This window comes from Pezoporus occidentalis, unplaced genomic scaffold (genome assembly GCF_034315485.1).
Source record: "Pezoporus occidentalis ecotype Australia unplaced genomic scaffold, CSIRO_AGI_Poc_V1 ctg346, whole genome shotgun sequence".
NCBI classification, from domain to species: domain Eukaryota; kingdom Metazoa; phylum Chordata; class Aves; order Psittaciformes; family Psittacidae; genus Pezoporus; species Pezoporus occidentalis.
Window position 1 is genome coordinate 43,038 of NW_026915440.1, and position 118,862 is coordinate 161,899.

Below are 118,862 nucleotides of genomic sequence, written 5' to 3' on the forward strand. Positions count from 1 at the left end.
CTTCAAAGGTTTTGGCAAGAGCAGTTTTAATGTGATCTATAAAGGCACAACCTAACAGAATTCAGTGGCAAGGTTCACTCTTACGTATTACATGGATGACCCATACAAAGGAAAATCGAGGTAAAATTGAGCTAGGGATGGTTGATACAGGGACCAAAGTCACAAAGGGTAAGGGAAACCCTCCTGTTGAATTACGAGATTCAGAGTAGACCATCTTCCTTTCTAAATTCCTTATGGAACCTAGGTTCAGCAGGATCTAGTCTTGGTCTCGGATATGCAAACCATCCTGATGTTCAGCTCTTCCAGCACCACAAAGAACATCACACAGGGAGGCAGGCTACCCACTGCAAGCTGCTGCAGCCTCCCTGCCCCAGGTGCTGAGGAGCAGAGGGGCTCCAAGCTGCAGGCTCCTTTGCCCCGTAGAAAAGTACAGGAGAAGCAGCATGTAACAGTTGAAGCCCACCTCGGTTGATGTCACAGAAGAGTCTGGGTTTTAGCCTCCTTCAACCATCCTCCTCACGCTAGGGATGAGGTGAGAGGCTTTATCAGCCATGGGACTGCTGCTCTGAGAGAAGCCCCAAAACCAGATGTGTGGTGCAGATGCGACCATGGTTGATGGTGGGAAACATTAGACACAGTAGCAGGAGCAGAGGTAGTGCTGCATTGGAAATGATAGCCTGCAGAGCACATGTGGGCCCTGCTGCACATGAGTAAGGTGTCACATGCCATCCCCTGGGCTTCCACCTGCCTCCTGTCAGAAGGAACAAAGCCCAAGGGCCGCAACCCCACCACCAGCTCCTCCTCCCCAGTGTGATCCTGAATCTCTGGCTTGCTGTTGAGATGCAGAGGAGAAGAGCAACCAGGCTGATCATGAAATAAAACTACCAACTGAGCACAGTGCCTGCCACAGACTGCCTTGGCATCCTCTCAGGAATGCTCACCAGAGATGGCTCCACTCCAACCAGGCTGTGAAGTGAGTGGAGGAGCTTCTGCAGCAGTGAACCAGGGTGGGAAAGCAGTGCATGTGACAAGCAATGCACAATCACTATCACTGGCTGGGGGTGTAGGGCTGGGTGCTGCACTTCAATCTGCTGTTCTGCTGCAAGGGTAAGTGCAGTCAGTGCAGGGACCATCCATCTTCTCTGGCCAGACAGCTGTGTCCTTGCTGTCCTTGGTTGCCCCAGCATGGCTGTCCCTCCTCTCACTGCTGCCTGCTTGGGGCAGTGGCTGTGGCTGCCTGTTCAGGCAAGGCCTGGCAGCTAAGGAATGCCCCTACCACCCTGCCAGAGTAGTGCAGGCTACCAGCAGTGCCCAGGGAATAGAAAACTGCTTGTGGGCTGCAGGGCCTGGTGTGACATGTGTGCCAGCCTCTAGAAAGAAGGGCCAGGCAGGAAGAACACACAATGTGCTCATACTGGACATCCACACTTCCACCAGCAGCTGCAAGTGTGTGAAGGAAGAGAAGCTGTGAAACCATCCTAGAGGCAATCCTCCAGGAACACACGTTTGGCTGCCTGGGGAGGCACCTACAAGAGGCAAGAAATGCAGGCACCTGCCCCAGCTGGGTCCCACACACCAAACCCTGGGCCAGGATTGCTTTGCACTGGAGGGTCCTGGCTGTGCAAGGACATCGAGCCCTTGCCAGCTCCACCACCCTCCCACTTCATGTATCACCCTGCTCCCATCTCACATCCATGCATTCCACTGCCTCCCACTGCCTGGTGCTCTGATACCCATCTCTCTCAACAACAGCCTCTGGTCTAATTCCTAGCTGAGCAAATTCTCACTGAGAGCAGCAGCTGGGCTGGCCTCATCTCCCTCCCATTTGCCACCAGTTAAAACCAGGCTGCTGAGCAAACTGAAAGCAAACGAAAGAGAACAACGGAAGAGAGGCCAAAATGCTGGATCTGCATTTGTTGCCAGCCTAAGTCCTATGAAAACAGCCCCATAGCATCTCAGAGCTGCTGAAGAGCTAAATTCAGCCTCCACTCCCTCCTGCTACTACTATGTCCATGGGTCAGCCTTCAGGATGGCACCTTTGATACAGGTATTCCTTGGAAATAAAGGAGGGGTCTTCCACTGGCAAGAAACAAGGTGTTTCTGCACAGGAACAGTGATCTTGGGTGGGGACTGCAGATGAGGAGCTAGCAGAAATCACAGCAGCACCCTTTCCCAGAGTCAGCTGGAAAAACATCCCCCCACCTTCCCTTGCACAAAACTTTTCTCTGCAGTCTTTAAAAGCAATAAACTGAAAAGTGGGCCCAGATCCTGAGCTGCCCTGACCAAGCAGTGGGGATGGTCTTGCTCTGGGCTGGAGATGATCTTCCACAGCTTCCCTCACACTGGGGGATTTTTATCACCCCAGTCCTTGTTCCTGTCTGAAGAGGAACACAGGCACAGAGGTGAACTTTGGGCAAGCACTGTGCTGAGAGAAAACCTCAATTCAGCCTCCAGCACATGTCCTGACCCAAAATCCCTCCCCTGAGGGTCTCCTGAAGCAGCCACATCTGGCCACGGCAACTGTCAAGACCAGAGGCTGACACCACAGTCCTGCAGTCCCTGCATTTGTGGTATGTGATTTGCAGCACTTTTATAGGGTGAGAGTTTAATTTACAGGTAGAGCAGGCCTGACTACATGACCCCAGCATGCCACCAAGTTAACATCTCCAATTGCAATTACATGAAGAAAGCAGGTGGCTGCAAGTGACCTGCCTTTCATTTGGGCTGGTTAACACAGGCAACGCATAGAAAAGGAGACAGTGGAGCAGGAGGGAGAGGGAAGAGGGCTCACAGCAGTCTTCACAGCACCTTTCTGTTCTGTATGCAGCACACTCGTAGGTAAGATCCCTGAAGATGGTTCCTTCCAGTTTTGCTTGCCCTTGTGAATAAATGAATAGTCCTCCCTTCCCATCCCTGAAAAGGCACTGTCAGATGATGCAGCCTTGCAGAGAGTTGGCCAAAGACTGGGCCTCCTTGTCCTGCTGCAGCTCCTGCTGCAGAGACTTGAGTTTAAGGTCCCTCTGAAGAGTGTGCAGTCTGTTGCTTTGAAACCTGCTGTCCGTAACATTAGCAATTGTGTCACTCAGACTGTGAGCTTGATAGGGCAGTTTGTAGGCAGCCTGAGCATCCTCTGCATTGTTGCTGTTTAAGTCACTGTCACTAGAGTTTGAGTTGAGGGCTGGGGATTCCTCCTCCTTTGCTGCCTGCAAGCCGTCTCTGAATTCAGTGCCTTCCTGGGCTGAGCCAAGCAGGGCTTGAGCACCAACAGCAGAGAGGAAGCTGCTTTGTCCTTACCCTACAACAATCTCAAGTGTTCTCACTGGCCCCAGCAGTGATTCCCTCACAGCCATCCTGCTTGGCCAAAGGGCAGCCAGCTGGGTTGGGCTCCCGTATGGACACTGCATGGGATTGGCCAGCATGGCCAGGTGCTGCAGGCCCAGTTACAGTTAGAGCTTGGGCAGCCCTCCACAGTTACAGAGGCAGTCCCACTGCTGGTGAACTCGCAGCTCTCCAGGATGCAGAGGGCCATGCTGTGGAGGTAGATGCTGAACTGGCTGAAAGTGCAGAACTTCACCTGGCACGTCCCTGGTGCATGGATCTGCAGCTGCCCATTTTCAAAGTTGCAACTGTCTAACTGGACATAGCCTGAGCTTGTCTGGAGAGTAAGCACAAAGTGAGTTCATTGCACAAAGCAAGAAAAAGTGGTCCTGGACATCAAGTCTTTCCACAGCAAACAAGCTCACTCTCACAATATGCAGTCAGGTGTCACAAAAACAAGTTCACACAGACATAGATGCAGTGCTGCAAGCCGAGTTAGCAAGTGCCTTGCAACAAGTGATATCTACTGACTTTCTTCCGTGCTGGCAACATTTCCTTAACTTCACAGGCAAGACACAGCTTTGCAGTTGTCGTGGTTTATCACTTCAATGTTTAAGTGGTTTAAGCCACTTTAATGTGGTTAAACAGTTGCTCAGGGAGGCCCAGCAGTCACAAGAAGGAGCGGACAAGGCCTGATGTGCCAAGATCATTAAACCTTAGAAACACTCTCTACACAGTAGTTTGCAACTTCAGAGATGCATATTGGCCACTGGGCATTGTTAATGGACTCATGGGTTTACTGGGTGAATCAGAAGTTAAGACGACATCAAACATTACATGGGTGACCTGGAGAGCTACAATTCTCCCCTGAGCCATTAGCATAATTGGTGAAGGATGCTGCACCCACAATGTATCAAGTGCAAAGCAAAGAATGTAAAATTTTGTGCCATACTGTTGCACAGGCATTGTGTTGTGACACTGCAGTGGCAGAGACACAATCAATTCCTTGTTCCCTCGCTGTGGTTAACCATCTGACTTACTGGTGCTTGCAGAACTGTGAGCCATCCCTACCGTGACTTTTCTACTTTGTTAAGCAATACATATAGCAATTTCTGGGTGCTGGCATACCACCAGGATGATTGTGCATGGCCAAATATCTCTGCTTATCTACTGAAAAGGCGAACTGTAATGCAACAAGGTACAGAGGAGCCAGGTCAGAAAAGCTGAGTAGTGTGCTTAGAATTTCACAGTGCTCCTAATTTGACAAGAATCTCTTAAATCATTATTTTCTCTTCCTTGATTGGTGCACCACATTAAAAGCAGACTGAAAATAGCTTGTGACAAGTGAGCTGGGGCAATTTTACAGATATCCAGAGTCTGCAGCCAACATAAAGTCCTAACATCTGCTTTCAGCCTTGACCAACCTCAGAAGTGGTCATACTGCAGAAAGGTTTTGAAATGCACTTATTTGTACCCCAAGACAGTAACACAGAAATCCCTTCAGACCACTAGCCTGCTCCAGACTTAATCATAGCTTCCCATTTTCTAATTAAAAAGCACTAATAAACAGAGATACAATCAAATAAGCTTCTGAGAGGCTGCTTGTGAAAACCTTTCTGAAATTGCAACTTGCAGGGTTCTTATGACTGCCAGTAAGATTGCTGTAAGTTTGCTTTTTATGATTTTTCATTGATGGCTTTGTGGGGAAATGCCTTCATTTCACCAACTGCAGCTGCACATGGAGACCAGAGCAACAGTCTGAAAGGCGAAATGCAGCCACACTGACCAGCCAAATGCAGGAGATATTACTGAGCAAGACACCACATGTCTGCATTAGCAACCCAGCATGTGGCCACGGACAAACAGGGACTGTTTCAGCAGATTTGCAACTCAGTTTTCCCACCATGTGCCAGTGCGTTATCTTTCTCCTGAGGACTTTCAAACTGATTTACATATGATAGCATGACCAGCAGGTTGAAGGAGGTGGTCCTGCCCCTCTACTGTGCTCTCATGAGACCTCACTTGGAGTATTGTGCGCAGTTCTGGTGTCCTCAACATAAGAAGGACATGGAACTGTTGGAACAAGTCAGGAGGGCCACAAGGATGATCAGGGGACTGGAGCACCTCCTGTGTGGAGACAGGCTGAGAAAGTTGGGTCTGTTCAGCCTGGAGAAGGCTGCATGGAGACCTCATAGCAGCCTTCCAGTATCTGAAAGGGGCCTACAGGGTGCTTGGAGGGACTCTTCATTAAAGGCTGTAGTGATAGGACAAGGGGTAACGGGTTAAAACTTATGCAGGGAAAGTTTAGATTGGCTATAAGGAGGAAGTTCTTTACTGTAAGGGTGGTGAGGCACTGGAATGGGTTGCCCAAGGAAATTGTGAATGCTCCATCCCTGGCGGTGTTAAACCCCAGCCTGGACAGAGCTTTGGATAACATGGTTTAGTGTGAGGCGTCCCTGCCCATGGCAGAGGGGTTGGAACTAGATGATCTTAAGGTCCTTTCCAACCCTAACTATTCTGTGATTCTATGATATTATATGTGATATCATAAAATTGTGAAAAGGAAATGAAAGTGTACATTATAGCTAATGATGGGCTGACTTATCACAAGGAAAGTCTTTTTTTTTGGAGGCACAGCCCATGGGTGCAGCATTCATGATGGGCATATCCCACTCTAGACCAGTCAGCAACTGTCTATGGGGACCAAAGCCTTATCAGGGTAGACTACGGCAAGAGGGCTAAGCCCACAATACTGTGTTCTGCCTTAGGTATGCAGAAGACCCTGGATATCCCAGCTGAGGGCTCCCAGCCCAGGCTGAGGCAGAGTGCACATCAACAGCATCAAGCTTTTGGGGCAGAGGGGCTGATGTGGTGCACACTGTAAGGACTGCCAGCTCCCGGGGTACTTCTTGTACACCCAGCTTCTTAGGTTGCTCACACCTCGCCACATGGACAGTTGGAAAGGTGGCTGGTGAGAAGGGGAATATCACAGAACAAAGGAAAATGCCCACCAGCCTGGGAGCCAGAAACATCCCTGAGAAGCACAGATACACCTCTGAAGTGCAGCTGGGTACTAAAGACATCCTGAGATACCACCAACAGGTGAAACATACAAGGGACTGCAATGGCAACCTATCATCTGGAAAAGTGGAAACAGGCCATAAAAATAAAATCACTCTGAAAGAACAAAACCCATCATTATTAGCTGCTGCAGGTGAAAAATTTAAATCAACAGCATTTACCGGTTGCTTGAAGTGGTGGTGTGCTACAGCCCCTTAAAACAGACTTTTTATCCAAAATTAAGCCTCTCTCTGAGAATGTCCCATCCTGCATATACTTTTCCTTTGGCCCCCCTTCTGGGGTTGATTCAGTTTGCTCTCCTGCCCCTGGGATGGCTGGGCTCCCTTCTAAATGGAGTAACAGACACACCCACTCTGAGTGAACAGCGCTTTGGTCCAGGTAGCACAAACAGCCATGACTAAAGTCAAACCTGCAGTGCAAACAGTGCCAGGCCAGACCTCCTCAGGGACTAAGAAGCTAGATCAGGTCTTATCAGGAGCTAACAGTGCCAGCCTGAGCTGAGAAAACGGTTAAAGCTAACAAAACAAAAACTGCTATAGCTGTGCACCTACACAAAGAGTGGGGGTTGACTAGTCCATCACTTTGAGTCCTCCTCTAGGGTTGCACTGCGGTGACCTCCCTCAAGGAGGCATGCCTCTCAAGATTACTCCCTCGGCCTGAAAGACTCCTTAATATGGCATCTGATAAGAGGTAATATGATATGAGGCATCATAACGAGGTAAGCAATGTTTTACAGTAGGCCTACCTAAAAGTATGTTCTATATTGATGACATTTATATATCCAGCTGTTGTGTATTTAAAAGTATAGTAAGCAGTAGTGTTCGACCACCATCTAAATTATTGTTTAAATCATTTAAATCAGTGTCAAATCATTGTCAAATCAGTTTCATTACCATTTGATTATTGCTTAATCATAATTTTACTACCATTTAATTATTATGCAATCACTGACTAATTATAATTTGATCATCATTCAACCACTAATAAATCCTCTAGTTTACACCACAACAATGACCTCTCCTAATTCACAGCTGGTTTGATCCCTTCTGAAATCTAATTCTCCTGATAAGTGTATTATATTATCTACATAAGTAACCTATCATAAGCATATCTGTTATTGTATTAGTGGTAAATTTGCAGTAACCTGTAATAATATTTACCTACTTGTTTGCTACTGTTATTGGTTGTTGCTATAAGATTGTTGCTATTACTGATGGCTGCCATACTATCGATTAGTACTGTATCACTGATCGCTGCTAGTAATCAGTAATAGCCTGATATTTATATTTGCTTTATTACACAAAGACATTTTTGTGGCATTTGTGGCAATCTGTAATCAAGTGGAGACGTTTGAAGGATAAAGCCTCTGAGCCCCTATGTGTTAAGGAGTCCAAGAATTCCTGGGTGTGCCCTCTGAACACCCAGGGAATTCAGGTGGCCTCTGGAATCCTCTGGAATCCTCAGGAATTCTTTGGTGACCTCGCCATCCCCACGACTCTGCCTCGCCAAGCCTCACCTTGTAGAGCACCTAGGAGAAGCGGGACAGCATGAAGACCACATTGTGGAAGTGAACAGTGGGACAGTCAATGCTTGCCAGCAGTGCCACATCCCCCAGTTTGGCCTGCCCCACAGCCTCCACAGGCACCTTCAGCAGCACCTTGCTCTGCTCATGTGCACCAGGTAGCAGCACAAGGTGGGGCTGGCAGTGCCAAGGGCTGCCTGGAGCCTGCTGAACTCAGCCCCTATGCTAACACAGAGCTGGCACCAGCCCTTCCTCCTCTGAAAGAGAGAGATGCAGCTGGAGGACTGCACATCCTGCATGTTTTTGGTCCAGGTTTTGGAGGACAGGTAGTGCTGTTTGAAGGCCTCTCTCCAGGACTGTGGCTCCACAGGCTGGTTAGGCCAGTTGGGGTATCTGTGCTCAAGGCAGCCCCAGGCAGAGCCATCTCCTGTTTTGTCCAGGCTCAGGATGAACTCATACCAGGCTGTGCAGACCAAGCTGCAGCAGCCCAGGTCAGGGAGGCACAGGTAGGCTAAGATGAGCTGCCACAGCTACACTGGCAGGCTACCAACCTCCATCAGCACTTGCAAAGGACAAGACACAGAGTCAGTGGTGTGTCCAGAGAGCTCAGGGCAGGGACCCCATGTTGACAGTGACACGCAAGTCCCCACTGAACATACCTCTCCAGGGACAGAGCTGTACAGGAGCAGGCCCAAGGTAGCAGGCTGGCACACTTCAGGTAGACATGGGATCTGACCAAGGGGCGCTCAGCACTCATCCTATGGTGTGCTCCATCCACCATCACCCCTGGCCCTCCCTCCCTCCCTTCCTCCCTTTCCTGCTATCCCCATTCATGGGTCAGCAATGCCCAAACAACCTGTTCTGAGGTCTCTGCTCTTTCAGGGTGTTTAAAACTTTGTTGTTTAACTCTAAGGTTCAAAGATGCACGTAAACAAGCACATCCATCCTCCCCTAACAATGGATTTCCCACTGCAGCTTCCCCTGTCCCAGCCCCTCCTGTCACCTCCCTGGGAGAGTAGTCTGCCAGCTCCCACGCAGTGACATGGCGTAAGACCCCAGGAGCGAGGCAGGGTGGGCATGAGGACACATGCACCTCTGGTGAACGAAAAGCACGGCTGGGAGCACACGCTGCACGACACAGAGCTGCTGAGTGTTCGGCCAGGTCTTGCTGCTAGGAGGGCACAACGCGGCATGCAGGACCTGCGTGGCTAACTAGCAGGCCTTCTCCCGACGAGCGCCTGCGGTCTCCTGAGGACCACCCCTCCAGGATGCAGTACCCGATCCTGAAACAGCTTCTCCAGGACACACAAACAGGGCCAGAGAGACCTACACAAACCCAGAGCAGCACTGGGGGCTGCGAATCTGGGGAAAGAAGACACCAGGATACAAGTTCTGCAGCGCCCCCCTCCGCGGCTTTCCCCCGTTCTCTCCCCGAAATCTTCGTGGCACCCGCAAAGGGGGAATGCACCGAGCCAGCAGCACCGAGCCCCTCCCGCCCTACCGATGTGTCGCACGGGGCTGCCCGAGAGCGCTCGGCTGTCCAGCGCTTACCTCCGCCCCACCCCACCCCACCCATCATCACATCACATCACATCACATCACATCACATATCATTACATATCACATATCTCACATCACATATCATCACATTACATATCATCACATATCACATATCTCACATCACATCACATATCACATATCACATATCTCACATCACATATCATCACATATCACATACATCACATATCACATACATCACATATCATCACATATCACATATCTCGCATCACATATCATCACATATCACATATCACATATCACATATCTCACATCACATATCATCACATATCATATATCTCACATCACATATCATCACATATCATCACATATCACATATCTCACATCACATATCATCACATATCACATATCTCACATCACATATCATCACATATCACATCACATCACATATCATCACATATCACATCACATATCAGATATCTCACATCACATATCTCACATCACATCACATATCATCACATATCACATATCTCACATCACATCACATATCATCACATATCACATATCATCACATATCTCACATCACATATCATCACATATCACACATGACATCACATATCATCACACATCACATATCATCACATATCACATATCTCACATGACATCACATCTCACATCTCACATGACATCACATATCATCACATATCTCACATGACATCACATATCACATATCTCACATGACATCACATCACATGACGTCACATCACATATCACATGACATATCGCAAGACGTCACATGACGTGACGTCACGTCACGTCACATCACATCACATCACATCACATCACATCATCACATCCGCTCCCGTGCCCCACGAGCCCGGCTCCCCGCACGATGGAACCCGCACTTGCGCGGAACGTACCGTCACCTTATTGACGGGGAGCATCGGGTCACGTGGAGCGGAGACGGCGCTTCCCCGCCCTCTTCTCGTCGCCCTCTGTCCTCGTCATCCCTTGCATCGGGCAGTGCGGCTGCGTTACAAGCGCGCGCACGAGGGGCGGCGGCTGGGGGCTCAGCCCGCCGGCAAAGACTCCGGTCCCCTCCCGCCCCTCTGCTGCCGCCATGGCAACGGCCGCAGGTACGTCCTGAGGTGTGCCCCGCCACCGGCGCTCCGAAACGGATCGTTTCGGCGCGGCACGGGGGTCGCGCAAGCGCGTTGTGTCGGGGGCGGGCGAGAGAGCGTGGTTCCGTTGGGAGCGGGCTGCAGCCGCCGCCCCCCACTCCGCCACGCCGCGGGCCTGACCTTGAGCTCCCTCTCGGGGCCCAGAGCCTTAGGGAACGGGGCCACGCCTCAGCCCCCAGCCCGGGAGAGCGCCGAGCTGCTGGCCACTCAAACGGACGGCCGGGCGTTTTCTCTCGTGGCCTCCCCACTTGCTCCGCTGCTGCGGTACTGACTTGTGCTTGGCTTCTTGCTTTTAGGTCCCCTGGCGCCGTGTCCCGGAGCGGCTGCGATCGCAACCAGACGTCCCCGGTACACCGGCGCCGAGGCCGGACGGCCCTGCCAGCGTCGTCGAGAGCATTGAGGGCTCTTCAGCGGCGTCAGCCCGGCGAGTTTTGGCCTGGCACAGTGGCTCCGCGGAAGTCCCACGCCAGTAATGCAGTGAGTTTGGAAGCGTGGCTGGGGAGGGGCTCGGTGCTGCTGGCGGGCCGCTGAGCCGGAGGTAGTAATCTGGGGTTTGACATCGCAGTAGGTGATCGGCTGGAGAAACTAGTGGACGAATCCATCAGCCTTCTATGCTGACTGCATACCTTCAGGGTTTGGTTAGTATTTTAGGGTGAACATTTCTCACGATGGCGTGTGAGTTTGCAGAGCTACCTTGGTTTACTGATCGAGCAAGTGTTCAGGGTAATCTTAAACAGTGACTTGGCCAGGAGGAGTTCCTAGGCAGCATATTCGTTCCATGGCAGTCAGGATGACAGGAAACACTGCAGTCTCCTGCAGGAATTGGAAATACAAAGACATAATGCAATACCAGATACCAAATCCCTTTTTCTTTATTTTTCCCTTGTTTTTTTCAGACCTAGTGGGTCACCTGCCATCATTTTGAAGGCCATGGCGATTTAAGCAGGTAAATGGGTTGAGACTAAGTATATGTACCATATGATGTACAGACCTTGGATTAAGGAACCTGATGTCAAAAAGAATTGCATGTGCTCCCTTGCTCTGAGTACTCTGAATTTGGGTGCTGCATTGAGGGGAACTTCTATGTATAAATGGGATGTTGCAGCAGCTTCAGGTGTTCACCTATATAGGCAATTTTGTTAATTCACAACTTTCTTTTTATTTGAGAAGTGGGTTTTTTTAATGTTAAATTGTAATAAAATGGCTGCTGTGTTGATATACTTGTAGATGGTACAGGCCATACAAAGTGTGCCTGAAAACAAGGGTTCTGTCATAAACACTTCTGGGAGGACTTGCTGTGCTTGGCTCTTGCAAGTCCCAACTCAAAAGTGTGACGAGGATCCTGCAGTCCTAAACAACTCCTTACTGCACACATCCAGTACTTACACCAAAAGGAGCATGTAGCTTCTGAAACTGTCTCTCTCTCTTAGTTTTGTTTTGTCTTTGTTGTTTTGTTGGTTTTTGCCTCAGTCAGCTGTCACCCATATAAAAGACTAGTTGTCAAAGACCTTCTGAATTGTGTTGTTATTGTCTGTGATGAGACTGTTCCACACTGTTAGTTAACATGACCCACTATCCCCTAAGGCTAGCATATTTTCAAATGTGGCTTTTTAGTATATACAAGTAGAATTACAGTAATCTGAATAATACTGTAAACCACCGCATATATAGTGATGTATAAGCCATATAATACAAATTCTTGTCTCTTATGTTCCTTCTTACATTGACAGAAACACTTCATCTTTGTAAAATATTAAAGTGGCATTTTCACTTGCTAGACCTTAAAGGATTAAATAGTGTGTAAGTGTAGGGGAGAATCCAGTCAAGGTAAATATGTGTTTTGTTTTAGGAAGAAATTGTGTACTTGGTCAGAATAATCTGTCAGGTTGCTTTGAGCAATCCAGCTTGTTTCTGGATAGCTTCTGCAACACATCCTTCACATAACAGGCCTGTAGTGGCTGCACCTTGAGAATCAGGTCCCCGTGGCAGTTACAAGTATTAGCTTCAAATACCATTTTGAAATCATGGGACTCTCATGCCGGTTGCTGGCAGGTAGTATCTGAAGTTTGCAAGCCAGCACCTGCCTCACTTGATTGTTACCAACGTAGCTCAAATTGTTCTGTAATGAAAGTTAGTATTCGAATCAGCTGCAAAAACAGATTTTTATAATTGTCGAACAAGTAATCCCATTTTAAGTGATGAACAGGTGTTGCCTGGTAATGATTATTTTAGTGCTTCTCAGCTTTATTTGATAGAACTGTCTCTGGTTTTGTGTCCTTCAGAACCTCAGATTGAGCCAAGCTCAAGGTCCTAAACTTCTTGACAGAACATGAAAACAAAGTGTGGGTTCAGGAAGCAATCTTTCTCTGTGGATAAGGCTGCAAATTAATTAACTGGAATGCTCAGAAATTTTCAAAACCTAGAATTTTTCTTGTTGTTTAAAGCTGTGATTACGGTTGTGTATTAGATTTGGAATAGAGTTAATTTTCTTCACAGTAGCTGATACAGGGTTGTATTGTGGATTTGTGATGAAAATAATGTTGGTAGCACCAGGATGTTTTAGCTGTTGCTGAGCAGTGATTGCACGGAGTCAAGAGCTCTTTTGTTCCTCATGCTGCCTTGCCAGCAAGCAGTCTCAGGGTGCACAAGACTTTGGAGTGGATACAAAGTAAAACAGCTGACCCTCATTGACCAAGGGGGTGTTCCATACCATACAATGTCATGCTCGGCAATAAATCTGGGGGAGGGAGGTTGGAGCTGGGATGCTGCTCAGAGGCTGGCTCCTCTCTCTCTCTGTTGGGTTTTTCGATTTTTTTTTTTTTTTTGGGGGGGGGGGGGTGGAGAGGTGCCCCTTAAAAGATACTTCTAAAATCTTTTTAATTATTAAACTTTTTAGCTCATTTTTACTTCCCTGATTCTCGGACGGGGGAGAATGAGCATGTGATGTTTAATTGCTGGCTGGGTTAAACCACAACTAACAAATTGTTATTTAAATTACCTGATATTTTCTGCCACAGAGAAAGGCAGAGTGGAAAACCAGAATTTGTAATACTACAGCATGTATTTTATTTATTTGTTTATTTATTCTTAGGCTCTCTTTTGTCCCCATCACCACCATCCTGGTGATGTATATTTCATTTGCGTGACAGTAGGCCTTTCACTGAATTATTTGGCACAGTGAATGGGGAAGTCCAGTGTATAAGCTTCCTCTTGTTAGCTGTGATGTAGCACTTGTGAAGTTCCTATCTCAGTTTTCTTCCCAGTTTCCTTCTATTTCAATTTGAAAATGTATAGAAAGGAAAAACTGCCACTTTTTCCGGTCTGTGAGACTTGAGTAGAAAACAGTACAACATCTGTCATATCTGGTATTTGTCACTTTTCTCCTTCATATTTTATGAGCTTTCCTCAGGTGTAAGATATGAGGTGCTGTTGGAATGATCAGCTAGTGTGGAAAAAAAAAGCTGCAGGGTCACCTACAGCTCTGCTCCTGTTCTTTCTTTTCATTTTTTGATGTAGGTAAGGAGAATTGAGATGAACTATAGCAAGAAAAACAGTATGATGGATTCAGAAGGTTCTGCCCCAAAGAAGGCAAAGGAGTATCTAAGCACTGATGTAACGGCTACCTCTGGAAAACATTATCTTTGTGGCTGCTGTGCAGCCTTCACAAATATAGCAATCACTTTTCCCATCCAGAAGGTCCTCTTTCGACAGCAGTTGTATGGTTTGAAAACAAAGGATGCAGTACATCAGCTGCAGAAGGACGGGATTCGAAATCTCTATCGTGGTATCCTTCCTCCCTTAATGCAGAAAACAACAACACTGGCTTTAATGTTTGGCTTGTATGAAGATGTCTCATCCCTGCTCCATAGCCACACGAATGCTCCTGAACTAGTCACTTGCAGCATGGCAGCAGTGCTTGCAGGGACCACAGAAGCTGTTCTTACACCTTTTGAGCGAGTTCAGACTTTGCTTCAGGACTACAAACACCACGATAAATTTACAAACACTTACCAGGCTTTCAAGGTACTGAAAGTCTATGGGGTGAGAGAGTATTATCGGGGACTGGTGCCTATTCTGCTCCGAAATGGACCCAGTAATGTACTTTTCTTTGGCCTACGGGGACCTATTAAACAGTGTTTGCCTGAAGCAACTTCTTACAGCACTCATTTGGTCAATGACTTTATCTGCGGAGGGCTGTTGGGTGCCATGCTTGGATTCTTGTTTTTCCCAGTGAATGTTGTAAAAACTCGCATGCAAGCTCAGATTGGTGGTGAATTTCAGTCCTTCTCAAAAGTTTTTGTGAAGATCTGGCTGGAACGAGATAGAAAACTCATCCACCTTTTCCGAGGAGCCCATCTGAATTACCATCGTTCTCTCCTGTCCTGGGGCATAATCAATGCAACCTATGAATTCTTGCTAAAGCTGTCATGAAAACCACTATCTTCCTTCGGCTCTTCTGTTTATGTGTTTGTTGGGACATACAATGTCACTTAATCCCAGGAAACAGTGCCTGTGTAGGATGAAAGGTCAATTAGTCTTGGCCTTCAATATTTATGGAGTGAATGGTGATGATTCTAAACCTTGGTGCAACTAAGGTGAACTTTTAAAATGATTTATTTGCTGGCAGGTGAGTTTTCCCATAATGGAGCTACTAGACAAATAAAAGATTTAAAACAAAGGAAATTTAAAAATACTTTTATTAGTCCAGCAGCTTATTCTGTATCATTCCCAAAATTTTGTAACACTTTGATAGAATGTCCACATTTGATCCATTGCCCACACTGTAGATCATAAAAATCAAGGATCGGCTGCTGAAAATGATTCTTTTGCCTGATAAACATCAAAACCTCAATTTACAAACTGTATTTCATAATGTTTTAGAGTCCTAAGTACTTCCTACTGTTTAAAGCTAAAAGGACAGATCCAGATGGGGATAACTGAAGTTTAGAACTTCAAACTTAAACTAAGCCTATGTAAACTGCTTTTTGCCAGCTGTTTTGATGCTTGGCTTTCAGATGAGTATTTCATTCAGCAGTGGTTACCAAATGTTTTAATTTCAGTGTAAACTGACTCCAGAGTGGAATCTGTGTATATGTACATGTGTGCCTTCATGTGAAAAGGGAAAAGTGGAAGGAATGAAATGGCAAATCTACTAAAGCTTTAAAGTGTCCTTCCTTGTTAAAAAAATCTTCAACTTCTAAACATGGAGTTTGTTCTGCTTTTTGTGGTTGGTTGGTTGGTTTTGGTTTTGGGGGATTTTTTTTTTATTGCTGCTTTTTCTGTTACTTGCAGCTATGGGGCTAGAAAGAAGATGGCCCTTTCTGTAATGCTTATGAAATGAGTTGGCTTCCTGCAGCAGAGAAAGTAGTTCACAAACACAGCTCTTTGTACTGAGTTATCTTGTCAATTGCAAACTTTTGTTTCGTTTGAGCTGTGGAATAATGGATCACAAGAAGGTACTTTAACCTGAAGCTTGGTGTTCTGTCTACTTGATATGTAACTCTTGATGGTTCTGTAAGGCAGAATTGTATAGCAGCATTGACAAGATGAGGTTTCTGGGTATTACTGACTTCAGTGGAGGCCTTTAAGTGTAGCAGAGATAACAGCCAAAGATTACTTTAGAAGCAACTATTTAGGAAAGATACAGTGTTTGGAGATGTGTTTAAGTCTTCTATAGGTGACTACTGAAAAAGACTTACAGAAATAGGAAGAATTATGTGTCTTACAGACTTGGGAGTTGAGAGATAAGACTTGAGGCCTTAAGAGAAAGGGACAGAAAAGCAAGCATGACCATAAAACAGATGAAGGTCTTAACAAAAAGCATTTGATTTTCCTGGGGGACTTTATGAAACTTTATATGTAAAAAAATATTTTGAATGATAGGGGGCAGGAAAGCTTTCAAAAACTGGTCTGAATTGGTCTTTTCGTAAGTTTTGAATGGCTATTACTTTTTAAAATTTGAGTTTTCCACTTGCTAAACTGTCCCAAAGCATTGATTCTAATCAGTGTGTTGTAATATAGTCCCTAGCTTGACAGTCAGAAATGCCCAGGCACAAGTGAGCATCCTGTATCTGAATGTTTTGATCATCTGTATTTAAATAAAATGTTTACTGAATGTTTGTTACTGGCAGAATCTGTGTACTGGTTTTTTGTAATCATTCCTCAGTGGAATAAAAAAATTTCATCCTGTTTCTCTGTGATAAATGATACATACCTCTCTGATATTTCTAAGAGAAATCTGAAGTGTTTAGAGTAAAATATTAACATAAGCCTGCCCCTAATTGGTGATTGGCAGCAAAAGGAAAGTGGTCCTGATTTGTTGCTGTAACTGCTTATGTTGCATGGTTAGATTGAGTGCAGTGCAAATCTGTCATGATGGAACAGAGTTCAAGTATCACTTTTATAGCCACTGACAGTATTACAGCACACTTAAAGGAACTGTATGCTTAAGATACAGATGTTTTATGCGTGAGGGGACAGATACTCAAAATCAGTGAAGAGAGGGATCCAGTGAGTTTTGGCACACAAGTTACTGCTTACAAAAGTTACAGTTTACAAGACAGGATGTGTAATTGGTCTTCAAGAGAGCAGAGAAGGAGCTGCAGTGCTTCAACTGTTCTAGTATTTATGTTCCTTTGCTATGGGACAGCACAGGAGTGGGATCCTTAATGTTTTGCTGCCATGTCTCATCACTGTGTTGCTATTAACCCAGTACATTGCCTGAACAGCTAGAGGGGCCTCGTTTGCTGCCTTCTCTGAAAACATCGCTCATGTTTTGATCAGCCTCTAAAGGAGAATTTTAGAACTGATTGCTGATGCTGTGGTTGCTTTTCTTGGTGGACTACAACAATAATTTCCAGCTAAAGAAGGGAAAGGGAATTGGGAAGGGGAATTCCACAACAATAATAACTGGATTAGAGAGAGAATAATAGAGCTAGTCTTCGGGTAATAAGTGCTTTGAGCAAAGGAGGGTAATACTGCAAAATACTGCTCTGTGGGTTTTCAGGCATATTTCTATTCCAAGACCACCTATACAATATTTTATGCAAATCAGTTAATTAAGTTTAGCCAGTTCTTAGCTGTTTACAGAAGTGGGGTATGGGGAAATCTTTTGCATGGGAAAGTAAACTAATATGAAGGCAACAGCTTTTAGCACCTCTGAAATGACTGGCTGGAAAAGGCAAGAGGCTCCAGTTAACAGCTATAAGACCTAAACATCACATACCAGTCAGGCTGTGACAGTTCAGTTAGATTTTGGTCATAGAAAAAATCCAATACCACCTCTTAACAACTAGAGAGATAGCTTTCTCCTCATTTATTATGCAGTGTGTGATGAGGGGGTGAGAGAAAGCCACAAGCACTGGCAAGCCCAAACAGCATTTTTGCAGCATCAGGATAGGTAAACTAGATACAGTGTATTCATTTTAGGCAGGGTACAGACTGTTTATCAATCACTGCCTGCTCTGGTGATCTTCATCAAACAGGATTGTTGTACGGGTAAGAGGTCTAGAGTCAGATTTTGATTCTTCTTAGCTTATTTTCAGCAAAGCTTGATGGAGAAGTGCTACAGCTGGGTCTGTAACCCACCAAGTTTGAGAACTGCACCATCAGCTTAGAATTAACCACCATTATAGTAAAGACAGGACAGCAAAGCGTGCTCATTTCCTCAGGTGCTTAGTTTGTATTCCTCTGCCCAAGCTCAGATCCACCTTCTGATTTAAACCCACGTCACATTGCTCCTATGTGTGTTGAAGGCCTCATTTACAGAAAACAGCAGACAACGATGTGTACAATGTACCTTCAGCACCCAGTGCCTCACGTGCCCCATCAGTCCTGCATGACACTGTGACATTTATCAGTTCTTCAGGTGGTGAGGTAGAATTAAGTTTTTGTGCAGATGTTTTTGTTGTGCCTAATGGCGAGTGGCTTTACTGGAGCCCAAACCTTTGCAAGTGGAAGAGGGCAGTGTGTCACTCTCCTTACAGCCAGCCAGCCCACGAACCTCTGCCTCAGATACAGCTACCCACGGCAAAGCAAACAGGTATTTTCAGTCTTAGGCTGTTCTCCATGGACAGATAGTTGCCTGTTCACCAAGCGAATGCAGAGTTTTACAAAGAACAACAATGCTGTCTTCAAGGATTGGAAAGGCGCTCTCTACTCCACAGGTACTGTCTTGGGCAACAGAATGGTTGTACTTAGTTACTTGTACTTAGTTTGTAATTATCATACTAGCCCCAGTATGTGTTCTGCTTTCTGGGCTTCATGAGTGAACTGTTTCTTCTTACAAGCATGCTCGACAGTAAGGACAGTAGCAAAGCGGTGGAGGGGAAGAGACCCGCGTACAGAAGTTGTTTTGCTGTAAGCACTGTTTTTTAAGTCTTAGTTGTAGGGAGTAGGCAAGAACCAGTGAGCACTACAAAACACAGCTCAGTGTGAGATAAATACATTAAAATAGATTTTAATTCACTGAATTATTAAATATTTATTATGCAAGCAAGAGAAACTGTCCACAAATAGTAAGTTACTGTATGACTAAGTACAATATTTTAAGAGCAGGTCTGGTACTTCCTATACTATATTAAAAGGCTACAATTTTCACTATGAAATCTCAGATGTTTCAAAATATTCTACATGCACAATTTATTCTTGTAATAAAAACCTTAACTGAAGTTACTTAGTGCTTTAGAAAAATGCACCTTTGACTAAGATCAGGAAATGAGAAGTTTCTTTTTCCTGCAGGCTGTTGACTTTTTTCTTTTACTCCAACTTTTTAGAATCTTGTAAACTAGATTTTTAAAAAGCTTTCATTTGGCAAGAGTATTTCCTTTTTCTAAGAGTTCATATTTCATAAAGCAACAAACCCGTATTTTATGCTATCAGGACCATGTCCACATCAGTTACCCAAATTAAAAACCAAAACCAAATCACCACCACCACACAAAAAAAAACCCACGAAAATCAACCACACCATCACCCAAAACCCCGGAAGAACCTGATGCATACATTCTAATTCTGGTACTAGGCAATCAAACTGTTCTTACCAAGACTTCCAAGAGTGCAAACAAATGTGTGTGTGTCTGTCTATATCACTGTGCTTTTCTTTCTATCCCCAATAGTTCAGTTTGGAGGTTACATTTTTCCCTGAACTACCCATGTTTGACAAGTGGGCCCATGCCCCATGGCTGCATACATACTGAAATGAAATTACCTCATATGGATAAAGTACATATACACAAATGTCATTGTACAGTCCCGTTAATAGTTTCTCACCCTACCCACAAATGTCCAACAGTGCTGTAGTGATTTACAGACTGAACTCTAATGGAATACTCAGAAAATGCACATTTTCTCCCACAACATACAGTCACTGGACTATTACGGAAGATTACCATCTTCAGACACTGATTTGGTTCCTGTCATTGCTGCTATACGTTGACATTCCTGTAGAGATATTAATTACACAGTTTATCTGCTTTTGCCGATGAGCCCTGCTGTGAATGGAGGAATTCTTTTACTACAGAAGTTAACGAATATGAAACCATCCATTTAAACATACTACATGCTTTACAATCAAATTGAGATCTCTTATTCAGTATAAATACTGTAAAATCTGTCAAATGATAAACACTTGATTGGTCAAAAGTAAACACTTTAAAGAGACCTCTTATATAAGTCAATAGCTTACTTTGCTGTTAGTGCAGTCTGTGCAGTCTTTCACCATTTGAAACATTTCTTTGTATTTATTTCAGGTTTATATATTTATGGAAGTTTAAGAATTCATCTTTTGAAACACAACAGCAAGATAAACCTTTTTTTCTTTTTACTATCTAGAAATAATCCAAAGCTCATCAGCAAATTACTTCATTAATTCAATAAGGTAATACTATTCAGAAATAACTGAAAATTACTCTTTCCACCAAGACAGTAGAAAGGCATCAGTTACGATAAGCCTGCAACTGCAAAGCGTATCAGTTAGGAACTACTGAACAGTGTTTCAATATGTGTTGCTTGAACTTCACAGGTAAAGAAGATTAACTTTCATTGAAAATTTCCAAGTTGTGTTGAAAGGGAATAATCAAATTATCAAAACCTAATATTACTTACTTATTCTAATTCAACTTGTTACCAATATAATCAGAAGAACTAAGTAACATTTCTACAGCATACATGGACAGAATTAATCTTAATATGCATCTGCTGGACATGTTACAAAAACATCAGTGTTACCATCAAACCCCTTAATCAGATCAATGTCAACTTTTAGCATCAATCCTACACTCCTGCTCAGCAGCTCTGGTTTCCAGAGCTGGGCAAGGCTGGTCAAGCCACAATGCTGTGATGATGTGTCACCTGGGAGTAAAATTTCTTTATACAGAAAAGTTAGTATCCAATGTTTCAGCACAATACTCTTGTAAAAAAACAGTGGATCATGAGGTAGAATTTAAAAAGTAACACTCAATGCATATTAACAGGCATAGAATTAAAGTCATAAGCAGTCTACCAGTTCAAGGAATTTCTGAGAGGAAAAACCAAAACCAGCCACGAAAACAAACAGACCCAAGAACTACTTTGATTTCCTGTGTGCTGCTTTACCTCCAAAATGAACACAGTTCAAGCCTATGAGAACAGTAAGATATCTTCAGCTCCCTGTAGTCCCTTCAATGGTGTTTAGTAAAAGAGTGAGGTGAGAAAACAGCAGCCTAGAAGCGAGTGCTTAGGGAAAAGTCATCATAGTCCACTGGAGGGATACGGGTAGAAACTGTTTATTACTAACAGGCAACAAATTCTAATGGAGGGGAGTGCAGAGAAATGCAAGTGTTCATACAGTCACAATGCATTCTGTTTCAAAATACTTCAGGCACATGTAACTTAGCACTTCCACTGGTCTAATCCCAAGAACACTGTATGCAGAAGTTTTGCCACACAGTTAGCAGTTTCGTGAGTTTTGTTTGGTATGGGTCCCCCTGCAAACAGCTTAGCTCCTCCTTTGCATAACAAACTTGTGTTCCACAAACAGTCTCAAGTTTGGTGCACACTTCACTTCCACTGCTTTTAAGTCACAGATGATAGAAGTCCCCCTGAACTCTAACAAATCAGCAGATCCAAGTTGCCCCATACGTAGTTTCGGATCACAGGCTGTTACATGCATGCAAAAGGAGCTGGGCTCCAGTGATGTATTTATAACTGGTCTCAGATACACTTGCATATTTTATTTAGTTATTTCATGGCTTGGGCAATTAACTTAGAGTGAATTGTATTCCTTGCACAGAGTACCAAAAGTATTCAAAAGGTGCAAGTGCTTGAACTTCAGAGTCACTGTTACAGAAAATGGGACATCTCTATTTATTATTTCCTTGATCTACTTTTGAGTTCAAGACAGTAGTTTCAGCAGCAAAACTGCTCAGAAGATAGGCTCTGTAACATTTCAACTTACAAGTTGCTGGGAAGACTATGGGCATTCATTTGCATTTTAAGTTAACTGAGTATATTTACTTTAAAAACTATTCTTCCTCCTTCAGCTGGGATAATGCTTTACTGAGATCCTGTCACCAAATCATCCTGCTAAAACTCATGAGAACAGAAAAGTTAGGATTTTTACCAAACAATAAACGATAAATCTGTCAGCTGTGCTGACAGTGCATCAGTCAGATGCAGAAAGACTGCTAGACATGATAAACATGCTGAAAACCTAATGCAGGAGTAATTGATTCCTCAGATTACCAAATGTGCAATATTGAAGGCTTTTTAATACAAAACAATTTCTCCAAAAGATGAAATTTAAATTCTTTTTCTCATAATGCATAAGAACCTGAAGTTTCAATGAGTGCTCCACCAACACCCCGTGTATATTGCAGTAGTATTTGCTACCTACACAAATTCAGAACTGTGAAAGGATCATCAGGCTTATGTATTTTCAGCTATCTCACCTTTACAATGTCTTCTTTTTCCCTAGACATGTGTTTCATAGAAGGCTTTGTAAAAAAGCATGCTCTGTTGAGTCAGAGATAGTGAAATCTGAACACCAAAATATGACAGTCTCTTTTAGAGAACAGTCTCTTTTAGATAACCTCACTAAGGTTTCCTGCTGAATTGAGCAGCAGCAAAACCTTAGTGAAATACACACAAAAAAATCCCCAACACAAAACCAAACCACACACATGCACAAAAGTAAGAACTAAAAATCCCACCAAAAAAAAAAAAACAACCCACATTTTGGAAAATACAAGCAGTGAGAATATTATAAACCGATTTGGATGTACAAGACTGAAATAACTACTTACAAGGTTAGCTATATTAACTCAAGGGCTAAAACTTAGCATTCATACTTTGTATGTGATTTAATGGTAAACATTAATGTTTTTCACATCGTATGAAAAGCCCAGTTAAATCCAAATAGATCTTACTGTAGACAGGCATGCTTTTAATCCATTCCAAAACAGTACATGTGAAAAAAGTCTACCTGGTGATACTATGAAATATATCCTAGATTAATTCCTCTCACAGCAATGGTGCAGGCAAGATGTGGAAGAACAGTCAGCTGGGAAACAGCCTTAACATCAGCAGAAAATTCTGCAGTGTTAAGTTTTAAAAGCAGTATGAAAGTTTATGTTACTGATGCAGAAGGCTCCTTACAACAGTAACCCTAGAGGTTGAGGAGTCACATATGCCTAAAAGAGGCCAACCAAGAACACCCCCACTATACAAAACATCCAGTTTGTCTGCAGTGAATAGAGGGCAGGGTCTTCACCCATTCAAATCCTGCTTCATTGCCCCAGTCTTTTCCTACCAAATTCCCTGGAGAAAACAAATGCAGCTACATCTCTATCTAGAACCTCTTCCTTCTGGTAATAAACACAGTATATGCAACCACAGGAAACCATATGCTTTAAGTGTAGCAAAACATTACAGAAAGTTGATTCAATTTCTAGCCAATCACAATCAAATACATAAATGAGAAAAACCTTTTCTTTTTGTGACAGTAACTAATAGTGTTACTACACAGAAAAGTAGCTCCTTATCTAATAATCACCATATAGTAGTTTCAGCAATGTGTACAAGGATGTTTACGTGATGAAGTCCAGCTCTTTGAAACAAGGAGGTGTTGTACCTGTGGATCCTGGTTGAGTTTTGGCTGAACTGCTACCCTTGCCCCCTCTACATTAGTTTCAAATAGCCCACTTGAATTTGCATTGAAAGAAATTATCAACAAGTAGTATGGTACAAACAAACCAGAACAATGACCTGATGGCACAGGATCAGAGGTCTGCTTGGAAGGCTGAAAATACTGTGCATGGAAGCAGATTTGTGGATGCACTATGAGAATGCATACAGTGCTGGGCTGAAAACACATTCTGCTACTGTGTTCAGAGATCATAGTAACCATGATCTTATCTGGCTTTGGAGATTTCAGAAAGAACACACTCCAACTAAACTGAAGTAAAACCCACAACCACCTGAAGGTCCCGTTGATGCAAGGTGTGCCTAGAATTTTGGCTGATACAGAGAAACACGTCCGCTAAGGCACCCCGAGGCAATCTGACAGTGTGTTGGAGAAAACTTGGTTGTCAGTACCACATCATTGTGAGAGTAGAGGGAACGGATTTCTTTCAGGGGACTGGCTTCTTTGGGCAAACAGTCAACAAGTTCGCTGCAATGTGCATCAAACCCCAACAAACGGATCCCAAAGCCATGCGGGGATGAAATCATGCGGCCATCAGGACTGAAACAAAGTTCTTTGATGTAACCTCGGCCCACATTGGCTTCTTCAATGCAATGAGTCAATCGCAGGGAACAGCGAGGCGAGACAGGGCGCACAGGAGCTCCTTCCTGGAATTCATAGACACAAGTCCACTAAAGGGAGAGGCAAAGAAAGGAACATTGAAAGAAAAGTAAACCACTGCAAATACTCATTCCCTCCTGTGGCATGTTGAGTAACAGGAACGCTCAGTGCTATTGCTTGTCTACTCTTCAATAAGCATCTACTATGAAACACTGAAAACAGGTCAGTTCCTGGACATCTCTACTGCTTAGAACTGCCTAAGCAAAACAGCTGTCTAGCATCAAAGCTGCTTTTATAGTTAAATGGATGCTAGATATAATCCTTTAAAATCTAGTTTTTATCTGAAATGAGCAAAGCCTAATCCTTTGGCCAGGCATCTGCTCTAATTTAGTAAACATTTAAACGAATTCTACAATAAAGCAGAACTCTGCCTACTGTAATTTATAACTGACCATAGGCATTTTGTGCCCTTAACTTCAAAAAGAAAGAAATCTTAAAACCAAGAGGGAAACAGATTTGAAGGAGTGTTATGAACAGCTCTATAGCCATCTTGTTACTTTAGAGACTATTTGGAATTTTAATGTATAACCAAAGCAACTGATCTCAAATGAAATGCAAAACCAGCTCTGGTTCAGAGATTCAACTTCAACCACCTTACAAGTGTTCTTATTCCTGTACCATGTATTCTACTGAAATAAACACAAAGGAAACAATACTAATTAAGTATTAATTAGATACTAGGCAGACACTAGGACTACAGGAAACCATAACTAGGTCAATCATCAGTATCAATCAACCCAATATAATATTTGCACTCTCAAAATTCTGTGTTATATAGGGGTTTGATCTGCTGAGTTTCCTTTCAGTCCTCTACACACTTGTATCGGGTTACCATTACAAACAGTGGTTTTCTTCAGAAACAGCCCAAAAAAAACACAGAAAACAAACCCAACAAAACAAAACCCCAGAGAACACCCATAAAACACATCCCCCCCAAACAAACCCAAAACCAAACCAACCCAAATTTACATCAACTATTAACTAAAGTATTCAAATAATTATTTGTGATTTTGGCAAATAAATGTGAAACCTCTGTGTCTTGAAAAGAGAGTGGTCTGCACAACTGTCACAGCACTACTTTTGAAATAACCCTAAAACCACATGGAAAAATCCATGTGTTCTGAAGGCTCTGCCTGGGCTTTATAAGTGAACTTGAATTAACCTGGATAACTTCAAGAGCAGGTGCTCAAACCTGGAGTTTCTTACTTTTTTTGTATACAGTCCATGAGAAGTCAGGGTTTTTTCAATATTTCTGAGTGCATTAGACACTGATTTTTTGTCTTTAAACAGGGTCCCAGTGCAATACAGTAGCAATGATGTGACACTTCACAATCAATTTGAGAAACATAATCAATCACAGGCCTTAAAGTCTGCCATTACTTCTTTAAAGCAGTGTTTTAGGAAGTGAAATCTGCAAGTTGCAGATGAGCTGCAGCTGGTCTTATGACAGGACTTCAAGTAAAGGCTTGAAATGGATTCTGCCAGGAAGATGAGCAATATCCAATTTATATTTAAATTGCAGAGTTTTAGGGTGAGAGCTGAGATCAAGGCACTTTGACATTACATAAACATCACTGGAGTTCACCATACTCAGTCCTACACTGTGGCAGTTTTAAGCAGATGCAGAAATATGCCATGAGATTTTTTTTCACAGCAGTGCAGGAGCAGCCTTTGGAAAGCATTCATCAGCACAGCAGGAGCACTTCATCCTGGGAGGCAGAAAAAATTGCAAAGGCACTTGAATTCAGAGGAGCTTCTCTGTTCAACTTAAACCATGTTCACCAGTACACAGCTGTCCAATCCTCTGTTTTTTCCAAGCTGACATCTCCTGTATTTTGGCAGGTGTGTATTTTTACATCATGCATTTCACAGCACAGCTACTATGTGAAAACTTCTCACAGAGCCATAAAGTATATTCTGTGGAAAAACTGGGCAACAGAAGTACTGAATGCAGGACAAAAAGTTGTATGAGGTCATTAAAAAAATTAAATTCATTTTGGTCTAAAATTAAATACATTTGTAAGCAGAAATAACTGTCTAGTTTATTCAAATGCAATTTTATCATAGACTTATAGAATGGTTTGTGTTGGAAGGGATCTTAAAGCTCACCGAGTTCCAACCTCCTGCCACAAGCAGGGAAACCTTTCACTAGACCAGGCTGCTCCAAGCCCCGTCCAACCTGGCCTTGAACGCTGCCAGGGATGGGGCAGCCACAGCTTCTCTGGGCAACCTCTGCGAGTGTCTCACCACCCTCACAGGGAAGAACTGCCTAAGATCTCATCTCAATCTCCCTTTGGTCAGTTTGAAACTATTCCCCCTTGTCCTATCACTACTTGTTCTTATAAAAAAATCCTCTGGCTTTCTTGTCCCCTTTATGTATTGGAAGGCTGTTAATAAGGTCTGCCCAGAGTCTTCTCTAGGCTGAAGAAACCCAAGTCTCACATCCTGTCTTCATAGGAGATGTGCCTTCTCTGGACTTGTTCCAACAGCTCCACATCCCTCTTATGTTGGTGGGCCCAGAGCTGGACGCAGGACTGTAGGTGGGGAATCTCCTCAGAGCACAGCAGAGGGGGAGAATCCCCCGCCTTGACCTGCATCTCACATTCTGGGGATGCAGCCCAGCACATGTGGGGTTTCTGCAATCCAGTGCACACTGAAGCCTGGTCATGAGGTGCTTCTTGTCAACCAACACCCCCAAGTCCTTCTCCTCAGGGCTGCTCTCAAAACAGCCTCTGCCCAGCCTGTGTTTGTGCTTGGTATTAATTAAATTTACCCGCAAAACAAGGAAATGTCAATATAGTTTTGTGATCAATACATCTCAATGTATTAAAAAAAAACCAAACCCAAACAACAAAACAAGAAACCAAAACATATTTGTTTTACCTCCTGGTCATCTGTATTACTTGAGCATCGAAGAAGTGTAGCCCAACCTTTTGGATGCAGCTGTAGTGACGTAATGCAGTTGCCTCGATCTCTTTCTCCAGGAACCTCTGGTGTTAAGACCTCCAAACTATTTCTAGGTGATCCACCTAAAAGGGGAAGTCAACTGTAAGTATCAATGAAATCCAGACATTGATCTTCACCTTCCTCATCAGTCTACTGCTGGTTTTGAGTTTGGTGGGGTTTTTTGTGTTTTTCTACATAACAATCACATAATCAGATAAAATAACTTGTTGCTGTTATCAGATTTCTTGGGGAAAAAAAAATAAAATTAGATGCCCAGATTTGGTGTGCAATGGTATTTTATTGGTTTAATAGAAGTCATAGCAACACTACTCTTTTAAAAAAGTCTTAAGAGCCAAACCCACAGTATTTCACTATTACACTCTGGCCTCTTCTGGACACAATGAGTCCAAGTCCATGATTTTTTACTTTTTAAAAGTCTCTTCCTACCTTCTCGCTGGGAGGAACGTGACATGTGTTTCTCAGACTGCGGACCTGAATCATTCTGGTGACATGGTGAACCAACAGCTCGAGGACCAGAGGAACCTGATGAAGTTACATCTGCAAACAGCATCAGCCATATGAACATAGCAGCTTAACACAGCCCACATACTATGCATGTTGCCCACTTAACCCTCCTTAGAAGTGTTAAGTAAATGGTAAGGCATCTTGTTAAGAAAATACTTTCCAAAGCTCAGTTTATAGTCTAAAAGTACTTTTTTATTTGTGCCTCATACAAACAAACTGCCACCACAGGACTCTATTGGGAGTAAGAGCCAAGCTGTATTCCTTCCTTCTTATGCACTGTCTCTGCTAGAAGCTGGGCTAAGAATTTTTCCCCAGGCCATTCCTTTCATATCCAGACACCCCAAATGGCAGTTTCTGTCACTATTTTACTCTATTACTGTCCCAAAGCAGGAGGAATCAAGCAGTGAAATTTCAGAGCATGCAGTTCTTCCAGGTCTGCTGTCAAGAGCAACCACACTACTACACAACAGTCAGTATTAGTTGCTGGAGCTCATGCAGATTCAGCTCTCTCAACATGGATTAATTTCTTCTGTTACAGGACAAGAACCGAACATAAATAAAGCTAGAGATGGCCAGCTCGAGGTGACAAAACTCCATGGGCACTCTGTCCTGTAGTGCTACAATCTTGATACCAAAGATCACCCTAGAACTCCACCTGAGTCAGAAAATTACCACTCAACAGCACAGATGTGTGATCCTTGAACAACAGAGCAGCTAACATGCCAAAGGGTTCCTTGGCAGAATTCTGCCAACTCCACCTCTGACTTCTTTTGATAGCTAAGAATATCCCATAAAACACCTCTAACACAGAAGCTGCCACACATTTTTCCAAAAGCATTCACCTGAACTTGATGAAGTAGTCCTCCTCGCTCTTAAAATTGGGTAGCTGCCAACCTCTAAAGATTTATTTAGGTCAAGGTCATGCAAAATCAGAAGATAACCAGAGGAGGTTGAGATCAACATTTTGGAACAGTCTGGCGTCAGCCTCATTCGCATAAGAAAACGGGTGTGAAAAAACTTCTTGTGGGGACATCCATCTTCTGTGCACCTTGACAGCAAAAAAAAAAAGCACAAGAAATGGCTGGAATTAGCTTTGCCTGAAGTCCCTAATAACGTCCATAGGAGTCAAAAATATACTAAGCATCTGTGTTCATCCTAAAACTTTTCTGAGTACTGTTTTTATCCTACTTAATTAGATTTGAATGAAATGGCAGAAATCACATTTTCATTCTACTACAACAATGAAGACAGAGCTTTTTCAAAAAGGAAGAACTACATTTTGGCGCATCAGCAAGAAAAGCTCTCTTTTTTAGCTACTGTACAATAACCACATAATGGAGATTCAAATTCTTGATAAGGGCTATAAACTGATCATGGTATTTATGAACACAGTATAGCGCCATTCAAGAAAGCAGGTTTTCCGTTTTGTACAGAAGAACCCTATCCTTGTAGAAGCGTAACAGCATGAACAGAATAGAACGTGAAGAACATGAACAGAAACTTAACAGCATGAACACAGCCACATACCTGTTTGTGTCCCAGATGATCACATTTCCATCAAATCCTGATGTTACTAGTAACCTTGTATTGGTATCGTACTCAATGTTTTTAACCCAGCTGGTGTGACCATGTAAAGTACACACTTTCGTGTTCAGCTTTCTTAAATCCCAAAGTGCTATTGTAGTGTCATCAGAACAAGTTGCAAACAGTCGATTATCGAGAAACCTGAAAATAGGAAAGAAATACTGTGCCTGCTTAGTGCCTTTTCTAACTTAAATATGCTTAAGCAGGAATTTAAACTAACACAAGAAATACAGTGGCCACAGAGGAAGAAAAAAAAAAAAACAACTAAAAAACCCCCCAAAACCTAAACAATCCCCCCAAAAACAAAACAGAACAAAAAAAAAAAAGGCCAACAACAAAAAAAAACCACAAACCACCAAAACAGAGAGTAGATACAGCAGAATGTTTGCCAATACAACAGTTCCATCACAAAAGAGTGCTGTCAGGATATGAACCAGTAGTACATCTGTAGTAGTAAACTAGTAAGCCTGTAGATGCGTAGCAGAATTTTATTTTTTTTTAAATGAATCACGTAAAGATCACACAACTACACAACCACCAGTGGAAAAAATACATCATTTACCTATCTGGATAATACTCAGCTTTAAACTTAACGGGTCTTCATATGACATACAGGACATGACTGGTCAGTTTTTAGACCACTGGCAAGATACTCCTATTGAGCTGTCTGGCAGTCTCTGCAATAAAGGTCTGCTAGCCTGAGCTGAATGTGGTTTATGCCTCTTACCCATTTTTGCCAGATCCTATTGCTACTACAGTCAGGCAGCACCAGAAGACACAGCAATTCTAAATTTCTGACTACACAAGGACCCATTGGATCATAATTAAACCCATGCTCTTTACTCTTTTCATTTCTACCCACATATCCACCCTCATTCTTCCCCTACTATTCTGCAGATTTTCCTCTCTTCCCCACCACAGGCATAACCTCTCTGCACTCAAATTTTTTAAAATACAGATCACTTTCCTTGCTACTAGAAGGCCTCTAGTTGTTTTAAGCCTTGCTGCCCCACGTGGCCCATAACCCATTAGCTTAGCCAAAATACATGATGTCCAAGTCTCCTTTAACTAACTCCTGAATGCTCCCTCTCTGCCAGGCCTGCTCTGTACCACACATCATTGCTCAGCATCTGACGCAGTCAGCCCCTGTTGAAGGCTCTCACCACATCTTTGCATCACTGGCACAGGCAGAACACAAAAACACTTCGCAACACTTTTGTTGCAAAGCCTGCAATAGGGCCTGCTTTTACAAACACTGTGCCTAGCCAGTGCAGCCCAGAGCGCAGTGGAACCACTTGTGCTGGAAACACTCAGTGCCAGACTTATCCATGTGCCAGTGAGGCAAACCAGTCTTCTCTTACCTGAAGCCTGTTACAGGATTTCCGGAGGCCCTTTCCAACCAGACCTCCTGAGGCACATGTCTGCACTGAGCGTGCTAAGAAGCTGGCCCCACGGTTTTACACAGGACATAAAACAGTGCTTTTCCAAGAGATTTAATCCAGCAGATTAATTGTCTAATGTATGGCTCACATTACTAACCACATGGTTTACACTACACATGGTATTACTATCTTGGAAACATGTAGTAAATTTAAATTTGAACGCTACCACTGTTTGCACATGTCCCTAGACCCTTAATTTCATTTCACCTTTGCCCATCTCTTTCTTCAGATGCCTGTCCAGCAACACAATGCCTCATGAGCACTACTCACTGCAGCTGCAGAGCCAGGAGGAGCCATACAGACCTCCTGCATTCAGGGAGGTTTTATACCACCTGGGCAGTCTAAACAGTGTCCATCAAAAAGCAATGGGATTTTGTGCCCATGTTTCTGCCTTTCCTTTCCCTAAACTACAGTTCATGTGTTTGAAGCAGGCACACTGAAGTTGGGCTTTTCAAATGCACAAAAGCAGGTACATGTATCAAAGTGCGACTGCACAGAGCACTGTTCAGGACAAGAATTTCAGATCATCTTTGGCACAGGCTGCCCAAATTTTGGAATTGTCCAATACAAGTGTGCATTTGAGAGGTTTGAATTTGGATCACAAAATAACATACAATTCTGTTAAACTACTGCAAGAAGAGCAAGCCTACTGCTCTGTATTTCAAAAAGTATTTAGAGGCCTGTAGTTCTACAGTATACTTCTATGCAGCAGTGAATTTATACCAGGTGCATCCACATGCACTGTTTATGTTTTGCATTTAGCAGGTCTTGAGTTCCTGCTTTCTGACAGACTAGTCAGTCTAGTCATACTGGAAGAAGATGATAAAGTGGAAAAGAATATAGGTCTAGTTGCATTATGACACCAATCGGGTTAAGTACTTAGCCTGTTCAGGTGGTAATTCTTTATCATGAAAATCTGTGGTCTTGTGAAAAAAAAACAAAACAAAACAAAACCCAAAAACTGAAGACTAGACTTTGTCTAAGCATACTTAGACAAGTTACTTGGTTCACTGAGAAAATCATGGGATACAATTATTTGTAGCATTACACAGATTGAAGTTTATCATACTGCTGCAATTTATGCATGCCCTTACTGCGGGATGGTGAGCACTCGCCTTATGACCAGGGCCTGGTCTGGGAGCTCTGCTCTGGCTGCCCCAGCGGTGGCTAACATAGGCACCCAGACAGAGCCAATGAGAGGGGAGGCTGCAGTGCAGAGCTCGAAGTGTAGAGAGTGCCTGCACTGATCTCTTGAGGCGAGAGTGTGCAATGGGCAGGGCTGCACTTGGTGCTCCCTGGTGGAGGTCCTCCTGCAGCAGGTGGCTGAGCTGTGGGATGCTGTCAATAGGCTGAAAGATGTCAGGGAAGCTGAGACGAAGCAGGAATGCTTACTCCAGGCCCAAACTGTTCAGAGGCCTCAAGCGTCCCCTGCAGCTCATGGAGGAAAGAAGGAGGCTGTTAACGCAGGAAGCTGAGAACTAGTAACCAAAAAAAAACCAACAAAAAATGGAGGCAGAGGACAATTAAAAGCAAGCAGCTTCCTCCTAAATCTGCTGTCCCCACCCAGAACCGCTTTGCAGTTCTGCAGGGGTCTAACAGGGAAACACATCTGCACCGTGAACAACCAGCTGATGCACTGGTAAAGAAGATCACTACTGGTGCTGCCAGGAAAAACTGGCGGGTGGTAGTGGTAGGGGACTCTACTTTGAAGGGAACAGAGGCACTCACCTGTCAGCCTGACGCAGTCTCAAGGGAGGTGTGTTGCCTACCAGAGGCTTGGATGAGGAATGTTGCAGAGAGGCTCCCTGCTCTAGTAAGTCCCACTGACTATTACTCACTTCTAGTGATCCATGTGCGTGCTAGTGATAGCAGTAGCCCAGAGAACATAAAGAGAAACTACAGAGCCGTGGGAGAGGTGGTTAGGGGCTCTGGAGCTCAGATTGTTTGGGACAAATGGGAGGACCTTAAAAAGCCCAGGCGGATTCGCAGGTTAACAAATGGTTAGAACGGCGGTGCCATAGTCAGGGGTTTGGGTATCTAGAACATGGCACTCAATGTAGGGGGCCAGGTCAGATGCCTCTATAAAAATGCCCATAGCATGGGGAACAAACAAGAGGAATTAGAGATGTGTGCACGTCTACAGGGGTATGATATAATACGTATCACAGAAACGTGGGATGGCACCTAGGACTGGACTATTGGAATGGAAGGCTACAGGCTCTTTAGAAAAGACAGGCCCAGCAGGCGGGGAGGGGGAGCTGCTATTTATGTTAGGGATAGGATGGAGAGTATGGAACTCTGTCTGGGGACAGGTGAGCACTCAAGAGAGTTTGTGGGTCAGGGTTAAAGGGAGAACAGTGATGGGAGACATTACTGTGGGGATCTGTTACAGACTGCCTGATCAAGAGGACTCGGTGGATAAGGCACTCTATAGACAGATAGGAACAGCCACACACTTGCAGGCCCTTGTTCTCATGCAGGACTTCAACTACTCTGATATCTGTTGGAGGGACAGTACAGCCCAGCACGAGCAATCCAGGAGGCTCCTTGATTGTGTGGACTTCCTTCTTCAAGTAATAGAGGAGAAAACAAGGAGAGGAACCATGCTTGACCTTGTGCTCATCAACAGGGAAGGACTGGTTGGAAATGTAATGCTCCAGGGCAGCCTTGGTTGCAGCGATCATGAGATGGCTGAATTTGAGATCCTCTGGACAGTGAGAAGAGCATGAGGCAAGCTCACTGCCCTGGACTTCAAAAGAGCAGACTCTGGCCTCTTCAGGAACCTGCTTAGTAAGGTTCCATAGGATATAGCCCTAGAGGGCAGGGTGGCCCAAGTCTGTTGGATGATATTCAAGGATCACCTGCTACAAGCTCAGGAGTGTTGCGTCCCAACCAGAAGGAAGTGCAGCAGGAGGGCCAGGAGACCTCCTTGGATGGATAAGGAGCTCCTGAGGAAAATTCAATTGAAAAAAGAGGCTTACAAAAGGTGGAAGCAAGGACAGGAGGCCTGGGAAGAATACAGGGATGTTGTCTGGGAAGCTGGGGACCAGGTCAGGAAAGGTAAGGCCCAGTTAGAATTAAACTTGGCTAGAGATGTGAAAGATAACAGGAAGGGATTCTGTAATTACACTGGAAATAAAAGAAAACTAGGGCCAACGTGGGCCATCTCCGGAAGCTATCAGCAGAACTGGCTACCCTGGGTTTGGAGAAGGCTGAGGTTCTTAATGACTTCTTTGCCTCAGTCTTCACTGGCAAGTGCTCTGACCACACCACCCAAGTCTTGGAAGGCAGATGCAGGGACTGTGAGAATGAAGACCTTGGGCCCACTGTAGGAGAGGATCTGGTTCAAGATCATCTTAAGAACCTGAACATACACAAGTCCATGGGACCTGATGAAATCCATCTGTGGGTCCTGAAGGAGCTGGCAAATGAAGTTGCTAAGCCACTGCCCATCACATTTGAAAAATCACGGCAGTCAGGTGAAGTTCCCAACAACTGGAAAAAGGGAAATATAAGCCCCATTTTCAAGAAGGGGAAAATGGATGACCCAGGGAATTACAGACCAGTCAGTCTCACCTCTGTGCCTGGCAAAATCTTGGAGCAGATTCTCCTGGAACGCATGCTAAGGCACATGAAAAACAACAAGGTGCTTGGTGACAGCCAGCATGGCTTCACTAAGGGCAAATCCTGCCTGACCAATTTGGCGGCCTTCTATGATGGGGCTACGGAACTGATGGACAGGGGTAGAGCAGTTGATGTCATCTACCTGGAATTGTGCAAAGCGTTGGACACTGTCCCACACGACATCCTTGTCTCTAAATAGGAGAGACATCAATTTGATAGGTGGACCACTCGGTGGATAAAGAACTGGCTGGATGGCCTCACTCAAAGAGTTGCGGTCAATGGCTTAATGTCCAGTGGGAGACCAGTAACGAACGAGTGGTGTCCCTCAGGGATTGGCGCTGGGACCAGTCTTGTTCAACATCTTTGTCAGTGACATGGGCGGTGGGATTGAGTGTGCCCTCAGTAAGCTTGCCAATGACACCAAGCTGTGTGGTTCAGCTGATAACACTGGAGGGAAGGAATGCCATCCAGAGGGACCTCAATACGCTTGTGAGGTGGGCTGATGCCAACCTTACGAAGTTTAATGATGACAAGTGCAAGGTCCTACACCTAGGTTGTAGCAATCCCAGGCACAGCTACAGGTTGGGCAGAGAAGAGAATCAGAGCAGCCCTGCAGAGAAGGACTTGGGGGTGTTGGTCAATGAGAAAATGAACATGAGCTGGCTTCAGTGTGCGCTCACAGCCCAGAAAGCCAACCGTATCCTGGGCTGCATCAAAAGGAGCGTGACCAGCAGGTCAAGGGAGGTGATCCTGCCCCTCTACTCTGCTCTTGTGAGACCTCACCTGGAGTATTGTGTGCAGTTCTGGTGTCCTCAACATAAAAAGGACATGGAACTCTTGGAACAGGTCCAGAGGAGGGCCACGAGGATGATCAGGGGACTGGAGCACCTGCTGTATGGAGATAGGCTGAGCAAGTTGGGGCTGTTCAGCCTGGAGAAGAGAAGGCTGCGTGGAGATCTCATAGCAGCCTTCCAGTATCTGAACATTTCAGATTTTCAGTGTGAAAGTAAATAAGAGTACATCTCTCGCCTGTATAAATCCATTTACCTTTATCTTGGAAGCTATAGGCAACCCTGCTTCACTCACCACAAACAGGTTTGACAAAAAATAGGGAGAAACAAATGGTATTGTGAAGAGCTTTCATATACAGAAGGACCAAGTAAACTAGGATTCACCTGAAAAACAGCTAATTGAAGGTGCATGAGACTCAGGAGGAAATAAATTGAGATTAATTGTTCCTCATCTCCCTACTTAAGAAATCAAAAAATCTAGAGGACCTCAAACTAGCTAGAAAGTTTCAAAAACACTGTTAACTGCTCCTTTGCCATGCAGCTCTGCCATGGTAGTTTTAATTAAGCAAAAAACCTGACCAAATTCAGGTGGGAAAAAAAACCTCCTTCAGATTACTATACACAAATCCTCAGTGACTAGGAGACTGCTAGAAGAGGACTACTATGTGCTACTCTGTTCATACATAGCTCTGAGGCACCTGCTGTAGGGCACAGAAGTAATTAAACTTATTTTTGGTGCTTATTACAAGGAATTTCTGTATTACTGCAGTGCCTGAAGTCCTGCTCATTAAGCAGAAATAATACTCTAGGTAATGATGTACTAACAATATTCTGTAATACACTATTAAGTTCCTTGTAACTAAGTTTATAACAAATGGAGACATGCAGGAAAGCACAGAAAAAGACACCAATATCCTATAAAAACAAAATAAAGCTTTAAGAAGCATTTTGAAGGAAAGCATAAAGTTTACTATACATTGCTACGAACTACCTTAGTCTGGTAGATATTAGATAGTAGACCTAACAATTACCTGCTTGGAACTAGTACTTGTACTTTTATGTAAATCAAACTACACAAAGAACAGACATTTAAGGACCAAACTTACAAAGCCTCAGAGGCAGACAAAGTGGAAAGAAAGAACATCCTTTCAATAAGAGAAGAAAGTGGCAGGAAGTTTCATTGCTGTTCCCAATCAAAGAATTAAAGTTTCAAGACAAGCACAGTGCAACAGAGACAGCCAACCAGCCAAAGAGCCTGCAACAGAATGCTCTTTGTAAAATATGATCTCACTAACTCGAGACCTAGCAAGAGCAGTTTGAATGTCAGGATCAGACACTGAATTAGGGATGTATAAAACCCAAAATAAATTCATTTTACCTTTGCCTTCTGATATCTTTATAATACGGCTTTATTTCTCACCTAGCTTTATCTAAAAATTAAGCATGTTTAAAGGACAACCACTGTCAGGCAAGACAAGCAGCCGTATTTCCTCACAGAAGAGCATGTTCTAAACATCTCCTCTTTTATTTATGTCAGCTAGCCCCAGCTTTTACATTAGCTTTTCTGAAAGACAGACATCCAAATGATGTAAAACTTCAGTCTTTAGGTTTCTGCACTTGCCATTTCCTATTTCATCCTCACAAACAGTCAGTGGATTTAAATCACACAGACTGAGTTCAAGTTGAACTGTAGAAGCCATTTCACTTTCCCAGCTCTTCCGTATCATACCTGCATTTAAAGCAGACAATCTTTCCTTGGAAATTTCTATGCAACTGTGCCAATTACTCTTACAATTCAAAATACCAGCCATATTCATACAAATACCTAATCTTGTTATGGTCTCAGACTTGCACTTCAAACATAAATCACATGCTACTTGTTATGCTCTGATTTACCACATTAATTCAAGGCATTCCGAAGGCAAGTTTAAACAGGCAATAATAAAACAGCTTAATACTCTTGCCTCCCATAAACTGCAGTACCTGACAGCATCGCATACCGCTACCATCACTTTCAGGTTCCTTTTCTTCCCCTTTTCAGCCTTTCTGCACCTCCAATTCCCAACAGAAGAAAAATGGCACAAAGCAAACTGCAGTCTAACAGCTTCACAAAACCCACACCCTCCGAGAATGCATATAACACAAACTTACCACACTGTCACAAGAAAAGCTTCTATGGTAAGACAAAATATTCCTTCTGACTTACCTGATATTATTTACACAGTCTTCATGAGCTTCAGAGAGAGTTTTGATGTGCTTTGAAGATATTGGGTCAAAAAGCAGTACTTCAGTCTGTTCACAAGCAACAGTCAGCACTGACCTGCAGGGGAGTAAGGCAAAGCAGAAATATTTGTATTCAGTAAAAGAAATGAGATCTCTGTGTATCCAGTGAACATCCCTTCCCTATTCTCACAGAAACACAGCTTCACCATTACTTAGCTTGGTTTTCTGTTTACACTGCACTAATCTGCAGCGTTTACTTTTCCTTTTTTTTAATGCCTTCTTGCCGATGCCTATTCACAAGCACCTAATACACAAAACATGCAGAAGAAAATAGCATGTTGTTTTATTCCAGAGAAATCACCTTCTAACTCCCTTTTCAAGAGACCATAACTCTTCTGCCTGGCAGTTGGCATAACTAAGGCACAGCTGACGCATTTGCTGGACAGAACACATCACCTTTCAAACCACTTTAAAAATAAATAAATAAATAAGGTGGTCGTTTTATAACAGCTATATAGTTCCCAGATCCAATGATGACATTATTTAAATCACACAGTTAAGAGTATTAACATCAGTGAGTTTATTTATAAGTTACTTGAGGGCGATTTGTGCAGTGAAGTGCATGAACCTAGTGGTTCCTGTCTGGGGAAAAAAAGAATTAAGCTCTGACATGAAACCCACTGCTTTGTTCATGTGAGGATACCTGCTTGATTTTGCAGGGAAAAAACCCAACCCAGCCCAAAGACCACAGCACCCAGGAATAAGTGGAAAGGCATCCACTCTGAACATCCTACTGCAGCTTTCCCATCTGACTGTGCCCATGTCATGGTATTCCTCCGACACCTGTTGAATGGCAACAATTTTTGAGGAGTTCTGAGACACTGTAGTTTGCTTTTTGGGGTGTCAGAAGACAAGCTGAAGAGCTCGGTAAAATGTAAGGGTCTGACAGATGCTGTACTGTACTGTAGCGGCAAGTGCTGGCAGCCTGCTCATGTGTGTGAACCAACCAGCTGTGAGCCACCTCCGGATAACCTATACTCTTGTCACTGCATTAACTAGAAGAGTGTTCCCCTAAGACCTTTACAGATGTTATTCCAGCTACATCACCTCTTTGTAACAGGCAGCCAGTGCTGAAGTACAATCACCAACTTCTCTAGGGCAAAGACATATGCTTTCCTCATCTCTTTTTGTCACACTGACTTCAATGGCTATTTAGTTTGGCATCCACCCAAAATCAACATAAAGATGACATTCAGACTGCAAATTCAGAAGCAAAATTTTTAAACCAGTAGTCACAGAATGGTTGGGTTGGGACACCTTTCACTAGACTAGGGTGCTCCAAGCCCTGTCAAACCTGGCCCTGAACACTGTCAGGGATGGGGCAGCCACAGCTTCTCTGGGCAACCTGTGCCAGTCCCTCACCACCCTTACAGTCAAGAACTTAGTATCTAATCTAAATCTCCTGTCAGCTTAAAGCCATTCCCCCTTGTCCTGTCACTACAGGTCCTTGTCCAAAGCTCCTCTCCAGCTTTTCTGTCAGTCCTTTTTGGCACTGGAAGCTGCTCTAAGGTCTCCCAGAGCCTTCTCTTCCCCAGGCTGAACAAGCCCAGCTCTCTCAGCCTGTCTCCACAGTAGAGCTGCTCCAGCCCTCGCAGCATCTCTGTGGCCTCCTCGGGACTTGCTCCAACAGCTCCACGTCCCTCGTGTTGTTGCCCCACAGCTGTACACAGGACTGCAGGGAGGGGTCTCCCCAGAGTGCAGTAGAGGTCACACTCCTTTTGATGCAGCCCAGGACACCCTGAATGTACAAAAGAAATTACTTTCCAACAACAGTCACCCAATGATGGTTTGATAGTTTCTGGAGCTTAAATTTGTCCTCTTCAAAAAACAGAGGAATACCTAAGGAGTTGGAACTTGGCTTTAGAGGACAACTATGGCAAAATCATCACAGGGTACGTGCTCAAGGAAACCAGAACTCTGTTCTGATGAAATGCGAATGGAGCAGCTGACTAGCCATTAAGGGTAACAAAGATGTCAATTCTGGCTATCCAAACTGAAAAATACCTGTTGAGACCACCCTTGTTCGCAAGGTCTTTCTGCCAAGAAAACTTCACTTATAAGCATACTGCAAGACAATTGTGCAGATATCTCTGAATTGAACTCTGCTTTAAGCTGGTGTGCAAGGGCTTCTTTTATTCTAAACGAGTCCAACTGTCACTTGCTTTTGTCTACCCTGCTACAAGTGTCTAAACTCATCTGTCAGTGCAGACCCACAGAACCCTAAATGAATAAATATCACATTTCAAACAGAAACTTAGGTCTCTGAAGACATTTGACACGAACAAAGAAGGGGTTGCCCCCGCCTTGATCTCAACCGTGTGCCCGTTTATTGCCTTCCCTTCTCCCACAGAAAGGACCTGGAACACCGCCGGGCAGTGGAAGTGCACCCCATACGGGGGTGTTCTCCCTGTTACCGCTCTCTTGCTCCACTCGTGCCGTCCTGTGCCTGCTGCTTGCAATGCCTGGGGTTAAATACCAGCCACGCCACTTGCAGCGTGCCGGGCTGCCGCTGTGACAGCAAGCGGGAACCGCGGCCGTGTGCAGCCACCGCGCAGCGCCAGGGCGTCGCGTCCGCGCCTGCCGAGCCAGCCCTGCTGCCCGCTTCAGTCCCGCTGCTGCTTCTACGGAGCTGCCTTGGACCGCACGGTCCTCCAGCCTCGGGTCACTACAACAGGGCCCCCTCCCCAGCAGAGACCGACGAGGCGCGGGGTCCCCAGCCCTAGACAACACGCGGGAGAGCCTCCTGCAGCCCGACTGGGCTGCTGCAACCTGAGACACCCCGCGCCCTCCCGCAGCCAGGCACAAAGGGCTCCCGGTCCACTCGCCCGGCGCGGCTGGCACCCGCAGAAAGGGGCGGGCAGCGCAGCGGGACCGAGGGGCTCGCCTACCCGTCGGGTGAGTACTCGAGGTTGAAGACGGCGCCGTGCGTGCGGGTGCTGAGATACATGGAGTCGGCAGGCTGGATGGAGCCGTAAAGCCCGGTCATAGCGCGGAACGTGTCCCGTGCCGGGTCCACGGCGGCGCTGCGGCCCAGGCAGCGCCCGCGCAGCCATCCGAATAGGCCGGCCCCCGGCACCGCCCGCCAGAAAGGAGGCGGCAGCGCCGGCTCCATAGCGGCGGGCGAGCCGGGCCTAAGGGCCGCAGAGCCGTTGCCACCTGCCCCCGTCCGGGACACCCCGGCTTCCGCGCTCATAACACTGCCGGACCCCGCCGCTGCCTGCCCTTTACCGGCAGCACCGCGCCTGTGCCGCACCGCCCCTCGCCACACGTCACCGGCGGTCTCCGTGCTTCGCGCCCAGCGTACGGTATGCGGCGGCCGAACGCAGTCAGCGGGGAAGAGCCGGTCACCTCGTGCTCCTTTAGCCCGGGAAACCCCAGACCCCTGCTAAGAGAACGGCCAGGACACCTAGGTATACTAGGTCGCGCATTGCCGAGCTGGCAAAATGCTGCGCAACGGCTTGTGCTAAGTCACGTAATGGTCCAACGAGCTTGCTGCCTGCGCAGCTAGGCAAAGACCAAGACCAAAGCTGCACTCTTCCAGCTGTGCTCGGAGAGAAGCGCTGCAGTCAGCAGAAGTCACACTGGGACTAGTCACTAGAGACTAGTGAGGCCCTAGCACAGGTTGTGCAGAGAAGCTGTGGCTGCCCTATCCCTGGCAGTGTTCAAGGCCAGGTTGGACTGGGCTTGGAGCAACCTGGTCTAGTGGTAGGTGCTCCTGCCCGTGGGCTGGAACTGGGTAAGATTAAAGCTTCGGTCCCTTCCAAGCCACTCTAGGATTCTGTGACTTCCAAACTGACGAAAAGGGAAGCCCACCATACCTTATGCCTACAATATGGCAAGCATTTACAGATTCAGAAATAAGCCACACTAGCTTGAGAATTAAGAGCTTGATCAGTCTTTCAGATGCATTGGCATAAGGGGGCCATTAGGCATGCTAAGCTTCCTCCTTCTCCTCTCCACACAGCATCCTGCCCATTGTGTAGAATTGTTTGGGTGTAGGTCAATATGAGCTATGCGATTAGACACAGCAAAAAAAAGCAGAAATCATGCCTGTGTCCCAGGCATCTTCATGGTCAAAACCATGCTTCTCCAGCTTCTGGAAATGCTTTTCAGTGATATTATCAGCTCAACAGACCGCAAGAGCAAACTCCAGCATTGCCAGGTCCCGGTCACTCAGGTCAGCCAGCTGCCAATTCACAGTGACCTATGAGAAAGCAAAACCAAGAGGCAGCCCAGATGGACCCAGCAAACAGTAACTGGCTGACCCTCTTGCTTTGCAAACCAAAGAGTGGCAGTACACAGGGTGCAGGGTTCAGCACCTGAACAAAACGAAAACTCATCTATTTTATCATCCTTCTTGTTTTGCTGAGCAGGTTATGGAGGAGTTCTTGAAATGACCCAATGCCACCAGCACACATCATCTCCCCATTGTTAGCAAGTTCTTCCACAGACCAAATTAAAACAGAAAAGAATGTGGGCAGCAGCATGCTCTGCATGGTCAACCATCCCTCCTTGCATCTTGCTTGGAAGGTAGATGACAATACATAAACCCCTACCTCAAAGTCCTACTCTACTAGCTACTGGCCTGACTGCTCACCAGTAAGCCAGGTACTGAGTTAGGGCCTCAGACATGTCAAGATTGCTGGGAATCACACAGACTTTCACTTCATGTGAAAAAGCAGACACGAGGGCTATTCCCACCTCCCAAAGGACTATGCCAAGGAAGTGGGGAGCACACTGTTGTAATCCTACTGACCTGGTCAGCCAATGTTGGCTGCTTGGAATATATCCAATGAAGTGCTCCATGTGCAATCACACAGTAGGGACATCTGTTCACAACACTCGTAGCCACAATTATGAGCTCTTTGTCTGCCTTGCTGAGTCGTCCTACAGAAACAGCAAAAGATCTGACACACTTTCCTATTAAAACATCCATCACAGCAAGTATCATTGCAGAAACAGGGAGAGGAATGCTCTGTGTACAAGCGGCCTACACTACAGCATAGGAGATGGGAACCAGAGAGCAAGCAAAGCTCCTAGGTGACATGACAAGGAACAACAGTTTAAACTGAAATATAGTATGTTTACATTGGACATAAGGAGAAAATGTTTTACAATGAGGATGGTGAGACACTAAGAAGTTGTGGGTGTCCCACCTCTGAACTGTTCAAGGCCAGGATGGATGTGACTTTGAGAAATCTGATGTAGTGGAAGGTGTCCCTGCCCATGGCAGTGGGGGTGCTGGACTAGATGATCTTTGAAAGTCCCTTCCAACCCAAACCATTCTGTGATTCTGTAATTATCCATCCACGCAAACAGTTTACCTGGATAGTTGCTCATGTTGTTAGTAACAGGTGAAATTGTGTGTTGAAACAATAGTACAAAGAGAAAAGATAATTATATTTGAAAATCTGTTAATCAGTAGAGGGTTTCTTTTGTATTAAGAACAAGCTGAAATCCTTCTATTGTGTATCTTAGTTACTTTATAACTAAACATTACAATGGTAGTTACAATGATAAGCAATTAACATAGCCATATATGGGAAGCGTATATGGGTGGATTTAGGAGAGTATTGTGAAACTCTACCGAAGCAGAACTCACGAAGTACCAGGAGTAGTCAAGTGAAAATAAGAGAATGCTGGCATCCACATAATGGTTGGGACATGTCCAAGGAACAAAAAGTGAACAGGACAAGCTGATGAAGGCTCCTTACTTCATCAGGACGACCACCAGAGGGGGCTGCGCAAGCGCAAAAGACGCTGATGTCGTAATAGACAAGATGTGGCAATCTTTGATGCATATGTATTAGTCAGTGATGTAATCTGTGTTGAATATGTATTAGCTACGAAATTCTTAGTGTATAAATTGCGAGCGCGATGTGACGGGGTTGAAGCCAGATTTGGGCGCATGCCCCTGGTTTCCCAGCGCTGCAATAAAGCACCTCATATAACCATTCCAGTGGTTATGTGTCAGTTCTTATGCTAACAATGTGGCACTTAATTAGGATGAGGTACATGAGATTTGGTCAACAGGTAAACAACGATTCTGCATAACAGGAAAATTCAGAGGAGCAAAATTACTTGCTCGCTGAGTAGGCAGCTCAGTTGGTACTTCTCTTTGTACACCTCAAAGGCAAATGGCAAGGAAGGGTATTGTCTGTTCATTTTCTGATGCTTTATTGCTGCTTTTACAGAAAAGGGCAGTGTTCTAAAACCCACTAAACAGGTTTCAGCAAGTAAATAAACAACCTCCACAAGAGGAACAATGAAGTACCCTACGACTGTGGTTTTGAGTAGTCCTAGTGACCATCACACAGACAAACCATGACTTCTACAGTGTCTATCTCTGTGACTGCTTTAAAGAAGCTGTGGAAAAGAAGACTGTCCTTTGTTATACTCAGAATGAATCCCAGTTATTTTCACAAACAGATCCACAACAGGACTGTGCACAGGATCTGAGGAACTTGCCTGGCTGCACATCACCAGTGCTGCTCTTTCCTTTTTAAAGATAATAAGCAGAAGGGTTTTTAAAAAATACCTTTCTTTAAAAACTACCTTTCACAGGGAAGGTCAAGTGCCTTCCCCAGAAAAACTGCTGCTTTACTGGACTTTGAAAATATTTCCATAAAACAAGTGTTTCTAAGAAGATGAAAGACACTGCTAAAACCTATTGAGTTAAGGAGTCAGGAGAGGCCTTCTTGCTCTGGTTTAGTTTAGAAAGCAGCCACACTGTGATGCTGCAGGAGAAATATTTAAGAGGGTGGTATCCAAAGTATTTCTATTCTTTAAATCAGATTAAAAGGAAGCATGGAAATGAGAAGGGAGAAAGAAACCCTGTTACAGGTAGGGGCATGGCTTCATTCCAGCAGCATAAGCAGATCAGAAAGCTTCATACAGAGACTGCACATACCATGTGAGATGCAATAAGGCTGCACTCCTCACTGCCCCTAGAACTTGCTGAGACACTCTTGCCCTAGCCCACATCTCCCAAATGCAGGAGGAGCAGTCTACACGCACTAGTTTTACTACAGTACCTTCAAGAGCCAAAGCAATGAGAAGAGGCCTTTTGGTGCCCTCTACCACAGGCTACCACAGGAAATGAGGGAGAAATGGGCAGTCCTCAAACTGCATTTCCTCAAAAGCTGGAGAGCTATGCAGAGCTCCCAACAGCCCTCTCTTATCTCTACACCAGGGCACCCTGCACAGGCATCCTAGTGTACAGCAAGCGCCTTTGCTCCTCTCCCTGCTGCTGCAGGAGACAGATACCCCTGGGTTCAAAGTCCCTGGTGCAGCACATCAGGTGCCAGAGGGCATAGCCACCCTCACACAAATTTTGCTACTGCTCTTGGGCCACTCACTGCCAAGAACCATTGTGAAGAGCTGCAGACAGGCTCAGCAAACACCTGCCTCTCCCTTGGGAGCTGTTTTATGCTGGACCCTTGGCTGTGACCGAATTTGAACCATGCTGTGTTGCCTGGCTGCATAACCATCCTGGTTTGGAACCTGAGTGACCTGTTTGAGGATGACTTTCTGGCTTGATCTTGGATCAGCCTTGTCACCGTGGACTTGGCTGGGAAATCCTGGCTGGCCCTGGTCCCTACTGCTGGACCGGCCCTGCTGGTCTCACTCCTATAGTCTAGGGCTGCAGCCTTGCACATGAAACCACTGCCTCTGCCTGTGCCCTTCCAGCACACTTGGCTCCCAGCTCATCTTCCTGTAGGCAGCAGCCTGTCCTTTCTTTGTCGTGACAAGAGAGTACAGTGCAGTGAGGCAGGAGAGCTTGGTTTGCGAGCTGCTTTTAACCACAAGCTAAAGAGTATGAAGTTGTATGCAGTACAAGCAAAGCCAGAAGCACCTGTGTGCAGTTCCAGCCCCTGCCAGCCACTATTATGGGCTGGGGGAAGGCATGGTGAACCAATATATCTGTAAAGTTCTGCATCTACATAGGGAAGGGCAGTGTGGTAGTTGTATGGTTTACCTGTGTCTTTGTTCATAATGGTGTTGTAATAAGCAAAAAAAGCTCTGAATTCAGGAGGTCGATGAGACATGGCTTTGAACACATTGGGCAGAAATCCAGTTTGTTCAAGGAAAAACAAGTCAAGAACTGCAACTTAACACAGAGCACAGAGGTGACATTGGTGCACTAGGCTTAAAGAACAATTTCTTAGCACAGCAGTGCTGGGGAATCTCTGCAGACCCATTCGCTTGCCCTTTGAGCCCATTTATATATATGACTGAACATGTAATGATGTGACTCTACTTGCTCTCCCTGCACAGATGCTGCTATGCCCATCTGACCATCCTAAACCTTCTTAACTCTCTTCTTACCTCCAAGCTTACAGGACATGGCTGGCCCTATCTGAACAGCACATTTTTTGAGGTGCCAGCATACAGTGGATATATCTGCTGGCACAACAATGCTGCCCTGCTTGTCTCCCCATTCTCTCCTGACAAGTGCCAATGCCCAGTCTACCTGATAGTGTTTGAGGCTGCCTCTCCCAGAGGCTTGCTGCCTCTCATATGAAGGATTAGCTGATGCTGCACCCACCTGTGTCTGGATCCCAGCAGCTGGCATTTATCAGCAGGGGTTCAGCCTCAGTGCCAGGCTGTCCACTGCAGTTCTACTAAACAAGCTAGATTCACTGTGATTGTGGTAACTGCCCACAGACACCATTAGCTTACTAGCTGCTGTTCTTCAGGGGTTTTACAAAAAAGGAGAGTAGCTCAGGCGTCACAGACCCCTTTGGCAACCTCCCTCCACTGCCACACAATTGCCTGTACCTTCCTCCTGTTTCACTTGTCTGCTTGTTAGTTAACCAAGGGGAAGCTCTATCCTCTTCATCCATAACATATTAGTTTGCTTAGGAACCTCTGGCAACAAAGGTAAGCTATCTGAGTCCACTAGGTTAACTGGATCCTATATGCAGGTCTTTATTGAATCCATCAGTGCACTGACACACAGAGGTTTGTGTCACACTGCGTGAACTTTGAGCTGACTCTTCCCCGGTATACCACATTTACCCTCCAGTCTGCTGACTCCTTTCATGATGCAGACTTTACGAGGCCACTGCAATGGTAGCAGAGCACAGATTTAACAGGCTGGCGGGAAGGATAGGGAGGGATGGACCAGCACTTCTCTGAGAAGTTTTTGGGAGAGAGATGTTTTCAGACAGCTGTAGCTGGTGGAGTGTTTTAGACATCAGGAAGGACTATGTGGCATTCCTCCTCTGCAACAGTAGGGAAGGACACTCTTGTCCAAGTCCTTCTTCTTCCCTTTATACACAGTTCTGGGTTAGGCTTACTGTTCTGTTACTGTGCAGCCCATTTAGCTTTGGAGAAAAAATGTCAAGCTCAAAAGCAGAAATAGCTCCTGAGCCTTTTAATATTGTCATCAAAACAGCTTCTCCTCCATTTTTTCTCCTTTAAAAGCATTAAAAAATACTCCTAATAGTGTCTCAAGTAAACACAGTTGGTCTCCCAGAAAAACAAAGTGTTTTTCAAAGTGTTCCAGCTTAACCCATGTGCAGGACCCATCTGAAACAACCCACTAGTCTCATGGAACCAGGCAGACTTACAGCAGTGTCAGCACACTGCATGATTTCCAGTAAAATCTATAACCTGTACACTGTAAGGAGCTTTGCAAGAAGTGCTCCTCACTTCAGCTTCCTGTCAGGTTTCTGAACTAGAGTGGACAAGAACTTCTCTTTTAGCATTTATAACCTACCCAGGTTTTGTACCCTTCCCACTGACAGAATCTTGCAACTCTTTTACCTTCCTCCATGATGTCGTATGGCATGTCTTTCTTGCTGGGTACTGGGTACTGCCCAACAGACCTTGCAGTGTTCTCTTCCTTGGTGCTGTATGCCACTGAGGGCTGCCTCTGGAGTCCCCCTGAAGCTAGAAGAGGCAGCAACTGGTGAGAAAGGAGGCAGGAAAGTTTATTTGGAGGACCACTTACCATCTTGGCAGCCTGAGGAGAGAGGACTTTTCCTCAGCTACTGGCAGGAGTGAGGGACACCTCTGTAAGCCATTTGGTACTCCATGACCAAAGGAATCTGTGCTCTGGAAGACAGAAACCCAAGTCCTGTTCCTGGCTGTAGCCCTAAGCTGCTGTGTGGGCATCCAGCAAGCATTCTCTGCCCCCCTCTTATGCACCATCTTAGCTGCAGGCTACAGACGAAACAATGAAAGGGTAGGAGACCATAGAAGCCGATGAGCCCTTCCCGCTCCAACATTCCTTCCGCGGACAGGCCCCGGGCGGCCCGGAGGGGCGGCTCCTCCAGAAGGTGCCTCCCTACCGTTCCCCAGGGACCACCGGTCGAGCTCCTACTCACGGGCGGGCGGCCGAGGCGCAACCGCACGCCCCGCAGCAAGGAGCCACTCACTGCCGGTCCTCTCCACGCGAGCCACGGAGCAGGAGTGCCTGAGCACCCCCTGACCTAACCCGCCTTCCCTCGGCAGGGCCCGCCCCACGCCTCAGCCCCGCCTCGCCTCGCCTCGCAAGGGGGAGGGCCCGGTTAGGCGACCGGCAGCGAGTAGCAGACGCTGAGTGCTTGTCGCGGTTTGTTCTGTCAGCTCACTAGCTCCCGCGGCGCCACAGGGACACACTCCTCGATCCCCGTGCCTCCCGCGGAAGGTCCCACCCCGGGAAGGGAAAGTGGCGCCGATGTCCGGCGACGGCTTAGATGACGGCTGTCTGTCGGTGGAGCCTGAGGAGGAGGCGGTGGTAGCCTGCGAGGCTCTCCGTCTGCTGCGGATCGAGCCCTCGGCAGTCAGCCCCGGCGCGGGGCGGGCGGGCGGCGCGGCGCGGTGTTCGGTAGGTGCCGCGGGCGGGGAGAGGGGTGGCAGGGCTTAGCTCCGCCGTGACGCCGGTCCCGCGGCCTCCTCGTCGGGAGGAGGCCGCAGGGCTAAGGCCCCGCTGCTCCCACAGAGAAATGTGATGCGGAAGCGGAGGCGCTGGGAGCGGGTGTTGGCGGCCAAGAAGAGCAAGAGGCCGCAAGAGCGGGAGAGGAGCAGGGCCCAGCAGGCTCGTGGCGCAGGTGAGAGGCGCTACGACACGACACGGCACGGCATGGCATGGCATGGCATGGCACGGCACAGCACTGTACAGAGTGGCCCCGTCGAGGGGCTCCTGGCCGAGGGAACGGGGTCCGCCCGTGGCTCTGCTGCCCTGCCGGGGCTCAGGCTGCCCTCTCGCTGTTCTGCCTCCCAGGAGCTGCCAGTCGGGACTGCGGGAAGGCCCCGGCCGCCATCGCGAAGGAGCGCCTTCTGCAGGCCAAGACGTCGGGGCCCCGCCTCTGCGTGGACCTCGGAGTGGCCGACTGCATGACTGAGAAGGTACGGGCCACCCTGCCTACTGCGTCCTCTGCACCAGTGCTTCAGCGTAGTTAGAGCTGAAGCTCAACTAGAAGGGTCCACGCAGCACCTCACCTGAGCTCAGCCTCTAGGGGGATGCTGTCCCCTCGCATCCCTGCCTGTCCTTAAGCCCCCTAGCCTGCACGCGGCTTCCTGACTGGCTGCACACCCAGCTCTGGGTTTCCTTCAGGCAGTTGAGCTCTGCTCCACAGGAACAGCCTTTCCAGCGAGCAGCCGGTGACTCGGGCATCATGGATGTCTGCAGGCCCTGAGTAGAGCCATGTAACCCCCTGCCCCTTGTCTTGTGGGTCACTGTGCTTGTTATTTATTGGAAGGAAACAAGCCGCCTCGCCTCCCAGATCAGGAGACTCTATGGGGCCAACAGGCGGGCTGAGAAGCCATTTTGGCTCTGTCTGACGGAGTTTGTTGTGGGCTCGTTGATCTATGAGGAGTGTTTTCGCATGAACGACGGCTTCTCCAATTATTTGGTAAGGGTCTCTGATGACTGTGCATTCAAGGCTTGTAGCACCCTGCAGCTGCTGCTGGCCTTCAGTGTTGACCCACAACAGGCTGAGGTGCGCTCAGATGAGAGCTGGGAGTTATGTGGGAATTCAGTTTAGTTGCAGTGGTTAAGTTCAGATCTTCTTACCCTTTGACAGGAGATGAAGACTGACAGATAATGGGGCAATGTACGAATGCTTCAGGTTAGAGCTCCTGTCCTTCCTGCTTGCAGGAGAATTCCTTCTCCAGATGCTACTTCTGTAAAAAGACCTGTGATACTGGGGACAGGCAGCTGTATAAGTTTGGTCAGGGTTTGGGCAAGTCACACATTCATGTCCTGAGTTTTTACATTGAGCTTGGTCTGACTCAAGCACAGGATGCACACATGGCAGTGACATTAAACCGTACAGCACATGTGGGGTCTGCAGGTGGTAATAGTGAGGGGACAAACCAAGGTGGAGATTCCTGAATCTCTGAAGAATTAGAATCTCATTTAAAATTAGGTGATTTTTTTCCTTTCCTTAAAGAATAGTGATTTTGATTAGAAAAGAATTTAAGGGATTTTGAAATATGTATTGTTCAATGCTCATATGGAAACATTTTCCAGTTAAGACAAAACCCACTATCTGCAGGAGTGTAAACACCTAAGGCAGTATCGTCCATATAGTTCTGTGTCTGAGAGTGGATTTTGCTCTGGCAAATGGACTTCGGCCTCATGGGCTTCTTCTCTCCATGTCTTGCATTTTACAGATGGATACAACTCAAGAAAGTTACCTGGACCTGTTTCCTGTAGATTCAATTGTTTATCTCACTCCTGACTCTGAGAATGGTAAATATTTCACATACTTTAGGCACAGGGGAGCGAGGGCAAATGGGTGTTTTTTATGCTTTTCTTTTTCAGACTATTTAATACTTCACGTGATTCAATTCCAGGTATTTGCTATCTCAAATGGTATGAGATGTACTGTGTATTTAGATCTGATGCTAAATCTATTCCTATCTCAATCTGTTTTTACGAAATGAGGTTTCAACTTAGGGCTGTGGGTGATCTGCAGCAGACTTAACAAAAACTTGCGTGTACATCCTCTGCAGCTTGTAATACTAGGAAGTGGTAGAGATGCTGTGGCAGTTTTGGCTACAGTCTAAATGACATCTTTCTCTGAAATGCAGCAGCTACAATGTTCTCTTTATTGCTTAATTTGCTACTGTCTTTATTTTATCCTCTTCCTTTATTTCCAACCTGCCACATGTTGCTGAGGGCACAGATCTCTTGTCTTGTTTTACAAAAATGCCTTACTCTGCTAAATAATCTGGTATGGGTGGGCGAAGGTTTTAGTAGGGAACCCTGGTAGTGGGAACACAGGAGCAGATTGGGATCAGATTGACCAGATTAGCCACATCTCACAACGGACAGTGGTTAAAGGGAGCAATGTATGATATCTCTGGTGCTCTGTCCTTTCAGCCTGAAAAGGCTGAGAAAAGCGTTTCTCCCTTTCATGCTGCCTGCAGGTTCAGGCAGACACGTCTGTCTCTGAAGTCTCAGCCTCCTGCATGGTCTGAGGCTCCGGGGTAAAGGGTGACTCTGGCCACAGTTTCTTATGGAAGTGGGCTCTTGCTTGGAAAATGGTGTAGCGCAGGATTTTACTGTTGTATGGTGGTGAGCAAGTGCTTATCTTGTTTCTAGTCCTTGAAGATATTGATCCAAATAAAGTATACATCCTCGGAGGCCTGGTGGATGAAAGTATTCACAAGGTGGGTAGCAGGCTGTTGGAACCTGAAGGTGCTGTCTCCCCCATTATCTCCTGAGAACAGAGACATCCCACTTCTAGTACCCAGTGCTCCTGCTGCCTTGATTTGAGACATCACTGTTGTGCCACCATACATTTTTCCCCAAGGTTCTGCCTGGATCCAGCACCAGGCTGAGAGACTGTGGAAGTCTGGGTGAAATATGCCCCAGGACAGCTTTTAGCTTCGTAGCAGCTTGCACCCGAAACATTGTGCATGCTGTGCATATGCAAGTTTCTGCACGTGGGGCACCTTGTTATTGTTTCCTTTGCAGAAGCTGACTCTGCAAAGGGCACAAGAGCAGTCCTTGCAAACAGCCCGTCTCCCCATTCGCGAGTACATGGTGAAAGCTGTTAACACCAAGAACTACCACTCAGAGACACTGGCAATTAATCAAGGTGAGAGGCTCAGCCATGTCCTATCACTTGCCTGGGCAGGGGGAGAGGGCTATCAAGCACTGAAGCCAAGTATTTTCAGAATTATTCTCCATTGCTGAGTAATGGGGGAAGCACTGGGAGCAGGGGTTTTTCTTAATAGGATTTATTCCTGATACCCCCTTTTTAAAGGTCTTGTGTGCTTCTCTGCATCAGCGCATTCTCAGGGACACAGGATTGCTTTGCACAAAGCAGTGAACATTTAGTGTGAGGGAGATGTGAGGAAGCTGCTGTTGCTATGAGTCATACAAGGTCCCAGGCTAGGGAGAACAGAAATTGTCTTGGCTGTGTCAGACTCAGTCAAGGCAAGGCTCACAACACCAGGATGATGTGATGTGCTCTACCACTGTGATGGCTTCATGTCATGATTATGGGTTGGGCCACCCAGTCACACCATGCTCCTCTACCTCCACCAGTGGTCTGTGGCTTTTTAATGTGAACATCTCTCTGCTATAGATTATGGAGCAGAGAGGTGTCCTAGGCCAGCTCTAGTAAATTCTTACCTCTGGCATGAGGACATCATTGCCATCTCCATCAGCACAAGGCAGAGGAGGTGGTGGAGGGCCCTGCAAAGCACAAGCATAGCTGCTAGAGACCACTGTGTGGAGATGTGGAAACACAGCATCTGAGAAACAGTGGTGGAAGTGCAGTAGGTATAACCCACCATCGTGGTCAGTGGCACAGATGGGTAGTACAGGTTAGTCAAATGGTGACTGGGGAACCTGCTTTAGTTGACACAGCCTCTGCTTTGGCTACCCAGAGCTCCCCAGAGTAATCTTCAAACTGGTTTCATGTGCTGTTTTGAAGCTGCCTCAAACACTTGCGCGTCAGATTTTAAATGAGAGGAAGGCAAACCACTAGATCCCATGCTAACCTTCTCTGTTATCAGCTATTGTAACTTCCTGATGCTTTGCAGCCAATGGGGTGTATATTAATAGAGCTTGCTGTTGATACTGTTATCACATCTCTTCTTGACAGTCTTTGACATCTTGTCAACTTACTATGAGACTCGAAGCTGGCCAGCAGCCTTGAAAGCTGGAGTTTCTTCTGGAAAAGGCTATGTGCTGCCAGAGGCCGTGAAATAAGTGAAAACACCTCAGCATGATAATGCACAAGAAAATTCTTTATTTTGTAATGTTAAAGAGCTGTGGAGACAAGAGAGACAAACTCCGTATTTTGAGCAGAGGCACCAGCATGAATATGCATAGAGAGGATAGCTCTGCTTAAATCTTGTTCAAGGACCCTATCAAGAGTGATGCATTTCGACTCAGCAGTACAATGCTGGAAAATACTTTTTCCTCTTGAACAGAAAACATAAGCTAATGCAGCCCTGGGATCAAGTGAAAACTGACAGGAATTCAATTCTACTTCTTTACAGATGCTTGTTAATGTTTCTGACTCTTGCATCTACACTTGTTCTGGGGCAGCAAGGAGTGCTTTAATGTATTTCTTTCATCTTGCTAAAACAGTAAGTAAGGTGAAGTTAAAATTGCGAAGCTCCCTGGTGAGGAAAATTTCTTCCCATGGAAAAGGACAATACTATTCCAATTGGGGAGCACAAGATGGGATTCCCAGATGGAGAAACAGTTTCCAGGTGCACTATGTCCTAACAACTTTAAATCAGTTGAAGACTCGGGGAGTTGTTGAAGCCTATAGCTAATCCTGTGCTTCTATTTTAAAAACCTAAAATAAAATGTTTACTCTTAAACTTCCATCGCATCCTTATAGTTACTTATGCATGGTACATTATCACACGCTGACATGCAAAGTTCACTAACCCTGAAGTTCCTCCTGGAAGGGTATCTGGGATCTGACTCTGCCCTGCACAAAAAGAGCAGATATAGTTCATAGCCACAGCAGAAAGCATCTTTGATGCATCTAAGTTGATATGTAACCTCAGCCATTATTGCTAAAAAAATCCCCAAAACACCAACAAACCACCAAACAGCCTCCGCGTTACTGTAAATGACTAGCTCCAGCCACCAGTGCAAGGACTTGAAGGTCTTCTGAGGTAAAATGCTATTTCATTTGCATATGTATTTTCATTTTTCTTTCATATCAAGAGCCTTTTGCAACACCTGGAATTCAGTGCCATGAGGCATTATCAGTAGGGCCTGTTGCACCAGGCCTTTCTCCGCATTTTGGCTGAATTTGCGTTTGCCAGTGCCTGCAGCTCTGCTATGCCCTATGTGCCCTTCCAATGCTTAGTATTCACATTCCCCCTCTCATTAGCTGTTGGTGTGTAGTTAGAGGTTTGCACTTCAGCTCCAGTGTAAGAGCCTTTAACTTTACAATTGAGCCCCTGAGTTTACTATGCAGCAACATATGCTAGCCCAGACCAGGGGAGGGGGAACGTTTGTTAGGGACTTTCTCAAGCATCAGCAAATGTAAATAGAAGAGCTGGCTGACACAGAAACCAGAAAAGCAGGATGTGGTGTTGCCTACGTTGCCTTTGACAAGCCTCTTTTCTGTGGCTCCAAGAAAAGGCAGTTAAATACAGCATGACTTTCTTCCCAAAGAGATTTCCGTTACATCCTCAGCCACAGGTGGTGGACAAAGTATCCTGGTTTCCTTCACATGGGGCCAGGGTGGCATCTGACATAATTTTATTTTGGAAACTGCTTGGAGAGTATGGAGTGGCAAGAAAGGCAGGCTAAAAGGCTCCACAGGTGACAGAAGGCTAAGACAACACCTTGAGACCAGCCACCTGCAAGGCCTTTGGGAGGTGAGGGACAAGCCCCAGGCAAGATACATAAGCCATTGAAGTACTCTATGAATTTGTATATTACATAGATTGCGTACACAAAATTGCGCAAAGCTAGGCTGGAGGGCAGTACGCCCTGCGTCACAGCCACCCTCTGCACAGGGGTGGCTCTTGGTGGAGCTAAGCTGACAACAGGGACACGTGCTTCCATGCCCATTCTGTGAACTGTGGGGCTAAACGCCCTGTAGGGGAGAACCTGATAGTGGACAGAAGGAACATGGCTGGGCTCTTCCCACCCAGTGCACTCATGCCACCAAACATCCCCATCACAACAATGGGGGTACCCTGAACTGCTGCAGAAGACAAAACATGGAAGCTGTGAGGGCTGTGTGTTGGCGGGCAAGGAGCTTGGCACCCACATCCGGGCAGCCTTGCCTGCAAATCTGCTGGTGAACAGCCTGCACAAGTTGCTGGTAGGTTCCCACCACATCCATGAGTGCAACCCCAAGCTTATGCTGCCTCTGCCTGCACAGCTGGCAGTGTGTCACCTGGAAGCAGGCCACTGCCAGCTGAACTAGGTGGTTGAATGTCACCCTCAGCACACCCTGCAGCTCTTTTAGGGGCTGCTCTGTTTTCAGGAGCTCCTGGCAACTGGACAGCAGATCCCGGGAGACTAAGCCAAGGGTACCCTTGCTCTCAGCACCCTGCTCAGAACATTGACCTTGCAGGTGGGTTCCTTGGGTCCTGGAGAGCTTCCCCACAACCTCCTGAAGCTCTGTGGTGTAGGCCAGGAAGCAGGAAAAATCTGCAGGGCTCATCTGTGCTTGGTCCTTCAGCTTGCTGAGGGCTTGGACATAAGGGTCCCACCCTGCCATGTCCCTAGCAATGGAGACTGGGTAACTGCTCACAGGGGTCCCAGGAAGACTACAGCTGCTGTACGGTGGAGTGGTGAGGGGCCCCAGAAATGCGTTGCACATGGGGATGGTAGTTTCACATTCCCCCTTGTCATCAGACCTGTGGAAGCAGCTGATATAGGACAGACGACAGCTGCACTTGTCCATCCCAAGTTGTGGTGGACATGTCTTCTTCATTGTGGAAAAACCCAAGGACCTGATCATGATGGGGTCAGAAGGACTCTGCTCATCCTCCTTGTGGTTAAAGCAGAGTAAGGAGTGCTTTGAAGCCCCATGATCTGCTTTTTTCTCAAAAAAACCAAAGGAAACTGGGCCTGAGGAGATGGAAAGCCCTACAGATGGAGTTACAGGAGAGTCTTTTCCCATCTCAGTAGGCTGCTCTCTGGGAAGAGGAGTCTGAATAGGCTGTGGCTGTGTGAGAGCCACATTTCCTGCATCTTTTCTAGGGTCTCCATCCAGCTCCTGGCTGCTTAGCAACTCTTTCACAAACAGTGCTCCAGCTGGGAATGTTTGTATCTCCTTTCCAACAGCATCAGCCTCCAGGCACCCACTAGTCTTCTCAGAGGCCAAAAGCTCTAGTGGGATATCTACTCTTTCCTGAGATGGGCTGGGTGATGCGAGGTCTGTTCTCAGCCCACATGAGAGCCAGGAGAGGCGAGTTTCAACCCCAGAAGTGCTGCTGCAATCTGTTAAGAGCCGAGTTGCATCTGGAAAGCCTATGTGATTTTTATTGTTCACTTTCTGTAAGGCCTCCTTGTTTATCACTGGTCTGCTTTTTGCCTGTAACAAGGCACTGTCACTGCTGTTTTCAGCACAGCTGTCACAATTAGCTTTTCCTTGTTCACAAAGAGCTGGGACAGGCTCCTTACATGCTGCTTCCCTCTCAGCAGTGAGGAGCAGTTCCTGGTCGTGGTCCTTGTCCACCTCATGAGGAGAGCCCATGCTGGAGCCATGAGCTGGCAGTGTGTGTTTGTTAGCAGGGCAAGTCACTTCTTGGCTAGGGCATGGATGTGTATCATCAGCCTGCTGGGCTGCCATCACCTCACCCTTCTCCTGTGCCACTTGGGCCAGCCAGCCTTTGGTGTCCATACAGCTCTCCTCACTCAGCAACCCATTATTTGTCTTCATAGAGGAACTTCCCTGAGCAGGTGACCTGACAGCCTGTAAACAAGATGTGCCCGCAGGAAGGGGCACATCTTCCTCCAGGGACAGGAAACGTGGATATACAGCATGTGTAGGTTGGAGGCTGCTGTCCACATGCATGGCAACACCCTGCAGGCAAACAGCTGAAATGGAAGAAATCAACGAGTCAGTCACTGATTTTGTTTCCATGGTATCAGGCTCCATTTCCACAAGGCCAGAGGATGGATTTGGGCTAGCACTGTTTCTCTGGGTGCGGGCTGCAGCAGGAACTCGCAGCTCTGCATTCTTGATGTTCTCTGAGGAGGGTGAAGAGGGCAGCTGAGCATGGAGTGCTGGTGTGGGTGGCCAAGAGCAGCAGCTTTGCAGAGGGCCTGGTAAAGCTAAGGGAAAAGTGACCTGTGAAGTGTAATAGGTTTTCAGGAAAGATCTCCTCTTCTTCAGGCTCTTAGCATATGTCATCTCCTTCTCCTTTCTGTGCTTCTCCTTTGCTGTCTGCCTTGTCATCAGGCTTTCTCCTAAGCTGTGACACCTTGGTTGCTTTAGCATGCAGGAGCAGTTTTCTGTACTTTCCTGGGATGTCATATTGTAGCCTGTTGGCAAGAAAAAGAACCATGCAAGTCAGAAAATAGCCCCAGGCAGCAGAATATCCGTGCGTCTATGTAGTGGGCCTAAAAGTTCTTAACACACGTCCTGCAATTGCAGACATAAATGTTTGGTTGCAAAGCCTGGGTCCCAAGTGCCAAAGGAAACTGTCTCTTATGATCAAGCACCACCTTGGAATCAGCTATGTCAAGGAAAATAGAATTTGTGCCTATGGCTACAAAGACTGAAGTCCAGCACTAGTGATAAAGGGTGATGGGTAGTCTCTCCCTTTGCTTATTGGAGCCACTTGATCTGACTGCAGATACATCTGTAATTCCCAAGTTTAATTTGGTGGTATTAGCAGCAGCTACAGTGAGTGCTGCCTACAGCTGGAGATTTATTAACATGATCAGAAATTTCCAGCTTGGATATTTAGGTGATAAAAATTTCCAGAGATTGCAGTGTTGTGTCTGAACATGGTATTGTTACTGTGAATGAATGCAAAATGTAAAGTTGTACTAAATACACAAAACAAATGAAGAAGATCAATTAATGTTGAAAGAGATTATTATTTCAGAAACAAGAATCCTCTTCTTTCTGAGAAAATACAATGACCAGGGAGCTGCTCAGCCACAGGACTCCTTGACCCAGTTATGTAATGTGCTCCTGACCCCAAAAGATCATTATCTTGTGGGTACATGGGACAATAATGTTTTACAGCTTTTAGCTCTCCTCAGCTTGAAGGAAGGTAGGAGAGTGAAGGTGCTGCCTGCCAGTGGGAATATTTACCATAAAGCTCCCTCTTAGTGCAACGCTCTTTTAATCCCTGAAGATTCAGCCTACATAGAAGGATGCACAGAACTTACTCATGCAGCATGCTGGCTTCAGAATCAGGCAGAGCCATATATCAGTATTCTGGAATTCCTGCAGAAACCTGGGAACCCTCCAGAATGCCAGACTCATTTGAAAACTGCCTTTTTCTGGGATCTAATGCTCGGATGCGATGACAGATTTCCCTGAAGAGTTGCAGCTCTGACCCCTATGTGCACATCAACTGTATTTCTGCTGAAGAATGGTTTATAAAGAATGGGTGTTCAAAGGTCCTTTAAAAATCCTGGGAAATCTATGAAGAGCTGAAAGATGATCTCTCTAGGAAGACTGACATGGGAAAAAGGCAACACCCTAGTCCACCTAGGGGTGGAAGAAAGGTAGCCTGCAGCATATGGGTGAGGGTTTACCTGCCAAGGTGTCTGGAGGGCTAAGCCTGTCTGCAGCATCATAGAACTCCTCCTCAGAGCTGGTGTCACCAAAGCCTGGGGGTGGCTCCAAAATGGGGTCGCTTGCCTCTGCAGTCACCTCTGCTCCACATGGTGCCCCTTCCTGGGAAGGCTCATCTTTCCAAGGACTTCTTTGAGGGCTGTGGCTGATTTTGCTCCTCTCCACACCGCCTGCAGGGGATATGCTGTAGCACAGGTTGTAATAGCCCATGGTGTTTTTCTCAGACAGTCTGGTTTCCACCACAGATGTACCAGTGTCCTCCCCTCTCTGCTCAGAGGGACTGTTCTCACACCCAAGCTCCTCTGCATGCGGTACCTGCAAGAAGCAGAAGTAGTCTCCAGTTTGTGCCCTGATGGACCCTCCTGCAGAATGAATGGGGAAGAAGCTCTTGTAAGAGTGGCTCATCTCCTGAACTGTTGGTGTGTAGAAGTGGAAGAATTCTGGCCTGAAGGAAGAGCACATCTCCAACTCATCTTCCTCCAGTGCATCCATAGAGTCACTAGAGCCACTTGTCTTAAATCCTCGGCTCTCAGTGTTGGCTGAATCTGAAGCCTCAGATGCGCTGTCTGTTGCATTGTCACACGTATCATACTGGTCACTCCCCTCAGACTGGGGCTTTGTGCTGTCCTTTTCCAGACTGTGGAGCTCTCCCAGCTCCTCCTCGTTGCACACAGGATGGGCACTGCTGTATGCTGTAGGAGTGTCCAAGCAATGGTCTGAAGAGGAATCCTGCTCCCAGGAGTCTTCAAAGTCACTGCAGGTTCGAGATTCGTATCCTGGGATTTAAACACATCTATCAGCCTGTCCCTTACAGTGGCAAGAAGGAACGGCCGGACAAGGGTTATGAACTTGTCTGCAGAGCAGAGCCTTAAAGCCCAGAGTGTTCTGCCCTCACTTGCTCATCAGCAAACAAGATGAAGGTACAATCAGACCTCCAGGACCATATGCAACCTGTCAGTGGAGGCTTGGTCCCTCCTGCCTGCTTTGCCTGGTTTTACCAGGGGGAGCTGCGGAACAGCAGCCAGCTAACTCGTTGCCTAAAGCCTCAGTCTGTAACCCCTATGACGCTGCAATTATCCTGACAAGGGACAGGACAGCATGGCAAACAGATCCTCTCTCTCCTGGCCGAGGGGTGCCAGCAGATGGGAGTTGTTCAGGAGGCTGGCAGAAGAGCACAAGTGCTCAGTGATAGGTTTGCCGTTCCGGTGACTGGCATTCAGCTTTCACTTCTTGGGAAAAGCTGCCAATTACTGCTGCTCTTCTGCTATGCGACAGTCTGGGGTTGATGGAAACCTGGCACTGCCTGCACCATGGCTGACAGTCTTAATAACTTGCAGATGCCACTGGGCTACTGTTCTAGCATGATACTATTCCCAGGAGGAAATAACACTTCCAGTGCTGGAGGATCCACTCACTTTTTCCCCATCCTTTGACAAAAAAAAAACAAACAAAAAACCAACACCACCCAAAAATCACACGCATGCACACACACACAAAATATCCAAATCCAACAAACAAACAAACAGGCTGGGTTTTTAAAACCTTCTTCAGCTGAGATACGGTGCAGTTGCCGTTTTTTCTCCCCCCAGGTAAATATGGAGACATTTGCATCCACAAACAGTCTGTAATAGCCAATGATGAGGCAGACAAGGTCTTTTGCACTGTTTGATTCCAGGAGCAGAGTCAGCAGCTTGTTGTTTAAGGACATGGAGAGAAGAAAACAGTAAAAATATTTTCGAATTTACAAATATTGCTTGTATCGCCATCTGCAAGAACATGCTGCACACTGAAAAGACATTCCTTCTCCCCCATACCACCATCATTCCAAAGCACTCTTTCTGCATGAGGCACAGAGAAACAAGATAAATTGGTTTTCTTGTATTTTGTTTCTTTGATATGTCTCACTGATGGAGGACAGGAAGAAGAATCACTTTTCTTCAGTAATTTCATATTCTTTTTTATGAGCTTCCCCTTCCGAGTCTGCTCTAAGCCTTTTTTACTGATGATACCACCAGCTAAATGTCAGATTTTGAAAAGAATACATGGTGTGAATGATTCCCCACTTGTTCTCTAGCCCTGACACAGCCATCAAGAACTTACCTTCAGATCCTGCAGATAGATTTTGACAGTGCTCACTTTTTCAGACTCCTCTGTAAGCTCCAACCTGCTGATGTTTGCAAACTCTGCCAGACTTGTTATGATGTTGAGCTTATTATTGATAATCTGGCTCACCCCATACTTGGCACCCACCAGCAAGGCAACATATGATTCTCTGTCCTGTAGCTGTAAGAAGGAGAGGTTAAATCTGTAACCAAAATCTAGGCACAAATCAAATCACCTGTGCTGGGCAGGGATTCCTCAGTCACCTGTTCTTGTGTACTATTTTAACACTGGACTCTCTTTACAACTGTGCTGTAACCAGCTGCAAAGGGAGCCCCTTGTTACTTACAGGCTTTCAGCTCACCTGCTCCCAGCTGTTCTGTTCTCTTCTCTGCCTTGGGGACTACCAGTTTCCCTGTACCCCCAAGGCAGATGGTCTCAGAGAAGCAGCAGCATTCTAGCAGATCCAGAGAGGTCAGATCAGCAGCAGATTGCTATCAGAAGTATCACCTGGCAGGCTGTGCCAGATGGACCAAGTGAGACCTACTAGATTTGGCTAGAAACTTCAGGAAGGCATTCTGGTTTTGGAAGAACTTTCCAAAGTTCTTCCTAACACTTTCTGTTAGGATCAGACACTTAGAAATAAATTAACACCCAAATAATTTGGCAAAACTATTTCAGTTTGCACACAACTGTAAACCTAGGCATTACTGTAACCCATCAGTAAGGTCTTCCTCTGATACAATCCTACCTACATTGCTCGGTGTGCTATACAAAACAACTTGTGGTCTATAGTTCAGTACAGATCCAAATGAGGACAGGCAAAAAAAAAGAACAACAACCCAAGAAACTCTTGGGGAACTGTGAAAAGAGCAGTGTTCTCTTTTACAGTAAGGTTTAAGCATAGCCAATATCTCTTCAAGGGTTTTTGAAATATCCCCAGATCTCTTAAGTACTTTACAACATAAAAAATATAAACAGAGGTCATCTGAAGAGCAAGAGTCACAGCTTTCAACTTGAAAAAATATGCAGAATTATTGTGTAGGCTGGTGTGTTATTCACTTCAATGGAATTATGCTCAGTTATCCTAGCAGAGTCCCTCATGACTTCTCATGAAGTCCCAGGGTAGGGAAAAGTAGTGTGACTGAACTGTCTTAAACAGCATCACCAGAGCTAATGTTACGTTTTCTACAAGGATCAAAGCAAAGACAGTGAGGAGACTCAGTAAAAGGTTGCTAGTCTCACATCAACAGTCAGTTAAGAAAAATATTGAAACATTTCTGCCTTAGATAGGGTTTGCTTTGGTTAAGATACGATCTTATACACTGGTGAAATAAAAAGGTTAAAACTCCTTCTCGCATCCTTATCTTTGCAGTTATTGTCCAAGTACAATAAGAGATGCACAAAGCAAGGCAATAAGACAGTATGCCAAAGCCCAGTTGCATAAATAAATGCACTCGTACCATAAGGGTGGCATTAAAGATCTTCCCATTGTACATCTTCAGGTCTCCCAGTATTTGCAGATAGCTCAGGCGCACTTGGACTGCTGTGAGCATATGCTTCGTTTTGCAAGAGAAGGAATACTGTTTAGAAACATGACAGACAAACAAGGTTTTCCAGGTAGCCTATGGGGTAGAAGATGTTCTTTTCGTACAGGACTGAGTATTTGACCAGCACATTTAGCTTGGTCTGGATGGGCACTTGATCTGTACAGGACCACCCCACATTACTGTGTTTGCCATGTGGCAACCCCACAACAGAACACACTCTGTAGGGAAATTAGAGTGCGTGCACAGCAGATGAAGTTATAAGAGGAAAAGATAGAAGAAAAGTCCCACGTGATCCCACAGAGGAGAGACACATGGAGAAAAGACATTGCTTCTTTGACTGTGAGAGATGCTGCCTCCATCCTGGGAGACACCTTGAATCCAGGGAATAAACACTACCTTTTGCCGAGGGTCCAGTAGCATCTGGTTCTGCTTCAAGTGGTAGCTGATGGCTTTCTTGATATCCTTCCCTCTCATGTTTCGAAGCAGGGTTGGTGAGATGAAATTTTCAATTCCCCAGTCCCTCCTGGCGGAAAAATGGGAAGGGAGCAAAGGGGGTCCCAGCTGTGCTGTCCCCCAGCAACACAACAATGTGCAGAACAACAGCTAGCCAGAAGCAGAGAAGGACAAAGGCACCATGCCAGTCATAGAAGCATAGAATCATAGACCAGATTGTGTTGGAAGAGACCTTCAAAAGCCATCTAGTCCAATGCCCCTGCAATGAGCAGGGACATCTTCCAACTAGATCAGGGTGCTGTAACATGTCTGGGTGTAGCTCACAGAACATGACTACCTTACTCAAATTCACTTTTATGTGCTTCTGCTACTGAGACAGGAGGTGGGTTGGAGGACCATGCACTTTCATGCAGAATGGCCATTTTTACATGGTTATACAGGAGACAATCTACAAGCTTTGTCAGCACAATAGTCCCAGTCTGTGCCCCCCAGAGGATGAAGGTTCTTTACTTTGGTTACAAGATCATTACGTAACATCTGCAGCTCCCTACACCCAAAAATGTGGATTCATTCAGCCCAAGCAGTAAATATCCAGGAACTAAGAATGCTGCAGTTGTCTGAAGTCACTTCTCACTCTTCATTAACTGCACACTGTTGGGTATGTCTGGCTATATGCAGGCATCAGCAGCACTTGCCCAGGCTGGTGGAGGCTGAGTGGTGCAGTTACTACACAAATGTCTGTTATTCAATGATTGGCTCATCACAAATTCTTAAAGCAGGGTTGTTCTTCAGGGCAAGTGCGGTCTAACAGCACTGACATGCAGTACAGCACACTCGCTGCTTGTGAAAGCACCTTTTGTGTTTTTTTTTTTTCTAGATCCCATTACTTCACAGGACCTATCACTTATGCTGAAATTAGATATTTCTGAAATAGTTATGGTGGATGAAAGGGTGTAGTGGCTGTGCAGAGCTGATTATTATCCTCTCTCTCAACTATTGCATGCAAATCTTAGTATAGTGGCAGGGGCAGGCTGAGTAACCGTAACTATATGAGAGATTCAGAATTTTATGTCCCTGCTCTACCTACAGATCAGAACCTCCCTCTGCTTAGACACATGTCCAGATGTTATACTGTACATATTATTCAAGCAGCTCAGCAGGCTAAAGACAGGCTCTGAAGCCACCTTGACCTAAAATGACTGGCACAACTAAGAGACTGCAGTCTTTCTGGGTCAGAGACAGGCTTCTATCCAGAGCTAAACACTGGGCAAACATAGAGCTGATGCCACTTTTAGCTGGCTCCCTGTTCTGCGAGACTTAGCCACAACATAGCACAGAAATTTGGGAACTTACTCAATGTATTTCAAGGATACTTTCTGTGGCTGAGCACAAGCATAGATCCTCTCCTGTATGTGCAGAGCAGCCAGACGTAATGCCACACTGCATTTCATTTCCACAGCAAATCTTTCCTGAAGCACATCACTGCAGCTCTGGAACAAATATGGGTGAGTTAGCATGATGATGTGAGCTCAAGAAGTCCTCTGATATAACTAAGTAATTGTAAGTCATAAAGGGAGCCACTCAGCTAATTTCAATCTCATTCTGTTAAAAGACAAGAATGTAAGTTGATTTAAGAATTTAAGACAAATTGAATCCAAATGCCCTGTTCCTAAGTGCTCTGCATTTCACATTCATGTAAATGAACTGGCCTGAAGTATGCTTTGGTTTAAAGCAGAAATGAGAATTGGATGAGAAGAGATCCAAAAGCATGAAATGCCTCTATTTTACCTGCAAGTAGAGATATTCGAAGGCAATTGGGTCTTCCTGCAGGAGGTCTAAGGGATCTTTTGGGACAAAGCAAACTCTGAAGAGGCACCGGTAGTCCTGAGATTCTCTTTTTTGGACCACCTGCAACAGACAAACAGCATCATGCCACAAGGACTGCTGTAGTTCTTCATTTCATAAATGCATAGTAAGCCTCTGCCTTGTATGAACTCAGAAATAATTTAAAGATACTGTCAAGTGGGATGACTGCAGATTAGCCATTTGTCCTCAGCAAATACAAGGAGACACTGCTAATGTTTGTAATTTTATCTTAGATTCTTGTCCTGGTTTTTGCTTCTCCCTGTGGTAGCTTGGAAGTTCTTTGACAGCAAAGCTTCATTAAATATCCATTGATCTCATCTATTTGCAGTATAACCAGGACAGATGCTGCAAGGCCATATGATAATGACAGAGAAAGGTCAAAGCTTCCCTGCTTTTATGTTCAGTCTAAGATAGCAGCAGCCCTAAAGAGACACTTGGATCTTCATCATAATTATCAATACGATGTCCCCTGGGTTACACATTAGCATATTTTATTCTGGGAAAATCCCATACAAGCTTACCATCTGAAACAAAGCAGAAATTCTCAGGCACACGTGCTCAGTGGTTGGACAGGGTTAGCTACGTAACCTCTCTGCATCACAGTGTAACACTGACCAACAAAGTCAACAGCATGGACATAAGACTCCCAGGTAGGCACATTCTCATAAATTAGATTAGTTGAGAATTAGTAGCAGAGCAATAGAATTACTAAGAGAACTAACCTCATGTTTGCAGAGGTTAAACTTTTGATTTAGAATTTAATCAAAGTGGCACCTGGCTGGGTTAACTCTCTGACCACCTAGGGAACAGTAAACAGCTGTCTACACAGCTATTTTAAGATTGTCTGAAACAGTCCTCTGTAGATTGGCCTATCTGGCAAATGGCACAAAACATGCTCATCCCCTTAATTGCACTACACAGTCCAAACAACACCATCCCATGGGTATCATTCTGTGGGCACTCTGAATGGAGTGAGACACTTCTGAAAGTGTCATTTCTCCAGGAGCTCTATTTAATGCTGTAGTAACACATGCGACAGGGAGAGAACAGCACCTCTGAAGATGGGGCCAAGCTCACACCTTCTTGTGATACCTGCAGAGCCAAGTTTTCTCTGCACTTCACTGGCCAAAATTAATTTGTGCTGGTGATCCCTCTTCCCCCTCACAGCATGACTGCAGGGGCATGCAAAGGGCTCTTCTCACCTGCTCTATGAACTCTTCCTCATGCAGCAGGTGGATCTTTGCCACATTGTACTGCTCCTCCAGAGCAAGGGCAAAGTGCGCAATGCTCCGGATTGAGAGCTTCTCCTTCAAGGTGAGAACAATGTCCTGGGAAGGGAAAGTCCATAGTTAGTCAAACAGAATTTAGACAGAGCTGCTGAACACTGCTAGTATATCGCATGAATGTGGATGATTCTAGCCTGCTGCTGGCAGCCATGTGGAAAAGCACTGAAAGGGCAGTGGCCAAACAAAATTCTCTGCAGCCAAGAACATGCTTGGTGCTACAACACAGTGAAATTTTTAGCACTGTTTCACAGGAAAACAGTGCCTTTATGTACTGCCTTTCCCTCTTCACTAACGGTTTCTGAATACGCTGACCTAAACAAACCACAGAGGTCTCAAGGCTAGTGAAAGCCTGCAAGTTCATCAGAAATGGAGATACAGGAGATAGCAACTTCTTTGGGACACCAAGCACAAGCTTGGCAGTTAGCTGCGGTGCTATCCCAGCTGGATGTCTAAGCAACAAAAGAACATGCTAGCCAGGCAGTTAGCAGGATGGTGTTCAGAGCCAGCCACGCTGAAAGTTTCAGCCTTACAGTTTTTAGTTTGGTGGTGTTGAGCACTTTTTGTCACCCTTGATTCAAATGTTTGCTGTTGACCATTCCAGCTTTCTAGACCTCTATGACACTTTCTGAAGAAACTACAAAGAACTGGTGGCCCACTGATAAACAAGAATTTGAGAGCATAATTGTAGAAAACTTACTTAATTTGATTGAAATTGGTGTTCCTGTTATATGGTGAATTCTGTTGGAATACTAGTCTCATGAAAATAACTGGGTTTATTTTTGGCAAACAGAAAACATATAAGGCTTGACTGAATTGAAAGAGAACTCCCTTTCTTCACTCAAGACTCTTAAGGTAAGCACAACTATTTGACACACCTCAGTTTTAAGCAACGATCTCTTAAACAGCAGAGGAACTTTTGAAAGCACCTGACCTGGGAAGCATTTTACCCATTTGAGTGTTTCTGTTAGGATGCTGGTGAGGTTTGCATTCAATTGCAGTAAGGAAAAATTTGTTCCAGATCAGAGGTGAGCAAACTGAACCTAACATGACAAGCTAATGCATCTTTTAGAAATTAATACCTTGCAGGTGGGCATTCAGATCTCTCTTTGCAACTCATCTCCCCTTTCCTTACTATTTCCCTGCTTTGTTTCATTTTCTTTTTCTCTGCCCTGCAAGTCACAAGACTTGCATAGACTTACTTGCATGACAGACCACAAGAATGAAGTTTGGATAAACTAGACAATAAATTTCTCTTTTCTGAGAAAAGTTTTCAGTACATTATAAATAAAATCTCCTTGCTTTTCCCCTTAACATTCTTTCAGCCTGATAACTCCAGAAAGCCTGTCTATTGTGCATTTTTTCTACAGTAACTGCACTGCTGCAGGACATCGTATATCCTTTAAAGAAATGGCCTCCAATCACTATGCACAGTTAATCTTATTACCTCCAACATAAACACTGATCAACTCTAAAGATCAGGCTAGAAAATCTTAAGGTTTGTAAGTCTATGTCTAAGCATGGAAGTTTTGGAAAGTGCTAGTTAGTGGCTCTGGAAAGCAGCACCTTGTATTTTGAAGAGAATGACAGTAACCTGTCTATTATGCCTCCAAGCACAAGTGGTTTTAGGTAGATGGTACTGCTTTTCCCCCTCAAGAGGTTAATCAGGTTTTATGTCTCCACAGGGAAACATCAACATTTCATGAGTGCAAAAATAAGGCTGCACAGACAGGAACTTTAAGGAACAACCATCACAATTACACTTGCTGCATTTACATGATATCCACATGATAGCCAAACCTGGACTCCACTGTTCAGGTCCCAGGTCTTGTTCTCCCTCTCATGGATGCACATTGTCACTGCTATATTAAACAACTTCCTCTATATTCTGTCATGTGGTTTCCAAAGAAATCAATGTTAGAGTGGACAGCTGCTGATTTGCCAGTTCCCACCAACCTATATACTCTTGCCCAACTTCAATCACACTTCACGAAGTGTAATGGTCTCATAGCCAAGTTCTTGCAAGTTTTGTGAAAATTGGCTGCTGAGAAGAAAAGAGTGGCGAATTAAAGCAACATCTCCTCTGCACAAAGAACATGGAAAATCCAGTATGCTCAGCATCAGCTGGCAGTCCAGTTCCACTAGCTGGCCAATAAAACCAAAAGGTTGCAAATTCCACTGGATGTACCTTTACTATTGGATTGAATTTAGGTAGTGGGAATAAAGGCAGACAACCAAGCATTGTTACCTTGACAGTAGTGCTTGTCTCAAACCTGAAAGCCTTCGTCTGTCCATTTTCCAAATATACTTTGAGAACGCTGGGCATACAAAGAAGAGAATTCCCCTGCAGAACAAAATCAACAGCACTAATCCTTGGATGTTAAGCCTCCAGGCACCAGTCTGCTCTGTGTGACACAGCACATGCTAGTATAAATGAAAATCTTTATCTGCTTTTGCAGACCTCTTCTGTGGCACCAAGCTTTATTCCCTGATGATGCTTATGGCATGGAACAAGGGAAAGAGCATAACAAATGCCTTTACCATAAAACTCCAGCCAGTGCAACAGTTGCGCATAGCCTATACATGCTTGTTGGTCACTTCCCACATGATGTAGGAAGATTTGCCAGATATTGAAAGCTGAGGGCCATCTTCCCTGGACTCTTCATCAGCGACTGTAGTGATAGGACAAGGGCTAATGGGTTCAGATTTAAACAGGGGGAGTTCAGGCTAGATATAAGGAAGTTATTTACTGTGAGGCTGGTGAGGCACTGAACAGGTTGCCCAAGGAAAGTGAATGCTCCATCCCTGGCAGGGTTAAGGCCAGGTTGGACAGGGCCTTGGGTGACATGGTCTAGTGTGAGATGTCCCTGCCCATGGCAGGTGGATTGGAACTAGATGCTCTTATCCTTTTCAACCTGAACCATTCTGCAACTCTATTACCAGAAAAGTAGTGATGTCTGCCAGAAAAGACATCTTCCTGGGCACCAGGCAGCACTAACCACCTTGCTGACACTTTCCCACTAGCAGCAGCAATGACTTCAAGTTCAGAGCTACCTAAACACTCCATGACTGGATCTTGCACACCACAAGAAAGCTGTAGGATTCAGCTAAATATGCAGGGTACTTTATTGAGCATTCCCTTAGGATTTGTGACTCTGGGGCTTCCCAAACAGGAGATGATACCACCAGAGTTTCTTGAGATGGATCTCAAATGCATTAGACAAGGCACTGACTTCCATAAAAAAAGCACCTCCATTGGGTGCTCTGGAATTTTGGGAACTTGGCTTTTGTCCTTCTAGGGCTGTTGAGAGCTGCAACCTTTAGCCTTCTACCTTACTCCTTTAGTACAACTCATCTGCATATTCCTTCTTGTTTTTGGTGTTACTGTATTCCAGTGCTGAGAAAGTTACTCCTCCACCCTTTGACTTCCCTTTCAGAACATCCTTCTTATGTTCTTGGACCAGCATGTTCCTCCAATCTTTATCTAGTTGTCATGACAGTGTCGAGGCTGAGAACACATTTCTAAGATGATCTCTCCTATGTTCATTTGCTGTGCAACACCTTGTAAATCTCACAACCTTGATCTATCTTGACAGAGAGTGCATATACCCTGGAAATATTACCAGAACAAACATAAACCACATCTGAATCTTGTTCCTCCCCTCCGTTTCATGGGGTTCAAAGCTGCCTACAGTCATCACTGAGGAAAAAAGAGTGAACATTGCCACCGCTCCTGAGATCAAGGTTTAACTGCATGTCGAGTAGCACAAACACATCACATCTTTAACAGGCTTTGGGTCCTCCATCAATTTAAGAAAAGTGATGCTGGTTTACACTAACTGCACATTTTCTCTGGTTGCTCCCACAGTCACAAGTTATCATATGAATGAGGCCTTCTACAGTCAGCACATACAAGAACTTAAAATCTATATAGAAATTAATAGACAAATTAAGTATCACCACTCCCCTTGCCAGATCCAATCAGATGGCCAGAGCACCCAGATGAGATTTCTCTCTATTTTTGAGGCTCTAATAGTCTACTATGAATTAGTTCTGAAAGCTTCTGCTATGTCTTAAGCAGGTGTACCCCTCCTGTTTTATCTGGTGAAAGGTTGATTTACTCCACGTTACAGCTAGGCCCACAGCTTCTAATAACACACTGACTGATGCTGCCTGAGGATCCTAAGGGACCTGTATCTTGCATATCATTCCATTATATGGAAATACATAATCAGTTTGCAGTAGAAAATGAAGGCTGTGTAGCATTGAGGCTTATTAACAATTTATGTTCTCAAACAGGAGTTTCTGATTTCAGCTGCAGAACGCAGCCTCTGGGTTCCTTGCAGTTGCCACAGAGATCATTTAGCAATGCTCCATTAAGATGACAAGAGTACTCTATTTACTGAAACAGGAAGCTTTGCAGTTTTTCGGGGCCATAATACCCACTTTGGCTGTCTTAATACATCAGTCCACTGAAAGGAGAGCAATTCTGAAACACTCAAGCAGAGTAGCTGCTGTCTATGATGAACAGTGTTCTTCCAGAAATAGTCATAAATATATAACACATTTATTTACTCTTCCTTCATGCTAATATTATACTGTATCCAACTGTTGAAAAGGGAAGCTAACACCATAGAATCATAGAAGGTGGAAAGGGCATTAAGATCAACCACCCTGACATGGGCAGAGACACCACACAGTAAACCACATCACCCAAGACTTCATCCAGCCTGGCCTTGAACACTGCCAGGGATGGAGCATTCACAACTTCCCTGAGCAACCCGTTCCAGTCCCTCACCACCCTCACAGTAAAATACTTCTTTCTGATATCTGACCTAAACTTCCTCTGTTTAAGTTTGAACCCATTACCCTTTGACCTACCACTTTAGTTTCTAATGAAGAGTTCCTCTCCAGCATCCTTGTAGGCCCCCTTCAGATACTGGAAGGCTGCTATGAGGTCTCCACACAGTGTTCTATTCTCCAGCTGAACAGCCCTAACTTTCTCAGCCTATCTTCATATGAGAGCTGCTTCAGTCCCCTGATCATCCTCGTGGCCCTCCTGTGGACTTGCTCCAACAGCTCCATGTCCTTTTTATGTTTAGGACACCAGAACTGCACACAATACTCCAGGTGAGGTCTCACAAGAGCAGAGTAGAGGGGCAGGATCACCTCCCTTGACCTGCTGGTCACGCTCCTTTTGATGCAGCCCAGGATACGGTTGGCTTTCTGGGTGGTGAGCACACACTAAAGCCAGCTCATGTTCGTTTTCTCATTGACCAACACCCCCAAGTCCTTCTCCTCAGGCTGTTACGAATTTCTTTTTTGCCTAACCTGTAGCTGTGCGTGGGATTGCCCTGACCCAGGTGTAGGACCTTGCACTTGGCATAGTTAAACTTTGCGAGGTTGGCATAGGCCCATGTCTCAAGCATGTCAAGGTCCCTCCAGTGTATCAACCGAACCACATAACTTAGTGTTGTTGGCAAACTTGCTGGTGGCAAATTCAATCCCACTGTCCACATCACTGACAAAGGTGTTGAACAAGATCAGTCCCAACACCAACCCCTGAGAGACACAACTCATTACTGGTCTCCAGCTGGACATTGAGCCATTGACCACAACACTTTGTGTGTGGCCATTCAGCCAATTCTTTATCTACCAAGTGGTCCATCCATTAGATTTACATCTTTCCAGTTTAGAGACAAGGATATCATGTGAGACAGCTTCAAACACTTTGCACAAATCCAGGTAGATTACGCCAATGGCTTTGACCCTTTCCATCAGTTCTGTAGCCCTGTCATAGAAGGCCAACAAATTACTCAGACAGGATTTCCCCTCAGTGAAGCCGTGTTGGCTGTCACCAACTACCTTGTTGTTTTTCATGTGCCTCAGCATGTTTTCCAGGAGAATCTGCTCCAAGATTTTGCCAGGCACAGAAGTGAGACTGAGTAGTCTGTAGTTTCCCTGGGTTATCCATTTTCCCCTTCTTGAAAATGGGGCTTATATTTCCCTTTTTCCAGTTGTTGGGAACTTCATCTGGCTGCCATGATTTTTCAAATATGATGGACAGTGGCCGAGCAACTTCATCTGCCAGCTCCTTCAGGACCTGCGAATGGATTTCATCAGGTCCCATGGACTTGTGCACATTCAGGTTCTCAAGATGATCTTGAACCTGACCCTCTCCTACAGTGCACCTAAATTCTTCAATCTCACAGTCGCTGCGTCTGCCTTCATAGACTTGGGCGGCGTGATCAGAGCACTTACCAGTGAAGACTGAGGCAAAGGAGTCATAGAGAACCTCAGCTGTCTCCAAATCCACAGTAGCTAGTTCTCCCATTAGCTTCCAGAGAGGGCCAGGGCCCATATTATTCCTAATCTGTCTTTTGTTTGCAATCTACCTATAGAAGCCTTTCCTGTTATCTTTCACATCCCTTGCCAGACTCAGTTTTTACTGGGCCTTAGCTTTCCTGACCCTCTCCCTCTTTTCCTGGATGACGTCCCCATATTCTTCCAAGGCCATCTGTCCTTGCTTCTACTTTCTGTAAGATTCTATTTTCCTCTAAGTTTTCTTAGCAGCTCCTTATCCATCCATGGAGGCCTCCTGGCCCTCTTGCCACATTTCCTTTTAGTTGGGACACACTCCTGACCTTGGAGCAGGTGGGACCCCAACACACAAATTAATTTCTCTTACCTTTATTTCTCATTAAATGAATGACAAACTACATATTGATTGTCTCCCTCCTCTGCACTTGCTACAACCCCAGTGCCCAGTCTCTGTCTGAAACAGCGCCATGGAAGCTCCCAGGCAGATACTAATGTGAAGCTCCACCTACATATTACTGTGTGCAGTTCTGGTGTCCTCAACATAACAAGGACGTGGAACTGTTGGAGCAAGTCCACAGGAGGGCCACGAGGATGATAAGGGGACTGGAGCAGCTCTCGTATGAAGATAGGCTGAGAAAGTTGGGGCTGTTCAGCTGGGGAATAGAACACTGTGTGGAGACCTCATAGCAGCCTTCCAATATCTGAAGGGGTCCTACAAGGATTCTGGAGAGGGACTCTTCATTAGGTATTTTCCATTAGTCTAAGTAAGCAAACAAAACATAAACCCCTCTAGAGATTCTAGTGCTTCCTCCCTGATCACAGATGTGCCTAGGAAACAAGTTGGCACCAGATGCCTGGATGTATATCCAGGTGCAGATACTCTGTAGGTCTTGTAAGCCAGCCTGGTATCTGTCCCCAGATGGGACCCATTTCTTCCCAACATGCACTGTCCACGGCATCTGGCTGTAGCAATACCCTACTGACCTGTGTGTGTCCATTCACCAGCACTTCCTCTGCAAACCGTACTTTCACAGGGTTTGTTTTCAGCCTTGCCCTCTTCTCTGCAGTAAGAAATGATGACTTGGGCCCGCCCTGAAAAAAAGAGCACTTGGTTAGCAACTCAGTCTGTTGTAGTTAGGTACAAGATGCAGAGGCCCACAGTACAGGGAGGGGTGAGAGCACAGCCCATGCTGAAGCTGCTCACACTACACTGTTTCACACTTACAGGAACAGGTGATGTTAGGAGTCTCTCAGCCTCCAGGCTTGCTACAGGCAAAACCTACCTGGGCTACAAGACTTACCTGGGTGGTTGCTGCCTACTGAACCCAGACCCAGCTGTTCACCAAGTGGACACACATGCAACACATCCTGTTGCACTCCTAATTTCACTGCAGGTTAACCAGCTACTGTGTTTACACATTTCCCCAACTCCTGCAATGAAGCCAGAATCCTGCAGAACAACTGTTTATCTGCTAACAGCTGGCTTGCAGTAAGGCTAAGCAGCACCATAAATGAACACATGCAGAGTGCCTTGCAGTGACAGACAAAATCCCCTATTAGTGTATCACAAGAGCACAGCCATGTATGCAGCATATCCCAGCTCAGCTGGGGTTTCTAGAGCATACTCTCATATTGCAAACATTTAAGAAAACTGCCCAAGACTAAAAAGCCAACTTGACTGCATTACACTATTGTCACATAACCATATCGCATAAACACCATGCCAGGGGCCTACCAATCTCACAAGACACCATGTGAGTCTAGGAACCACCAACTTCTTGTTCGCAAATGTCCTGATCTTGTAAAACATGTCATTCCCTAAGAAGAACAGAAGCAGTATCCCTCAATCCCTACACTCTTGTCGGAAGTGCAGGTACCTCCCAGTCTGACACAGCACCATCTTGCCCTGAGGCCATTTGGGAAGGACAGAGGACAGGAGTCAGGCAGGAGTCTCTGTGCTTGGCCAGCAACCCTTCCAGAGTCTGCTGGGCTGTATGGAGCATCATGCCCCACAGCTGCCCTGAGAAGGGCCAAGGCCTCCTATATCTCTTCTAGTATGGCCAGTGCAGCCCTGGCAGGGGGTCTGGTATCCATTGATGAGAGGTATTACCTCTCAGCTCTAAGCACAGCTGCCTTCAGGGGCAAGAGACAACCCCAAACCAAAGATCAGCCTTGACTGTACTTAGACATGTCCTTAAATGACCTGCAAATGGAAAAACAAAAACCGGTTTGTGCCCCATTTGCTTCTCAACAATGCAGGAAGGCCTGTGAAGGGTGTTCCAAATCCCACGCAGGGTTTTCAAAATCCTTTTCTCTCTGAAACCCTTCTGGCAGGCATTTAAGCCTTGTAAAACTAATTCTTATTTTTTCCTTGGTCTCCAGAGCAAGATCAAGCCTGGCAAGACTGACAGTGAATGTACTATGCAAGGGAGATTAGATTAACAAAAGAGGGAAACCACTGTTAAGTGGGTTTGCTTAAAGTTTTTGTGGTTACTTTGGCTTTGTGCACATCTGTTGAATGGTAAACTTTGTGCAGGAAAAATTCATAGAAGAGATTTTTTTTTTTTTAATGTACCTTTATTGAATGCCCAAGAAACTTCATGACATTAAGCCTGAGAACTCCAGTAACTCTTCTGAAAGAATTATCATTCTTGTTTCTAGGAATAAATTAAAAAAAAAACCAAAACCTCCAAACAAACAAAAACCACTCCCAGAATGCTTTCCAGGGTGTGGGGGGCAACCACCCCCCAGGCCACTTGCCACCACAAGAAAGCAAAAAGCACACAAACCCAATTTTGACCTTGCCTTCCAGCTCAGTGTTTATACATACACATTGAAATCCTCATGGATAAACACATCATGTTGACAGTGCATGGCTTCTGGGGAATTTAATGCTACAGGAATGGGCAGTCAGCACCAAAGTTTTGTAATAAAGCTTTGGAATAAAGGTTTCTGTTCCCAAAGTATGAGCCACTCATAGGTCCCAGCCCTTAACCACATGGAGCCTGGAGAAAAAGAGAGTAATTTTTCCAGCAGTCAAAAGGAAAATCTCAAGAGCTTCCAAGGAGCACCTAGGACAGATGCTGGGCCTGCAGCCTTGGCACCTGTCTTTCATGTCAGGATGGTCCCCATGTCTCAGGCAGCTCCATCACATGGAGAGCACTCCAGGGTGTTCTTAGCGGGCTGGTCACAGCTTGCTGAAGAGACCTGCCTGTGATCCAGTCATTGTGACCTCCTGTCCCCTATGGAGCCTTGTCAGGCTCTCACAGCTCCTGATGGAGCCTCCAGCTCCAAAGAGTATGGGCTCAAACAGTTCAGCAAGCCTCTGTTTGTGGTGGGCTCTGAAAGCCACCATGGTTCTTCACCCCAGTGAGCTGTGAGGAGTTACAACTGATTCTCCCCAAAACCTCTTCAAAGAGCATGCATAAAAGGGGAGAACCCATGCAGCTCTCTTTTGGCTTTGGTCAGGCCTTTGTATCCTCTGGGCCAGCCCAGCCACCACATCTTCCCTGTGGGCCACACTGCAGCAATGCTGCTGGGACTGCTGAGTCCTGAAGAAAGGCCACTTACCGACGTGCAGCGCAGGACAGTTAGGAGGAGCTCATCACCGGCCTCCCTGTAACAGAGACATGTAGTCAGGCAGGGTCAGCAGCTGCCTGTGCCTTCCTCCCCAGTCTCATGGCAGCTAGTGCCAGTGAGGCCTCCATCCCCTCCATCCCCACTGTGAGGGAAGGCTCTCAGCGCAGTCCAACCAAGACAGAGAAAAGTGAGGGAACCCATTCTCCTGGGCTGCTTTGCCCTTCAGCTGCAGGGCAGACTTGTTGCTGTAGGACAGGCCCCCACTGAGCCAGCCCCACATCACTGTGCACCTTTGTAACCCCTAGTGAGAACTCATCCCTACATCTCTCCATTCAGCCCTCTGCCACCTCAGCCCTGCAGGCGATGAGGAACCACACCTGATGATGTCAGCCGCTCGTTCGACAGATAGGTCATCCACCACGGTGGAGTTTATCAGGAGGACCTGGTCACCTGGCTGCAGCTTCCCTTCAGCAGTGCTCCCTGTGAGTGAATGGTACACTGTTACTCATGACAGCACTATACCAGCAGACCTCCTCCCACCAGGGACGCTCACTGTGAGCTCCTTATCCTGCCTCCAACACACTTGCCTCAGCAGCTGCCTCTGGATGGCAAAATAAAAAGGGGCCATAGGATGCTGGATCCTGATGGGAGCCAGTATACCCCTGACCATGTCCATGCCACTTCGCCTGGGCTGTTCTCTGGCTTCACAAGCTGCCCCTGCACCACAGAAAATCACTCTCGTGCATTCTTTTTCCTTGTTGCAGTCCAGCACACATCCCTGCCCAAGGTGCAGCAGGACAGCTCACAGGCTTTTGGATAACCGCAGGAGGACTGGGAGGTAGAAGCAGTGCCTTCACTTGCCTGCAGGCCTTGGGCACACACAGGCCTGTGGGCAACTGGCACACCATGGTGCTCCTCTCTGCTGGATCTGCACCCTGGCCTGACCGTGCTGGTTACATCCCAGTGGCTGACCACATACGGTGCATGGGCTAGGGCCTGGTGCTCCTAGCATGCCACTATCCAGACCAAGGATTCACCATCTATGCCACCATCCAGACTCCTGCAGCAGTCCTTGGGAGATTTGGGCTTGATTTTCAGCATGGTGATCCCCCTGTGCAACCTGGGAGAGGAGGTCTTCATAACCTCGCTGGTTGACGGGAGGACCCACAACAAGTGAAAAAGATGTTTTTTGAGTTTTGCTTTCCAGGAGAGTGGCAGCTGAAAGATGCAAGAGGTTTAAGGAGCAGGTGGACCTCTTGTCTGAGATGAATGATTGAGCACGTAATCCGTAGCACCTTCCACCTGCCCCTCAGGGAGATCCCAGGGCCAGATAGCATTTATGAATGGCAAAACACAATCACCTCGAATTAAACAAATGGCTCTTAGCCATGGACTCCCACAGCAAAGGACAGGACTTAAAAGGACAGGTTTCTTCATGCCTCAGTTTTAATAAAATGTTGATTCTTTGCAATTAGGAAAAAAGTGTGACAGAAAACCTCCTTCCCCATTTCTTAGACCCCAATACCCTCAGCTAATTTAGCCATGTTTCCTATAGGAAGAGGCAAAAAGAGAAAATTTCACTCAAAATCACTGTGAAAGGACAGAGACCACACTGTAGTGCCTTTATAATAAACATCCCACAAGCACAAGCACTTGGACAGGCTGTTCCCCCAGGCAGATGGTGGATGCCACAGCCCACATGGGCAGCTAGAGGCAGAGCCTAAGCCAGCCCTCCTGCCACCCTCCCAACACCTACCTGCCCAGCTTGGGCATAGTCTTTCTCTGGCTGTCACACTCATACCAACAGATAAAAAGGCAGGCATTTTTGTGTACTCATTAAAAAAGAAAAAGGTATATAAAAAAACAGATTCACAAGGTTTTATTCAAAACCCCCAAGCCACCTTAAAAGCAGAGTTATACCTTTTATAACTGGAAGAGTTGATCTGCCCAACTTAAGCAGAATTTCACCTGGACTGCCTGTAACTAGCAGTGATCTCTGTGTTATATGGATATAAGATCCTAGGGAATAAAAACTCCTAAGATTAGATTAAATTCTTCCTTTGTATTTCAGATAAAACATGAGAAAGAACTTTGCTTTGAAATGGATCTTCACATCCCTGAAGATCAGCTGTGTCTGAGTGCAGGCTAAGAATTAGCAGTGAAGTTGCCATTAGTTTAGATTTTTCCACGCCATCAGAATGCAGTAGATGTTCAAGCACTCTCCACAGCACAGGCACACAGGCTTTTGCCCTTAAAATTCAGGGATCACATGCCAACCAGAAGTACCTGAAAAACTCAAATACTGGCCAGAGTTCATCACTAAGGCCAACTGGGACAATTAAGGCTTCTCATACCTATGACTGTAGGGACAAGGAAATGGTGCTTACCTGCAGTAACAGAGGCAATTGTAAGAGGAAGGTTTGGACAAATCTCAAAGCCATAGTGATGGAGAACCAAATCTTTATATACTGTGACAGTAATTTTGACACGGCTGGCAGGCTGACTACTGCCATCACTGATGCTGTTTGTCACAGACACGCTGCCCCTGTGAGACAAAAACCTGGTCATTAAGATACAATCTGACGATACTTTATAGAAGGGTCATAGATCCACACACATTTTCAGTGGACTGCGTCAGTACACAGAGAGGCCAACACTTCTCTGGGTACCCACAGGTGGCCCTGCAATGTGCAGGCCAGCAATGATCCTCCAGGCTCCACAGAAAGCTTAAGATAAAAGACCAGTGGCACTAGCTGGTTGTAACCACAACTCTTCTAGCCACCCCAGCCCAGTGGTCACATAGAGGGAGAAGTCTAGGTGTGCCCTGCAGTAAGCCCTGACCTCCAAAGATCATAGCAACACCTTTACCCAGCAAGGCAGTGACAAAATTTACAGGTCTCTGCTTCTGCCAGGATCCGGTCTACCTTAATTTTGATTCACAGACTTTAGGAAAGTAAGGTAGCTGTGGGCCAAGATCCCTTGTAATGGCAACTCAGTCTTGAGCTAAAAACATGGGCCCATGGCAAGAGACAAAGAGAAGTACAACCCTTCCCTCAAGAAAAGCACATTTTACATTGAGCAATATTGTATTTCTGCAGAATTTTGTGGCTTACAAAACGAGAATGCCTGAAAGCAGGAACATCTGTCCTTGGAAGCCAAGAGGGATGCTTAAAACCACCTTTTTATTTTTTTTTCCCTGAACCTGGGCACTACTTTATGCGTGTTTCCCACAAACAACTTAAACAATGAGTAAGATCTGCAACCTGTTCCTGCTGAGAACAAGCTTGCACTGTCTTTGATCAAAGGTGATCCACAGATGTTTCTTTCACAAAAAACATGTTTACCTTGATGCACCATCCCGAGTGCGATGAAGCCATTTTGCTACCATTTGCTCTATTCTACATGCTTTGCTTGTCTGGATTAAGTTAGCCTCCAAATCTTCCATTTACCTGAAAGTGACAGAAATCACAGGAAAACAGAAAAAGATTGAGGAAATCTTCTAGGCACTTTTCAGAATTACCAACACAAAATCACTTTTTTTTTTTTTGGTAATAAAGAGATCCACTGGCACCTTGGGAAGACCATGTTCTTTAACAGGACATTAGCATCTGTAACACTATGATTCCTCCTGCCTAACCAGTCTTCCCTGCCCGGTGCTTTTGGTTAGTCCATGTTGATGGTCATAGTGGCAGACAATGAAACAGTAACCTCTGTAGTCCTTTTTCATGGTTTCAGGATCAAGTTATGTGTTTTCCCAATAAGAGAAAGCTGCTATATCTAGTCATAGCAAAGCCTTTCTCTATTTTAGTCTGGGATCTCTGAAGGATAAGCTTTGATCAATGTACAGGTAAGTGTTACCAACATAGACATGTTTCTTCCATTGACCATCATTTCAGGGACAAGTACATGGCCTTTAGCTGTACCAACACTTCAGGGCACAACAATGAGGTTTACAGCCAACTCCTGTCTGCCTTGGGGAGGCAGAGTTGGTGTATTTCCTCACTATGACAGATTACCTCTTCGATCAACAGAGTCACAGGAATTCTACAGAGAGTAGTAATGAAGCAAGAAACTGAGTGGCCAGCACAAGCTGCTGAACACTGCTGTTTGCACTAGAAGAAGTCTCTAAATTAAGATCATGAACTCAAATTTGTTTCTGACAAATATGGTCCAGTGTACTGATGTTTACTAGTCCTGGAACTCTGCAAATATATGCAGTTCCAGGAATTAGTAAAGTAAGTGGCTCATCTTGGATCTTCCATTTAAAAGCTCTATTTCAACAATATCAAAATGATCACTCACCCAACCTGCTCCTTGTTTGTAGACTCTGCTCTTAACAGGGTGTTTTTAGTCCTAGTGAACTGAAGAACTGTAGAACTAAAAGGGTTTGGCTCAGATTTGGTTAATTCATGGCAATTTAAATTGCACCCAACAACATTCCTTCTTTTGAAGATGTAAAGGCAAGGGCAGCTTCCAGACCCCAAACTGAACTCACCAGTCAACTTGTCCTCTATCAAACCAGACAGAGGAAATTTGCCACTTTAACATTGTGCCTTCTGAAATACAGAAAGCCTATAGCCACATATCATTTTCATTTACTCATTCAAACACTGGAAAGAACTGTTCACTGGGCTGAAAGTGAGCCAAACCAAAATGAACAGAAAATATATCTGCATCTACAAGAAGTCATGAAGAATATCAACGCTTTGTGTTTCAACTGTATTTCAGCAAAGAAACAGAATTATTCTATCCACCTTTTACACTGTATCTTCTGGTCAGCTTGCAAGATTTGTATGTCCTGAGCTCCACTCTTGTGTCTTCTGCTCAGATGGTAAGTTCTGCACACTGGGGACATTGTCTCTTATGCTAGGACAGTACACAGGACAGTGTGCTGCTGGTCCCTAGCAGGAGCTATGCTATAGCAGACACACATTAGTAAGCTAACTACAGAATCACAAGATATAAACAAGATGGTTGGAAGTTGACAGAAATGAGGCCAAAATTTTATCTCAACACAAACTGCACCTGTTTTCATCAGCCCCTACCCAACTCACAATGCTCTCCCTAACTCACATATTCTAACAAGCATGAGAGGACAGGATCAACATTTCTTGATGTCTCTTTCACTCCCAGGAAGCCATTCTGGCCTGCTTCCTGCCTGCACAGCAATGGACAGAAAAAGAGGTCCACAAAATTCAACCCTTCAGGAGTTCTTTCACTGCACATTCTCCTGGCTGCTCTTTCTTATGCAACACAATTTAAAACTGCTCTTTCAGGCACACTGCTCCTGTAACTGCCTCTGAGCAGCATCTCTGAACTAAAAACAACTACCCTTGCAATTAAATGCTGTTTTCTGAAGAAAACTAGAGCTTATAGGATGGGAAATCTGCTCCATTCCAGAGAGTGACTGGGAAGTAACCACAGACCAAGTAGAAACATAGGAATTCTGCAGCCTGAAATACACACACAGGACATAAAACAAGGCCTAAGCAGTCATCATCTACACTTAGCATGTTTCCTTTGAGCCTTTGTATTCCACCAATTCTGACAGTCAGCTCTGTAGACACTCTAACACACTCATGCAACAGTGTGGCTGCAACCATCTTCTGAATTTGACTTAATCTCTCTTCTCAGTAGCATAAAGTGCTTTGGCTTTCCCACATCTCTTCAAATGCTGTAATGTTCCCCTCTGAGCCACAGGGAAAGCCCTGCTTGCAACTGGTCCTTCTTCACAAGCGGTTCTCTGGATGCCTAGAAGACACCTGCTTCAGCTATTGATGCATTAAGATTAACTGTTCACTGGTTCTCTCTCTACCTTTATGTGCCTCTCTGCCCCTGCCCCACATATTTTACTCCTTTGCAGAAAGGACAGCCTTTCCTTTCTATAAGTCTGCTGTGCTTCACAAAACAGAATTTCCAGATAAAGTCTCTTAACCCACAGGACAAGGAGGAAAACCTTTAAGAATAAACATAAACGGTTAAAAAAAAACCCAGACAGAATGTTAAAAAAAACAACCAACCACCTTGTCATTTTAGTAAACCAGAATGTTCGAGTCAAACAATAAGCTTCTTAGAAGATATGGATATTTCCTGTAACAGTGCAAAACACAAGGCAGCAGCCTTCTTTCTCATAGTGTTCCTAGGATGCACAGGCACTTGCATGTGTACCAAGTGGGACATGATTACCTAGCTTTTTGCACAGAACCATCATGCATGTGCAGCTGGCACCTCCTGCTTGCTTCAGAAATGTCATTGTCATACAAAAGCTCTGACCAGAGTCCTTCTCCTACCTGTCCTTTTGTAACTTTTTGAGCCAAGCCCTTGAGCACAACACTAAGCAGCTTGAGTGGGCTGTCACCTTAATACACAATGATCCTTAAACTCTGTCAGAGGAAAATAAACTTGCCAGGTATTTGCACAGCTAACTGACCCATCCAGACAGCCACTGCTTTGTGTCTCAAAGGAAACAGAAGGAAAACAGGCCGAGAGAGCTGTGCTTGTTCAATCTAGAGAATGCTCCAGGGAGACCTTTTAACAGGTCTCTTTTTCAATACCTGAAGGGGGCCTACAAGAAAACCAGGGAGGGACTTTTCATAAGGGCATATAGTGACAGGACAAGGGGGAATGACTTTAAACTGACAGAGGGGAGATTTAGAAAAGATCTCAGGAAGAAGTTCTTCCCTGTGAGGGTGGAACCATGGGGAACCAGTGAAATGAACCCATGTATCTTATATGAAGGTGGCGAGGCACTGGCTCAGATTGCCCAGATGTGCTGTGGCTGCCTCACCCCTGGGGCACAGTGTTCAAGGCCAGGTTGAATGGGCTTGAAGCAACCTGGTCTAGTGGAAGGTGTCCCTGCCCATGGCAGGAGGTTGGAATTAGATGATATTGAAGGTCCCTTCCAACCCAAACTGTTCTATAACCCTATGAAACCTGTGAGGGTGATTCTGGATTCTCAGGAAAAACACAGCTTGAACGTCAGGGCCTTTGCAAACCCCAGAGTATGCAGCCACAAGTTTGTACAACAGATAGCACTGACAGGAAATGCACTGTTACCTGCATGGAGGATGTCAGGCACCTCTGTCATAGCAGCAAGAATACTGCTTCTGCACCAGTATCCTTTCTTACAGCCTCCCTTTCATCCACAAGAGATCCACAGCAGGTTCATGTATTACACCCCTGCTGCAAACAAGGACAACATAAACTGATTGCACATAACTCAGTTATTTTCCACTCCAAAGGGGAGAGTAAAGTTGGTGGCAGAGCACCCTGTGAGGAGAGGAGTCAGTGAAAAATGTGTGGGGACTGAACAAGCAGGCAGAAGGCACTGAAAGGAAGCGTATTCAGCCGTTTATCCCAGATTTGACAAGATTTGACCAGCAAGGGAAAATAAACAAAGAAACAAACAAATAAACAAACCATTCTATTTTCCAGGAGAATTCTTATATTTTTCTGTGTCATTACATGAAAAGTATTACTTCAAACTGAAATTTTCTGATGGGCAAAAATCTGACTGATGTTTTTGAAGCTACATCATTGTTTTAAAGTCTTCACTAACATCAAAATGTAGCAGCAGGAACAGTGGTCAGAATTAGCAGGCCTCCTCCACTCAGAACTGCATGAACAGAAATTGCTGCAATTACGCTGTCACTGAACAGTTCTGGATGTTGTACATCTGTATCTTCACTCACTTGGACTTTTAGAAGCGTCTTTCTAAGTATTTGTTGTAATGGATGCCAGTCAGTAGTGAGCAATCTCACAAAAGGCAGTAATAAAAATTCAGGGCAGTATATAACATGCCCTGTCCTTCCCCAGTACCCAAAGCACAGTACAGTAACAGGTGCTGACAAAGAGCATTCAGTGCTCTTCTGTGTGAACTGAGATATGCAGCTTATGATTCACTTTCTCCCTCCCCATGCAGCAAGCCTTCAACGTATGGACCACTATGTATGTAGGAAGCAGCCCTGCAAGGCTAAGAAAAGTATAATCATGGAATCATAGAATAGTTAGGGTTGGAAAGGACCTTAAGATCATCTAGTTCCAACCCCCCTGCCATGGGCAGGGACACCTCACGCTAAACCATGCCACCCAAGGCTCTGTCCAACCTTGAACACTGCCAGGGGTGGAGCATTCACAACTTATTCCAGTGCCTCACCACCCTTAAAGAACTTCCTTATATCCAATCTAAACTTCCCCTGTTTAAGTTTTAACCCGTTACCCCCTGTTATATTGCTATAGTCCCTAATGAAGAGTCCCTCTCCAGCACCCTTCTAGGACCTCTTCAAATACTACTCTTCTCCAGGCTGAACAGCCCCAACTTCCTCAGCCTGTCTTCATACAGGAGGTGCTCCAGCCCCCTGACCATCCTCATGGCCCTCCTCTGGACTTGCTCCAACAGTTCCATGTCCTTTTTATGTAGAGGACACCAGAACTGCACACAATACTCCAGGTGAGGTCTCACGAGAGCAGAGTAGAGGGGCAGGATCACCTCCTTCGACCTGCTGGTCACGCTCCTTTTGATGCAGCTCAGGATACAGTTGGCTTTCTGGGCTGTGAGCGCACACTGAAGCTGGCTCATATTAAAGTTTCTCATCGACCAACACCCCCAAGTCCTTCTCCGCAGGGCTGCTCTGAATCTCTTCTCTGCCCAACCTGTAGCCGTGCCTGGGATTGCTCCCACCCAGGTGTAGGACCTTGTACTTGGCATGGTTAAACTTCATGAGGTTGGCATCAGCCCACCTCACAAGTGTGTCAGGGTCCCTCTGGATGGCATTCCTTCCCTCCAGCATATCAACCGAGCCACACAGCTTGGTGTCATCGGCAAACTCGCTGAGGGCGCACTCAATCCCACTGTCCATGTCACTGACAAAGATGTTGAACAAGACCGGTCCCAACCCCGATCCCTGAGGGACACCACTCGTTACTTGTCTCCAGCCGGACATTGAGCCATTGACCACAACTCTTTGCATGCGGCCATCCAGCCAGCTCTTTATCCACCGAGTGGTCCATCCATCAAATTGATGTCGCTCTAATTTAGAGACAAGGATGTCATGCGGGGCAGTGTCCAACGCTTTGCACAAGTCCAGGTAGATGACGTCAACTGCTCTACCTCTGTCCATCAGTTCCGTAGCCCCATCATAGAAGGCCACCAAGTTGGTCAGGCAGGATTTACCGTTAGTGAAGCCATGCTGGCTGTCACCAAGCACCTTGTTGATTTTCATGTGCCTTAGCATCCCTTCCAGGAGAATCTGCTCCAAGATTTTGCCAGGCACAGAGGTGAGACTGACTGGTCTGTAATTTCCCCAGTCATCCATTTTCCCCTTCTTGAAAATGGGGGTTATATTTCCCTTTTTCCAGTCGTCAGGAACTTCACCTGACAAATATGATGGCCAGCGGCTTAGCAACTTTATTCGCCAGCTCCTTCAGGACCTGTGGATGGATCTCATCAGGACCCATGGACTTGTGCACATTCAGATTTTTAAGATGGTCTCGAACCAGTTCCTCTCCTACAGTGGGCGCAAGGTCTTCATTCTCACAGTCCCTGCATCTGTCTTCCAAGACTTGGGTGGTTTGGTCAGAGCCTTTGCCAGTAAAGACCGAGGCAAAGAAGTCATTCAGAACCTCAGCCTTCTCCAAATCCCGTGTAGCCAGTTCTCCCGAGACCTTCCTGAGGGGGCCTACATTCTCCCTAGTCTGTTTTTATTTGCTATGTACCTGTAGAATCCCTTCCTGTTATCCTTAATACCTCTAGCTAAGTTTAATTCTAACTGAGCCTTAGCTTTCCTAACCTGGTCCCTAGCTTCTCGAACAACATCCCTGTATTCTTCCCAGGCCTCCTGTCCTTGCTTCCACTTATTATAAGCCTCTTTTTTTCAATTGGATTTTCCTCAGGAGCTCCTTATCCATTCAAGGAGGTCACCTGGCCCTCCTGCTGCACTTCCTTCTGGTTGGGATGCAACACTCCTGAGCTTGTAGCAGGTGATCCTTGAATATCAACCAACAGTCTTGGGCCCCCCTGCCCTCTAGGGCTATATCCCATGGAACCTTCTGAAGCAGGTTCCTGAAAAGGCCAAAGTCTGCTCTTTTGAAGTCCAGGGCAGTGAGCTTGCTGCACACTCTTCTCACTGTCCTGAGGATCTCAAATTTGAGCATCTCATGATCGCTGCACCCAAGGCTGCCCTGGAGCATCACATTTCCAAAAATGTGAAAAATCATGGCAGTCAGGTGAAGTTCCTGACGACTGGAAAAAGGGAAATATAACCCCCATTTTCAAGAAGGGGAAAATGGATGACCGGGGGAATTACAGACCAGTCAGTCTCACCTCTGTGCCTGGCAAAATCTTGGAGCAGATTCTCCTGGAAGGGATGCTAAGGCACATGAAAATCAACAAGGTGCTTGGTGACAGCCAGCATGGCTTCACTAACGGCAAATCCTGCCTGACCAATTTGGTGGCCTTCTATGATGGGGCTACGGAACTGATGGACAGAGGTAGAGCAGTTGACGTCATCTACCTGGACTTGTGCAAAGTGTTGGACACTGCCCCGCATGACATCCTTGTCTCTAAATTAGAGCGACATCAATTTGATGGATGGACCACTCGGTGAATAAAGAGCTGGCTGGATGGCCGCATGCAAAGAGTTGTGGTCAATGGCTCAATGTCCGGCTGGAGACAAGTAACGAGTGGAGTCCCTCAGGGATCGGGGTTGGGACCGGTCTTGTTCAACATCTTTGTCGCTGACATGGACAGTGGGATTGAGTGCGCCCTCAGCGAGTTTGCCGATGACACCAAGCTGTGTGGTTCGGTTGATATGCTGGAGGGAAGGAATGCCATCCAGAGGGACCTCAATACGCTTGTGAGGTGGGCTGATGCCAACTTCATGAAGTTTAACCATGCCAAGTGCAAGGTCCTACACCTGGGTCGGAGCAATCCCAGGCACGGCTACAGGTTGGGCAGAGAAGAGATTCAGAGCAGCCCTGCGGAGAAGGACTTGGAGGTGTTGGTCGATGAGAAACTTTAATATGAGCCAGCTTCAGTGTGCGCTCACAGCCCAGAAAGCCAACTGTATCCTGAGCTGCATCAAAAGGGGCGTGACCAGCAGGTCGAAGGAGGTGATCCTGCCCCTCTACTCTGCTCTTGTGAGACCTCACTTGGAGTATTGTGTGCAGTTCTGGTGTCCTCAACATAAAAAGGACATGGAACTGTTGGAACAAGTCCAGAGGAGGGCCACGAGGATGATCAGGGGGCTGGAGCACCTCCTGTATGAGGACAGGCTGAGGAAGTTGGGGCTGTTCAGCCTGGAGAAGAGAAGGCTGCGTGGAGACCTCATAGCAGCCTTCCAGTATCTGACGGGGGCCTATAGGGATGCTGGAGAGGGACTCTTCATTAGGGATTGTAGTGACAGGACAAGGGGTAATGGGTTAAAACTTAAACAGGGAAGTTTAGGTTGGATATAAGAAGGAAATTCTTTCCTGTTAGGGTGGTGAGGCACTGGAATAGGTTGACCAGGGAGGTTGTGATGCTCCATCCCTGGCAGTGTTCAAGGCCAGGTTGGACGAGGCCTTGGGTGATATGATCCAGTGTAAGGTGTCCCTGCCCACAGCAGGGGGGTTGGAACTAGATAATCTTAAGGTCCTTTGCAACCCTAACGATTCTATGATTCTATTCTATGATTCTATGAATATCACCCAACAGTCTTGGGTCACCCTGCCCTCTAGGGCTGTTTCCCATGGAACCTTCCGAAGCAGGTTCCTGAAAAGGCCAAAGTCTGCTCTTTTGAAGTCCAGGGCAGTGAGCTTGCTGCACGCTCTTCTCACTGTCCAGAGGATCTCAAATTCGACTATCTCATGATCGCTGCAACCAAGGCTGCCCTGGAGCGTTACATTTCCAACCAGACCTTCCCTGTTGGTGAGCACGAGGTCAAGCATGGCACCTCTCTTTGTTGGCTCCTCTATTACTTGCAGAAGGAAGTTGTCTTCTACACAATCGAGGAACCTCCTGGATTGCTTGTGCTGGGCTCTACCGTCCCTCTGACAGATATCAGCGTGGTTGTAAGTTCCCCATGAGAACAAGGGCCTGCGAGCATGAGGCTGTTCCTATCTGTCTATAGAGTGCTTTATCCACCAAGTCCTCTTGATCAGGCGGTCTGTAACAGATCCCCACAGTAATGTCTCCCATCACTGTTCTCCCTTTAACCCTGACCCACAAACTCTCTGTTGACTGCTCACCTGTCCCCAGACAGAGTTCCATACTCTCCAGCCTATCCCTAACATAAATAGCAGCTCCCCCTCCCCGCCTGCTGGGCCTGTCTTTCCCAAAAAGCCTGTAGCCTTCCATTCCAATAGTCCAGTCCTAGGTGCCATCCCACCATGTTTCTGCGATGCCTATTATATCATACCCTTGTAGACCTGCACACATCTCTAATTCCTCTTGTTTGTTCCCCATGCTATGGGGAACATGTATGTATAGAGGCATCTGAGCCGAGCTCCAGATGAAGCCGGCTCATTGGCTGGAGCGGCTGGAGTATCTCTATATCGCTATGAGCATTTATTATAGGTGCTGGCAACTGACTGGGTGTGTTGGGTTGGAATGATGCCCCCCTCTCCCAGTACATCTAGTTTAAAGCCTCCTTGACCAGTCTGGCAAGCCTCCTACCAAAACCGCTCTTCCCCTTCGTCAGACCAGCTCCACCAGCCCCCAGCAGACCTGGCCTACTAACTTGGGTCCTGTGTTCAAGACACCCAAAAAATAATAATGGTTTATGGGAATACAACTCTTGCTCTTCTGTTGCAATTTCTTTCCCCATCGGCATCTTACAAGAGTACAATATGCTGAGACAGCGCCAGGCCAAATTGAGACTTCCTAGGAGTAACCAGCAGAGAGAACAAGGCTGGCCTAGGTTAAATAACTTCTGGCTCTCTTCAGGATATTCAGCATGGTTCCTTTTCTTATACAGCTTTTTGATTCTGACAGAGACATCAGGCAGGTCACCTGAGAGCAAGCAGAACAACAGGCAGCATGGGAGGAAGCAGATGGAAGGAGATAATCGTCAGGTCTGACTTCATCTGTCTATGCTGAGCTCTCAAGGCTGGAACACTATGAGAGAGATGATCTGTCTTCTGCCTTCTCCCAAAGACATTGTCAGAGGTGGCCAAGCCAGCTGAGGAAAATATCTTTCTTCTGCTTTGAAGAGCATCCCATGCAAAGCTCCAAAAGCTTCCTGTGGACATTAGTGACTCGCTAGATTTGGCCGGGAAGGGCAGGACACTCGGCTGCAGCAACATGGAGGGTGCACATACAGGATCTTTCTCCAACACTGCCATCTTTACATCAGCACTAACAACTCATTATAGCCCAGCCACCCTCATATCAATGTTCCCAGAGCCTCAGCAATAAAGTTATACTTATGGCTGGAAGTTTCAGATCTGTTTTGATTTTTACCATGACAGTGAAGTATCTCCCCTTTACAGTGGCAACAAAACCACCCTTGACCATCCTTGGTATGTGACCCTAAGTGTGTCCTCATGAAGCAAATTGACAGGAATTTAAGGTTTTTGTTTGTTTTAAATTTCCTGGAGTTTGGGGGCTGATTTGTTCTAAATACTGGGAATCAGCAGCTATGACACAAATATTACTATGAATATATATGTTCTTTATAGCAGATATGGAACAGCTGCATTTTTTTCTTTACAAAATACACTTTTTTGCCTTGAAAGCAGATGATCAGCATTTGCCTTACTACTACTGCTGATGTCTTACCTTTCCAGCTGATGGTACTAGTGGAAGATGAAGCCAGACTTGGCAGCAGATACCCAGTTACTGTAACTTGCTCTCTGTGGGGTTTAAGGAGCATGTATCAGGAACCTGTACAGCAATGCAAAGATTAATGTAGTACTCCCTGCACCATATGCACCTCACATTTACAGGTGATTCTATATAAAAGGTATAAAGATGTGGATTTTGAAGGTCAGTCAGTTGGTAATGTGGATGATGGTGCATCTACACCTGCTGGTCAAACTAAAAGGCAAGAAGAAAATGCATAGGCAGTGGAGGGGAAACAGGGACAGGTATCCTGGGAAGAAAATAGGGATGTAGCCCAGTTGCTTAAGGATGAGGTCAGGAAGGCCAAGGTGCAGATAGAGCTGAACTTGGCAAGGGACACAAATAATAATAATGACTTCTACAGGTATGCCAGCCAGAAAAGGAAGCTCAAAGAAAGTGCACGTCCCCAACGAACACAACTGGCAAAATGGCAAAAAACATACGAGGAAAAGACTAAGGAACTTAACAGCTTTTTTTGCCTCAGTCTTCCATGGCAATTTCTCTTCCTACATCTCTCCAGTGGATGGACCTAAAGGCAGGGACTGGGGGCACACTGTAAGAGAAGATAAGGTTTGAGACCACCTGAGGAACCTGAACCTACTTAAAGTCTATGGGGCCTGATGAGATGCATTCCAGAGTCCTGAGGCAACCGGTTGATGTAGCTGCCAAGCCACCACACCAAACATCATATGTTTGAAAAGTCATGGCGGTTCAGGTCAAGTCTAGAGACTGGAAAAAGGGAAACATTGAACCCATTTTTAAAAAGGGTAGAAAGGAGGACCCTGGAAACTACCAACCTGTCAGCCTCACCTCTGTGGCTGAAAAGATCATGGAACAGATCCTCCTAGAAGCCATGCTAAGGCACATGGAGGAAAGGGAAGTGATTCAAGACAGCCAGCCTGGCCTTCCCCTGAGCAAATCTGTGATGTTTACCTGGCTTTTGTAGAGACAAGTTGCATTCACACAGAGCTTGCCCAGAACAAAGGGCAGCCCAAATTGTCCATACGCATTTCTGCCAGTGGTTCAGGTTGGAAGTGACCTTCAACATCATGTAGTTCCAAACTCCTGCCACAGTGACACCTTCCACTAGGTCAGGTTGCCCCAAGCCCTGTCCAACCTGCCCTTGAACACTGTCAGCGATGGGGCAGTCACAGCTTCTTTGGGTAACCTGTGCCAGTGCCTTACCACCCTCATATGAGAGACATGGGTCCACCTGGGGCTTATTCTGATGCCCAAGGAGCAGGGTCCAGAGCAGGATCCTCCCCACAAGGGCGCCACAAGCATTCTTTTGTGTTATGATGTCAGTCCCATTACAGCAGCACTGTTTCTCATGACCCTCATGACACTACTCAATTTTGCCATATGTCACTTAATAGGATTGAGATCTGTTCAGCAGAGTTTATCCACCACACTCTTAAGTCAGATGCTTGTCTGATCACCTCTGGGGCCCTAGTTATACCTGCTTTAGTAGCACATGATGGCTTGCTCTCTTAACAAGGACTTCACATCTGAGTGGTTGTCCCTCTGTCCACATGACAGTTCTGAGCTCTTCAGTCCAGCTTCCCCATATTAGGGAAGCTGCACTGGGACCCAGAAAATGAGCAGCTTTGACTTGGTTAAAAGGGTAAGGAGCCCTACAGCACCAGCCAGTGGGTCAGCAAGCTTGTGACCTGGTGCTGTGTGGAAATAAAGGCTGTGCTCCTCCAGGCTGGTCAGGAGGCAGCACACTGACACAACCCTGCATGATCTTCTGTGCATTCTCTGGTTCATCTACTAGCATTGGCAGCCAGAAAGAGAACCTGTGCTGTGCCCAAAATACATGACCTTGTATGTGAAGTAAGACTAGGCAAATCCATCTCATCAATCCAATTACAAGGCCTTCTCCAGGTGTTCATGCAAGCAGTCACCACTTCGGACTGCCATGCATTCAGTGAGCAGGTGAGCAGTTTTGGCTTGTCAGCTGACTTACTTAGGTTTTTTATCCAGCCATCAGTGTGTCTTGGATTTTAGGCTTTTGTTTCTACAGAATGAAAGTACTTTGCACTTGAGTGGTTCATCACAGTTCAAACAAAGTAGCAGCCACGACCATGCCCACTCATCAGCCCACCCTCAGAGCCAGAGCAGCTTCTGACCCAGGTAAAGTGAACAGGACAGCCTGAGAGAGTGTCATTTCTGATGCTTTCTGCAGCTCCTTAAAAAGTCACAGTCTTCGACTGGACCGTTCCCACGATACACCATATCCTCCAGTCTTTGAGGAGGAAAGTGGCGCATCATATAATAAGAAAGCCATGAAGCTTTTCAGGCGGTGCAATTTGTATCAGAAACATCATGTGCCCAAGCTGCAGTTCCCACAAGTGCTGCCAAGTCATAACATTATTTCCTTCTCATACAAAATGGAAAAACCTTTGATGCTCAGCACTTCTTCATAATATCAGGAAAAAAATTATTAGCATTACCACCCATCCACCCAGCCCACCATCAAAATATAAATTAAAAGCACTATTGTTTTTTAAGGTTATTGGAAGCACAGGTTTTCACTTACAAAGAAATGCTGCCCTAAATCAAAAAGTCAGCAGGAGAATTTTGAGCACTTGGCAGCCCATGGAAGACAGAAGAGGTTCTGCTTCAGTCTGTGGTGCTGCTGAGCCCTGCCTGTTGCAATTGTGGCACACAGAAGACTCTTCCCAGGAGCAGCAGGGACAACTCAAGAGACACAGCCTATGCTGCTTGTATTTGCACACACTAACCACCTGAGTCCTCCAACCATCCTCTTTCCCATGGCACTGTCAGGTTTTACACAGATATGCCCTGGGTATGAAAGACCATGGCACAGGTGCATGTCATCTGGGACAAAGTTTCTCACAAGTCCCAGTGCACTCTTCAGATGTTCTTCATGGGAGACCCTGCTGTGCAGCAGACACACCCTTGGACCTGCACGGTCTGGGCTCTAGGTGCCCATGGAGCAGAGGAATACCAGAAGACCCCATGCAACCTGTGGATACATAGTTTACTAGCAGGGTCGCAGATTCAGCACTTCTGGGACCTGATGCCAGCACTGCTGGCAAGGTAGCTCCACACCCAGCCCTGGAGCAGGGCCTTGCTGCAGCAGAGTAACAGAGGAAGAGGCCAGTGGCCACTGGCCAGCTAAAGGATGACCCTGAAGCTCCAAATGAGCTACACCCTCCACAGAAATCACCTACCATAGCCATCTTCCAAGAGGCCCAGAGGAATCCATAATGTGGCATCTTTAAGCAAAAGCTAAGTAACACCTGGCCAGCCCCAGGAAGCCAGGAGCATATATTGTAGTTTGCCCCAGAACAGACACAACCGTCAGAGGAGCAGGGTGACCAGCACTGCCAGGTCACACCTATTAGAGTCATAGAATGGTTAGATTTGGAAAAGACCTTAAAGCTCATCCAGTTCCAGCTCCCTGCCACAGGCCTTCCACTAGACCAGGTTGCTCCAAGCCCTGTCCAACCTGGCCTTGAACACTGCCAGGGATGGGGCAGCCACAGCTTCTCTGGGCAACCTATGCCAGGGCTTCACCACCCTCACAGGGAAGAACTTCTGCTTAATGTTTCATCTAAATTACCCCTCTGTCAGTTCAAAGCCAGATATCTGTCAAGACAATCCCTTTGCCTCTTTTAGTGTGATCAGACATACTACTGGTGGCCAGAAGTCAATAGCAAACACAAGCACAAGTTATCCATTCACTGCTGCTCCCCCCAGTTAATCTGCAGGGCAGTGGCAGCTGTCAGCTTTCTTTCTGAAGTTATTTGCAAGTCTGGCCTGTATCATTACACCTCATTGTGCTCTGATTTCCTGCTGACATAAGAGGTTCCACATCTGAATTAGTTTTAAAATATGAGGTTCTGGATGTAGCATGCAAAGACTTCAGGCACCAAATACAAATTGTCTCAGCAAAGGGCCTACATCCTTGCCTGGATCATATATTTAGAGGGGAAGGAGAGAAGTAAAAATAGCTATGTGTGCAGTCCATTACACATAAACTGAAGAAAATGATAAACAGAATGTTCAAGGTAGAAAGGAGAAAAAGCAATACTTCCCCCTGAATAGCTTTCACCTCTAAAAACAGACTTGTGTGGAAGCGTGTGAAGACTTTTACTCCTTCAGCTATATCTCTCTGGACAAGGACTGCCATGACAGAAAGAATGCCCCAGTCCCTATATGCACAATATCATGGAATCAAGCAGCTCAACCTGTTGGTAACACATTTATGGCACCTCTGATTTGAACAACAGGGCGGGGGGAATCAAACCAAGCAACACAAAACACAACATCCAAGCAGATTCTGTGGAGAACACCACATAACCGTGCACCATGTTTCGGTGCAGCCCTTGAACCAGCAAACCAGCCTCTAAAGTTCGGCACTTTGGAGTATTCCCAGTGTCCTCCTGTGATTGTTTGTATTGAAGAAAAGTCACCTCAGAATATAAAAGTTCAAGGTGGGCAACACAACATGTTCCTTCACATCCGTTGGTATGGATAATCTTTACATGCGCCTTGTGTTTAACCAAGCACAAAGACCATATATTAGGAAACAACTTCTCCATAGCCTTTTGGCAAATGCCAAGAAAGTAAGAGTAAATAAAGGGAAAATAAATGTATTTCAAAAATAGCGATTTGCGAATTTCATGCTGTGTACAGAGCCATTTCAAAAAAAAGCCTAAGAGGTTTTCTTCAGCTTTAAAAACACCAGGCTCTTTGCAAGCATTAGAGCTGAGATAACTAAATAGCATTAAAAACACTGCTCCATTTGCTAGCAGATTGCTCAGCAAGAATTTACAGGGCAATTTACAAAAACTTAAGAGCAGCAACACCCAGTATAAATTAGATATCACTAAACTTGAAAATGTGTGCCATATGCCTGCTAGAGAAGCAAAAGAGTCTCCACCACAGCTAACTCTATGCTTGGCTGCAAGCCCAGCTGCATCCAAAGTATGCCATTTCTGGTGCCAAGCCATTGTTTCCCATAGCAGTTGCAGTTGGTACAGGACATGACTGAGAAGCTTTGTCAGTCAATAGGAGAAGAACTACACCTGCCATTTGCTGGGAGGCTCCAGAAGTTTCTTTTAAGCCCCCTGTCCACCCAGAGCCCTCCTACCCCTCTACACTTTCTGAAAAAGACCTGTCTCCACATCACCGTCTTTATTACCGCTTTAATATCATGGTAAATGATGCTTTTTTGAGTTGTGCTGAGTCCTTGCAGTCACCCCAATGCACCCTTGCTTTTGGCATTCCCACACAGTATAGTCCCAGAGCTTATTCATCAGTCTTGCCAGAGCTGCACGGGCTGATTCACAAATGGAGGTATGGAGCGAGGATTAGGTGCCTCTGTCATTGATACTAGCCAGCATTTATATAAGGAGAATAAAATGCTTCCTGCAGACTTCCAGATTTATTTTTCTTTTCCCATCTTAGATTTTTATCAAGTTGTATGATAGCCCTCTGAACATTTCTCTCTCTCTGCCCTGCTACAGAGAACCCCATATGGGAGTGGGAACAGCACCACAGAAAGATATAAAGTGGAGAAAACGGTTCACTGATGGCTCCCTATCTATCACAACAATCATTTCAACCTCTAATTCTGCAGATTCTTCTCGGCCACCAGGACCCTTCCCCAGGACAAGACTTCAATGACTAATGGGCTTCCTAACATTTCTTGTCTTACAGCCCCTTTAGACCATTCAGCCTTATCTCCTGCATCTCACTGGCATGTTAAATCTCAGCCAAATCTGCCAGGAAGGAGAAACTTCAGATAGATTCCCACTAATGGGGTAAACCCCTCCTCAACAGAGTGTTGCAGCAAAGACGCATGATGCTCAAGAGGTAGAGATCAGCATGTACAGCCAGAACAGGTTACCCAGGTGGAAGCTGGCAGGCACATTTTCAGTGGTTAGACAGCTATCATAAGGATGTACAAATTAAGCAAATCCAAACACTTTGGATTACACCAATCTGTAACACCTAGCAGGCAAACACCTACTGTCGCCGTGACTTTATGCGGCTGTCCTTTAGAGAGTTCTCACCTCTGTGCTCCAGCTGCCCCACAGAGATCCTGTCTTTGCCCACTGAGACTACTGCTCTTGGCAAGGAAGAAGCTCATCATAGAGTGCTGCACCTAATGCTTGCATATGAAAGCCACTCTGACTTCTGCTCCCTTAAGCACAGTTGAAATGTCTCTCACAATACTTTCCTATTGTGGTTAAAAATCTAAATCACTGACTGAATTCCACAAAGGAGAAGTGCTATTTGGGTTGGGGTTTTTATTTATTTTTTTTTTTACTGTTTGCTAATTTTGCATTTGAGGGATGGTGGTGATGTACGTATAGCTTCCTCCCATGAAAAAGAAAATTATCTCACAGTGTTTGGTGCAAGATCAAGCCAGAAGACACTTAGCAAGTCACCTAAATGAAAACAGAGGCACACAAAATTCAAGCTCACGAATGTTTCACTAACACAGACATAGCTAAAGCAGCTACCACCCAGCAAGGCAGGTATTTCTGGATGAAACATAACAGCAGGACAGTAGACCAAACCTCAAAGCCACAAGCTTTCTGTTGTACCCCGGGCTAGATTGTCACAATGTCTCCCATCTCAACCTGGCCACCACCAGCTAAGCCAGTGCAGCAGCACTCACTTTTCTGCTGACAGCCAGTTTTGGGGCAGACATCCCTGCAACTGGCTGTAAATTCCAGCAGCAAAACAATTTTTTCATGTGGCTATTGAGAAACCGCCGATGCGGAACCCAGACCAGCAGTACTACTTATTGCAAAGCCTTTTTCAGCTTTTGACCACCTCAGCTGACACACGCGGCTCCGCACCGCTGGCAGCGCGACCCAGCGGATCCCAGCCTGCCCCGCCAGCGGGGACAGCGCCCGGGCCGGCCAGCCAGCTCTTGCAGCGGGAGAAGCGCAACGGCCGCACCGCATTCTCCCGTGCCTCCCGGCCCGCTCCTCGGGGGGGGCTCTGGCGAGACGGACCCACCCACCGGAGCCCCGAGGGGCAGCCTCGAGGCGGGGCCCCTACGAGGGCCCCGAAGCCGCCGCGTATGTCGGCGCGTGTGTGGGGTGGTCCAGCAGCTCCGATGCTCCCGAGACAGGAGACGACCCACATCCCACCCCACTGTGGAGAAAAGCCCCCCTGTTACCTGCTGCCGGGAGCAAAGCGAGGATCCGGCTGTGGCGACGGGGCAGGTGCGGCCGGTGACCGGGAGGCGGGGCCGGAGCAGCGGGGACGGGTCCACCCCGCCGGGTCCGCTCCCCCGCCCCGCCCTGCCAGCATAGACAAGTCCCCGAGGCCATGGCCCCACTCCAGCTGCTGGACCAGACCCTTCTGTGCATACCAGCACACTCACACAGACATACAAAGCTGCCTAGGACGGTCCCGGTCCCCTCAATGGTCGGTCCTTCTGGTGGTCTCACCCCCAGAGACCTACACAGGCTGGTCCCATCACTTCCTCACCATTTGTCAGGCTGGATCATCACCAGCACTTGCACACTTTCTTGCACACCCACACCACTCTAGGTGCTGCACCACTGACACTGGGCCACTCTGACACAGCAGATAGAGAGTCTCTCATTCAGGAAAACTGCTAGAAGTGGAGTTGGTGGTGGCAGGACAGAGACTGACACAGAATGGCCAGAGGAGCACCCTGACCACAACTGTTTATATGCTGCTGTCCCTTTTTATCACCTTATTCCTCTGTTTTCCAACATTTGTTCTCCCCAAACCATGTCAATGCCTGTGTTTCCCCACATTTAGTTCCTCCCCTGGGCACCCTCTAATAAACCTTGTACAATCCTCGAATGCTCTTCCCCTGCATTCCATAGCATGTCCCATGCTGATGGTAGGGTCCTAAGGATGCTCAGACATCAGCTCCTTTTGATAGGTTCCATGCCTGGACTGTGGGCCTGAGCCTCCCCTGGGACAGCTCTGGGAAGGTCCTGGACAGGATTTCTCTTCCTCTGAGTTCCTAATTTGTGTTCTCAACTGCCTTGATGCCCCTGTGATCCTCTGGGCTTGTGGAGGTGGGCTTCTGTTGGGCTGATGACTCCTGTATGGGCATGGGAGCAGGTAGAGCAGGGTACTATTTGTCTTTCCACTGCCATTGGGCCTCTGTGCTCCTCTGTGGGTGTGTAGAGCACTTTTGTCACATAACACAGTGTGCAGCACTCTTGCTCTTGGTACTCTGTGCACAAAAGTGTCGTGAAGGACAAAGAAAGTGGGTACAAGGTGCTGGAAGATTGCCTGGCATTATGTGACTTTCATTAGGCACAAATGGGGACACAGGAACCCAAATCCACTGTGTCAGCTCTTAGTTTCCTTCTCTGACTCCAGCCTTTGCTGTAAAAATGCCCTGCTCTGTGCTTAAACTCTTCTGCAACTGTCCGCAGCTCTTTATTTAGCACAGTGCTCATCAGGAAACAAAGACTCACCTACTGAAAGTTATTGATTTTTTCTGTTTTGTGCCTTTCTGGTTTTGCTCTTTCATATTCCCTAATTAGCCACAGTATTTCTGCACTTTTGGTCCCTCTGCCTTTACCTATGCTACTCTTTCTGCTCCTTATTCAGGGAGCTTTTTTCTCCCAAAGCAACTCACCCACAGAACCCATGGTTATTTTTCTTTTCTGCTGATGTAAAAGCTTTTTTCTGTCACCTTTCATGATCAGCACTACTTTGCAGTTACTGAACTTAACAAAAATGAGGCTGGGGCATGAAATCTATAATCAATATAATATTAAACAGTGCCAGGAAAAGGTCTTGCATCAACTGCTGATTCATGGAGCTTTCCTGGACAATCTGCATTACATTTCCCTTCCTATCAGTGCCCTGGATGAAGTTTTCAAAGCGATCCACAGAGGAAGTAGGAGTTTGAAAAAAGAAATAAAATTAAGCCACAGTGATTTTACCTTAAAATCATAAAATCATAGCATGGTTTGGATTGTAAGTGACCTTTAAAGGTCATCTAGTCAAACCTGCAATCATCAGGTTGCTCAGAGCCCCATCCAACCTGACCTTGAATACTTCCAGGGATAGCACAGTCACAACTTCTCTGAGCAACCTGTTCCAATGTCTCACCACTCTCATTGTAAAAAAATTATTCCTTATATCTAATCTAAATCTACCCTCTTTTAGTTTAAAACCATTACGCTTTGTCCTATCACTATAGGTGCTACTAAAGAGTCTGTCCCCATCTTTCTTATAGCCCCCCCTTTATGTTTTGAAAGGCTGCAAGTCTCCCTGGAGCCTTCTTTTTTCCAGGCTGAATAACCCTGACTCTCTCAGCCTTTCTTCACAGCAAAGGTTTTCCAGCCTTCACATTGTTTCCATGGCCTCCTCTGGACCTGCTCCATGTCTTTCTTCTACTGAGAACTCCAGAGCTGGACACAGTACTCAAGGTGGTATTTCACCAGAGCAGCTTATATGGGCAGAATCCCCTCCTTTGACCTGCTGGCCACACTTCTTTTTATGCCACCCAAGACACCTTTTTAAAATATAACATGGCATATGTGACCAGTAAAAGACAAAGCAGCTCAAAAGTCAAAAGAGGTGAGAAAGATGTGTTGCACAGGTGCTGGTACTGGAGTCCATCCAGAGGAATGGCAGTTGTGAGGAGGCTGTGTGTCCTTCAAAGCTTTTATATGTGCACCAGCTCTTCCTGGTTGGATAGACCTGTCTGGCAAGCCAGGCTGTAGGTTGAACCAGGCCATCTCTCTGAACCTCTCATGCAGAATGCCTACCCCTGTGTGCTTAAAAAGGGCACATTCTATCTATTTACAGCTCACCCTGACACTCTTGCTAGTAGCCGGCTTCTTAAATGTGGACAGCAAAAAGGCAAAGAGCACTGAGAAGCTCCAAAGCCTGCTGTGCAGGCACTCCTCACCAAGCTCTTTTTAAGGAAATATTTTCAGATCCCTTAGCAAGGAATGGACAAATGAACCCATGAAGCAGAAAAGCTCAAATACATGAGAGACAAACTATACAGTCCATAATTTGCCCTTCAAACTTCTGTTTTCCTTCTTACATCTTTGACAATTTGTTTCAATGACAGAGGGCTCAAAAAGGAAACCACAATTTTTGTATGTAATGGAAGGCAACGGAGAGAGTGTGATAAGAGAAATACTTCTGTTACTTATGTAACTGACCAGAAAATATTTCTCCTGAAGGTTCAACTCATTCAAACTGTGCACACATAATATTCTGCTACATGCTCTGATTCTACTTAAGAGTAGCAATTACTTCTTAAAGTGATACAGACAAATGATACAAATTATTTCCACTTTTTGGTTCCCTTCAGCATAAAGATCAGTGCATCCAAACTTCTGAAGACATCAGAAATCATGTTCAGCCACCTGGTGCATGGGCAGAACATGCTGTGGCTATGTATCACAGTTTTTTTGGGGATCACATTTCCAGTTGTCCCTGTCCCAGGCCATAGGTAAGTGAATGGTGATTCTGAAATACTTTCCTTGAGGCAGGTTTTGGGGCTGGACAGGAAGAGCTGACACAGCGGCTGAATGTACCACTGCATGAGAATCTACACAGCCTCCTACCTTGTTCCTAGAAAAAGTCAGTGCAATGTATTTTTCAAAATCTTTCTCTGCTTAAGCTCCCTGCCATTTTGCTTCCCCCTTTGGATTAGCCATCCAGTTGACAGCTCTGCTAAAGCACAGTGTTAGATGAAGTAGATACAGTTTCCATTTTGGAGACCGCTATTCAATGAAGTTATCTGTGCCAGAGAGTCTTCCTCTTGTACAATCGCCAAGATTCCTGCTGGAAAGGTGTGATTGGCACTGCTGACTTTCCTAGCCCTAAGTAGCTCCCATTAGCTGCAAGCCATGCCAGAGCTTCTGACTGAAATTTGTTGAAAGTCTTTGAACCTAGTGAAATCAGAGGCAGAGCTCTGTGTACAGTCAGATGGCTATCTTGCATACTTTTTCTCTTCAGTGAGATGGGGATGTTACCTGCCTCAGAAAACTTAGGAGAGGAGATGAATGGACAGAAGACCATGCTGTCTCTGGGTGCCTGCTACTTAGCCCTGGATAGTATGACTACTGTGTGAACTATAGGCACTGATCTTGCTGTACAGCTGCCCCAGATATCATGTGCAATAGCTGCAATTAGCTGTGAACCATTTGAGTAGACAAACTCGCTGGAAATTTGCAGAATCCTATATAACAGCCCTTGTCTTCTTACCTATCCTTCACTCCAGAGGCTGCAGATACAGGCTGGAAAACACAGGCTGGAAAAAAAAAAAAAGGAGATGAAAAATGAGATGAGACTGAACTGAAATGGCAGACCCAGCTTCTCACAGGCAATACTGGCAGGACAAACAGTCCTGTTTGGAGGGTCTGCCAGAGCATTCTCCTTTATGAAGGAGAGCTCTCTTGCATTCACTGAACCAGCCTAATCCAGTCTAACTCAGACACCGTTTGACTGGTTAAGCCTGGGTTAGGTAGCTCTATCTTCTCACATACCTGTGCAGCGCTGTATGCAGTAGATTTGCCAGTTCTAGACTCATCATACAACTGGTCTGTAGCCATATCTAGTGAAATAGAACTGAAACAGTGAGTACAGTTGCTCCAGCTTCAAGGCACCAGGAAGCCAATGCACTGAGCACTGAGGCTCAGACTCCAGCAGCAAGGGCCATGCGCACTATTTGTGTACCTATGCACTAGGAGAGATAACATTGCCCTTTACACCAGGCCTGAGAAGCTGAGAGGCATCAGTGGGGTGGGAGGGAAGTGTCCCTTCAACTTGAATTGGCAGTCACATTAATTTGCTTTTTGTGCTGGTTTGATGAAGCCCAGAAAATATATATTTGTACAGTCTGACCGACTGTGTAGAGCCCATAGAGAGAGACTACACAATGTCAAGCTGAAATTTATTGGCCAGACAGAGTCTTTTTTTTCCCCCACAAAGACAAATGCTGCCATTAGTATATGTATCAATATCGATTCCTTTGATGGGGTGAAAGGGTAAACATGGTTGGTAGCACCAAGGTTCCAGCACTGTCTGCTTTGCCTCCCCCTAGCGCTTCTGCAAGGCTTCCCTTGGGCCTCTAAAATGCCTTTGATATGAATCAGCGATAAACCGCATCATCCAATGCAAGAAGTGAAGGTTTCTGGCACTTCTCTGAATCTTACTGGTAGATGCTCAAGGGGCCACCATTAGCCAGAGCAGGCTAATGCAGCCTTTCCTAAGAGAAAGGCAGCCATGATGAACCATCTCCATGATGTGGGAGCAGCCCAGAAGCCCCAGAAACACCCCAGAAGAGTGTATGGAGGGCCACTTCACAAAACATTTTCATCAAGGAGGATCAAGCCATCTTAGTGAGTTCCTTTCTCCCACAAACCTGCCTGAGGTCATAAAAAAGGCGATCAGGGCGAATTTAATTACTGAGCACTATTTCTTGCCTTTCCTCTGCACTAGCTGTGGCTTACCTCAGCATCAGTGCCAGCACTTCATGGGAGGGGGAGAATCCCCAGTGCAAGAATTCTGAGTTTTCACTAGCGTGTCCTAGCTCAGATCCATGGACAGCCCTGACGCTTCTCTGCATTCCCACCCAGCATACAGTCCTGCCACTGTCATCTGGAGTCTCTGTTCCAAGGCTTGCAGAGCTTGTTTGCACTTGAATCCTGCAGTTTCCCAGATAGCTTCCACTCACAGCAATGGAAGAAGAAATCAGAACCAAAGCTCCTCACTTAGGCACACACAGGTCATCCAAATCACAGGCACAAGGGAATGTTGATTTATTTAATGTGCATGCAGAAGGATGCCTCGACTTGGGCCTGCTTCTTGGTGGTTTTGCCACTGAGTTAAAGCGGCAGCCAGACCACGATATCATATCCTTGGTATATGAAATGCACCTTGGCTTATGTGGACCTTAAGTGACTGACATGTGGAGTGAACTGGTTTGCTTACTAAAGGAGTACAAATTAATATTCTGTGTTACCAGTCAACCTTTTCTCAGCAAGGCTAGAAAAAAAATGAACCTCTTTTTAAGCAATGTTAGGAACTTTGATGGCTGCCAAAGCCATCAAACATAGAAGATGCTTTTATATGGCAATACTGGGAAGCTTAATCCATTTACCTGAGTGTTCTCAAGTCTATTAGGGAAAACAACATGCCTTCCCCTTCATCTTCCTGATCAGGACATAGGTTTGATATACATGCTACAGTCAAAACAACAGGTTTGTTTTAAGATCCTGCTCTAGCAATGGCGATCACACACAGGGCTGCTTGGCTGCTTCCTCTATGCAACACTGGTCACAACATTTGTGTACCTTGGTATGCCCTTTTCCCATTCCTCAACCTTCCTTTTTGCAAATCTTGTACTTCCTTTGTCTGTCCCAATCTCTCCCAAAGGAACAACTGTCTTATAACTATTTTTCCCCATTGGTATTGTGGTGGGGCTCATTTGTTTGGGTTTTTTTAACATCTATGTCCACTTTGGTATTTCTGACACTGTTACCTAGGTAATCTTGGCATTATGTGCTATTACTGACAGTTACTGGCATTATCCCAGAAAGACCCCTCTGCTTCTCTCCAGATATCTTTGAAAGTTTAGCTTTTCCTCACATCATAGCTTCAAAGCCACTTGGCAGATGCAGCTGTTCCTTGAGGCATTATAGAATCATAGAATCATAGAACAGTTAGGGTTGGAAAGGACCTTAAGATCATCAAGTTCCAACCCCCCTGCTGTGGGCAGGGACACCTTACGCTAAATCATATCACCCAAGGCCGCGTCCAAACTGGTCTTGAACGCTGCCAGGGGTGGAGCATTCACAACCTCCCTGGGCAACCTATTTCAGTGCCTCACCACCCTAACAGGAAAGAATTTCCTCCTTATATCCAACCTAAACTTCCCTGTTTAAGTTTTAACCCATTACCCCTTGTCCTATCACTACAGTCCCTAATGAAGAGTCCCTCTCCAGCATCCCTATAGGCCCCCTTCGGATACTGGAAGGCTGCTATGAGGTTTCTGGGCAGCCTTCTCTTCTCCAGGCTGAACAGCCCCAACTTCCTCAGCCTGTCTTCATACGGGAGGTGCTCCAGTTCCCTGATCATCCTCGTGGCCCTTCTCTGGACTTGTTCCAACAGTTCCATGTCCTTTTTATGTTGAGGACACCAGAACTGTACACAATATTCCAGGTGAGGTCTCACAAGAGCAGAGTAGAGGGGCAAGATCACCTCCTTCGACCTGCTGGTCACGCTCCTTTTGATGCAGCCCAGGGTACAGTTGGGTTTTGGGGCTGCAAGCGCACACTGAAGCCGGCTCGTGTTCATTTTCTCATCGACCAACACCCCCAAGTCCTTCTCCGCAGGGCTGCTCTGAATCTCTTCTCTGCTCAACCTGTAGCTGTGCCTGGGGTTGCTCTGACCCAGGTGTAGGACCTTGCACTTGGCATGGTTAAACTTCATGAGGTTGGCATCAGCCCACCTCACAAGCGTGTCAAGGTCCCTCTGGATGGCATTCCTTCCCTCCAGCATATCAACTGAACCACACAGCTTGGTGTCATCGGCAAACTTGCTGAGGGTGCACTCAACCCCACTGTCCATGTCAGTGATGAAGATGTTAAACAAGACTGGTCCCAGCACTGATCCCTGAGGGATGCCACTCGTTATGTGCAACTTTTGTCAGCTTTTCATGCTATTACCTGCCACATGCAGCCATTTCACATACCATGTTGTCCACGTTCTATTCAGAGACTTTAACCTCAAGTCAGTAGCTAGTAGTCTGCCTGTAGCCCCAGGAAATGAAAGCTAAATTTTCATACAATTACAGGACTGAGTAAAACTAAGGGCAGGGTACAAGTTATCAAAACTGCTCCACTTGGAGGTTTGAGGGAATGCTGGAAAATTGCTGCAAAGGACAGCTCAGGAAGTTGTTCATGCTGCTGTAAAAACCCAAAGCCAATGTCTTCTGTTCCTTGCTGGTCACTCCACACCTTAAGTCTCCTGCCTACTCCATGTGGATGTCTCCTAAAGAAAATGTTTATCATCCCCACATCTCATAAAAAGACAAGGAGAATGGGGTGGCTCCAGTGAAAAAACTTGTGGCAACAGCTTCTCAGCCAATGTCCTGGCAGAGTCCTCACTTACATTTTGGTCTTCTTGCTCTAGTCTCTTTTCAAAAGTGTGTCATATTTGATTCAGCTTTGCCCAGATTTGCCCAGGTTCCTTTATCTTCTGCAGAGCAGTGCTCAGGAAAACAGCATCACTTCTGCTTTTCAAATACAAATCAAGACTGGGAGGACCAACAGTCTTGAAATGTAAGACAAGACTCCTTGCTTTTCTGCAAAGATTGGCTTGGCACCTGCCTACCTGTTTCTGCTAGCAAAGACCAGAGAAACCTACATTCAGAGTGAAATCTCAACAAGACTTTTTGGAAGACAGCAGAAAAAGGCTAGTTTATGTTAATTGCAGATCTGGGCAGCTCTATTGTATTTTCCTTCAGAGCCTTGCTGTAAAGCTCTCAGGAGGGCAGTCTTCCAACTTCAGCAGTGATGTTGCCCCTTCATTTGCACTGGGGAGTGGGATTGAATGTCTGGCAAATATGCTAGGAGTAAGGTAGTTTAAGAACACTCCTCCTTGGCCATTCTTTGCAAAGTCATGGAGGGCTCTTGAGGTAGCACTGTTGCAGACTGTCTTAAGTTTTACTGAATCTTTCTGTATTTTGTGTTTGTTTGTGAAACACTTACCTATAAGAACATCTTGATTAAAGAAGTTAGCCCTTATGTTAGTATGGGTTGCTGTGCTGCTTGAAATCCAATGCTGCGTTGCTTGAAGTCCCTGTTCTCTGGCACATATTACCTTAGTCCTTACTCTCTAAACCATAACCAGAGCACCTAGGGTCTATTGTATATAGGATGAGTTATTTGACAACCTGGCAAGGTAGCCAGCCAACTTGGCAACAAAATAAGTTTAGGGTGTCCTTTAGATGAAATATCCTTATTATGCTCTCATTATAATACTAAAAAATGTACCCACGGATCAAGAAGACCCTTGCCCAGGTGAAGACCCTTCCTCAGCACAAGCATAGTAACAGAAGAGAATGACACAGCAGATACCATAATTGTGTGCAAATCACTAACCAATCGTCGTAACTGGAGTATACTATCTTGTAATTTTAATGTATAAAAGTAACTATGAGATAGGCATGGGATATGCTTGATCTGTGGAAATTCCACCTAGCACCCAGTGCTGCAATAAAGAAGTGCCTACTTTTTAATGCTACATTGGTTTTAAGGAGTTTTATTCTCCTGACTTTGGGTGACAGCCCAGACAGTGGCACAATGAAAGCAGCTGCTCTGTACTTTGCTTTGCCTTGGATCATAGGCAGTTTAGCTGAGAGAAATCCATTTTTTGAATTATCTGCCTACAGTGCATTCCCTGATCCCAAAAATCATAGGTAGAGCAGGGTGGCCTGCGGCACCCAGTGGGTGGTGGTGGATAGAGCCACAAGACTCTGACTGCTTGCTTCATTGTCTCCACGCATTAACAGCACTTGTGGCCATCTCTGACCGTATTCCTGGAATGTGAGTAGAAGTTCTGAAAGTACTGCTACTTCTGAAACCTGGCTGGCTGGCTGAAACCTGTATGCTACAAACGGAGCTCAGAGGGAGGTAATTCAAGTCAGCAATCAGGGTGATCCATTACCCTGACTGAAACTCACCCATAGCCCAGCTTCCCATGACCTTTAGCACCCAGAGAGGTGGCTTTGTGGTTGGCAAGGGACGTTGCCAAAGTCAAGATCTCTGTCCCTCTTTGTCTCTTTGTACCTGTTAAGTATTACTGCCCTTGGATGCTCTCTCTACACTTGCTTGGGAACAGGGGTTGCCTTTGTACAAGACCTTGCATGATGGGGTTCTGCGCTGAGGTGAAGGCTCCACTATACTAAATGAAGTAGCACAGATAAGTCAGTTACTAGCTGAAGCAGTAACAAACTCTATAGATCAGCAATGGTACCAAAGACAGTGGTGTGTTATTCAGAAGACTGCACAACTACATTAATTCTTTACTGCAATTAGAGAAAAAACAGTTATCTATGAAGTCCTACTGTTAATAGATTACCCAGAATGAAAGCACTCAGAAGAGTTCAGAGGGGCTAGCAAGGCAATCTCCACTCCTGCCTGGTGCACTATAACCTTCTCTCCCCAGTGATCGAGCACACTGAGACTAGTCTACTTTTCAGGATTGTCCTCATGTACACACAGTAGTACCACACAGACTGGGAAGCCAGTGGGGTTTGCAGTGGAGGATGCAATAACATGGCTGGAGCTGCTGAGTTTGAAGCTGTTGTGTTGTGACATGCTTTGAAGTGTCATGAACTGTAATCCACAAAAGGAGGCTCTCCTCTATCTGCGTCCACCACTTCTAGACAGAGCCACGTAAGGCATTCCCATCCCCAAGGTAAGATCAGACATAATACCAGCTCCTTGAAACCATTATCAATTGCAGACCAATTGTTGGTAACAGACATCCCAAGAACTACTACTTGCAACAGAGCTATGGAATCACAGAACCATTAAGGATGGAAGCGACCTCTGTACGTCACCCAGTCCAACTCCCTGCCAAGGCAGGGCTACTCAGAGCAAGTTACACAGGAACATGTCCAGGTGGGTTTTGAATGTCTCCAGATAGGGAGACTCCACAACCCCCCTGAGCAGTTTGTTCCAGGGTTCTGACAACCTCAATGTAAAGAACCTTTTCCTCATGTTGAGATGAAACTTCTTGTGTTTTAGTTTATGGCCATTGCTCCTTGTGCTGTTGCTGGGCACCACTGATGAGTCTGGCACCATCCTCCTGGCACCCACCTTTGAGATATTCATCTGCATTAATGAGATCCCCTCTCAGTTTGCACTTCTCTGGACTAAACAGGCCCAGCTCCAGCAACCTCTCCTCATAAGAAAGCTACTTCAAACCCCTGATGATCCTTGTGGGCCTCCCCTGGACCCTTTCCAGTAGCTATTTGTCTTTCTTGTACCAAAGAGTCCAGACACAGTTCCCCAGATGTGGCCTCACCAGGGTCAGGTAGTGGGGGAGGATTACCTCCCTCAACCTGCTGCCACACTTCCCAGTGTACCCCAGGACACTCTTGTCCCAGGGGCTGGCTCAAAGTCAATTTGTCATCCACCGACACTCCCAGGTCCTTCTCAGCTGAACTGCTCCCTAGTAGGTCAACCCCCAGCCTGTGCTGGAATTCAGGGTTCTTCCTCCCCATGTGTTCCCCTTCCTACACTTGCCCTTGTTGAACCTCATTCTCCCCACCCAATCCTCCAGCCTATCAAGGTCCTGCCGAATTGCAGCACAGCTTCAGGTGTATCAGAGAGTCCATCCAGCTCTGTATCATCAGCAAACTTGCTGAAGGGACACTGTAACCCTTAGGTTACTGTGTCTGAATGCCACTGAATGGCACTGTACAATTTCTCTGTGCCTTATTATGTAGGGCTGTTTTATGTCTGAGGGAAAGCACTGGGCTGAGGAGAAAGGTTTGTGATATATACATGACTCTCCTCCATGACAGCTACATCTAACCAGAACTCCCGTTCCATGCCCCCATGCAAGTGTACTGCCTGCACCACAGCTCCCCAAGTTCACACCCACAGGTCAACCAGACCAGGCAGCTTCTAGGCTGCTTTGCTGTATTCTTAACCCTAGGGTGGAGAGAGCTGTCTTCCAGCCCTTGAGGATCAGAGACTCAGGTGGTACTGATTCTGGATTGGCAGCAGGAAGACTTAACCCAGAAGAAACCGTGTAAATATGTGTTAAGGTTTAGACAAAGAACTGTCTTGTTCTCAGTAGATGACAGAATGGACAAAGGCCAAAGGACGCCAGAGGAGGAGGAGAACATGCTTTGGCCAAGAGCATTTATCTCAACTAGAGTTGGCAATGAAACTAACTTTTATGGTGTCCTGGACTGCCTTCATTGATATTAAAAAAAAAATCACACTTCTTTGAGACCCTTGCCCACAGAGACACTTACTCACAGAACATGCATGGTGAAATAAATCAATACTATGCCTTTAAAAGGAGATGGGAGAACAGAAGAGCCAACGATTGCACATTACTGACCAGTCATTGTAACTCGACTGTACTACCTTGTAACTTTTGTGTATAAATGTAACCTACAAGCCAGCATTGGGTGTGCTCGATTTGTATCACAGTATCACAGTATGCTGGAGATTGGAAGGGACCTCAAAAGATCATCTAGTCCAATCCCCCTGCCAGAGCAGGAACACCTAGATAATGTTACACAGGAATGAGTCCAGGCGGGCTTTGAATGTCCCCAGGGAAGGAGACTCCACAACCTCCCTGGGCAGCCTGTTCCAGTGTTCCGTCACCCTCACTGAGAAGAAGTTCCTTCTCAAGTTTAAGTGGAACCTCTTGTGTTCCAGTTTGTACCCATTACCCCTTGTCCTATCATTGTTTGCCACTGAGTAGAGCCTGGCTCCATCCTCGTGACACTCCCCCTTTATATATTTATAGACACTTATAAGGTCACCCCTCAGTCTCCTCTTCTCTAAACTATAAAGACCCAGCTCCCTCAGTCTTTCCTCATAAGGGAGATGCTCCACTCCCTTAATCATCTTGGTTGCCCTGCGCTGGACTCTCTCCAGCAGCTCCCTGTCCTTCTTGAACTGAGGGGCCCAGAACTGGACACAATATTCCAGATGGGGTCTCACCAGGGCAGAGTAGAGGGGAAGGAGGACCTCTCTCGACCTACTAACCACCGCCCTTCTAATACATCCCAGGATGCCATTGGCCTTCTTAGCCACAAGGGCACAGTGTTGGCTCATGGTCATCCTGTCGTCCACTAGGACCCCCAGGTCCCTCTCCCCTACACTGCTCTCTAGCAGGTCGTTCCCCAACCTATACTGGAACCTGGGGTTGTTCCTGCCCAGATGCAGGACTCTACACTTTCCCTTGTTATATTTCATCCCGTTATTCCCTGCCCAACTCTCCAGCCTGTCCAGGTCTCGCTGGATGGCAGCACAGCCTTCTGGCGTGTCAGCCACTCCTCCCAGCTTAGTGTCATCAGCAAACTTGCTGATAGTACACTCAATTCCCTCATCTAAATCATTGATGAATATATTAAATAATACCGGTCCCAGTACTGACCCTTGAGGCACTCCACTAGTTACAGGCCTCCAACTAGACTCAGCCCCATAGACTACAACTCTCTGGCTTCTCTCCTTCAGCCAGTTCGCAGTCCACCTCACTACCTGGTCATCCAGTCCACACTTCCTCAATTTAGCCGTGAGGATGCTGTGGGAGACTGTGTCAAAGGCTTTGCTGAAGTCAAGGTAGACCACATCCACCGCTCTGCCATCATCCATCCACCGTGTTATTTCCTCATAAAAGGCTAAGAGATTGGTCAAACATGATTTCCCCCTGGTGAAGCCATGTTGACTGCCCCTCATAACCCTCTTATCCTTGATATGCTTTAAGATGGCACCAAGGACAAGGTGTTCCATCACTTTCCCAGGGATGGAGGTGAGGCTGACCGGTCTATAGTTACCCGGGTCCTCCTTCTTGCCCTTTTTGAAGACCAATTGTAGACATTGTAGAAATGTCCCAAGCAACCTTCTGAAAATAAACGTTGTCTCCTCTCTGAACAGAGCTGGAGTGTGTTTCGAGACTTCTTTTCCAAACAGGCAGCAGCTCAGCTCCCCACCAAAGACCCATCTCTGCCGCAAGAAACAGCAGGCTACTGTCTGCAATCTGGCAGGAGCAAAAGAAACACGCACTGCTGCTGGCAGAACCATCGAATCACCCACTGGTTTGAGTTGGAAGGGGCTTTGAAGACCGGAGTTCCAACCAGTGGAACTCTCCCTGCGGAAATCTCACACACCCCACCCCACCCCGAGCTCGCTCCCCCTAATAGGCGCCCGTGTCCCGGCTTTCAGCCTAGCACAAGAGGCTGACGCGCGACCCCAGAAGAGAGGCAGGACGCGAGCGCACAAGAAGCGGAAGCACGGCACCCGTAAGAAGCTGGACGCAAGCGCAAGGCAGGAGCAACTACAGCCTCGGAAGAGGCAGCATGCGATCGCAGGAGAGGCGGAAGCGCGGCGCCGGAAGGGGTATAACGTAAGCACGCAGCACGCTCTCAGCCGCGGGGGGAGCCGCCGCAGTACTGCCGCTGCAATCTGCCGCGTCCGCGCGCCTCTTCGCGCTCGCTCCGCCGCCCACCCTGTGCACGTGAGGCCAGCGCGCGTGGCTCTTCGCGCCAGCCGCAGCGGCGCGCGGGGACGCCGGCGTGAGCATGTTCCGCATCGAGGGCCTGGGGCCCAAAATGGACCCGGAGGAGCTGAAGCGGAAGATGCGCCGCGACGTCCTCACCTCCGTCCGCAACTTCCTCATCTATGTCGCGCTGCTGCGGATCAGTGAGTGCGCGGCGTGGTCGGGTCGGGTCTGGTCCGGTGGCAGCCAGGGCCTGCGTGTGCCGGTGGCTGGGCACGTCCTCACGGGGGCGGGAGAGCTTCGGCATCCCGGCGGGGCCTGGGCGAACTCCGCGGTTCTGGGCTTCCCCAGAGCATGGAAGAACATCGCCATGCTGCCTCTTCTTGCAGGCAGTGCTGTAACTTGTTGCATCAGAGCTTTTCTTCAGGGTGCTCTTCACTCCGTTTCTGTGATTCCGCCTGCGCCCGGTGGTGTCGAGCGCTTGCCCACGGCGTTGAACTGCAACACAAGCGGCGTACCCTGTTCCCCCTTGAATCATGCTACTTCACCCGTTAAAGCAGTCATGCAGGGAGAGAAGGGACGATGTGGGAGGCGGGGGGTGGTATCGCACCCAAAGTCTGAATATTTTAGATGCCACATAAACGTGTTGTAGTTTCATCGCAGACTCGCTGTAAACTTCCTGTTACTCTCAGCTGAGTTAAGTTCATGTGGCTTTATTTTCTTTTTTCAGCTCCTTTCATCCTGAAGAAGCTGGACAGTATATGAACATTTAAGTCTCAGTGTATGAAAACATAAAATGGACTGTAGCTGCTTTCCTGTTTGCTAATTAAGTATTGTGATAGAGGCAGACATCCAATACTAAATGGTTCTAAAATGTTCACTTAAGCATATCTGACCTGAGAAGGATAGCCAGGAAGATGCCTGTTCCTGCAGGTGAATTCTGGTCAAAGAATACTCCCTAGTGTCACCAAGTAACGACTTGTGATGGAACATTTCTTGTACTGTTTTGAAAAACCCTTCACCTCCATTTTATACAAAGTGTTAAATGTTAGTAATTTCTTTTTATTATGCAGCTACCTCTAAATTGCCACATGCTATCAATGTTACTGAACCTGTCTGTATGAAAAACAAAGTTGTTAAAGAATCCAGCTTGAAAAATGAAGTTAATGAATCCAGCTCACAGCAGCTTGATTTGAAATAAATGGAAGAGTAGTTTGTCACTTAACTCTGGTAGTGATTTGTTTTTAATACTCATCACTTAAGCTACAGGTCATCTGGTATTATATCTCTGGTTCTTGTCTTAACCTTGCTCCCTCCTCCACCTTAAAAATCAACTTATATTGAGGAAAAGCAAGAGAGAGTGAAAAAAGACAAGGTAATGGTGTGTTTTTCAGGTTGCTAAATGTGTACCTGAAGCAACTGAGAGACATGATCATTTAGTCAAGATTCAGAGAAATGAAGACATGTGCTAAAGCTTTATCCAGCAGATCTGTACCAGTTTTCCCTTCAATTAGAACCTCCTGGGTCTTGAATTTCCACAAAGAAAAGCAGGAACACCACCATATTTCTTCTTTAAGAGGTAACCAAATTTTAGTCACAACAGTCTTTTTACAATGCCTGTTACTGCCTCTTGCCAGTACTGACAGTGGTTTGGGTGGTCTGTTAGTTTGTTGTTTTTTTTTAATTTAGTATCATGAATCAAGCTTGTTTTACCATGACAAATTGCTGTATTCTGGTAGTTCAAGAGTATTATTTTACTCCAAGGCTGCCTGCAATATTATTGCCTTGCACTGCCTATGCTGATGTCAAAATAGGGGGTATTTCCTCAGAGAAACAGCTTGCTTTACAAAGGAGATTGTGATTGTCCTCTCTGAAAGGGGTTTAGTAAACTTTGTACTAATGCTTATTAGTATCGGCCCTATACCAAGTTACCAAAGCAGGAGTTGGATTTTCAGTTGTTTTGGTTTGCCTAAGTCTTAAAAGATGCATTTAGGATTTGACTTGATATCCCTTAGATCAGCTGCACACTAAATCTCCAGAGAGGCTTAAATGTTTCTCAGACTTGTACTTAATGCCTGGAAATAACTTAGGGGAGTGCAAGCAAAGCCACTTGTAAAAAGGCACACTGAGTACTTGCCCCTGAGACAGGTAGGGGTTGAAAGTGCAGTTCATGAATGGCAGGCTGGGAAACTGGGTATTAATTTGGAAGCATAACAAATTAATCTGAAGACTTCTAACCAGAGCTGATGCATAGCCCTGGAGCCTTGGATGCCCACTGCAGTCAAATAATCCAGTCCTATTTAATTCTCAGGATTTTTCGGAGAAATTAAAGTAAGGATATTCCTGAGCTTATTGTTCTGATATCTTTGTAAAATAGAGCAAGCGTAACTGAATAAATTGTGGAATTATATTATCCAGTTACTAATTAAAATTAAGTTAATGCAGCAGGTAACTGCATTGGAGTTGCAATGTTGATGGTGGGAGTAATGAGATACATTAAAGAGTTTGGCTCTGCCTGTGCTGGCCAGAATCTTCAGCCACCCTGTCCTCTGCCCAGCTCTGGAGAATGAAACACTGGAATCCCTTTTGGTGTTGGGTCTTCGTGCAAGGTCAGGAGATAGAGGGGTGGAGTACTCAAGCAGTGTAAGGATGTGAAGGTTTCTAGCAAGCAACTTCACTTTATCCTTAAAATCATGTATGGCACTTTGTCCACTTGCAGGCACGTTTCAAGGCATAACACAGCTGACATGTCAGCAGTTCTTCAAACTGGCTGTTGAGAACTGTTAAAGACACTTCTAGGAACTTGCTTTCAGGCACATTGAGAGATGAAGCCATCTCTTTATTAAAATAGCAGAAAATAAATGGCTGGTATTTTTCTGATGACTCTGGTTTTCTGCAATCTCATGTGCCAGGCAACTGCATTATCAGCAGCCTTCTTGCAGGAGGGGAGAGATCTCCAGCAGGAGAGTGAGTGGGGTGTCAGACTGCAGTCTGGCTGATGACTCATCTGTTGCCTTTTCACTTCTATGGCCTGTTCTGCTGAAGTGTAAGATGTGCTGCTGCTGTGTGGTGTCAGACCCTGCAGAAACATCTCATCACAGAGTGCCTATGTCAAGTATAGGGTCAGGATAGCAAGACAAGTAAAACATAAGTCCTTGTGAAGTTCAGAGCTCAGCTTATCCTGTAGGTACCTTTTTCCAGGTGATGTTATGACTGTTGGCAGTAGGAGGAAAACATTCTGATTTTTCCACACATTCTAGGCCTTAGTAACAGAGTTTTATTTCTGCTCTGTCTCAGGGACCGATGTCATCCATTTGTGATGGAAGTCTTGAGTGTTGAGGACAGTCTAAACCTATGTCACACTCAGTGTGGAGTCCTCATCTGTTTGACTATAGTTAACGTGATGCAAGCAGGTTGCAAGCTTGCCTTAGGTAAAGGATGTTAAGACTGAAAAAAAGTTGATCCTAAGTCCAGCATGAGACCATATCAGCATGACATTTCCGTGCACTTATGCTTCTCAGAGCTGTTTTGGCATTTTCTAAAATAAGCTTACCTTCATAATACTTTTGAACCTGAAGATTTGTGCATCACCCATTGCATGAAAGGATAATAATGTTAGTGATCTATGCTACTCAGTATTCAAATTAAAGCAGAACATTAAATAGCTTAACTCAGGTAACTGCAGCTTTGTATCTAAAACTGAATAGTCTGTGTGGCTCTCATGCATGAAGACCTTTTGCACTTTTTTACAAAGTGGTATTCTGGGCCTCAAACATGCAGCTAGAGAAGTCCTTTGTCCAATGCTTTCCCCATTTACAACTTTCCTTTTCAGTGACAAGGTTGTGTAACAGGCTTTTTCTGTGGCTGCCTAGTTCAGAAACTAAAGAAATTGATAGTATTTTTTTGTCCGAACATAGTTGATATATATACCAGACAAGAACCTATTAGGCATGTGCAAATATTCACTTAAATTGCATTAATCTTCTGCTTGGGATTATCTGATGCAGGCACAGAGGACAGAGGCATCCTGGGATGGGCTGTATTCGGCAACTAACTGTCCTGGTATTTGTGAGAAAATAATTCCCAAATAAAGAGCAGCTGTCTCTAGTTGGCCCCCTCCCTGAGAAAGACAGATGCTATTCAGTAGAGATAAAAGTGCTCTTCCCTTTACATGCTGTCAGAATACCTCTCTTCTCTTATGTTTCCCCAGTGCACAGCTCCACACATCAGCTACACAGCTCTGACCATGTGCTTTGGTGTGAGATCCAGCAGCTGGAGGAGACATAGGCAGGTGACCCAGCAGCCAACACATTGGGAAGTGCGGCCCAGCCTACTCTAGATGCAGTCTCAGTCAACTCAGTAAGCTGGAAAGCTGCTGAAGGCAGCTGACACAAATGGTGCAACAATCTAGGCAAATGGAAGGATTTATAAAGCAGTTCAGTTGACAATGGCTGACACTTCCAGATTTGACTCCCAGGCTGTACAGAGGCAGGGAAAATCATCTTGTGTGGGTTTTTTTGTTGGTAGAGCCTGGTAGGAAATAGTAATATCCTTGACTTTTAAACAGTACCCTTACAGTGTCGCTCTCCAGTTTATATGTGGCTTTTTCTCACTGTGGTGGAATATCAAGGGCTTGATCCAGTTGCTCACTGGTGATTGCCAGCCTCTTGCAGCTGTTTTGAGTGGGGCAGGTCTCCATGTGTCCTCTGTCATACTTGTAGACAATATTCCAGCCCCTCTGGCCCCTTCTCAGTACAGACAAGTGCAGAAAGAAACAAGCCTCTCTATTTCTTAAAAGCTTTTGGTAACCCCACCAACTTGAATACAGCACACAGTGTCACACAGTCAGAAAACCTTAATGAAGTTTTGTGCTCCTGGCAACCAATGCAAGGGGTGACAAAAAAAGGAAGAGCTCCTATGCAATGGCCACCGATTAAGACTCCCCAACTGAAGGACCTAGGCTTTACGGCAGGAATATTCTTTGTCTACATGCAGTGCTTTGGTTTAGGTTTTAGCCCTGTCTTTTGGATGTATCCCCATCCTGGAGGGTCATCGTGGTTGATGAGAAGTTCCCCATGCCCCAGCACCCCCAGTGTGCACTTGCAGCCCAGAAGCCCTCTGTGTGATGTGCTGCATCCCCAGAGTGTGAGCAGCAGGTCAAGGGAGGGGATTTGCCCCCAGTACTGTGCTCTGGGGAGTTTCTCCCCCCCCCACCCCCCGCAGTGCTGCATCCAGCTCTGGGGCAACAACACAAGAGGGATGTGCCGCTGCTGGAGTGAGTCAAGAGGAGGCCACAGAGATGCTGCAAGGGCTGGAGCAGCTCTGCTTTGGAGACAGGCTGAGAGACCTAGTCTTGCTCACTACACGGAGAAGTTGCATAGCTATTTTGCCAGCTTGCCCCATTTCTGTCCCAGTCAACTAATTTCCAGTTACTTTTATTCATTTTTATGAATGCAGCTTCAACTTCATACTCACTTTCAGTTTTCTACAGCCATAATGTTTAAGAACCTTTAGCATAAAACCATGTCAGGTTTTGAACCAGTCAAATCATGTGTTTCCTCTCTCCCATATCCCCCACTGTACAAGCACAAAGTGGTTTTAAGTTCAGTTTTGGCAGTACAATTAAGTTTGAAAATGTCCATTTATCACACATGCAGGAATAAAACTTCTCTCCACTTAAGCCTCTGTTCTGGAGGTGTTACTTTGATTGCCAGCAATTGGCACTGCACTGGCAAATGCCAGATATTTAGTATTCAGTCCACTTACAAATCAGGTGGCTTAATGCAAGTTTATTGACTGGTGCCTGAAGATGGAGAGCAATGCTTTCAAATACTAGTACTCACCAGTTTCTCATAATTGGAAGTAGTGTGTGACTCATTCACAGAACTTGAAAATTTTGGGAAAAATGAAAATATCACTCACTGGAAAAAAAAAGTCACATGCTGAAATTTACAATTCAGAGACACCAAAATGTACTGTTTAACCAGCCTAATGACCCTGAGGGGAGGTTGCAGGTCAGGCCTGCGGTAAACCTAGGGTCACACTTGGTGGTAAAAGGGAAGTGTCAGGGATCACATACCCCCTTCAGGTTGTGCTGCCATCATGTCCCTGAGTGCCAAGGCCATCAATGACCTTGACTGTGGTGAGTACAGGGGTACTGGCCTCAGAGTAATGGGGGGAGCAGGGGGCTATCCCTGGGGCTGTGGTCAGGGGAGCTGGGCCCTGAGACAGGGGACGCGGTAAGGTCTCTAACACGTCCCTCGGTGCCCCCTTGGCCACCACCGCTGTGCTGGTGGCCGCTGAGGCCCGCCCTGGTGAGTCACGGCCCTGTCACAGATGGGGGTCGGCAGCAGCAGGAGCGGGCGGAGAGGATGGGGCGTGGCCACGGGGTGCCCAGGTGATTGGCGCGCCTGAGAGTGGGCGTGGTCCTGGCTGCTTGAGGAGGGGTCATGGCGCAGGAGGGTACCCGGTGCCGGATGGCAGGGGGGCCAGAGCAGAGCGGAGTGGAGAAGCTGTCGGAGTCGGCTGAAGGAGCTGGCTGTGGCAAGGAGCGGCCATTTAGAGAGGGTCCGAGTCCTTTGGCTGAAGGCAGAGTGGCGGCAGTGTCCCGGGGCTGGCCGGCTTGGAATGGCCTCCGGGGCCAGAGCAACTGGGAGAAGGGGGACCAGGCGGGAAAGGTCACCAGCCTCATCGCAGCCCCAGCGTGGGAGAAGAGAGTCCTCTGCCGACGGCCCAGCCTGCGAGTGCCACTGGGAGGCAGCGGGGTGTTCTCGAAAGCAAGCACTACAAGGGCAGTGGGGTGTACTGGGTAGCAATGGAATATACTGGAATGGGGATCTGGAACATACTGGAAGTCCTGAGGAAGGCGCTAAGCCATACTAGGATTCACTAGACCCTACTGAAAAGCAAGGGTCTGGACCATCCTGAAAATCATAACGAGGCTCTGAGCCATACTTGGGAGACCTACGGGGGCATGGGGGGGCGGAGGGGGGGACGGGACGGGCGGCGGCAATGGCTGTGTACTGGCACTTACTGGTGGTTGTTGGAGAGGGGGAACGTGCCACATACAGGTGGCACAAATCGGCAAAAAGTAGGGAGAAAACCAGGGGAAATAGCGGAAAAAAACTTACGGTAAAATGGGGAAATAAGAGCAGAAACAGGCACAAGCCAAGGGAAAACATGAGATGGCGAAACTTAAGGGGAAACTGGGAAAATGAGGAAAAATACATGGACATGAATCAGGAATAGGGAGAAGGAGGAGAAAGGGTGGAAGTGCAGCAAAACCAGGAAAAATGGTAAAAGCAGGGAAATTATGGAAAACAGAAGTGGAAAAATGAAGGAAATTGGGGAAAGAGGAAGGAGACAGCGCAAACGAAGAAAAATGGGTCAAAAACGGGGGGGGGGGGGGGGGGGAGGCAGTATGGGGCAAAACCAAACAGTTATGGTGGCTGGGGCAGGAACATTGGGAATAAGCCAAAATGGGGCATACAAGAGCACAGAAAAATGGGGGAAAACCATGGAAAAGTGAGCTAACACCAAGAATAAATAGGAGGAAACAGGGTGAAAATGGGCAAACAGGACAAAAGGAGCAAAACCTGGTGAATACAGAGGCAAAAGAGAGACAACAATGGGGGGAAAAAGAAGCAAAAATTGGATAGTTGGGGAAATCTGTGGGTGTTTGTGGGGCAGGGATGGCAGCTATGGGACACTTGGGGGAAATCTGGAGCTATTATGGATACCTGGAGAGGTGTGGGATAGTTTGGGGGCAGTTGGGAGAACTGCAGGGCAGTTACGGGCAGTGGAAGGTAGTTGAGGGGCAGCCATGGTTCAAGCTCTTGGAGTAGGTCAGACATGGAGTTCTTGGAGGTGCTGACGCTTCTCTGTGGTAAAAGGTGTCAGGGGTCACATCCAAAGTGTGGATGATAGGATCTCCCCAAGGCCCTGAGCACACCAGTATGGCCTCACAGATCCCAGTACTGCATATGCACTGCCTTAACTCACTCTCCACCATCCTAATATGGGCCCAGTGCTCCCAGTATGATGGCAGTGTGAGCCACAGGTCTTCAAGCGGGATCCCAGTACAGGCTCAGTGTTCTAGTATGAGCTCAGGTGTTCCCAGTACAATGCCAGTCTGGGAGTATGATTCCAGTATATTACCAGTGCTCCCCATATGATGACAGCCTAAGTCACAGGTCTTCAAGCATGATCCCAGTATGGGCCCAGTACTTCCAGTACAGCAGCAATGCTCCCAGTACAATGCCAGTTTTGGTCACAGCTCTTCATCTAGGAGCCCAATATGGCTCCAATACTCCCCCTGTGGGCCCAGTGCT

The 118,862-nt window shown here is 46.2% G+C and overlaps 6 protein-coding genes across 16 annotated transcripts; 3 read left to right on the forward strand and 3 right to left on the reverse strand.

The window, feature by feature from the left end:
* Window positions 1-2,467: 2,467 nt before the first annotated feature.
* On the reverse strand, window positions 2,468-8,982 carry FBXO10 (F-box protein 10). Its single transcript, XM_062630026.1, is given in 4 exon segments — window positions 2,468-3,288; window positions 3,345-3,655; window positions 7,916-8,097; window positions 8,100-8,982. Coding segments are annotated over 4 exon segments (1,503 nt in total). The 5' UTR covers window positions 8,479-8,982; the 3' UTR covers window positions 2,468-2,657.
* Window positions 8,983-10,448: 1,466 nt separating this feature from the next.
* SLC25A51 (solute carrier family 25 member 51) lies at window positions 10,449-37,432 on the forward strand. 8 transcript variants are annotated; one of them, XM_062630036.1, is made up of 3 exons: window positions 10,449-10,575; window positions 10,917-11,258; window positions 14,137-16,753. In XM_062630036.1, the coding sequence occupies exons 2-3, from the start codon at window positions 11,232-11,234 to the stop codon at window positions 15,049-15,051; spliced, it is 942 nt and encodes a 313-aa protein (XP_062486020.1). In that variant the 5' UTR covers window positions 10,449-10,575; window positions 10,917-11,231; the 3' UTR covers window positions 15,052-16,753. The 8 variants fall into 8 exon arrangements, 6 of the variants coding, with proteins under 6 accessions (XP_062486020.1, XP_062486024.1, XP_062486023.1 ...); XM_062630040.1 differs by having other exon boundaries at window positions 10,455-10,575; window positions 10,917-11,097; XR_009966899.1 differs by lacking the exon at window positions 10,449-10,575 and adding an exon at window positions 37,414-37,432 and having other exon boundaries at window positions 10,630-11,258; window positions 14,137-15,146.
* On the reverse strand, window positions 22,944-40,916 carry DCAF10 (DDB1 and CUL4 associated factor 10). The gene is made up of 7 exons (XM_062630034.1): window positions 40,544-40,916; window positions 37,579-37,692; window positions 29,459-29,656; window positions 28,774-28,979; window positions 27,854-27,964; window positions 27,344-27,489; window positions 22,944-24,471 (listed from the first exon to the last, which is right to left on the reverse strand). The coding sequence occupies exons 1-7, from the start codon at window positions 40,846-40,848 to the stop codon at window positions 24,103-24,105; spliced, it is 1,449 nt and encodes a 482-aa protein (XP_062486018.1). The 5' UTR covers window positions 40,849-40,916; the 3' UTR covers window positions 22,944-24,102.
* Window positions 40,917-48,242: 7,326 nt separating this feature from the next.
* On the forward strand, window positions 48,243-53,438 carry TRMT10B (tRNA methyltransferase 10B). Of its 2 annotated transcripts, XM_062630045.1 has the most exons (8): window positions 48,246-48,471; window positions 48,586-48,694; window positions 48,868-48,992; window positions 49,346-49,498; window positions 50,262-50,340; window positions 51,196-51,263; window positions 51,571-51,694; window positions 52,709-53,438. In XM_062630045.1, exons 1-8 carry the CDS (start codon window positions 48,322-48,324, stop codon window positions 52,813-52,815), a joined length of 915 nt encoding a protein of 304 aa, XP_062486029.1. In that variant the 5' UTR covers window positions 48,246-48,321; the 3' UTR covers window positions 52,816-53,438. The 2 variants fall into 2 exon arrangements, with proteins under 2 accessions (XP_062486030.1, XP_062486029.1); XM_062630046.1 differs by lacking the exon at window positions 49,346-49,498 and having other exon boundaries at window positions 48,243-48,471.
* Window positions 52,833-96,561, reverse strand: FRMPD1 (FERM and PDZ domain containing 1). Of its 3 annotated transcripts, none has more exons than XM_062630044.1 (16): window positions 96,494-96,561; window positions 78,848-78,952; window positions 77,891-78,048; window positions 75,881-75,983; window positions 75,495-75,540; window positions 72,909-73,016; window positions 67,852-67,947; window positions 65,523-65,648; window positions 64,243-64,362; window positions 63,808-63,944; window positions 62,398-62,524; window positions 61,915-62,010; window positions 60,452-60,634; window positions 59,894-60,041; window positions 58,312-59,127; window positions 52,833-57,081 (listed from the first exon to the last, which is right to left on the reverse strand). In XM_062630044.1, exons 2-16 carry the CDS (start codon window positions 78,946-78,948, stop codon window positions 54,761-54,763), a joined length of 4,686 nt encoding a protein of 1,561 aa, XP_062486028.1. In that variant the 5' UTR covers window positions 78,949-78,952; window positions 96,494-96,561; the 3' UTR covers window positions 52,833-54,760. The 3 variants fall into 3 exon arrangements, with proteins under 3 accessions (XP_062486028.1, XP_062486025.1, XP_062486026.1); XM_062630041.1 differs by having other exon boundaries at window positions 61,915-62,034; XM_062630042.1 differs by lacking the exon at window positions 96,494-96,561 and having other exon boundaries at window positions 61,915-62,034; window positions 78,848-79,185.
* A 13,954-nt stretch (window positions 96,562-110,515) lies between these two features.
* Window positions 110,516-111,798, forward strand: TOMM5 (translocase of outer mitochondrial membrane 5). The gene is made up of 2 exons (XM_062630047.1): window positions 110,516-110,735; window positions 111,263-111,798. The coding sequence occupies exons 1-2, from the start codon at window positions 110,615-110,617 to the stop codon at window positions 111,295-111,297; spliced, it is 156 nt and encodes a 51-aa protein (XP_062486031.1). The 5' UTR covers window positions 110,516-110,614; the 3' UTR covers window positions 111,298-111,798.
* Window positions 111,799-118,862: the final 7,064 nt, after the last annotated feature.

What these genes read in the sequence shown, in the direction of transcription:
- SLC25A51 (XM_062630036.1), top strand. Translation starts at nt 11,232, where the DNA reads ATGCTGACTGCATACCTTCAGGGTTTG. An exon ending in CTGCATACCTTCAGGGTTTG is followed by an intron (nt 11,259 to 14,136) that starts GTTAGTATTTTA and finishes TTTTTGATGTAG; the next exon opens with GTAAGGAGAATTGAGATGAA.
- DCAF10 (XM_062630034.1), bottom strand. Translation starts at nt 40,848, where the DNA reads ATGAGCGCGGAAGCCGGGGTGTCCCGGACGGGGGCAGGTGGCAACGGC. An exon ending in GACTGTGTAAATAATATCAG is followed by an intron (nt 29,657 to 37,578) that starts GTAAGTCAGAAG and finishes TCCTATTTTCAG; the next exon opens with GTTTCTCGATAATCGACTGT. An exon ending in ACGTTCCTCCCAGCGAGAAG is followed by an intron (nt 27,490 to 27,853) that starts GTAGGAAGAGAC and finishes TTCCCCTTTTAG; the next exon opens with GTGGATCACCTAGAAATAGT.
- TRMT10B (XM_062630045.1), top strand. Translation starts at nt 48,322, where the DNA reads ATGTCCGGCGACGGCTTAGATGACGGCTGTCTGTCGGTGGAGCCTGAG. An exon ending in CCGACTGCATGACTGAGAAG is followed by an intron (nt 48,993 to 49,345) that starts GTACGGGCCACC and finishes ATTTATTGGAAG; the next exon opens with GAAACAAGCCGCCTCGCCTC. An exon ending in CACTCCTGACTCTGAGAATG is followed by an intron (nt 50,341 to 51,195) that starts GTAAATATTTCA and finishes TCTTGTTTCTAG; the next exon opens with TCCTTGAAGATATTGATCCA.
- FRMPD1 (XM_062630041.1), bottom strand. Translation starts at nt 78,948, where the DNA reads ATGGAAGATTTGGAGGCTAACTTAATCCAGACAAGCAAAGCATGTAGA. An exon ending in TGGTGAATGGACACACACAG is followed by an intron (nt 67,948 to 72,908) that starts GTCAGTAGGGTA and finishes TTTGTTCTGCAG; the next exon opens with GGGAATTCTCTTCTTTGTAT. An exon ending in AGGAAGAGTTCATAGAGCAG is followed by an intron (nt 64,363 to 65,522) that starts GTGAGAAGAGCC and finishes TGTCTGTTGCAG; the next exon opens with GTGGTCCAAAAAAGAGAATC.
- TOMM5 (XM_062630047.1), top strand. Translation starts at nt 110,615, where the DNA reads ATGTTCCGCATCGAGGGCCTGGGGCCCAAAATGGACCCGGAGGAGCTG. An exon ending in TGTCGCGCTGCTGCGGATCA is followed by an intron (nt 110,736 to 111,262) that starts GTGAGTGCGCGG and finishes TTCTTTTTTCAG; the next exon opens with CTCCTTTCATCCTGAAGAAG.